The 144,179-nt window shown below is 40.2% G+C and overlaps 1 protein-coding gene and 1 non-coding gene across 4 annotated transcripts; both read left to right on the top strand.

Moving 5' to 3' along the window:
- The first annotated feature begins 22,883 nt into the window (after window positions 1–22,883).
- Window positions 22,884–131,947, top strand: CD2AP (CD2 associated protein). 3 transcript variants are annotated; one of them, XM_066359244.1, is made up of 18 exons: window positions 22,884–23,256; window positions 46,179–46,339; window positions 71,887–72,040; window positions 79,941–80,041; window positions 82,563–82,683; window positions 90,847–91,034; window positions 94,666–94,744; window positions 95,114–95,208; window positions 96,228–96,332; window positions 97,726–97,762; window positions 101,406–101,468; window positions 109,531–109,696; window positions 110,401–110,543; window positions 117,967–118,079; window positions 118,784–118,885; window positions 120,743–120,924; window positions 123,695–123,758; window positions 128,617–131,947. In XM_066359244.1, the coding sequence occupies exons 1-18, from the start codon at window positions 23,253–23,255 to the stop codon at window positions 128,656–128,658; spliced, it is 1,920 nt and encodes a 639-aa protein (XP_066215341.1). In that variant the 5' UTR covers window positions 22,884–23,252; the 3' UTR covers window positions 128,659–131,947. The 3 variants fall into 3 exon arrangements, with proteins under 3 accessions (XP_066215341.1, XP_066215339.1, XP_066215342.1); XM_066359242.1 differs by lacking the exon at window positions 22,884–23,256 and adding an exon at window positions 44,622–44,668; XM_066359245.1 differs by lacking the exons at window positions 22,884–23,256; window positions 46,179–46,339 and adding an exon at window positions 61,481–61,741.
- On the top strand, window positions 86,463–86,537 carry TRNAN-GUU (transfer RNA asparagine (anticodon GUU)). Its single transcript has one exon. It is a non-coding gene; the product is annotated as a tRNA-Asn (tRNA).
- Window positions 131,948–144,179: the final 12,232 nt, after the last annotated feature.

The following is a 144,179-nucleotide window of genomic DNA, read 5'->3' as shown; positions in this document are numbered from 1 at the left end:
TTTTTTATAGTTCCATATAAATCTGATGATTTTTTGTTCCATTTCTTTAAAAAATCTCATAGGAATTTTGATGGGAATTGCATTAAATTTATATATTGCTTTGGGTAATATGGCCATTTTAATTATATTTATTCTTCCTATCCAAGAACAAGGAATATTTTTCCATCTCATTGTGTCTTTTTCTATTTCTCTTAATAATGCCTTGTAGTTTTCGTTATATAGGTCCTTTACATTCTTTGTTATGTTTATTCCTAGGTATTTTATTTTTTTTGTTGCAATCGTGAAGGGGATTATTTTTTTGAGTTCGTTTTCTAATATTTCATTGTTGGCATATAGAAAGGCTATGGACTTTTGTATGTTAATTTTGTATCCTGCGACCTTACTGTATTGGTTTATTGTTTCTAATAATCTTTTTGTGGAGTCCTTCGGGTTTTCGATGTATAGGATCATATCATCAGCAAAAAGTGATACCTTTACTTCTTCTTTTCCGATATGGATGCCTTTTATTTCTTTGTCTTGTCTGATTGCTCTGGCCAGAACTTCTAGCACCACGTTAAATAAGAGTGGAGAGAGTGGACAACCCTGTCTTGTTCCTGATTTAAGGTGGAAAGTCCTCAGCTTTATGTCATTTAATATGATGTTGGCTGATGGTTTATCATATATGGCCTTTATCATGTTGAGATATTTTCCTTCTATACCCATTTTGTTGAGTGTCTTAAACATAAAATTGTGTTGTATTTTATCAAAAGCCTTTTCTGCATCTATTGATAAGATCATGTGGTTTTTGTTCTTTGTTTTGTTGATATGGTGTATTACGTTAACCGTTTTACGTATGTTGAACCATCCTTGAGATTCTGGGATGAATCCCACTTGATCATGATGTATTATTTTTTTAATATGTTGTTGTATTCGGTTTGCCAGTATTTTGTTTAGTATTTTAGCATCTGTATTCATTAGAGATATTGGTCTGTAGTTTTCTTTCTTTGTGCCATCCTTGCCAGGTTTTGGTATGAGGGTTATGTTGGCCTCATAAAATGTGTTTGGAAGTATTGCTTCTTCTTCAATTTTTTGGAAGACTTTGAGTAGAATAGGAACCAAGTCTTCTTTGAATGTTTGATAGAATTCATTAGTATAACTGTCTGGGCCTGGATTTTTATTTTTGGGGAGGTTTTTAATAGTTTTTTCTATTTCCTCCCTGCTGATTGGTCTGTTTAGGCTTTCTGCTTCTTCATGACTCAGTCTAGGAAGGTTGTATTGTTCTAGGAATTTATCCATTTCTTCTAGATTGTTGTATTTGGTGGCATATAGTTTTTCATAGTATTCTACAATAATTCTTTGTATATCTATGATGTCTGTGGTGATCTCTCCGCTTTCATTTTGGATTTTATTTATTTGAGTCCTCTGCCTTTTTTCCTTGATGAGTCTTGCCAAGGGTTTGTCAATTTTGTTGATCTTTTCAAAGAACCAGCTCCTTGTTTTATTGATTTTTTCTATAGTTTTTCTGTTCTCTATTTCATTTATTTCTGCTCTGATTTTTATTATCTCCTTTCTTCGGCTGGTTTTGGGTTGTCTTTGTTCTTCTTTTTCTAGTTCCTTAAGGTGTGAAGTTAAGTGGTTTACTTCGGCTCTCTCTTGTTTGTTCATATAGGCCTGAAGTGATGTGAACTTTCCTCTTATTACTGCTTTTGCTGCATCCCAGAGATTCTGATATGTCGTATTTTCATTTTCATTTCTCTGTATATATCTTTTGATCTCTGCGCTTATTTCTTCTTTGACCCATTCATTTTTTAGAAGTATGTTGTTTAGTTTCCACATTTTTGTGGGTTTTTCCCCCTCTTTTTTGCAGTTGAATTCTAGTTTCAAGGCTTTATGATCAGAAAATATGCTTGGTACAATTTCAATTTTTCTAAATTTGGTGATATTGTCTTTGTGGCCCAACATATGGTCAATTCTTGAGAATGTTCCATGTACACTAGAGAAAAATGTATACTCTGTCGCTTTGGGATGAAGTGTCCTGTAGATGTCTATCATATCCAGGTGTTCTAGTATTTCGTTTAAGGCCACTATATCTTTATTGATTCTCTGTTTGGATGACTGATCTAGAGCCGTCAGCGGTGTATTAAGATCTCCAAGTATGATTGTATTTTTGTTAGTTTTTGTTTTAAGGTCAATAAGTAGCTGTCTTATATATTTTGGTGCTCCTTGGTTTGGTGCATATATATTAAGGATTGTTATGTCTTCTTGATTCAACTTCCCATTAATCATTATGAAATGACCATTTTTGTCTCTGAGTACTTTTTCTGTCTTGTAGTCAACATTATTAGATATGAGTATTGCTACACCTGCTTTTTTTGGGTGTTGTTTGCTTGGAGTATTGTTTTCCAGCCTTTCACTTTGAATTTGTTTTTATCCTTGTTGCTTAGATGTGTTTCTTGTAGGCAGCATATAGTTGGATTTTCTTTTTTAATCCATTCTGCTACTCTGTGTCTTTTAATTGGTAAGTTTAATCCATTTACATTTAGTGTAATTATTGACACTTGTGGGTTCCCTACTGCCATTTTATAAATTGCTTTCTGTTAGTTTTGTATCTTGTTTGATTCTTCTTTGTTTTTCTATCATTTGTTTTTGTTTGTTTGTGTTCCATACTTCTTTCCTCTGTTGCTACCTTTTTTAAGTCAAGTGTTTTTGTGGTGGTTTTTTCAAGGGTGGTTACCATTAAGTAATGAAAAGGGTACCTACCATATTCATTGTAGTACCCTATCTTATGAGTATTTCTGCACTTCATCGTCCTTTGCTACTGTTAATCTCCATCCTCTCCCCCCTTTTTTTTCTTTTGTTGTCACAGTTTATATTTGGTTTTATTGTGTTCTTGGTGGAGCTGTTACTTGTGGTTTTGTTTTCTTTTGTTCTTTGAATCTGGTTGGAAAACCCCCTTTAGTATTTCCTGGAGTGGGGGCTTTCTGCTGATAAATTCTCTCATCTTTTCTATATTTGTGAATGTTTTTATATCTCCTTCGTACTTGAAGGATAGCTTTGATGGGTATAGTATTCTTGGCTGAAAGTTCCTCTCTTTCAGGGCTTTAAATATTGGGGTCCACTCTCTTCTAGCTTGTAGAGTTTCTGCTGAGAAATCTGATGATAATCTAATAGGCCTTCTTTTATATGTTGTACTCTTCTTTTCCCTGGCTGCCTTGAGAATTTTTTCTTTGTCATTGGTTTGTGTCATCTTTATTATGATGTGCCTTGGAGTGGGTTTGTTGGGGTTAAGAAAACTCGGTGTTCTGTTTTCTTCTTGAATTTGAGGCTTTAGTTCTTTCCACAGGCTTGGGAAGTTCTCGTCTATTATTTGTTTGAGTATATTCTCCATTCCATTTTCTTTCTCTTCTCCCTCTGATATACCTATTATTCTTATGTTATTCTTTCTGATGGAGTCAGACAATTCCTGTAGGGCTTTCTCGTTTTTTATTATTTTTGAGTCTCTTTCTTCTTCTCTCTGTTGTGCCTCAAGTTGCCTGTCTTCTATTTCACTAATCCTATCTTCTATCTGGGCTGTTCTGTTAGCTAAGCTTGTTACCTCGTTTTTCAGCTCGTGAATTGAGTTTTTCATTTCTGTTTGATTTGTTTTTATAGTTTCAATTTCCTTGGTAATATATTCTTTGTGTCCGTTGAGTTGTTTTCTGATCTCCCTAAATTGCCTTTCTGTGTTTTCTTGTATATCTCTGAGTATTTTTAAGATTTCTATTTTAAATTCTCTGTCATTTAGCTCCAAGGCTTCCAATATGTTAAGTCTTTTCTCCATAGATTTTCCACATCTATTTGTGTTACCTCTCTATCTTTTGTATCCATAATATTCGATTTCCTCTTTCTTATTGGCATCTGAGGGTGGTCTTGTTGATAGCACTAATTAGAATTAATAAAAAGTAAAAAGTAAAAAAAAAAAAAAGGTAAAACACCCCACAAAAAAAAAAACAGTAATAATTTATTATTTGCCCCTTTTTTCTTTCTTCTCTTTCCCTCCTCTCCCCTCCTCAGGGAAATATCGTGATGACCTGTGAATTATATTATGCTAAATGGAACAAAAACTGCCTATAATGGAGGGCCTGATTTGGGGTGAAGAGTTCAAGGGGCAAAAAAAAGGAGTAGGGACCTACTAAATGCAAAAAAAAAAAAAAAAAAAAAAAAAGAAGAAAATCTTAGACAAGCATAAGATGATTTGCTTGTAAGTGATGGTCGACTAAGAGATATAATGAGAGGGATAAGAGGGAACCAGAAAAAAGGAGAAAAAAAAGAATAATAAAGAAGAAAAAAAATAAAAATAATAAGTAAAAATCTGTTGTATTAAGTGGAGCGAGGACTAAATACAATGGAGACCTTGGGTTGGGAGGAATGCTAGTGAGTTAAAAAGCAACGTAAAAAGTACCCAAAATGCCACAAAAATAAACAAACAAAAAAAAACAAAAACAAAAGCGAAAAAGAAAAAAAAAACCAAAAAAAACTTGAGTCCCAAATTAAATAATTTGTTCGTGATTGAGGATTAAATGGGAGGAAAAGTAAAACGAGAAAAGAAGAAACGAATAGAAAGGAAAAAATAAGAAAAAGAGAAAAATGAAGGAAGAAAAAAAGGAAGAGAAAAAAACAAAATAAAGCAAAACAAAAAAAACAAAAGAGGAGAGAGTGAGAGTTAAGTGTTTTGGAGTGTTACCTTAAAGGATAGTGAGGATGAAGAAAAGAAATAAAATGTAACACTCATGGGTAGTGTAGTTCAAGAAAAGGGAAGCATAAGATGGGCAGAGAATAAAAGGACCGAGGTGGAGGAAATAGAAATAATAATAATAAAGGCAATAAGATAGAAGAAACAAACAACAATAACGAAAAATTAGTGGAACAAGTTGTAAAGTCTGTGGATTTTTCTTGATTTTGAGAGGTTAACTTCTTCCTTTTTCTTTTCTCTCCCTCTTCCTGGTTGGTGACTCTGTACCCCAGGCTCTGCCCCTGTGTCACACTTAGGTAGGGATTTGCAGTTGATGGGATTCTATGGCAATGTCACATAATTGGCTTTAGTCTTGCTGGTAGTCAAGGCTTGTTGGTGTTTGCAGGGTCCAACAATGAGAGAGTTTGCTTTCCTGGAGTCTCTCTCCTAGTCCCCCCTTCCTGAATTAGCAGCCTGGTGATCCAGCTATAAGGCTGCTACTGCTTCTGCCTGGGGAGTAAGAGGCTCAAAGAGCTAAGAAATCCCCACTCTATCCTCACTCAGCGCAAGGCTTTGGGAAAGGCTCTGGCAGTCAGAGCCTCCAGCGTAATCAAGCGGGGGTGGGAGTCAATTGTTGTCAAGGTGACTGTTCAGCGCCTAGCATTCAGTTGGACCACTCAACCCAGGTTTTCCACACTTTGTAGCCTGTTTTGGCTGGGAAGAAGAGGCACTAGTCTCTGCTTGCGACTAGTGTAGTATAGATCTTATTATCTGCCAAGTCCCTCTTGTTAGCGTTTATCCCTGAATATGGAGGCTCTGTCAATCAGAAGTTGCCCCCGCCCCTTTAGCGAGAGGCACTAAAAAATATCACACCTCTTGTCTTGGATCGCTGAACTGAGAGAGATCTTATCAATTAGAGCCCTGTGGGTGCGCAGATTTCGTGGGTTAAGCTAATTTCAGTGTTGGGTCCGCAGCTGTGCTCCAGAAAGTATTTCAGGCTGCCCGCGTGCCCCTCCCCCAATGCTTGATTGTTAGCTTGAATGGCTGGGTGAGGTGCCCCGCCCACAGAGAGAATCTCCCAAGTAGGAAAGACCGCCCTGGCGCCTCTCCCGCTCGCCCCGCCACTGGCGGCTGGGGCGCACCGGCCGCAGGATAATGGGGCACCCTGGGTGTGCGAGCCAGTAGGGCGCTCTGGGCACGCGTGCGAATGGGGTGCTCCGGGCACCGGTGGCTGGGGACTCTCACTCGCAGTGCGCGGGCCGCTGGGGACGCTAGCGCTAGCGGTGCTCGCTCTGCGACCAGACTGCGGCTGCTCGCCGCTCCGAGTGTGGGCCGACTCACCACAGGCGCACTCTCTCCGCGGCTTGAATGAACGTCCCTGCGGTAGTTAGCTTCCTCCACACCCTCGTCTCTCAGATTCAAGTGATAACAGTCCTTTCGCTTTCAGTTTGTGTGGAACTCCGGAATGCTCCGAGGATAAATTTTTCTGTTTCTAGTTGATAAATTTGTTGAGATTTTGGGGAGATCTGTCGGACGCGCTGCTCACGGCGCCATTTCCGTGACGTCACTCATATGCAGGATTAAGGTCTGATAAAGGTGGCATGCATTACAACTCCATAGAAGATATATAGATTACTGTTCTCAAACATTACGAAGAGTCACTGAAGGGAAAATGAACACAAATTTTAATTGTACTCTACCCACCTTAAATCAAATCTAGCTATGCCGTTTTAAATATAAAAAGTGGCAGTATAACATGACTAGAAAATTATAGTTGATAAAAATTCAGCAAGCTATGTACTTATGATACGTACTTTTGTGATTATAGGCTCTTTATCAATACATGCAAATTTAATGTGCAGGGTGTAGAAGAGACTTTGTTTCCCTGGCTCTTCTAACTCCCAGAGGTTCCCCACTTGGGACTGTGGCTCTTCCCTTCATCTTCAAAGCCAGCGATGACTGGTGGAGTCCTCATACTACTACTGTCTCTCTGGTTCTCTTGTTCCAGCTCCCTCTTCCATTTTTCTTTATTTTCTTTTATATATATATTTTAGAGAGAGAAATATCAGTTTCTTGTTCTACTTATGTATGCATTCATTGGTTGATTCTTGTATGTGCCCTGACCGGGGATTGAACCCACAATCTTGGTGTATCAGGACGATGCTCTAATCCAATGGTTCTCAAAGTGTGTGCCAGGGCACAATGGTGCACCCTAAAAGATTTTCAGGTGTGCCCTATGGTATTCCAGAGAAGTATGTGCCTGTTGGGGACCAAAAAACCAACAGGGTTTTGGGAGTCTAGATTTTTGGGAGGACAGAAGTGTGGGGAATTGGCTGTAAGCTGACAGTTCGCCCAACCCCCCACCTCACTTGCCTGATTAGATTGCAAAAGGCAGTTAAGCTGTGGTGCTGGATTGTTTACACTACCCCCCATGTTCCCAGGAAAGACTGGATGCAAGTTTCTTCTATCCTTTGTTTGGTGTAAAGCAGGCATCCCCAAACTACAGCCCGCAGGCCACATGCAGCCCCCTGAGGCCATTTATCCGGCCCCCGCCACACTTCCGGAAGGGGCACCTCTTTCATTGGTGGTCAGTGAGAGGAGCACTGTATGTGGCGGCCCTCTAATGGTCTGAGGGACAGTGAACTGGCTCCCTGTGTAAAAAGTTTGGGGACCTCTGGAAGTTAAGATGATATGTATGGTGGAGATTTTGGATTGATGATTAAACATAAGGAATTGTCTCTTGAAGCTTTTTGGATTTCTATAAAAAAGAATATGTGGCCATATCTAAAAAAGCTTTGAACATTTTACTACAATTTTCAACATCCTATTTATGTTAATAAGATTTTCTACCCTCAACATAAGAGTAAAAAGAGAGAAATTCTTCAATATATTGACAAGTAAATAAGAGTTTGCCTTTCAAATATATGCCCAAACATTGAAGAAATTGCTAGGACACATCAGACTCTTGTTTCTCATAAACACAAGAATGAAAAAACTTAACATATTCACATGAGAACCTGCCAAATTTACTAAATCTTACTAAGAATGTATCTATATATATAAAAAGATAGCTTTTTGTCATTTTTTTAAAAATTTTTAACCCCTTTTTTACGAATTCTAAAAAGCATAACTCAAAAAATGTAACATAAAAAATGTTTTTTAATGTCAGAATAAATTTAATTTTGTTGTATTTTGTTTAATTACCATAAAAGCACGCTTGGACTTTATATTTTTTCTTTAATATTTGACTTAATTATTATAACATATTTCTCAGAAATTTGTATATAGTGAGCCTACAATTATTTGTAAGATTTTAAATGCGCCCCAACTTCAAAAAGTTTGAGAATGACTGCTCTAATCAATTGAGCTGCCTGGCCAAGGCTCCCTTTTTCACTTTTTTTTTTTTTTTTTTTTTTTGGTATTTTTCTGAAACTGGAAACGGGGACGCAGTCAGACAGACTCCCGCCCAACTCGGATCCACCCGGCACACCCACCAGGGGGTGATGCTCTGCCCATCTGGGCGTTGCTCTGTTGCAATCAGAGAGATTCTAACACCTGAGGCAGAGGCCATAGAGCCATCCTCAGCGCCCGGGCCAACTTTGCTCCAATGGAGCCTTGGCTGCGGGAGGGGAAGAGAGAGACAGAGAGTAAGGAGAGGGGGAGGAGTGGAGAAGCAGATGGGTGCTTCTCTACCGGGGTCCAGCCCCGGGGGGAATCCAGGGGTCCCACAGGAAGAGACGGCGTCGGCGCGAATCAAGTGAGAGAGCCAAATTCTTTATTTTCTCTTCATTCTCTCGTTAGCATTTACTGCCAGGCATCTCTGCCAAATGCTGGTCTAGCTTTCTTTTTTATACACACACACTAAGTTACAATCACATGGTATTTTGAATACATTGATTAATCATTGTTTTTGTTTCACTATGGTTACATATTTCTAGGTAACAGTTAATTCATATCTATAAGTTATAAATCAGATGGTAAGTCATTCAAAGTACAGTTATACAATAACTTGGATAGCAATAACAATATTGGTACAAACTTCTAAAAGATTAGTACTAATTAATAACTCTACCGTACTGTTGTTGTGAGTCAGGGGCGCAGAGAGAGAGATTAGCAGACGAAATCATCAAGGACTAGCAAAGGACCACCGCTTGCTCAGGCAAATGGCCCTGAGTTCATGCAGTGTCCTAATTATTCACAAGACTTCAAAAGGCTTGTTTACTGAGAAATTGGCATAACATCAAGAGTAACTTTTGCTTAAAGATACATAGAGTGCACCTGCAAGATAGCTTAGTAGCAACACAATATCAGAAGGCATTAATTGCTATTGCTTCTATGGATCCCACCACATTCCTCTCCTTATCTGAAGGGAAAACCTAAAAAAATCTCATGAGAATGTTTTACTGAGAAAAGCCCAGCAACTGCCTTCAGTCACAAAACAATTCTCTTAGCAAAACACTCTTTTCTTGTTGGCTGTGTTCCCATCCAAGGCCATGCAATGGGTTATTCCACTACACCTTACCTAAGATTCTATTGTCTAGTCAAATTTTATTTATTTACTATATTCATACACTAGTTAAGTTCTAACTTTATTCTTCTCAAAGTGTTCCACCACCTGCAGGTCAGGTATGCAAGAAGAAAGGAAAGTTTCTCTACTCTACCACATGAAAAGGCGAGGGAGGAAAAGTGACAAATTAAGTGAAGGCTGAAAGGTGCTCTGTGTATAGTTACTGTTTCCTACCTATTCATAAGTCACAATCTATTCTTTCCAACATGATTAATAAGAAGAAATTCTCCTACAAACTTAACCTTTTACGAGGGATATCATAGCCAGCCTCTTAAGTTTATGAGCCCAGTTCAAGGGGCTTATAGGCTTTTCTGTGGAACTCACACCCTCTGTCTCATTTCCAAAGAAACTACTATGAATCTACAGGGAAAGCATGGTACTATTATTCCTGTGCCATAAATAATAGCACACACCCAGAAAAGGGGGGATATAAGGCCAGATTAATTCAAAAAGGTCAAAGGGGGAAGTATCATTGTGCCTTTCCTTTGTGGTGACTTTGTCAACCCGCAGCCATTGGTCTTCACTGCGGTGACTTTGTCAACCAGCAGCCGTTGGTCTTCTCTGCTGTGACTTTGTCAATCAGCAGTTTTTGATCTTCTTCTGCTGTGACCTTGTCAGCCAGCAGTTGTGGATCTTCTCTGCTGTGACCTTGTCAGCCAGCAGTCGTTGATCGGCTCCCGACACTTCTCATTTGTGCCCTGGCCGGGAATCAAACCCGGGACTCCCACATGCCAGGCCGACGCTCCACCACTGAGCCAACTGGCCAGGGCCTCCCTTTTTCACTTTTAAGGATCCTTGTGATTTCATTGGTTCGACCCATCTGGAAAACCCAGGATGGTCTCCTTATTTTAAGGTCAGCTGATTTGCAAACATTCTAACTGCAACCCAATTCCCTTTTGCCATACATGTTCACAGGTTCCAGGGATGACGGCCTAGGCATCTCTGAGGGGCTATTATTTTGCCTTCCACACATTTTTGTCCACCAGTGCCTCTGATTGTCCAAGCTCAGCTGGGAGCCAGCAGACTAGAAAAACAATGTGTAGGGGTTAGCACCCAAGGCTTACCAACCACCCTACAAATGCCCAAGGGAAAAGGAGAAATGGGTTTTATTACAAATGGATACCCAGGAAAATGACTAACATCCTTAACGAGTTCCTAAAAATGAATGAGAAAATGATAATTAACAAAAAGTTTAAAAAATGAGCCAAGGATGTGGGCCTGAAGGTTGGCAATTTTTAGACAAAGAAATAAAAAGAGTTAATTTACAAAATTTCTCAGCCTCCTTAATATAAATTGAAACTATGGGCTATAACATTTCTCCTACTATACAGTCTAAATTCCAACGATCGTTAATACTCAGTTTTGGGAACACTCTATCCCGTTTTATTGCCCTTTGTTTTACTGTGCTTCACAGATGATGCTTTTTTTTTTTTAACAAGTTGAAGGCAAGATATTCCACCAGCAAAAAAAAATAAAATGATGACTTCCTTTACTGTAATACATGCTTTATTGTGGTGGTGTGGAACTGAACCCACAATATCTCTGAAAAATGTCTGCAATTGGTACAAAATCTTTGGATGGCTTTTGATCTAGTAATTCCTATGAAAACTTTCACACAAGTATGCAGAAGTGTACATCAGAGAGGTTCACTGAGGGAGTGCTTATGATACCAAAAACTAAACAACTTGGAAATAATTCAAATGTCCATTATGAAATTAATTGCTCGTGGTTCAGGAAAACAATGGGATGCACCATTTGAAGCAATGACCTGATATGGAAATAAATGCACTGGCATGGAAATATGTCTTTTTTTTTTTTTTTTTTTCATTTTTCTGAAGCTGGAAACAGGGAGAGATAGTCAGACAGACTCCCGCATGCGCCCGACCGGGATCCACCCGGCACGCCCACCAGGGGCGATGCTCTGCCCACCAGGGGGCGATGCTCTGCCCATCCTGGGCGTCGCCACGTTGCGACCAAAGCCACTCCAGCGCCTGAGGCAGTGGTCACAGAGCCATCCCCAGCGCCCGGGCCATCTTTGCTCCAACGGAGCCTCAGCTGCGGGAGGGGAAGAGAGAGACAGAGAGGAAAGCACGGCGGAGGGGTGGAGAAGCAAATGGGCGCTTCTCCTGTGTGCCCTGACTGGGAATCAAACCCGGGTCCTCCTCACGCTAGGCCGACGCTCTACCGCTGAGCCAACTGGCCAGGGCCCCTGGAAATATGTCTTTTGATAGATGGAAAAGAGCAAAGGAGTCTGTATAGTATAAATATTAGTCATTTGCATATCAGTACATAAATAAAAATTCTGGTTAATGTGAAGCAAACTGTTAATAGTGGTTGTTTTGATACATGGGATTCTGTGAGACTTTCATGTTTTCCACTGATGTGAGAGAATGTGCAAAAGGAAAAGGGGCTGAGAGAGGGGGAAGGAAAGAGAGAGAAGGAAGCATGAACTCACTGTTCCACTTAGTTGTTCCATTTAGTTGTGTACTCATTGATTGCTTCTCCTACCTACCTGCAACCTCCGTACGCTGGACTGACGCTCTATCCACTGAGCCACTAGGCCATAGTTGAGACTTCCATGTTTTAATTTACACATTTTGGTATTTTTTTTAAAGCAAAGACTGAGTAGTCTTTTCTTGTGTGTGTGTGACAGAGACCGAGAGAGAGAGACAGAGAGATAGGCAGATAGGGACAGACAGACAGGAAGGGAGAGAGATGAGAAGCATCAATTCTTTATCGCGACTCCTTAAGTCTCCTTAGTTGTTCATTGATTGCTTTTTCATATGGTCCTTGACTTGGGGGCTGCAGCAAAGCAAGTGACCCCTTGCTCATACCAGCAACCTTGGGCTTAAGCCAGTGACCCTGGGCTTCGAGCCAGTAATCTTTGGGCTCAAGCCAGCAACCATGGGGTCATGTCTGTGAGCCCACGCACAAGCGGGTGAACCTGCGCTCAACCCGGCGACCTCCCAGTTTCGAACCTGGGTCCTCCATGTCCCAGCCCGATGCTCTATCCACTGCACCACCGCCTGGTCAGGCTACATTTCTATATTGTTTGCACTTAATACAACAGACATTTTTTATATATAATCAGAAGAAAAGCATAAAAAAGGTGGGATGCGATTAATAAATTGTATGGGTTTAAGAACGGGCCAACCTGAAAAAACATTTTTTATTGATTGATTTTAGAGCAGGGGAAGGAGGGAGAAATAAAGAGAGAGAAACATTGATTTTATTGTTCCATTTATTTATGCATTCAGTGGTAGTTGATTCTTGTATTCTGATGGGTGGGGGGTGAACTCACAACTTTGTCATTTAGGAATGATGCTCTAACCCAGTGGTCCCCAACCCCCGGGCTGCGGACTGGTACTGGTCCGTGGGCCATTTGCTATCGGTTCACAGAGAAAGAATAAATAACTTACATTATTTCCGTTTTATTTATATTTAAGTCTGAACGATGTTTTATTTTTTTTTAATGACCAGATTCCCTCTGTTACATCCTTCTAAGACTTACTCTTGACGCTGTCTTGGTCACGTGATACATTTATCCGTCCCACCCTAAAGGCTGGTCTGTAAAAATATTTTCTGACATTAAACCGGTCCGTGGCCCAAGGAAGGTTGGGGACCACTGCTCTAACCAACTGAACTAGCTGCCAGGACCAAGAATGGGCCAACTTTTTATTTATACTGGATACATTTGATTTCAATTTAACACTTCATTAAAAAAAAACTCATCCTGAGTCATGGCTAAAAATTCTCCTCCCCAAATGAATGAATGAATGAATGAGTAGACGTCTTCTCACTGGCCTTTGTATTCTGCCATTTCTTTCAGTAAATTTGTATAGAGTTCCTCTTTCTCGGGGTTCTCCCCCACTAAAGAAACTGTCTCTCTGTGCTTTCTCAGTTCCTTTCTCTACGAAGTGTCTGCCATGAAGTTCCTTTCCCTTTCATTTGGCTTTAAGCGATAGTCAAATAGATGCATATGTAACATTTGGTTAAGAGATCAATATGTGAGCTTTTATTAGAAATGACTATTCCTCTAAGGTTGTTTCTCTGGGCAGAGTATCATTTCCCTGGTTCTTGGGAACCGGAAGATCTTTTGGCAAAACTCTGCTGTGTGGGATCCCAACATCTTCCTCTTTTGTAAATGTTTTATTTAATTGTTTAAGGGGTCCTCAAACTTTTTACACAAGGGGCCAGTTCACTGTCCCTCAGCTGTTGGAGGGCCACCACATACAGTGCTCCTCTCACTGACCACCAATGAAAGAGGTGCCTCTTCCAGAAGTGCAGCCGGGGCCGGATAAATGGCCTCAGGGGGCCGCATGTGGCCCACAGGCTGTAGTTTGGGGACACCTGGAAACACATTCTGAAAACATTGAGCTCATCTCTGAATCCTGGGTTCTTGTTTCTCACCTGATTTGAGATAAACACGTGCACTTGGGTGAGTGTCTGATTTCCTAACCAGCAGGTCATGACTCTTGAATATGTTTTGAGCAAAAACTCGCGGTGTTGTAACAGCCTGGATTTCTTCATTCTTTACATACCTTTTAGGGGTGAGAGGTAAGGTTTGAAAAGTAAGGTGGTGGTTCCACAGTGGAAAGGGAACATGCACAGAAACACGAGTGTGTGTCTACGCTGAGAGGTGAGGCTGAGGAAAACCAGGTGTCACCTGGCCGGAGCCGTGGCTCTGCTGTGGGCTCTAGGGTAGATGACTGACCCAGCATTTCTTTCTCACTATCAGCGTTTATTTCACTACTCCCTCCCACCCCATAATTCTTAGAGGGGGAAAAAAATGTATGACCTTGTAACAAATGAATGTATTTATTCTAAATATCTTCAGCTTATTTGAGTTGACACTTTTAGGGAAATTCAGGTATGTAGAAATTAACAGTATTACTAATTGTTTAGGAAGGTCTGTCTTCACTACAAAAGATAAGAGGTAACTTAGTTAAGTGTATGTCGTAATTACATCTTGGCTAATCACCTCCAAGAACAGTTTATCACAGGGTGACAAATAGTTCATTTGTAAGACAGCATCCATAGAAAGAAGAATCTGTTCTATCACTGAAATCATTCTTTGATTTGAAGTCTTGAGGACACAGAAATAATTTTACAGTGTCTTTTTATTTATTTTTTATTTATTTTTATAAAGTACATCTATTTTTTTTTCTTTTTCTTTTTTTTTTTTTTTTTTTTTTTTTTAGAGAGGAGAGAAAGACAGAGAGAGACAGAGAGGAGAGAGAGACAGGGGGGAGGAGCTGGAAGCATCAACTCCCATATGTGCCTTGACCAGGCAAGCCCAGGGTTTTGAACCGGCGACCTCAGCATTTCCAGGTCGACGCTTTATCCACTGCGCCACCACAGGTCAGGCTTTTTTTTTTTTTTAAGATTTTATTTATTCATTTTAGAAAGGGGAGAGAGAGAGAAAGAGAGAGACAAGGGGGGAGGAGCAGGAAGCATCAACTCCCATTTGTGCCTTGACCAGGCAAGCCCAGGGTTTTGAACCAGCAACCTCAGCATTTCCAGGTTGACGCTGTATCCACTGTGCCACTATTGGTCAGGCTACAGTGTCTTTATTGTTAAACATAGTACATAATTATTGAGATCTTCCCGTGTGTTACTAATAGCCAGTAAAAATACAAAAATAAGCAATACATAGTCCCAATTTTCAAGGCCATTACCATCATGGCAGGAAATGAGAGTTGTATGATAATAACTATATTTCAAAAGAAAATATAACAACTCTCCTAGGAGAGGTATAAATGTGTGTTTTTGAGGAAGGAGAGAACACATTTAAGAAAGGAGTCATGAAGGAGATGGCATGTGAGAAGTAATATAGATGATTTGTGTTGTGTACTTGGGAAATACAACTTCCTCCTTTAGACCATAAACTCCATGAAGACATGACCGTGTCTCCTTTATCACTTCTCTACACCCACCTGTACTAGTACCTTTTACAGTACTTGGCACAGAGTAGGTCTTCAATGAATGCTTAAAGGCGGGAAAGAAATTAGCATCAAGTATCTATCTACTCTGTTAGACTTTTTCCTGGTTGATCTTTATAACAAACCACCGAAGGAAGATTCCTTAGATGTTCTTCCTACCCTCTCTTTCTCCTCTCTTCCCACTGCCTTCTCTTTAAACAAAAGGGGGAAAAAAATCATAACTCAAGGAGCAAACTGATGTGAGATCGGCTGGAACATTAGCTACAGAATTAGCCCTGTATTCAAGTGCAGGCTATGCCACTTAATAGTTACATGATCTTAGGCAAGGTAATTACTGGTTTCAGTTTCCTGCTCTTCAAAACGGGGATGACAATACTACAACTCATAGAACTGTAATGAGGATCGTGTTGGATGAGGTCTAGGAAGTGTGTAGGTCAGTGCCCAAGACTTAAAATGGTCAGGTGGTGTTAGCTGTTCATCAAGTTGCTGTTGTTGCTGATGTGAAACAAGAAATAATCTTACTTACTTCACTGATTTATTTTAAGGAATACAGTGAGATTATGGGCCATTAATGTGTAAAAACCTTTGTTACCATATAATAGACTCAGGAAGGTCCAAGATTATTCTGTGGAAAGATTTGTGGTGGTGGTGGTGGGGGGTTTAGGAGATCAAAGAGAATTTACTAAACCAAGCAAACTGGATTGAAGATCAAAGTGTTCAAGAGTTAGGAGCGATATGCTCTAAGATAGAAAGAGTGAGTAGGGACAGTGAAATAAGAAGGAGGAGGATAAAATCTAGGATACTAAGGGTGAAGGAAAGGTAGCCCAAGTAGAAAGTTATGAGGGTTCAAATAAAGAGATATATGACTGTTGAGCGAAAAAAAAAAAAAGGGACATCGTCCATGTTGAAGATTAATCAACTGTGTAAAGCAGAAGGCAGACAGAGTGTGCGGGAGATGGTTGACAATGACTCAGTTTACCCAGTTGTAAACTGGAGGTATTAGTGTAAGCTTCAGGCATAAGGAAGTTAGTACTGTACTATGTGTCACTTGAATCCAGCCTCCGATAGTGAAGTAGATGTGAAAGGTCAAGCAGAGTAAAGAGGTGTGGGCTGACAAGGGGGCGGAGGAGAGCTGCTCATGAGCTATATCTACACTGTGGCGCAGTGGTGGGAGTGGTGAGACGCGGTCCGGAAACCAGCAGAATGGAATGTGAAGTCTCAGGAAAATGCAGAGAGGAACGTCTTGGTTTATGAGCTTTTTTTTGCTTTGGCAAGCATTTAACTCTAGGCATCAGAATAATGTCAGAGCAGGCAGTTGAAAAGCTCCGTGTCCGATGGGACATAACGCACATTGCCATCTGAGCAGCTGAGGAAGTTACAGGGATTTGTAATCAAGTTTCCACTTCTAGTTTCAGAAGCGCAGAAATTTAACAGTGTGATGAGTGGCTTTTAGTGTCACATTAAGCCAGATGTAAAAATGATAGTGCCCAAAGGATAATGACTATAAATGGAATCTTCTGTGGAGAATTCCCTTGGGTTATTATTATTTTTTTAATCTTTTTTGTCATTTATACAAAATCACAAGTGAATAAAACACAGTTCTAATATTTTTGTTTTTAAAAAGCTACTTTGTGGTACAGTAACTTGTGATATGTACAAATATCCTCTGAATATTGGGCAACAGGTCATTTGTATTTACTGTTTAAAATTTGCAAAGTGATCGCAAGAAGAACGCTGCCAATTTATTACTAAAATGCGAATGTGTCCACTTTGATGGTCTGTGCTATGATGATTCTAAACACGGACTTTCTGCAATAAGGTGAATTTTACTTAAACAAGTGTAAGTTCAAAATATTTAAGCATCTCTTAAACTTCTTCCTAGCTGGAAACCACATTCCTTGAGGGTAGTTTGTGATTGCTGTGTTGCATCTCAGACTACATAGTGCTTTGTATATTGTGTTCGTTTAAACATTTTTTTATAATAGCAAAGACATATTTACTGATCGATCAAGGGTATGGGTGCTTAGTCAAAATTTATTGAACCAAATGTTTCATATCTAATTTTTTGAGAAGTATGAATCTTTTTTCTGTGACTGTAGGTATATCTCAAAGACCAAATCCATACCTACTTAAAAATTTTCATTAACTACTTATAACTTCTAAAATAACAGCTGAAATCGTTCCCATAACACATGGAGCCCTCTGTGTTAGACTCTGGGTCCCTGAGCCGGGCCCGCCAATGCCATCCTACGGCTTTGTGGTCCAGACACCTGCGCCTGTGGTCCTGGCTGTCTGAATACACTTCCTTGTCCTTATTGGGCAACTCCAATGTACTCTCAAAGACTCCCCAATACTTCCCCTTTTGACGGTAGGGACTGTATTTTTTATCTCTATATTTATGACAGCAGGTGCTGACCTATAATGGGAGAGCAGTAAATGTTCGTTGAGTTGAATGAATTTATATGCATGACTGGAAATTCTTTACATACTGTGTATACCATTGAATTGCCTGGTATTTGAAAAGTGCAAATATGTTTGTCATTTATTACTTAAAAAATTTGACACTTCAACAGAGACCAACTCTACCATGTTGAAAAAAGTAATGTTTCTGGAAAGAGACTTTCTTTGAGGGCCTACAAGGCTCTATGACTTACCTATCATATATCAGCTCTATAATGACACTACAATCAGAATAAAGTGCAAATAACACTATTAAAAATGTCCTTTCGGTTGGCAAAGTGTCAAGACATTTGGCTGACCTCATCATGTTTTTAATTAAACTTTTTCTTAATGTGCTATAATGGAAAGTGCTGGGAGTATTCATATGTTTGAGCACATCCCCAAAATTGCTAGCAGAGTAGCAGGATTTTGTTACAAAGTTGATGGGTCATCAGTTTGAGCAGGGTGATTTTCCAGCTTTAATGACCTCACATGGCCCTGGCCGGTTGGCTCAATAGTAGAGTGTTGGCCTGGCATGTGGAGGTCCTGGGTTCGATTCTTGGTCAGAGCGCACAGGAGAAGCGACCATCTGCTTCTCCACCCTTTCTTATCCCCCTTCTCATTCGCTCCCTCTCTCTTTTTCTCTTGCAGCCATAGCTTGATTGATTCGAGCGCATCAGCCCGGGCATTGAGGATGGCTCCATGGAGCCTCTGCTTCAGGCACTAAAAGTAGCTCGGTTCTGAGCATGGGTCCAGATGGGCAGAGCACTGGCCCCAGACAGAGGTTGCCAGGTGGGTCCTTATTGGGGTGCATGCACGTGTCTGTCTCTCTATCTCCCCTCCTTTCACTTGGAAAAAATAAATAAATAACTAAATAAAATAAATGACCTCATAGTATAGGTATGTTAGAGATGATTACTTACTGCAATTGTTTTCTAAGAATGATTTTTAAAATTCAGGTGATATATTGATGTCATTTGTGCTTATATATGCCATAAGCACGACTGGTGGTGATGCAGTGAGTCAAGCGTTGACCTGGACACTGAGGTCTCAGGTTCAAAACTCAGAAGTGGCTGGCTTGAGCACAGGCTTGCCATCTTGAGCATGGGGTTGCTGGCTTGAGTGTGGGATCATTAACATGATCCCATGGTTGCTAGCTTGAAGCCCAAGGTCATTGGATTGAGCCCAAGGTCGCTGGCTTGAACAAGGGGTCACTGGCTCGGCTGAACCCTCCAAGTCAAGGCACATATGAGGAGCAATTAGTGAAGAACATGAAGAACTTAAGCGACACAACTACAAGTTGATGCTTCTCATCTTTCTCCCCTCTCCCACCCCCTCTTGCTAAAAAAAAAAAAAGAAAGCTTTAAAAGAATACTGTAAACTAACCAAACAAAAACAAGATAACAATAATGAAAATGGCCAGTAAGACATGAAAACAACCAAAATGTCCTTTGATAAAGGATTGGGTAAGGAAGATGTGGTATGTGTATATATATAACTACTCAGCCATAAAAAATGATGACATATTGCCATTTATGACAACATAAATAGAACAAGAACAATATACTGAATAAATTAAGTAAATTGGAAAAAGTTAACAACTATATTATTTCACACATAGGTGGGATATAAAATGAGACTGATGGACATAGAGAAAAGTTAAGTGGTTACCAGGGGAAGGGGAGTAAGGAGGGACAAATATACCATGATGAAAAATGATTTGACTTTGGGTGATGGGCACACAACACAATCAACAGTTCAAATGCTATAGAAATGTTTACCTGAAACCCATGTACTCTTATTGATCAATGTCACCCCATTAAATTTAATTTTCTAAATTAAAAAAAAAAAGAAAATGGGCAAGAAATATTATACTGTAGAACTAAGAATAAAGAAGCAAAAGAAAAAAAAAAGAAGCAAAAGAGAATTAGTTATGTATAAGATTTGAGCTTAGTGTTTTAAAAATAACACAATCAAGTGATATTTAATTAAATTTTCTTCAGAATAATCTTCCTGGTTAGAATAGTTTCTACCAGAAGGAAGGAGGGTAGACAATTTTTTTCAATATAGGTATCTTCTGATAAATTTCTAAAGAAATATCAGGAAGCAATGATGGCAGTTTAGTATGATTAGGTTGGTCTGAAATTGTATAACTCTCACAGAGGCTGCAATATCGTCTTTGATACCCGACTGACACATTCAATATTCAACAGAAATAAAAAAAGAAGAAAGTGGGTGGTCAGAGTGGTATTCATCCATTTGTTTGGGAATGTAAAGAAGATTGAGGCCAGAGGAAGAGAAAAAATCCTAATTCATTATAAGATAAAAATATAGGAAATAAACGGCAAAAAGAAAAAAAAATCTTTTTAACTGGAAGGAATTTGAGGTTAAATCTAAAATATGTGTTAAATATGAGATTATCTTCTCACCATATTTTGTATCCTCCAACTAATAGTTATTGCTGAAGAAAGGAATGTTTCAAACTGAATAAAGTGCTAGCTATATAAAAACGCATACTTCGAAGGTCTAATGGGGGGTGAGACAAGATGGAAAGAACTCCACAGTCATTCACAACCAACGTTCGCGTAGTACTTGAAAGTTTGGAATGTAGTTTTACATACCATTTTGTATGTTAAAATAAATTTCTAGATTTCATTCTTCTATTGGTGTTCCCTTTGGCTTTACCTGTGGAAGACAGGATTAACTCTAGGAGTATGATTACTTCTTAGCATGACTTTAGTTTCCTCAAGCTTTCTTATGGGTCCTGTTCCCTGATCCTTCCAATTCTTTTATGATCCAGTATTTTAACATTACCTCAATGGGATACTGTCCTCTGAATTTGCAGTGATTTTGCTTAATTTTCTAACTTCTAAAGTACATGATTTCTTATGGAAGTAATACACACCCTCAGATTTCTAGGCTAGGACTGTAAATGTTTTACCTTGTTGTCAGATCATGTGACCTGAACTTCTGGTTAAGAAAATATGGTCACCTTATCTGCTTGTGGTCTCCACTCCTTATCATTAGTCACTAAAACCTTTAACTGATTTTAACTATTTGGTTATATATATTTTGAACATATATAGTTATATATTATACATTTTGAAATTATATTTTCAAAGGTAACTTTATTGTCAAATCCAGTGGTCTTTCCCCCCTGCTGTTAGTTTTCTTTAACTTCAGTTCTATTCATTGGCCTTTCTTCTTGAAATGTCTAGGATTCTAGAGACCTAGGAATTTAGTTCTCTTCCAATATACTGTATTATTCTTTGTCTTCTTTCATGAATTTTCGTTTGCCTCCCACCAGCCTCATTCTTCCAAATCTGAAATGGTTTATATTCTTATGGGAAGCTAGAGCCACAGAGTTCTTTAAGGCTGAGGAATCTTCTTCTTGCATTTCTACCTCTAGTCTTTACCTCTAGGAATCCTCCAGGCTGAAAGTATTGCTCTCCCCAAGCTTTAGTTCAATTCTTACCTTCTTCCTGAAGCTTCCCTTGCCTATACTAATTCATTTTCCTTCAAATTCTCAGGCATATGACCTTCTCTGCTTCACAGTTAATAAACTGTGTTAATGCGTCACTTCCTAGTTAGAATGCAAAATCTTTGAGAATAAGGACTGTATGACAGTTTTATTTTATTTATTTTTTTTGGTTTGCTTAGTAAGAGACAATGAACATAATACTCAAATATTTGTTAATTGGAAAAGGCACACTATATTTATGGTTCCAATACAATACAGACAACACATATATCTTGTTTAGGTGTACATATTAAATTATTTTCTTTTCTCCTTTTTGTCTTCTGATTGTGACTGACAACTCTTGTTATAAAGGTGCCATATGAAACGTTTTTAGAAGGCATAAAAGACCCCAGGCAGGATAGCCCAGTTAGAATGTACCCCATACGCCAAGGTTGTGGTTCAGTCCCGGTCAGGGCATATGTAAGAATCAACCAATGAATACATACAACAACAAATCAATGTTTCTTTCTCTCCCTTCCGCTCTCTCTTTATACAAATAAACAGAAACCATAAAGGAATTAAAAGATGACAAAAGCAGGCCCATAGGAGATAGCAAGAATGTATATCTACAAGGCAGCTACAATGTGCCACACACTGTGCTTTGCACAGTAACGATATTTTTTTTGAAAGACTCAAGAAATTGAAGTCCAGGGGTGTTAGTTAATTTAAAGGTTCCACAAAAAGTCAATGGCTGTGCTGAGTTCCAGAAACCTACATCTGCCTGGTTTCAAAGGGCGAGGCAGTTTCAATATTGGATGATTGTTAGAATTAAATGACATATTTTCTTTTAAAACAGCTCTAGACACAGAAGTTGGCATTCAACAAAATGTTGCTATTGCTATCACACACCTGTCTGGGGATCGGGTATACTTAGATAAAACGGGGGGAAACGCTGGCTGAATTAATTCTTCTCTTTTCTAACTCCAAGGAAGGCTGTCTGATTACAATAATCGACGACAGCAAAAATATTTAGCAATATTTTAAATCATGAATAACCCCAACCGGCATCATGTAACAAATTATACTTTTAAAAGAGGGATTTAAAATTTGTCTTAAGTTGACAAAGACTGAAGCAAGTCAATAACTTATTCCTGTAAAATAAAATATATTTTGTGCTTCGCTTTTTTTTTTTTTTGTTTCTTGTTTTTTTGTTTGTTTTTCTTTACGAAAAAATGCTTCTGATTTGTAAAGAACTTAAGGTAAACTGCGGGGTGCCCATAGCAGCTGGGCCTCCAAAGGTGAAAAGCAAGCGGGTCTATTCGGCCGACTCTGTTCGGTCCCCCAGAACCTGCAGCTCTGCAACAACCGTATCGCTGCCTCGGAAAGTGGGGCAACCCAGGTTCCCTTCGCTTATCAGCAAAAACTTTGTATTCATCTGAGGCGACAAACCATACAAAACCTTCCTCCCAGCTGTTCCAAACAAACTTGAGCGCGGAGGGCTAACCACAGTTGCTGCAGCTTCCTCCTGCCTCCGCTCGCCGCACCTGGACGCGGGCGGCGTGCGACCCCCGGCCGTGACGTCATCGCACCTGGCACCAGCCCGAGGGCCCGGTGGAGAGCCGAGCTGGCCCCAGCGGGGCGGGAGGGCCAGGGAGAGCGAGGGGTTCTCGCGAGATTTGCCTCCTCCCGGGCCCGGCTCCCGACACCTTCCCGGCCTCTGCCCGGGTCTCCACCTCAGTGTTTGGCGTCGCGTCCTAGAACCGCAGGCGTAGCAGGAGAGGCGAGGGGCGGGCTCTCGGGCTCGGCCGGCGCTCCGGGTTGGAGGCCGCGCCTAGACGGACGGGCAGGCCCCACCCCCCTGCGGGAGCGACCCAGGGTGGGAAAGCCGCTGTCTGGGCGGGCGTGGGAGGACCCTGCCGCCGCCGCGGCTCTGGCGGAGCCCAGACGCCGGCCGCCGCCGCCTCTTCCTCGCGGGCCGCGCTGACGAGACTGTCGGAGGAGCGCCGCAGGCCGATGGAGGCACCTCCTCGCCCCGTCTGAGCTCAGGAGGGGCGAGAGCGGGGCGCAGGGCCCGCCTCCTGCCGCCAGAGCGGCGGCGCGAGCAGCTGGAGGAGGAGCGGCGGCGCCGGGCTTCTCCCCGCCGGGGCCCCCAGCATGGGTAAGAGACTCGGGGCGCTTCCCGCCGGCCGCCGGCCCTCCGGGCTCGGGAAGGCGGGTCCCCTGCTCGGTCTCCGCCGCGAGGGGCCGGGGCGGGGGGCGGCCCCGCGGACCCCGCGGAGAGTGCAGTCCCGCGCGCCCCTGCCTCCCGTGCCCGCCTTTCCGGCTCCCGGGAAAGGTGAGCGCGTGGGGTGGGGGCGCCGTCCCGCCGCGCGCCCCCCGCCCCGCGCGCCCGGCCCCGGCCTCTCCCCCGTGGGGGAGGGGGGTCGAAAAACTTGACCAAGTCGCACTTTCAACTTCTTTCTCTGCTGCGAGGCTTTGTATAGATTGGCTTTTAGAGAAGTTTTGTGTGGTTTTTTTTTTTCTTAAATGGATGTTAGAAAATGCCAACTTTCCCCCGTGCTAAAACTTGCCAGGGGTGCCTCGAGGACAGGGGAGCTTGATGGAGGATTTCTTTCCTCCGCTTCCACCTAGGCGAGTATGTTGGCATTTAAAGAGCAAATCTCCGAGGACTGGGTTGGGGTTTGATAGGATTTCTGTGTCGAACCCTCTGAGAAGCAGTTTCCTGTTTGCAGTGAGACTTCCTTGCTCGAGGAGGGAAAAGTACAAGGCCTTATATGTTACTCTGTGCTTTTCAAGTTTCGTTGGGACCGAGAGAAAGCCGTCTGTGATGCCGCCCGATTTGAAAGGGAGTTTTGTTGAGCAGTTGTAACAATTCTATTGATAACGAAGTGCCGCTAGGCTCTCCCCCCCCCCCCCCCCCCCCCCGATCCTTTAAAAGTTAAAAGCAGTTTGAAAGAGCTGCCTTTTTTTTTTTTTTAATCAAAGTGTGCCACCTTAAATTTGCGTCACCAGAAGGCATAAGCATGTTGTGTCGGTCATCTGGATTTTGGTTTTGTAGAATAAATAAGGAGATGCTATCACTTCTTGCTGTGAGAGTGGGTACTGCTTCATACCAACAAACTATTAACCGAAATTAGTAATTTATGAAACTACCAAGTTATTTAGAAACAGGACAGATGCAAACTACTGCTGATGTGGCACCTTCTGCCCACACACTGTTTTGTGGGAGATGCTTTAAGCATAGTGTTTGTTCATGGACACTCTATGTTTCCTTAGGCTTTCTACTTGTATGTTCCCCACCTCCCTCTAGCTTTCAGGTAGTTTTGTACACCAAGTGCTTTTGAACTCAAACAGTAAAACTTTTGGTATTTGGAACTTTCTTTCTAATTGATTTGTTGAGCTTACTAGGTAATTGAGGGTTTATTCTTTTAAGCATCAAACTATAAAACCATTTTAATTTGCACTGAATGAAAATCATAGTAAAATCAAATATGTAATTATCTATTGATTGATTGGTTTTAAAAAGAGAGGAAGGCTGAGAGAGAAACATCAATTTCTCATTCCATTTATTTATGCCTTCATTGGTTGATTCTTTTTATTTTTTTTCCATTTTAGAAAGGAGGGAGAGAGAGAGGAGAGAGAGAGAGAGAGAAGGGGGGCAGGAGCAGGAAGCATCAACTCCCATATGTGCCTTGACCAGGCAAGCCCAGGGTTTCGAACCGGCGACCTCAGCATTTCCAGGTCGATGCTTTATCCACTGCGCCACCACAGGTCAGGCATTGGTTGATTCTTGTATGTGCACTGACTGGGAATCGAACCTGCAACATTGGAATATTGGGATGACACTAACCAACAGCTACCTGACCAGCGCTGTACTTCTTTTCTGTCTTGAATAGGATACAGAATACAGTTAAACAACTTGATGACCTAGGGTCATAATTTCTGATCCCTCAGGCATTGTGCTGTCTTGAGTATCTGTTGATTGTATCATATATAGGATTGTTGATAGGATTCCTTTTCCTTTGCATTTTAAAGTTATTTAAATAAGTGCTTTTCTGCTTTGCTGTTGGGGGTGCGTGGCACTGAGATCAGTGTCCCCTCTCACCAACTCTGTTCGCTAATATTTCTACAGGTGTGGTAATCATAGTCATATTTGTACCTCTGGATAAGGGAAACATAAAGTAGACTCTATGGACTGTGTGAGCGCCTCTCTTGATAAAAGTAAATGAGTATCAATACTTGGACATTAGAGTATCTATTTTGATTTTCCACAGGCCTTTTCTTAGTGACTTCTTTGCTATGCTCGGTTACTGGTTGCTGTGTTGTGGTTAGGTGAGTTGCCAAACTGTCTTGGTAAAGTGTGATGGTTGCATACTCTCACCTTGATTACCCAGAATGTGTTTTCAAGGTTGATTTCTTGGGGGCATTTGTAGTTAATTTTTTTTTTAACTGAGAGGAGAGACAGAGGGACAGGCAGGGACAAACAGACAAGAAGGGAGTGAGATGAGGAACATCAGCTTGTTGCTGCACTTGAGGTGTTCATTGGTTGCTTTCTGATGTGTGCCTTGAGGGAGGGGGGTTACGCTTCAGCTGAGCCAGTGACCCCTTGCTCAAGCCAGCGACCATGGGTTCATATCTATGATCCCATGCTCAAGCTGGATGAGGCTGTGCTCAAGCCAGTGACCTCGGGGTTTCAAACCTGGGTCCTTGTCCTCAGCATCCCAGGTTGATGCTCTATCCACTGTGCCACTGCCTGGTCAGGCTGTAGTTATTTTTTGTAAGTTATTTGTCAGATATTTCCATACAAATGTATACTTTAAATTTATTGTTCGTGTAATAATTCATATTAAAATTACTAGAATCATTTAAAGCAGGGGTAGTCAACCTTTTTATACCTACCGCCCACTTTTGTATCTCTGTTAGTAGTAAAATTTTCTAACTGCCCACCGGTTCCACAGTAATGGTGATTTATAAAGTAAGGAAGTAACTTTACTTTATAAAATTTATAAAGCAGAGTTACAGCAAGTTAAAGCATATAATAATAATTACTTACCAAGTACTTTATGTCGGATTTTCACTAAGTTTGGCAGAATAAATCTTTATAAAACAACTTACTATAGTTAAATCTATCTTTTTATTTATACTTTGGTTGCTCTGCTACCACCCACCTTGAAAGCTGGAACTAATCCAAGCTGGACTAGTGGGCGGTAGGGACCAGGTTGACTACCACTGATTTAAAGAGAGTTTCCTCTTATAATAGAAATTTCATTTGCTTGGTTTTGTTATCAGCAGACTTTAGTTCTATGATTTAAGATTACAGCCTAACCTGTTTACATTGTATCTTATCTGGTTTGTCACAAAATGAAAAAAATCTTTAATTGTTTGGGAATAATTTGGTGTCTGAAGTGATGGGTCCTACATTTCGGTGTTCTAGCTAGAGAGTTAGGAGTCCAGGCTCTGGACTGGGACTGCTTTAAGATCACATCCCAGCCCTTCACCTACTGGCTGTTGTGATTAAGTTACTTAACCTCTCTGTTCTTCAGTTTCTTAATCTATAAATGGTATTAAAAATATCAACTTCAAAGGTTATTGGCTACCCCTGCTTTAAATGATTCTAGTAATTTTAATATGAATTATTACATAATAAGGAGGATTGAATGGGCTAATACTTTTAAAGTGCTTAGATAGAGCCAGTGCTGATTATTTTCATTTTCAAAGGATTTTCTTAATTCTTGCACCAACTTGACAAAACCAGTTCTCAATTTTGACTTTGGTTAGAAGCACCATCTTGTATATAAAGGACCAGGTGGTTTTCTGCTAATGCAGAAATCACATTTTATGTATTGTATCTTTACAAATGTAATGTAGGAAGATACTTTCAATATTGGATACACTGTGAGAAAGTCCATTATTGATAGTAGGTTTAGTAGTTTAGGAAAAACTAAGTAGGGTGAGTATAAGTACAGACTTATGTATTTTATGTTAAACTAAAGCCTTGTGTTTAGTTTTTACATCACAAATATATCATAAAGAAGTTTGAGGTATTATGTGTGAAAGGATTTGGAGAGAGCTTTAAGGAGATAGAAAGTCTACTTATTTTTCTTATTTCAAAAGTACAGATCTGCATTTTGAGTGGTATAAGATGGAACGCAAATGGTACAAAGTGTTACTATGTGTGAACTTTTATTTTTGACCGAACCTCTTAATTTTTGTTAATGTTATGAACTTTTGGTTTAAATTATTTTTTATAAGCTTACATATATAACAAGTCCGTATGTTTAAATTATGAGATTGTTTTAATGGACAAAAATATGCAGTTGATTTAGAAATGATATAACACTTACATAATAGAGTGATTTATTACTTTATTGCACTATTTGGAGAAAGTCTTGAGTCATACAAATAAGTAGTAGCAACTGGAAATTGTGTGCTACTGGGTCAATCAAAGGGTTGCAGAATCTTTTTAATTGAATGAAGGCTTTACCTCAGTTAATCTAATTAGAACACGAAGGGGGCAATATTAGGAAAATTTTGTTTCAAAGTTGGGATTTCTAGCAAATCTAATGATCATTTGTATTCTGATTAATTGATGTCCTCAGAGTCAGGTTTTTTCTAAGTAGTTATAATTCCATAAAATCACATTACGGGTGAAAATTCACATTTGTATAATTTTATATTTTCCCACAGAAACTAGCCTAAAGTTTGCCATGTTATCTCTCTAAATGAGAGATTTACAGAATAAAATGTTGTCATATTAATTTAATAAGATCTGAATTTTAAAGCATTTAACATAAATATATAAAACATGAAATGCTTTTGGTTCATTCTATATTGCCAATCAAAAATACCTCCAAAATTTTATTGATGCATAATCCAAATTTGTGACTTTTTTCTCCCTAGCCATAGACTATCCTCCCTATTAACTGTATTTTAAGTGTGATAAATGTTTAATTTTTTAATGTATATGAAGATATGGTGTCTTGTCAAGAGCCTGAAGATAGGCAAGGAAAGAGGTAATGATTTTTGATTTGATGAAAATAGGACAGAATTGCAGATCTGCTTCTTGGGTAGACTGGTGAAGCAAGTTGTGAGAGATTAGAAAGTTTCAGTTGTATTCAGAAAAGAAAAGGGGCAAATAAAACCTAATACAGCCTAACTAGTGTTGGTGCAGTGGAGAGAGCGTCAGCCTGAGACACTGAGGTCGCTAGTGTGAGCGAGAGATCATCCAGCTTGAGTGCAGGCTCACCAGTTTGAGCACAGGGTTGCCGGCTTGAGAGTTGGATTATATAGGCATGATCCCAGGGTCACTGGCTTGAGCTCAGAGGTCACTGGTTTAAAGCCCAAGGTCACTGGCCTGAGCAAGGGTCACTGGATTGGCTGGAGCCCTTTCTCAATCAATGAACAACTAAAAGTGCCACAACCAGAAACTGATGCTTCTCTCCCTTCCTGCCTGTGCCTGCCTGCCTCCCCCCACCCCCTTTCTCTTTCAAAAAAAAAAGAAATACAGGGTGGGACAAAAGTAGATTTACAGTTGTATCCATTTTCTATTACAGTAGTTAATTAATAAGTAATAATACAAGAACAAACTCCGGCCTGGCCTGTGGGCACAGTAGATAGAGCTCTAAACTGGAACACTGAGGTGGTCGGTTTGAAACCCTGGGCTTGCCTGATCAAGGCACGTTTGACAAGCAACCAGTTAACAGCTAGGGTGAAGCAACTGCTTCTCATCACACCCCTTCCTCCGTAAAATCAATAAGTAAAATCTTTTTTTTTTTAAGTTTTTATTTTTATTTAGTGAGAAGAGGGGAGGCAGAGACAGACTCCCACATGCGCCCTGACCTGGATCCACCTGGCAAGCCCACTAGGGGGTGATGCTCTGCCCATCTGGGGCCCTTGTTCTGTTGCAACCAGAGCCATTTTTTTAATAGTGCCTGAGGTGGAGGCCATGGAGCCATCCTCAGTGCCTGGAGCCAACTCACTTCAATCAAGCCATGGCTGCAGGGGGGGGGGGGGGGGAGAGAGAGAGAGAGAGAGAAAGAGAGAAAAAGAGAAGAGAAAGAAAAGTGAGAGGAGGAGGGGTGAAGAAGCAGATAGGTGTTTCTCCTTTGTGCCCTGACTGGGAATTGAACCAGGACATCCACATACCGGGCCGTTGCTCTACCACTGAGCAAACTGGCCAGGGCAATAAATAAAATCTTTAAAAAAAAAAAGAGAATAAACTCTGTTTTACAAGTAGGTTTACTGTTGTGAGTGCATGAAATGTTTCTTTTATTATTATTTATTAATCATTATTTTTCTTTTTAATGTTTATTTTATTGATCTTAGAGGGAGGGAAGGGGGGAGAGAGAGATAGGAATGTCAGTCCATTCTTGTATGTGTCCCGACCAGGAGCTGGACTGGCAGCTTCTGTACCTCTGGCCAACCCTCTACGACCGGGCTCTCCTGCCAGGGCTAATCATATTTTTTTTTTCCATTTGAACAACTCTAAACCTACTTTTGCCCCACCCTTTATATTATTGAAATTTAGGTCAATTGGGTAATCATTTTTTGTTTTAAAGACTTTATTCATTTTAGAGAGAGGAGAGAGAGAGAAGAGGAGGAGAAGCAGGAAGCATCGACTCCCATATGTGCTTGACCAGGCAAGCCCAGGGTTTTGAACTGGTGATCTCAGTGTTCCAGGTCAACACTTTATCCACTGCGCCACCACAGGCCAGGCCTAAATTGGGTAATCTTTATTGAGCTATGACTTGCTTAGTTGTAGGATTTGATATCCCGTTAATAGGCAGATTGACCTCAAGCAGGACGTATGTCTTTGTCAGGGGGGGAGAGGCCAGAAAATGGGTCTGGGAAATCTGGATGGGTGTTCATCCTTATTTAGCTACAGTCAGCCTGTCAGCATGAGGGCTGTTTGTAGTCAAAGGCAGTGGTGTATGGATGGAGCCGGCCACCTTGGTGTGGGAGTGGGATGTGTGGTGGTTGGTAGCAGGCACTGGGTAGCAGTTCAGATTGGCATCTTGGGGAAGTGAGGAGGAACATGGGTTTGGCAGTAGGCCTTGAAGACCTAGCCACAAGGAAGCAAAACCAGAGAGGGTCCAGATTTCTCATGGAGATAAAAGGTCGATATTTGCTTCCAGGATGAGCTTGGTTATTGGAATTGTTTAAGATGAGACAAACAGTAAAACTGACAAGATGCTGGACTCCTAAGCTATATAGATCTGATCTTGGGACTACATTAGTTGTCTACATTAGTAGTTGGATCTATAAATGTGGTATAAATGGCCCTGGATAAGTGGGATGAAATGAGATCCTCTTATCTAAATGTTCTCGAGGATATTCCCTGGTCACAGTTTAGTCCTCCCTTTGTTTTATTCGGTCCTAGGTATTTAATGTCTGCTTTTCTTTGCTGCTTTTTTTCACCTGAGTCATGTCCTTTCAGACTCAGTGCAAAACATAAAGTTTCAGTATACCCTTCAGTTTCGGAAACAAGCACAATCCTTAACAGTGTTAAGTGTTCATAATTGCCAACATAATAAACACACAAAGAAGGCATAAGAAACTTGAAAGTACTGCTATTTGTTGGTCCGTTGGTTTCACTGAGGTAGTGTTAGGTAGGTATTAGAAAAATCTCTCTCTCTCTCTCTCTCTCTGTAGAATGGACTTGTCTTTTTAGTCCTCCCTCACACTTGCCCATCTCGTTCCTCGCAGCTGTGTTTTGGGTTTGTGTTAGGTACATGGATGTTCAGCTAGTTGAGAGCCCTCTGTTACCACCAGTAAGTAGATAGAAGTCCCTTCACTATCTTACTCTGGCTTTTCTGACCTGAAACTGTGCTATATGCGATACTTTTCATATTTCAGTCATAACCTTGGCTTTTTGCCCAAGTGAGGAAGGCACTTTCCTCTGGGCTCCTAAATGCTTCTTTGAGCTAAATTTGACATGGCCTCTGTTTTGTTTTGGTTTGGATTTTGTTTGTTAGGTTCTGAAAGTCTCAGGTGTCTGGATGTTCTACTCTTTTATGGTTTTCATCCAGCCAGAAACATACCAGTTGTTTGTACTTAAAGGAGCTTTTACTCTAAGAAGAAACACTCCTTTTAAAAAATTCATTATTCTAAATTGTTATCTAGCCTAAGTTGTTGATCCAGTGTCAGGTATGGCAGCATCATTGACTCATTCTTTCCTAGAACCTACTTATGTCGTATCAGTCCTTTCTAGTGCGTCCAGCAGACTTACATTTCACAATCTTTCAAATTTTATATACTTTGATAAGCTTGCCATCATGATCCCATTCTGTTTCTCAGATTTGTAAGAGAGATAACTAGCATGGGAGCCTAAATTCTAGTGTCTGTTTTAGTGCTGTTTTATCTTCAGGTCTATTTATGTTCAGGCATCTAATCACCAGGAGTTTCTAGTAGAAAAATAATAGAGTATGGTAACAGTAACGAACAGTTACCACCAACATTAAAAGAAATGTTTTAACAAATCATTAAGGAAAGGAGCATTAGATGAGAGATTAATCAAGAATTTGCATTATTGTGAACAATGTGATTAATACCATGCTAACAAGAAGTAGGGGGTTGGGCATATTAGAATCATCTGGATTTTTAAAAAATTTCCACAACCCCTGGAAATTGTGATGTAAATGTTCCTGCCTCTCTTTTCCTTCAGTGGTTGATGAGTGTCATGAATATGATGGGATGGTTTATAGTGCTGCGATAGGATTAAAACTTAATTGAAATCCAAACAAAAGAGGAAATATGTGGTACATTGAAAGAATATATAATATGTTAAGTCAGATATGCAGGAGAAGCATAAGGAAGATCAGGATATACCGTATTTTCCATGTATAAGATGCACCTTTTTCTGAAAATTTTGGGGTCTAAAAACTGGGTGCATCTTATACAGTGGTTGTAGATTTTTTTACTTGCATTTAAGAAGTGTGGCATTTCAAATGCCATAGATAGAACTGAGGACGAGGCAATATATGAGACAGTGATTCGTTATCAGACACAGATGACAATCTAATGCAGGGCTCGGGAACCTATGGCTCGTGAGCCAGATGTGGCTCTTTTGATGGCTGCACCTGGCTCGCAGACAAATCTTTAATTAAAAAATAATAATGTTAAAAATATAAAACATTCTCATGTATTACAATCCATTCATTTCCTACCGCTCCTGTTCATGGTTGCGGGTGGCTGGAGCCAATCACAGCTGTCCTCTGGGACAACACCAAATTTTTATTGGATAATGCGTAATGTACACAGGTCGTTGTATGGCTCTCACAGGATTACATTTTAAAATATGTGGCATTCATGGCTTTCTCAGCCAGAAAGGTTCCTGACCCCTGGTCTAATGTATGGGAGTTTTTCTTTTTTTTTCTTTTTTTTTTCTTTTTTTGTATTTTTCTGAAGCTGGAAATGGGGAGAGACAGGCAGACAGACTCCCGCATGCGCCCAACAGGGATCCACCTGGCACGCCCACCAGGGGCGATGCTCTGCCCACCAGGGGGCGATGCTCTGCCCCTCCGGGGCGTCGCTCTGCCGAGACCAGAGCCACTCTAGCTCCTGGGGCAGAGGCCAAGGAGCCATCCCCAGCGCCCGGGCCATCTTTGCTCCAATGGAGCCCTGGCTGTGGGAGGGGAAGAGAGAGACAGAGAGGAAGGGGGGGGTGTGGAGAAGCAAATGGGCGCTTCTCCTATGTGCCCTGGCCGGGAATCGAACCCAGGTCCCCCGCACGCCAGGCTGACGCTCTACCGCTGAGCCAACCGGCCAGGGCCTGTATGGGAGTTTTGACAGTGATGAGGAGTTGTATGAATTTTATGATGAATAAAACTTGAGTTCAATAACTTTTTTTTTTTTTTTTTTTTTTTTTAATTTTTCTGAAGCTGGAAACAGGGAGAGACAGTCAGACAGACTCCCGCATGCGCCCGACCGGGATCCACCCGGCACGCCCACCATGGGGCGGCGCTCTGCCCACCAGGGGGCGATGCTCTGCCCATCCTGGGCGTCGCCATATTGCGACCAGAGCCACTCTAGCGCCTGGGGCAGAGGCCGAGGAGCCATCCCCAGCGCCCGGGCCATCTTTGCTCCAATGGAGCCTTGGCTGCGGGAGGGGAAGAGAGAGACAGAGAGGAAAGCGCGGCGGAGGGGTGGAGAAGCAAATGGGCGCTTCTCCTGTGTGCCCTGGCCGGGAATCGAACCCGGGTCCTCCGCACGCTAGGCCGACGCTCTACCGCTGAGCCAACCGGCCAGGGCCAAGTTCAATAACTTTTTGTAACACATTTTCTTTTTCAAATTTTGGGCCCCCAAATTAAGGTGCGTCTTATACATGGGCACGTCTTATACATGGGGAAATACGGTCAATTCCTACATTAGAAAGGAAATAGGATTTGTTCACCTCTCCTTAGTTTGACCAGTCACATAGTGAGTACTTGGTGGTAACCAAGATATTTTTTTTCCTACTCCTGGCACTGAGTCTTTAGAGTGAAGCATGCCTTTAGTTGAACTAATGTCTTTAAGATCCTTTTATTTTAAATATTTAAACTCTTTTAACCTTTTTAGTATCTATGTTTTAGTGTCCTAGTACTGAGGAGGCTAGAAATTTACTGCACCTAACATTTAGACTAACTATTCTAACAGTGTCACTCTTTCTGTCTGACTCCTTGGAGCTTTAAACCCCTTTAGTAGAGAATCAGTGATCTGGGATATCAAGCATCTTGTCCGTGGTCTGCTGATTGCCCTCTCCATGTACATTACATTGATGTTACATGCTTCTAGTAAATAAAGTGAAAATCATCTGTGTTGAAAGATGAGACATTTCTATACGTTTAGTCTAACAGTTTATCTTGTTAAACAAATTTAGGCATAAGAATTAATTTGCTTTAAAAAGTTTGTCTTACCTGACCAGGTGGTGGTGCAGTGGATAGAGCATTGGTCTGGGACCCTGAGGACCCAGATTCAAAACCCTGAAGTCGCTGGCTTGAGTGTGGGCTCATCCACTTGAGCACGGGGTTGCTGGCTTGAACGTGGGATCATAAATGTGACCCAAAGCTTGTTGGCTTGAGCAAGGGGTCACTGATTCGGCTGGAGTCCCTCCTACACCACCCCCATCAAGGCATGTATGAGAAAACAATCAGTGAACTGAGATGCTATAACTATGAGTTGATGCTTCCCATCTCTCTCCCTTATTGTTTGTCCCTGTCTGTTCCTCCCTCCTTCCCTACCTCTCTACCCCCCATTCACTTAAAAAAAAAGTTTGTCTTAACTTAAACAATGTTTGTTGAACTGTAAAATTATACTATCTTCAGGGGGTGCTGTGAAGCAAATATACTATGTTCTTAGAAACATACTGAGTTGATAAATTACATGCCAATAAATTTACTATTATCTATGTTAAAAATAAAAAGAAACAGGTGAAATTAACTTTAATATATTGGACATTTTGGGTTAAAGGAACTTATTTCAACCTATATGCAATATAAAATATTAATAAGATAGTTTGCATATTCTGTTTTTGAAATCTGGCATATTTTATGTTTATATAACATCTCAGGCTATCTGCTATTCAGGTGCTTAGACTCTGGCTGCTGGTTACCAGTTGGACAGTGCAGTCTTAGAATATAAGTCTTACAGATTTGTTGTGAGTCTAATGAGAGTATGTGTGAAATGATTTTTAAAATATGCAATTTTAAATTGTTATAAGAAATTGCACTATTAGCGTTTTTTAATGATAAATCACTTTTGTCTTTATGTGTTTAATTCTGTATTAGATATTTGATTAGTGATGATTTTTTTCTTTTTTAAGCAAGAAAGAGAGAGAGTGACAGACAGACAGGAAGGGAGAGAGATGAGAAGCATCAATTCTTCGTTGTGTCTCCTTAGTTGTTCATTGACTGCTTTCTCATATGTGCCTTGATCTCATGAGGGGCTCTAGCCAAACCAGTGACCCTTTGCTCAAGCCAGCGACCTTGGGCTTCAAGCCAGTCACCTTTGGGAGCAAGCCAATGACTCTGGGATCATGTCTACGATCCTGCACTCAAGCCGGATAAGCCCGCTCTCAAGCCAGTGACCTTAGGGTTTTGAACCTGGAACCTCAGTGTCCCAGGTTGACGCTCTATCCACTGTGCCAACTCTGGTCAGGCTGACATTTCTATTTCTTTTTGATCAGCCATAAGCCATATCCCACACTGATTTTCTTCCCCCAAGAAAATAATTATAATTTTTTTTTTTTTTTTTTTTTACAGAGACAGAGAGTCAGAGTGAGGAATAGACAGGGACAGACAGACAGGAATGGAGAGATGAGAAGCATCAATCATTAGATTTTCGTTGCGCATTGCGACACCTTAGTTGTTCATTGATTGCTTTCTCATATGTGCCTTGACTGTGGGCCTTCAGCAGACTGAGTAACCCCTTGCTTGAGCCAGCAACCTTGGGTCTAAGCTGGTGAATTTTTGCCCAAACCAGATGAGCCCACACTCAAGCTGGCAATGTCGGGGTCTCGAACCTGGGTCTTCCACATCCCAGTCCGATGCTCTATCCACTGCGCCACTGCCTGGTCAGGCGAAAATAATTATAATTTTATCACATTAATAAATATTTTGTTTTAAATTTGACATGTTTCTTTAGGTCTTTATGTATCAATCAGTTAAGATAGAAGCACTTAAACTAAAAAGGTGGACCAGACCCTTGCACTCCAGTTGTCTAATCATTGCTGAGGAGATTGCAGTGTAACATTGTAATAGGTGTTAATATGTAGAGAATATTAGGTAGTACTGTTTACAGAATAGTTTTAAGTATTTTATAGACATTATCTCATTTAATTCAGCAAATTATACATGTTGGGTAGTGTTATTTTTCTTATTTCACAGGATAGGAAACAAGCACAGAAGTAGTAAGTAATTAGTTTTCAATCCTGTTTCAGTATTTGTACTTTTAACCACTATAAAATGTGGGACAAATTCCTAACTCTTCCTCGGAGAGGTGTTGTTTGGATTACAGATAATAGGCTGGCCTTCTCTCTCTCTCTCTCTCTCTCTCTCTCTCTCTTTCCTTCATCCTTCCCCTCCCCTTTCTCCTCCCCCTCCCCTCCCCTCCCTTCTCCTCCCTTCCTCTCCCCTCCCTCCTTTCCCCTCCCCATTTCTTTCTGTGAGAAGATGAAGGATAGAGAGACAGACTGCCTCATGTACCCCTACTGAAATCTACCCAGGAACCCCCATCTGGGGCCACTGCTAAAATCAACTGAACTGTCCTCAGCACCTGGGACCAACACTCAAACTATCAATAATTAAGCCTCTGACTGTGAGAGGGGGAGAGGAAAAGGAAGAGAAGCAGATGGTTGCTTCTCATGTGTGCCCTGACCAGGGATCAAACCCAGGACCTCTGCACACTTGGTTGACGCTCTATCCACTGAGTCAACCTGCCAGGGCCAAGATGTTCTTTTATAATTTTTTTTTTTTTTTTTTGCACTTCAGTTTGGGAAACTTCTGTTGACCTATCTTCAAGCTTACTGATACTATCCTTGTCAGTGTCTAGTCTGCTGATTGACCTACTAGTGGCATCCTTTATTTCTGTTAGTGTTTTTGATTTCTGGTATTTCTACTCGGTTTTTTCTTAGAGTTTTCATCTGCTTACTTTACCCACTGTTCTTGCATGTTGTTGTTTTTTTACATTACCATTCATAACATATTAATCATAGTTACTTTAAATTTCCTGCATGATTCCAAAATATGTATTATACTTGAGTTCAGCTCTGATACTTGCTTTGTCTTTCCTCTTTCTTGCCTTTTAAAAGCATGATTGTAATTTTATTGTTGAAAGTTGGGCAGTGATGTATTAGGTATTAGGTAAGAGGAGCTGAGGTAAATATATATGTCTTTAATATAAGGTTTTATATTAATCTGGCTAGAAGTTATACTTTAATATTAGCTTGAGCCATAGATGCCAAAAGCTTCAAGTTCCTTTGGTGTCCTTGTTTTTGTCTGTCTTGCTGTATTTAGGTTTCTCTAAGAACTCTTTCTTGGATAGTGTCTGCATTGTGCAGCTCTTTTAGCAGTGACTAAGTCTTGTCAAATCGGAGCCCTGTTGCTGTGGTAGTAAGATGTAGGGGAGAGGAAGCATCCTATCATGTTAGAATTAAATCTCAAACTTTTAGTGGACCTGTGTCCTGGGATTGTAACCATTACAAGTCTTTCTTAGTCTCCCCACTCCCCTCCTTTACAAGACGGAATGGTAAGGAGGAGCTGGAACCTGAGAAATGCCTTTTCCACAGATGGGATAGGTCCCCGATAACTTCTCCTCTGTTCTCCTCCACGGAGAGTAGGTTTTTGTTATGGAGAATGCTTGGTTTGGGGTTATTTCACAGTGATTCCTTTTCCCTTCTCTCTTGCCAGAACTACAAAGACATCTTTTTTTTTGTGGTGACAGAGACAGAGAGAGTCAGAGAGAGGGACAGATAGGGACAGATAGGAAGGGAGAGAGATGAGAAACATCAGTTCTTCGTTGCAGCTCCTTAGTTGTTCATTGATTGCTTTCTTATGTGTGCCTTGACGGGGGGGGGGGGGGGGGGGGAGGGGAGCTACAGCAGACCGAGTGATCCCTTGCTGGAGCCAGCGACCTTGAGCTCAAGCTGGTGACCTCAGGGTCTGGAATCTGGGTCCTCCACATCCCAGTCCGATGCTCTATCCACTGCTCCACCGCCTGGTCAGGCTACAAAGACAACTTTATGGGCCCTTCACTGTGATAAACTGATGGGGTTCCTGGAACTTAAACCCACAAAACTGTGGGGCCCTCCTAAGAGTACAGTCCCCCAGAAGTTTCCCACTTTGACGATATTCCACACTCAGCCTCCAGGAAATCATTAAAATTACCATTTAAGTGTGGTGCATTGACTTTTTGTCCCTAAAATGGTAATGATCAAGTTCTTATCCTTGGTAAGTATGAGTGTGATGTTATTTGAAAAAAAAGAGCCTTTGAGGATGTAACTAAGGATCTGAACATGGTGGTGTGGCAGGGGTGTTAGACTGGTGGAGTCAGATCAGAACTTTGTTTAGCAGCCTCTGAACTTGAGTTCTGGCTAGGAAAGGATTCAGAGCCAAGACTCAAAATCTAAGAGAAAGTTTAGAAAGTCACAGAGGTGGAAGAACTGGGCTTTAGGAAACAAGTTACAGATGCAGGAGAAAGGGTCCTTGGAGCTTAGCAGAAAGGAAGAACTGTGAGGGGAGGGGAAAAGCGTGGGCATGCTCCTTGTAGGGAGAGCACACGTGTTCCTTTGTCCTAAAGGATCTTAAGGGTGGATAGTTTAGGGGCGCTCCCAGGTGAGGATCTCAAAAGAATATTCACCAGCTCTTCAGGTGTGTCCATTGATTGGTTGTGGTCTCCACTGGTTGGTCCTTAATTAATGTAGCTGGTGGTGAGGTCAGCCGTGGAGTCACTTGTCTGGTTTTTCTGCTTTTCTGGGCCTGGAGCTGAAACACAACTGAGGCGTGGCCTATAGTTCTTATTTTGGTGACCTTCTGTACCTCACCCATCATCCTTGCTCTGCTCACGTCAGTCTAAGCGCCTACCACAATATCATGGATCCTAGGTTTGGGATCGGCCATGAATCTAATGGCTGGTGTCCTTATTAAGAGTGAGGAGAGGTAGATCTGAGACAGGTATTTAAGGGGAAGGCATGTACAGATAGAGGCTGGAGGTTGGTATTATGTAAGCCAAGGAATTCCAGAGATTGCTGGCAGGTCCCAGAAGCCGAGATAGAGGTGTGGAGCAATTTTTCTGTAGAGTCTTCAGAAAGATCCAGCTGTATACCTTGGCTTTGTGCTCTGGCCTCCAGAGCTATAACTGTAAGAAAACAATGTTGTGTTTTCACTCACCTAGTTTGTGTTAGGTTGTTATGACAGCCCTGGAAAACTGATAACGTTCCTCCCAGTTACTGTCTTCTGTGGTTTCTAGTGGAGGTGATCTTGTGACTCTCTGAATATGCCTGTCTCTCTATATCTTCTTAAATTTTTAAAATTTTAGATTTTATTTATTGATTATAGAGAGAATGTCTATATAAAGAGAAAGGTGGGGTTGGGGTTGAGGGAGTGAGAAGCATCAACTCCTAGTTGCTTCTTGTATATGCCTTGACCAGGCAAGCCCTGGGCTTCGAACTGGCGACCTCAGTATTCTAGGTCAACACCATTCACTGCGCCACCACAGGTCATGCTCTCCATAACTTGAAGTGATGGGTCCAAGGAAAGTCATTGATTTTCAGTTTGTTTAGCTTTTTACATGTTGGAACTGAAACTATTGTGGTTTTTTTGTTTAGCATTATTATTATTATTATTATTATTATTATTATGTGTGTGTGACCGAGACAGAGAGGGACAGATAGGAACAGCAGATTGGAAGGGAGAGAGATGAGAAGCATCAATTCTTCATTGAGGCACCTTAGTTGTTCATTGATTGCTTTCTCATATGTGCCTTGATGGGGGTGGGGGGGGCTACAGCAAACAGTGACCCCTTGTTCAAACTGGTGACCTCAGTGTTTCAAACCTAGGTCCTCTGCATCCCAGTCTGATGCTCTATCCATTGCACCACTGCCTGGTCAGGCTGTTTAGCATTATTATACTCAGTTATTTTAGTGATAACCACATTCTTTATTTATTTAAGTGAGAGGAGGGGAGATTGTGAGACAGACTCTCTCGTGCACCTTGAAGGGGAGCCACCTGCAACCCCTTCTAAGACTGATACTGGAACCAACCAAGCTATTTTTAGCACCCGAGGCTGACTAGCTCAGACCAACAGAGCTACCCTCAAGTGCCTGGGGCCAACACTTGAACCAGTTGAGCCACTGGCTGTGGGAGTGGAAGAGGGAGGGAAGGGAGAGAATGAGGGGATGAGAAGCAGATGGTCACTTCTCCTGTGTGGCTTGACCAGGAATCAAACCTGGGACATCCACACGCTGGGCTGACACTCTATCACTAAGCCAACTTGCCAGGGCCTTTTCTTATTTTTTAGCAAGAGTAGTGAGAAAGAAAGAAAGGGACAGACAGATAGGAAGGAAGAGAGATGAGAAGCATCAACTTGTTGCGGCATTTTAGTTCGGTGATTGCTTTCTCATATGGCTTTGACTAGGGGCGGAGGGGTGGGGGGCTCCAGCTGAGCCAGTGATCCCTTGCTTAATCAAGTGACCTTTGGGCTCAAGCCCAAAGTGACCATGAAATCATGTCTGTGATCCCATGCTCAAGCCAGTGAGCCCACACTTAAACCGGTGACCTTGAGGTTTCCAACCTGAGTCCTCAGTGTCCCAGTCCCACCGCTTGGTCAGGCTGTCTTTCGTTTTAAAATGAAGGCTAGAAATGATTCAGCTTAGTAAAGAAGGCATTTTGAAAGCCAGGGTACGCCGAAAGGTAATCCTCTTGTGCTAGTTTGCCACGTTATGAATGCAAAGGAAGAGTTCTTGAAGGAAATTAAAATTGCTACTCAAGTGAACACACAAATGATAAAAAAAGCGAAAACAACCTTACTGATGTAATGGACAAAGTTTTAGTGATCTGGATAAAAGACCAAACCAGCCATAACATTCTTTCAAGTGGAAGCCTAACTCAGAACCAGTCCCTAGCTCTCCAGTTCCCTGAAGGCTGAGAGAGGTGAGGGAGCTGCAGAAGAGAAGTTGGATGCCAGTAGTGGGTCATGAAGTTTAAGGGAAGAAGCCATCTTTCATAACAAAGGAGCAAGGAGAAGCAGCAAGTGCAGATGCAGAAGCTTTAGCAAATTATCCAGAGATCTAGCTAAGGTAATTAATGAAGATTGGGTATATAAACAACAGATTTTTCCATGTACATGAAGGAACTTTGTATTGGAACAAGATGCCATCTAGGTTTTTAATAGAGAGAAGTCAGGGCCTATGACTCTTGTTAGGAGCTAAAGCAGCAGGTGACTTTAAGCTGAAGTCATTGGTCATTTACTATTATAAAAATTCTAGGGCCCTCAGCCCTGGCCGGCTGGCTCAGTGGTAGAGTGTCCGCCAGGCGCGTGTAAGTCCCGGGTTCAATTTCCAGGCAGGGCACACGGGAGAAGCACACATCTGTTTCTCTACCCTTCCCCCTCTCCCTTCTCTCTATCTCTCTCTTCCCCTCCCACAGCCAAGGCTCCACTGGAGCAAAGTTGACCCCGGCGCTAAGAATGGCTCCATGGCCTCTGCCTTTGGTGCTAGAATGGCTCCCATTGCATTGGAGCAATGCCCCAGAGGGGCTGAGCATCGCCCCCTGGTGGGCATGCCGGGTGGATCCCAGTCAGGTGCATGCGGGAGTCTGGCTCCCCGTCCCACACACCGCTTCTCACTTCCGAAAAATACCAAAAAATAAATAAATAAAAATTCTAGGGCCCTTAAGAATTATGCTAACTCTGCCTGTGCTCTATAAAAGGAACAATGAAACCTGGATGACATATCTGTTTACAACATGGTTTACTGAATATTTTCAGCCCATTATTGAGACATACTGCTCAGAAAAAAATTTCTTTTAAATTACTACTGCTCATTCACAATGCACCTTGTTACCCAAGACTTCTGATGGAGATGTACAATGAGATTAATGTACTTGCAGACATAAAAACACATGTTCATCTAGTAGGTAGCCCATGGGTCAAGGAGTAATTAAAAAAAATCTTTTTCCCCATTGATGGAGTGGGGGAGGGGAGAGAGAGAGAGAGAGAGAGAGGGAGGGAGAGAGAAGCATCAACTTGTTCCACTTAGTTGTGTACTCATTGATTGCTTTTAATAGGTGCTTTGACCAGGGATTAAACCCGCAGCCTCTGGCATGCCAGGTTGACACTTTATCCACTGAACCACCTGGCTAGGGCTGTCAAGGAGTAATTTTGACTTTCAAGTCTTAATTAATACTTAAGGAGTACCTTTTGTAAGGCTATATATAGCTGCCATGGATAGTGATTGTTCTGATGGAGCTGGGCAAAGTAAGTTGGAACCTTCTGGAAATAATTCATTTTAGATATCATTAGAAACATTCTTAATTCATGGGAAGAAGTAAAAATATCAGCATTAACAGGAGTTTGGAAGAAGTTAACTGCAACCAACATCGGTGACTTTGGTTCAAATTTTTAAAACTTTGAAATAATCTTGTAGAAATGTTAGAAGTACAACACAAAGAAGTTTTTTCCTGACTGATAAGTTTTTTTTCTGAATATTTTAGTACGTATTTTCTACAAACCAGGACCTTTTCCTACTAACCATAGAATTTAAGAAATTAACATTTATTTATCTATGTATGGCTCATGGTTTCTGACTTTATTCAGTGGAGTATATTGTTACTGTCATTACTTATTTTGATGCTCAAAGTTTTCCTGATATGGCCAGTAGGAGCCTTCTTAATATTACTTCTCTGTTCTTTGGCATCACCTCATCTTTTCTTGGGACCTTCTTTGCTTTCTGGCACAACTCTTATGTCCCATGCTTATTTTGTACTTTTCCTGTCTTAGCCATAGAATTGCCCATATTCTCAAGGATTTCTGGTCCCTTTTAGTAAAAAGGTGATTAGGAACTCTGTGTTGATAAGATTTGGAGGTTTTTGTTTGTTTGTTTTTGAGACTTAGAGTTTTATTTTAGTAGGTGGGGAGCTGCCCATGGCTCTGCAGACCTTTAAGTTTTGGAAATCAATAGTTACTTCTTTAAAAAACCAGCACTCATCCTTAGTAGATATACTGGTTTCCCCAAACTATGTGTGTGTGTTTAAGTGTAGCCCTTTAGTTTTTTGCCTTAGCAGAAAAGTGCCTGCTTACTTACTATTATTGTCTTCGAGCTTTTGTGGTTGATTAGTGTCAGCTCTTCCATATGAAGATTAATTTCCCTATTTTCAGTTCTATATTTCCCATGAGCTGTCCATTTCTGAATTTCTAGCCTTTCTGGAGTTCTGCAGAGCAGGTTGGTATCTCATTTATACTTAAGTTCTCTGAGCTTCCTATCCTGGCTTTATTAATTATAGATCTGTTTTCACAAATTAAAAAAAAATACCTAGCTGGCTTCTTCCTAAGGTTGGGATGTTTCCAGCTGCAGATAGAAATACTGACTAAAATACACATAAATGTTAAGCTAAAGCTACTTCAACAGCAAAGTATTGTAATTCTGGGGTTGGTTAATTTAGCGAAAATCCAGCTTACTTTCATCTTTCTTTTTTTTTTTTTTTTAAGTGAGAGGAGGGTGATAGTGAGATAGATTCCTGCATGTACCTCGACTGGGATCCACCCAGCAACCCCTGACTGGGGCTGATGCTTTAATCAACTAAGCTATTTTTAGCACCTGATGCTAATGCTGGGACCAACTGAGCTATCTATCCTCAGCACCGGGGCTGATGTTTGAACCAATTGAGCCACTGGCTGCAGGAGGGGGAGAGGGAGAGAAGGGGAAAGGGAAGGGGCAAAAAGCAGATGGTTGCTTCTCCTGTGTGCCCTGACCAGAAATCTGACCCAGGGCATCCATGTTTCAGACCAACACTTTATCCACTGAGCCAACTGGCCAGGGCCCACTTTCATGTTTCTTTTCTTTCATCCTAATCATACCTGTTCATTATCTTGTCTCAAATAGTTATAGCAGTTTTGGGCATTACGTTCTCACTGAAGAACATCCAAAGTCTGCAGGAGGACATTCCTTCTTTATGTTTCATATTTAAGGTGAAATAAAACCTTTCCAAAACTCTTGCTCACATCTTTTTTTGTGTGTGTGTGTGTGTATTTTTCTGAAGTTGGAAACGGGGAGGAGTCAGACAGACTGCCGCATGCGCCCAACCGGGATCCACCCGGCATGCCCACCAGGGGGCAATGCTCTGCCCACCAGGGGGCGATGCTCTGTTGCAACCAGAGCCATTCTAGCACCTGAGGCAGAGGCCACAGAGCCATCCTCAGTGCCCGGGCCAACTTTGCTCCAGTGGAGCCTTGGCTGCGGGAGGGGGAGAGAGAGACAGAGAGGAAGGAGAGGGGGAGAGGTGGAGAAGCAGATGGGCGCTTCTCCTGTGTGCCCTGGCCGGGAATCAAACCCGGGACTCCCGCATGCCAGGCCAACGCTCTACCACTGAGCCAACCGGCCAGGACCTCTTGCTCACATCTTATTGGTCAGAATCCATCCATCACATGCATATTTGAAAACCCATCAGAGAATGTGTGTGTGTGTGTGTATGTGTAACTATTACAAATCAGCTATCTTTAGACCTTTGCCTCTTTGACCAGCAACATTAGGTGTCCTGGGATCTACTTAATTACAGTCTGCATTTAAACAAGATCCTCTAAGTCAACAAGATGACTTCTGCAAGAAAATAAGAAGACTTGATTATACATTAGTATTTGAGAAGTACTGGTCTTGACTAGTCAAGAATCGACCCCCTAGGACTGAGAGAAGTCTCACTTATAAAAGTACAGGGTCTCCCAATACTTGAACAGTTAGGTTCAGTGAGAAGGGAAGGCGGGGATTCGGTTTGGGAATGGCTATTCGTTTGGCAGCCGACCATGTGCCCATTCCCTTTCCCTTTTTTTGTTGTAGGTTTTGCATGTATACGATCTTATTTTTATGGGAGGAAGAAAGATGAATGGAGGTATGGCTAGTCTGCTGAGTAGGAAATCAGTTACTGCTTTTTTTTATTGAGACCTATAAAATATTAATGGTATGCATAAATCATGTTCTTTAATCTAAAAGCTTAAAAGGAGGTAAAAAATGGATCCTTATTAACCTTCATTAGGGTACTCATTTTATATCGTTCTGTAACAATATTGCCACAACTTAGCAGTTTGCGTGTCAGGGTGGCACTCTAACCAGCTGAGCTATCCGGCCAGGGCAAACTTAGCAGTTTAAACAATGTACAGTTGTGCCTTGGCCAGTGTCATAGTGGATAGATTGTCGTCCCAGAGTGCCAAGGTCACAGGTTTGATCCCATGGTCGCCAGTTTGATCCCGGGTCACAGGTTTGAGCCCTGGTCAGGGCACATCTGAAAAGCATTCAGTGGATGCACAACTGAGTTGATGCTTCTTTCTGTCTCTCGTTTCTACCTGTTTCTTCTCTCTCAAAATGTCCATGTATTATCTCAGTGATTTTGTGATTCAGCAGTCAAGGTGTTGGTTAGGTTTGGGCTTTCCACTGGCGGCACTCAGTTCCCTGCGGGCTGTTGGAATGTGGACCTCAGTGTTTTTCTGGCTTTCAGCTGTAGACCTCCCTCAGGTGCTTGCACCTGGCCCTCTCCACGGGCCAGCTCACAGCACAGCAGCTTGCATCTCCAAAGCCAGCAAATGAGTTCCCCAGGAACCTGGACATTATACTCTTAGGTCGTCACATTCAGTACATCATGTTTGTCATATTCTGTTGGTTAGAAGTCAGGTAGTGTTCACATTCAAGAAGAGGGAATTACACAAGGACATGACTGTCAAAGGATGGGAACATGGGAAACAACTTAGAATTTGTCTTTCCTAAACACAAAATGTATGTGAGTATAAGAGCAACTGATGACATGAATTATATACATTGTATTGAGCCTTCTACTTAAAAGTTGTACTATGCTTTATACCAGGGGTCCCCAAACTACGGCCCGCGGGCCACATGCGGCCCCCTGAGGCCATTTATCCAGCCCCCGCTGCACTTCCGGAAGGGCACCTCTTTCATTGGTGGTCAAGGAAAGGAGCACATTGACCATCTCATTAGCCAAAAGCAGGCCCATAGTTCCCATTAAAATACTGGTCAGTTTCTTGATTTAAATTTACTTGTTTTTTATTTTAAATATTGTGTTTGTTCCCGTTTTGTTTTTTTACTTTAAAATAAGATATGTGCAGTGTGCATAGGGATTTGTTCATAGTTTTTTTTTTATAGTCCGGCCCTCCAATGGTCTGAGGGACAGTGAACTGGCCCCCTGTGTAAAAAGTTTGGGGACCCCTGCTTTATACTAAGATAATCAAGAAATTTGCTGATGTAGCCAAATATTTTAAATCATTGAGGTAAGCCTTGATGATCTGTTTGTAATATTAATTGTTGTTAAACAGGCTCCTTAGATTAGTAATATGGTTAATAGTATCTTATGAGTTAAGTTTTAGACATTAATTTACTTTTTTCATTTTTAGTTGACTATATTGTGGAGTTTGACTATGATGCTGTACATGATGATGAGTTAACTATTCGAGTTGGGGAGATCATCAGGAATGTGAGGAAACTACAGGAGGAAGGATGGCTAGAAGGAGAACTCAATGGAAAAAGGGGAATGTTTCCTGATAATTTTGTTAGGGTAAGTATTTTCAGTTAAATTTTTAACTGTTGCTTAATAAGATTTAATCTTTAACATTATAACTTAATGAATGTTATACATATATATATGTAACTAATATGTTTTAAAAGAATTTTCACTTTGCAGAATTTTAAAAACTAGAGATCCAAGTATCTTCATGATAGATGTCCTTGTTTCTTGGTGTCCTGGTAGATAACAACACTGTGTGTCTGTATGTATCTGTATGTGTCTACCTGTCTATCTTTTTAATAAATAAGTAATAGTGTGCATGTGGGTAGCACTTCATAATTTACAAGAAGTTTTGCTATGAAATTCTTATTTGAGCCTGACCTATGGTGGCGCAGTGGATAAAGCGTTGACCTGCAATGCTGAGGTTGCTGGTTAGAAACCCCAGGCTTGCCTGGTCAAGGCACATATGGGAGTTGATGCTTCCTGCTCCTCCCCCCTTCTCTCTCTCTCTCTCTCTCTCTCTCTCTCTCTCTCTCTCCTCATTAAAATAAATAAAGAAATTCTTATTTGAGCCTTCAAAAGTCTTGTGAAGCCTGACCTGGTGGTGGCGCAGTGGATAAAGCGTCGGACTGGGATGCGGAAGGACCCAGGTTCGAGACCCCGAGGTCACCAGCTTGAGTGCGGACTCATCTGGTTTGAGCGAGGCTCACCAGTTTGAACCCAAGGTCGCTGGCTCCAGCAAGGGGTTGCTCGGTCTGCTGAAGGCCCGCGGTCAAGGCACATGTGAGAAAGCAATCAATGAACAACTAAGGTGTTGCAATGCGCAATGAAAAACTGATGATTGATGCTTCTCATCTCTCTCCGTTCCTGTCTGTCTGTCCCTGTCTCTCCCTCTCTCTGACTCACTCTCTGTCTCTGTAAAAAATAAATAAATAAAATTAAAAAAAAAAAGTCTTGTGAAGTAAGTCAGGCAGATGATAGCTCCAGTATAAATATGGTGGCATAGACTGAGAGGTTAAGTGATTTTTAAAATTTTATTTTATTTATTTTTTTGTTTACAATGTTTATTTTTAGGTAATGCAAAATTTAGGTACAGGGAAATGCATACAAAGTGGGTATTTTTACTATTAAAAATTTACATACAGAATTCAGTTTTTTAGGCTTACATATCTATGAGTTTTAACATACGCATATAAGCATCTTGTGAACCACCTCCGTAAACAGGATACAGAATAATTCCTACATCTTCTAGTCAGACCCATAGCTAATAATACACAGAATCTGCACTATAATCCAGGACTGCATTCTTATAACAAAGTAAGCTAGAGAAAACAATGTTACTACTAAATCATAAGGAAGAGAACATACTTTTATAGTACTTATTGAAAAAAATGTGTGTTTAAGTGGACCTGCACTGTTCAAGTTCTATTCAAATGCGTGTCGTTCAGGGGTCAATGAATATTGAAGTAAGAGAACACTGGCTTTATGCAGTTCCAATTGTATGCTGGTATATAGTTCAACACTAGAGATGACCTATTGTGGGACTTCATTTTGACATGTATTTTACAGTCCTATTTCAGTACAACTAATCCTAGAACTTGAGTTTATTGAACTACCTGCTAAAAGAGGACACAATTTGAGTATGCTAGGTATTAGAGGGAAGCTCAGTCTGGGATTAAAAATTAGCCACAGAATTGAGAGTTGGAGACATCAGTATGAACTCATATTTAGTTTAAAATATGTGCAGATACATGTGGAAATAATTTTATATGTGTGTTTATGTTTGAGTTAGTACACATACATCTACTTCTCAGCTCTTTCTGCTGAGAGGGAGGCTGTGACATGCCAGTAGATACCCAGATCTTGATTTCTAAATATTATTCTCCAGCCTGACCTGTGGTGGCACAGTGGAAAAAGCATCATCAACCTGGAACGTTGAGGTCGCCGGTTCGAAACCCTGGGCTTCCTGGTCAAGGCACATATCAGAAGCAGCTACTACTGTTTCCCACTTTTCCTCCACCTTTTTCTCTTTCTCTCTCTCCTCTCTAAAATCAATAAATAAAATCTTAAATATATATTTTATTCTACAATAAATAAAAGCAGGATTCCTTGGTGAAATACATAATTTTAGGGCTGGAGCAAGGAAAATACAAGATGACACTAGAGCATCTAGTAGTGACAGATGCTAAGGAAGTGCTCGAAAAAGCAAAACGATGGGCCCGTGTCAGAGTAGCACAGGGGCCAGCCTGAAAGAGCTCCCAGGGCCTGGAGCTGGAGCGGTGTGAGCAGCAAAGTGACCTGCTGTGTGATTATTATCCAGAGTAGAACATAAATGTATCTGAGCCTGTGCTGATATAAATAAATGCTTCAGGCCCTGGCCGGTTGGCTCAGCGGTAGAGCGTTGGCCTGGTGTGCGGGGGACCCGGGTTCGATTCCCGGCCAGGGCACATAGGAGAGGCGCCCATTTGCTTCTCCACCCCCCCCCCTTCCTCTCTGTATCTCTCTTCCCCTCCCGCAGCCAAGGCTCCATTGGAGCAAAGATGGCCCGGGCACTGGGGATGGCTCCTTGGCCTCTGCCCCGGGCGCTAGAGTGGCTCTGGTCATGGCAGAGCGATGCCCCGGAGGGGCAGAGCATCGCCCCCTGGTGGGCAGAGCGTCGCCCCTGGTGGGCGTGCCGGGTGGATCCCGGTCGAGTGCATGCGGGAGTCTGTCTGACTGTCTCTCCCCATTTCCAGCTTCAGAAAAATACAAAAAAAAAGAAAAAGAAAAAAATGCTTCAGTAAGTAAATAAATGCGGGGGAAGGGATAAATCTACAAAGTCATTCTAAAGATGTGTAGATACTTCTCCCTACACCCTTACAACTCAACCTTCTGCCCCTTCAGAGTCATCCCTCAGGTGTGGGCTGGACTAAAGAGTAGGTGGAAGAAAAACACAGTGACTGTCCAATGGAGAGACCTGGCAGATAGAACCTTCAACAAGTGGAAAGGCTAACATGAGTTATAAATTAAGTTGATAATATATATCTCCTTTACCTCTGTGAAGTAGGTCAGGCATAAACCCATTACCCCATTCCAAACTTGAGAAAAAACATCAGACAAACCTAAATTGAACAGCATTCTACAAAATACCTGACCCGTACTCTTCAAAAATTTCAAGGCCATGGAAAGTAAAGAAAGATTAAAACTGATGTTGACCAGAGGGGACTAAGGAGACATGAAGACCAAATGCATTGTGATATCCTGTATTGGATTCTGAAACAGAAAAAGAATGCTACTGCCTGACCTGTGGTGGCGCAGTAGATAAGGCATCGGCCTGGATCTGAGTCGAAGAGGAGGGGGGGCGGATAAAAAGAATCAACTCATAGTTGCATCACTTCAGCTGTTCATTGATTGCCTCTCATATGTGTCTTGACCAGGGGACTCGAGCTGAGCCAGTGACCTCTTGCTCAAGCCAGTGCCTTGGGCCCAAGCCAAACAATCATGGGATCATGTCTGTGATCCCACTGTCAGGCCAGCAATCCCCCCTCAAGCTGGTGAGCCTGCACTCATGCTGGCAACCTCGGGGTTTCGAACCTGGGTCCTCAGTGTCCCCGGTTGACACTCTGTCCATTGCGCCACTGCCTGGTCAGGGTGCCACAACATGTTTTATAACACTAGTTAGCTAATAAGTGATTGATAAATACTGCATTCATAGTAGAGAAATTGCTGCATCCTAGGGCAGTGGTCAGCAAACTGGCTTGTGAGCCACATGCAGCTCTTTGACCCCTTGAATGTGGCTCTTCCACAAAATACCACGTGCAGGCGCTCCCTCCATAAGGAATGTACCTACCTATATAGTTTAAGTTTAAAAAATTTGGCTCTCAAAAGAAATTTCAATCGTTGTACTGTTGATATTTGGCTCTGTTGACTAATGAGTTTGTCGACCACTGGCCTAGGGTATGCACATGCTCATCTACTAAATTTTGTTAGATTTCTCACTATGTAATACCAATTTAAACTTCTGCCAGTAGTGAAAGAAGAGTACCTTTCTCAAATTTTCACTAACATTTGAATCTAACAGATTTTGGGGGGGAGGAGGGAGGAGACAGGGAGCCTAATCTTACATATCTATAGTAGTATCACCATTTTTCTTTTTCTTTCTTTCTTTTTTTTTTTTAAGTGAGAGGGGGTGAGACAGAGACAGACTCCTGCATCCACCCAGCAAGTTCACTAGGGGGCGATGCTCTGCCCATCTGGGGCCCTTGTTCTGTTGCATCCAGAGCCATTTTTTAGCACCTGAGGCAGAGGCCATGGAGCCATCCTCAGTGCTTGAGGTCAACTCACTCTAATCAAGCCATGGCTGCAGGAGGGGAGGAGAAGAGAGAGAGAAGCGAGAGGGGGAGGGGTGGAGAAGCAGATGGGCACTTCTGTGTGCCCTGGCCAGGAATCGAATCCAGGACATCCACATGCTGGGCCGATGCTTACCACTGAGCAAACCAGCCAGGGCCACCAGTTTTCATTGTTTCATTTTCCTAATTATTAATGAAGTTCATCATCTTTTCAGATTTAATGGCCATTTAAATTTCTTTTCTTGTGTATATATAGGTTTGTTCAGATATTTCCGTTCCTTTTTCTATTGCATTCTTGTTCATTTTCTCATTAACTTGCTATAGTGCGCTTTTATTTTAATTGATTTTGAGAGAGAAGGAGGGAGGGAAGCATCGATTTGTTATTCTACTTATTTATGTACTCATTGGTTGATTTCTTGTATATGACCTGACTGTGGTTCAAACCCACAATCTTGGCATTGGATAACGCTCCCGGCCAGGGTTTAATGTTATTGTAAATACTAGTCTTTTGTTTTTTTCTGCTTATGTGTTTTTTATCCTTCTTAAGCACGTTTTGTGACTTGTTTAAGTATAACTTGGGAGCAGAGATAGCTTAAAGATATACTTCTTTGGCCCTGGCCGGTTGGCTCAGTGGTAGAGTGTTGGCCTGGTGTGCAGGAGTCCTGGGTTTGATTCCCAGCCAGGGCACACAGGAGATGCACCCATCTGCTTCTCCACCCCTCTCCCTCTCCTTCCTCTCTGTCTCTCTCTTCCCCTCCCGCAGCCAAGGCTCCATTGGAGCAAAGTTGGCCCGGGCGCTGAGGATGGCTCTGTGCCCTCTGCCTCAGGCGCTAGAATGGCTCTGATTGAGGCAGAGTGACGCCCCAAGATGGGCGGAGCATCGCCCCCTGGTGGGCATGCTGGGTGGATCCCGGTCAGGCGCATGCATACGGGAGTCTGTCTGACTGCCTCTTCGTTTCCAACTTCGGAAGAATACAAAAAAAAAAAAAAAAAAGATATACTTCTTTGAGGTTTGTTGTTTTTTCTTGTGATAGACAGAGAGAGGGACAGATAGGGACAGACAGACAGGAAGTAAGAGAGATGAGAAGCATCAATTTTTCATTGCAGTACCTTAGTTGTTCATTGATTGCTTTCTCATATGTGCCTTGATGGGGGGCTACAGCAGACAAAATGACCCCTTGCTCAAGCCAGCGACCTTGGGTTCAGGCTGGTGAGCTTTGCTCAAATCAGATGAGCCCATGCTCAAGCCGGCGACCTTGGGATTTTGAACGTGGGTCCTCTGTGTCCCAGTCCTTCACTCTATCCACTGCGCCACCGCCTGGTCAGGCTACACTTCTTTGAGTTTATTCATATTTTTTGGTTTAAAGCTTTGATTTTTAGTATCAGTCTTGCTTTCCTTTTTGTATATATATGATTTGGGTACTAATTCTTTCTGCATGTAAAGCTATAAAATAATTACACTTCCTCATCGATCTATACTGTTTTAAGCCTTAAGTCAAAATTAAGGAGAACATGCTAGTTTATTAGATCTTTTTCATTCTCAACTTCAGTGTTTTGGACTAAAGAGTCAAATGTCTGATTTATTTGCTGGTATAAATTTTGAGATTCAATATTAGTGTCTGTGTTGATATTTGACACTGCCATTGGACTTGTTACTTTGAAATTGAGATAAATAAACACTGCAATAAACAAATAATAATTGACTATGAAGTGTTTTGTGGTATGGTGGGAAAAGTATTTCCCACTTCTTTAATTGGGGGAGCAGACAGCATGGAGACAGGAGGACAAATGGTAATGCCTTACTGAGGATAGCTTGGTTGATTGGAGCATCAGCCCCAGATGGGGGTTACCAGGTAGATCCTCTTGGGGCACATGTGGGAAGTCTGTCTCTATCTCCCCTCCTCTCACTTAAAAATTGTAATGTGTTATATGACTGAATGCCAAATGTGTCGTAAAGATGATGGGTGTTACAGGATCTTGGGAAAATATTATTTAGAAAATATTGTTAAAAGTAATGAATTGGCCTTTAAAGATATAAAGTTAGATAAATACTCATTGTAGTCTATGTCTGGCAAAGGCAAAAGGTGTTTTATGGTAAAAATAATTAGATGGATTACTTCAGCTCAATAAAAGTTTTCATATTGGATCGTAATGGTATTTGAGGCCAAAAGTGTGGATTAAAAGCCAGTGGTACAGTACACTTTGAATATTTTTTAAAGGTAATGTGAGTGAGAAGTTTTAAAGAGGAGAGAGTTGATGCTATAAACTATAATAATAGAGATCAGAGTTTTTGCAGTGAGAATGGGAATGAAGAGATAGTAGGCTAATAATACCTTTTATTTGTGTTAATACTTTACACGTTCACATGAAATTTCTCATATTTTTGAGAGTTAGATAGGGAATGTATCATTCTTGCCTAAAGTTATATTGGTAATAAATAGTAGGGTAAGTAGAAGATAGCTCTATGATAGGCGAACGTAAGGCTATTTTTACGTGAGAAATGTAGTGTATATGGTATGTACTGATTAGTGGAGATACATAATCCTTTTATAGCTTTCTGTACTTTTGAGACTCTAGGGACAAAGTGCTATGAATCTTAGCCATTGAAATTCTTCAGTAGCATCAGTGTAGTTAAAAGATGTTTGAAATACAAAACTAAAAATTCTTTTGATAATCTTCAGAAATGACCCTGGATAAAGAAAAATCAAAATGCTTCCTCAGATTGCAATATATGGAAACTTTTTTTTTTTTTTCAAAAATAGACGAGATTTTTTAAAAAGGCGTTTGACGTAAGGGTATTTCTAAGATTAAAATGGAATGGAAATATGCAAAAAATGTAAAAATAATATGATTTAGGAAATGAAACAGGGCTTGCAATATTCCTGTAAAGTTATCTTTAAATAACTTTATAAAGTGGAATCATTCAGTTTTACTCATATTCTTCTACTGCCATCCCTAGAAATTCTAGAGAAGAAGTTTTTACTGTACAAGTTAAAGGAAAAGAAGTTTTTATTGTATAAGTTAAGGGAATTAGAAGGCCCAGTATACTGGGATAGCTTACACTGTAGTGCCAACATCAGAATCTCAGTGATAGCCGACACAAAGAAAGAAGACGTGCTTTGGGGTGTCAGGGATGCCCGTGGCACCAGCTAGGGCATCTCTGCGGGCACGGACGCCGAAGTGGTGCTGCTGGCCGGGCGAGCACCTGCTGCAGCTGCTGCCGTGGACAAGCAGGGCGGGACCAGGCCTTCCTCAGCGCGTGTACTACCTGCTGCCCTCCTTTGGTCGCCTTCGGTCCCCCGTGTTTAGGCCCATGAAGGTGGTCATAAATGACAACATTATGAAAATCAAACTGTGTTAGCATTGACCCGGCTAAGTTCCAGACCCTGCGGAACATCCTGAGGGTGCAGAGATGGAGTCAAGTGGTCCAGAGTGGGGGCCACACTGGTGCTGATGTGGAGGAGAAGAGGCTGACTCATCCAGGCCTCCCTCCAGAGCACCTGCGACAGGGAGCAGGACGAGCACCGCCCCAGCCCCAGCCGGCTCGTGCAGATCGTCCAGGCAGCTCTGTATGAGCGCCTGTGAGTTCAGCTTCCTCGACACGCTCTCCAGGGGCCAGAGCGTACGTGAAAAAGGAGGGTGCCAGTCCACCTTCTTTCTGGTCAACCACACGGCTACCATTGACATCATCAAGGTGAATGTGAGCTCAACGACAAGAGGTAGGCCTGTGCCTGACGGGCCTACGCAGACCACCTGCCCGCCAACACTCATAGAAACAGACAAATCCGATTCATTGTGAATGAAGCCGGCAGGCTGCCCCTGGCTTGTGTCCCCCAGAGAAGCCTATAGAACCTGGCTGGCATCTGCAGGGGGTGACCCTGGCTTTTAAAAAGTCATTTTTGGGGTTCTGTTTTAATGTAGTAATAGATAACAGTCCTACTTCTGAACTGCCTTTGAATTTCACAGAAGCACAGACTTCATTTCAGTGTGGTAAAAATTAATTCATGTTGCTAATCTGGTCCTAAGCGTTTTGGTTTTGTCTCCCCCACGGAGCATGACTCTGGGGAAGCCTTGTCGTACACCTTTCTTTAAATATAAGCACGTGTCCTTCTAGGAATCTAGTAGCATGGTATTTTGGGTATTTTAAGGACCATGAGGAGTTTGATTTGAAATTATACAAGACCCCTGTTATAGATTTCATTTATTTATTTATTTTGAGAGAGTGAGAGAATAGAGAGAGACAGATGAGGAGCACCAGTTGCATTGCTCATAGTTGCATTGCTTTAGTTGTTCATTGATTGCTTCTCATTTGTGCCTTGACTGAGGGAGCTTAAGCCTAGCCAGCAACCTTGGGATCACGTTGATGATCCCATACTCAAGCCGGTGACCCTGTGCTCACGCTGGCGAGCTTGCACTCAAGCCAGCGACCTTGGGGCTTGGAATATGGGACCTCAGCATCCCAGGGTGATGCTCTGTCCACTGCGCCATCACCAGTCAGGCTATGGAATTTTTTTTTAAAAACAGACTGATGTGTATTCTCCTGTGGTTGCATGGCACAGTCTCACAGCACTGTTATTATAGGCCCTGCTTTCTTTTTCTACACAGTTTTTATTTTATAGCTGAAAACAGCCAGCAATCCTTTGATGACCGTGACCAAGGGAACTTTATTATAAAGCTGTCAAGCACAAGTTGACCAGAGATGACTATATTTACATTCTTTGCGTAATTGTTTTTTTCGGAGCCAGGTTTTGCAACCTAAGAGAATACCTAACCTGTGTATTCTTTCAAGGCGCAGTGAGTCCTCCAGATGCTGAGACCCGAGGAAACGCCTCCCTGCCTTAACTGTCCTTCCTGGTGCTCAAGAGAGCAGAGTTTTTGAAAGTGTGGGGTCAGTAGAGGAACACCCAACAAATTGATGTGTGTTAAGACCCAGTAAGGAACACTTGATGATAATTATGCAGAAACTAATTCTTTTTTTTAAAGAACTCTATTCCTTTATTTATTTATTTATTTTTACAGAGACAGAGAGAGAGTCAGAGAGAGGGACAGACAGGGACAGACAGGCAGGAACGGAGAGATGAGAAGCATCAATCATTAGTTTTTCATTGCGCATTGCAACACCTTAGTTGTTCATTGATTGCTTTCTCATATGTGCCTTGACCGCGGGCCTTCAGCAGACCGAGTAACCCCTTGCTTGTGCCAGCGACCTTGGGCTCAAGCTGGTGAGCTTTTGCTCAAACCAGATGAGCCCTCGCTCAAGCTCTGGAGATCTTGGGGTCTCGAACCTGGGTCTTCTGCATCCCAGTCCGACGCTCTATCCACTGCGCCAGCACCCGGTTAGGCCAGAAACTAATTCTTAATAAAAAAAATATCAGCCCTGGCCGGTTGGCTCAGCGGTAGAGCGTCGGCCTAGCGTGCGGAGGACCCGGGTTCGATTCCCGGCCAGGGCACACAGGAGAAGCGCCCATTTGCTTCTCCACCCCTCCGCCGCGCTTTCCTCTCTGTCTCTCTCTTCCCCTCCCGCAGCCAAGGCTCCATTGGAGCAAAGATGGCCCGGGCGCTGGGCATGGCTCTGTGGCCTCTGCCTCAGGCGCTAGAGTGGCTCTGGTCGCAATATGGCGACGCCCAGGATGGGCAGAGCATCGCCCCCTGGGGGGCAGAGCACCGCCCCTGGTGGGTGTGCCGGGTGAATCCCGGTTGGGCGCATGCGGGAGTCTGTCTGACTGTCTCTCCCTGTTTCCAGCTTCAGAAAAATGAAAAAAAAAAAATATCTATTTTGGAATCATACAGAAAAAGAAAGTATATGCTTACATGCAGAGTTTGCTCCAGTTAGTGACTTGTGTTAGATATAAGTAAAATACGAGCATTTTTCTTAATTGCAAATAAGATTAATAGCAACTTTAGCACCAAGAAGGGATATTTCTCAGTAAGCTGTCCTTGAAACATGTAGTTTTCATCAGCCACATGTCTTCTTGCAGCAATTTGTAAGATTTTAAATGTGTCCCGATTTCTAATTATCCTTTCTTAAAAGTGATTAACATTTTAAAGGGCAATTAGAAACGTTCTACCTGATTTACCCATTTTTATTATTAACACTTGATTTGACAGTATCTGGCATATAATAGGCACTAAAAAAAATCCTATATATTTGCTAAATAAATAATTTAGCTGACTTGCTTCTCCCATTTCCCCATTCCAAAATGGATGAATAGTTCCTGAGCAAGAAAGTAACAGGATGAAATAATAAACTCCACCATATAGCTACATGCAAGACATATATATACACACATAATCCTAGCATATGATTATAGCAGAGTTTTTTTTTTCTTTTTTTTTTCTTCAAAGAAATTCAAGATACAGTCGTTTTGTTTTTTTATTTATTCATTTTAGAGAGGAGAGGGAGAGACAGAGAGAGAGAGAGAGAAAGGGGGAGGAGCTGGAAGCATCAACTCCCTATGTGCCTTGACCAGGCAAGCCCAGGGTTTCGAACCGGCGACCTCAGCATTTCCAGGTCGATGCTTTATCCACTGCGCCACCACAGGTCAGGCTATAGCAGAGTTTTTTATTTTCTTCCATTGATGAGTCTCTTCAGTGCCCTTGGTAAGAAACTAAATTTCCATGATACCTTCTATTGAGCTATCTTAAACTAAGATCAGTAGCAATATGGTGGCATATCTTCCCCTATACCACGCCTCTTGATTGTTTTATTCTTTTTGATTTGCTATTCATTCATTTGTTCAAATATATATATATACCGAGGTTCTGTGTGCTAGGACTTTTTATAGATGCTAGGGATACAGTTGAATAAAAGGTAATTTTCCTCTTCATGAGCTTATATTTTAATGGTGGGGGAAAACAGACAAGTGAGAAAAAATAAACGAAATGGACAAAGATAATTTTTGATAGTCATGGGTGCTTTGAAAGAAAAGAGTGAGGGGTGGTGGGATGGAAATGGCATTGATGGTTTAAGTTGGGTGTGCTGGGATAGCACCTCTGAAGTTATTTGGCCAGTAAAGCACAGAAGAGTGCAGAGGAGATACGGAATTTACTCCCTCTGAGAAGGATTCCTGAAAGTAGAGTAAGATAGGCTCAATGTGATGGTTGTGGTTGCCAACTACTGTACTGAAGGTATTTCAAGAAGATAGCATGGCACTGTGAAAGGTACGTGGCCATTGGAATTAGGATGTATAGACCTCTGTTTGATTCTTCTTTCATCTCCTCCATTACCCACATGCACACACCTACCTTGTGTGCTTCCTAAAGATGCTTCACTCTAGAGCAGTGTTTTCAACCACTGGTCCGCAGTCCAGTGGCGGTCCACAAAAGAGTTAACTGCCTGCTGTTGCATGAAGATTATAGACTTGATGATCTTAGTCAAATTCGCTTATGCTCGGTGATATCTGCCTTAGTGGCCCCAGAATAATTCTCCTATTTTCACCAGTCCCAAGTGTAAAAAGGTTGCAAACCACTGCTCTAGAGCATATGTTTCTTCTTAGGTGAAAATGGGAAGTCCTACCTGTTTGGGTTGTTGGTAGGAATTTGATTATGTGTGTGTATATATATGTCTTGCATGTAGCTATATGGTGGAGTTTATTATTTCATCCTGTTACTTTCTTGCTCAGGAACTATCCATCCATTTTGGAATGGGGAAATGGGAGAAGAAAGTCAGCTAAATTATTTATTTAGCAAATATATAGGATTTTTTTTTTAGTGCCTATTATATGCCAGATACTGTCAAATCAAGTATTAATAATAAAAATGGGTAAATCAGGTAGAATGTTTCTAATTGCCCTTTAAAATGTTAATCATTTTTAAGAAAGGACAAAAATGAAGTAATTTAAATGAGAAAATACAGGACAAGAAGTTAGCTTGATGAGCCTATGTCTCTAGGGGAATACTCTTATTTTGGTAGTAGTGATAGTGTTAGAACAAATAAAGTTTATTTAAACGTAGGCTGACTTGCTGAGAAACTAGTCAGTGGTTCTCAAACTTTTGAAGTCGGGACACATTTAAAATCTTACAAATAATTGTAGACGCACTGTATACAAACTTCTGAGAAATGTGTTATAATAATTAAGTCAAATAATAAAGAAAAAAATATAAAGTCCAAGCATGCTTTTGTAATTAAATGAAATAAATATTACAAAATTAAATTTATTCTGACATTAAAAAACATTTTTATGTTACATTTTTTGACTTATGCTTTTAGAATTCGTAAAAAAGAGCGGTGAGAAAAAGTTATCTTTTTATATATATAGATACATTCTTAGTAAGATTTAGTAAATTCGGCAGGTCCCAGCACAAATGTTTTAAGTTTTTTCATTCTTGTATTTATGAGAAACATGAGCCTGATGTGTCCTAGCGATTTCTTCAATGTTTTGGCATATATTTGAAAGGCAAACTCTCATTTCCTCGTCAATACATTGAAGACTTCCTCTCTTTTTACTCTTAATTTTGTTGAATGCAGAAAACCTCCACCATACATATCATCTTAACTTGACACCAAACAAAGGATAGAAGAAACTTGCCTCCAGTCTTTCCAGGGAACATGGCGAGTAGTGTAAACAATCCAGCACCACAGCTTAACAGCCTTTTGCAATTTAATCAGGCAAGTGAGGTGCGGGGTTGGGCAGACTATCAGCTTATAGCCAATTCCCCATACCTCTGTCCCTCAAAAATCTAAACTCCAAAAACCCTATTGGTTTTTTGGTTCCTAACAGGCACATATTTCTCTGGAATACCATAGGGCACATTTGAAAATCTTCTAGGGCGCACACTTTGAGAACCACAGAACTAGACAATCAAAAAGCTTTGAATGTGTCAGGATTTGTGTAAGCTCTGGTTCCTTAGAGTAACACTAATTGTGAATTTTCTGTGTAAGTAGTCTTATATTTGAAGAAAAATGTAGAAATGATTTTTCTTGTTATTGAGTCCTTTGTAAAGGAAAAGGTAGTTCTTAGAAGATGAGGAGGCTAAAATAAAATGCCTTTGGAAGATTGCTTCAGTGACTAAGGAGATGAGAAAGCAGATACCTGTGAAAACTCATTATTAAAAGCTGAGGATTGTGTTCAAGTTCTGATAGAAGTGGTAAAAATGTATTTTAAAAAAATCAAGGGGGATGCATTCGGGGCAACACTAGAATCTATGTAAACACAGTAAATTAAAATCAATTAAAAAATCAAGATTGGTTGAGGACCTTGGATGGAAATCTAAACTTTATATTTAACTAAAGAGGGAACCTGTGCTGAATAAAAAAAGAAAAATGGGCCCTGGCCGGTTGGCTCAGCGGTAGAGCGTCGGCCTAGCGTGTGGAGGACCCGGGTTCGATTCCCGGCCAGGGCACACAGGAGAAGCGCCCATTTGCTTCTCCACCCCTCCGCCGCGCTTTCCTCTCTGTCTCTCTCTTCCCCTCCCGCAGCCAGGGCTCCATTGGAGCGGGGATGGCCCGGGCGCTGGGGATGGCTCTGTGGCCTCTGCCTCAGGCGCTAGAGTGGCTCTGGTCGCAACATGGCGATGCCCAGGATGGGCAGAGCATCGCCCCCTGGTGGGCAGAGCTTCGCCCCTGGTGGGCGTGCCGGGTGGATCCCGGTCGGGCGCGTGCGGGAGTCTGTCTGACTGTCTCTCCCTGTTTCCAGCTTCAGAAAAATGAAAGAAAAAAAAGAAAAAAAGAAAAATGAATTATGTCCATGGCCAGTTCCCCATTTGGCCTCTATTGAAACTTGGAGTGGGAGAAGGGTGGGGAAGCTTCTTGTTAATTCTGGGTGCCCTAGAAGTTCAGGCTCCAGTTGTCCTCCTGAGACCCTCCCTGCTGGAGGTGCACGTGTGCTTCCGTGTTGCCTTGTGGTCTACACTGCCAGGCTCATTCCTGTCTGGCTTGGAGCAGAGTCCTGGCTCTGCATCTGGCCCCGCCCTAGCTGAGGACATGGGTCGTGGTGGTCGTTGGGGTGCCTTGTCACATACAGCCTTGTGAGGGTGGAAGTCTAGGCTCCCTGCCTGCTTTTGCTGGCGTGGGTGGGCATAGGGTGATAGTTGTTTGTTTGTTTATTTTCTGTGATATTTTACTGCAATAGAGTGGAAATTTTCTTAAGAGCTTTCTGTCTTGCTAGGCCACCCTTTTCTTGGAGCTTTTCCCCCTCTCTGCCCGTTGGCATTTACAGGTGGCCAGGTTGCCAGCTTCTCTAGTACTTTGGCTGGAATATATGAGGCGAAAAGACAGCTCAGTGAACTAATTAACCAGGGTCAAAAGAACTTGGTCTCTCGGCATGTGCCATCTTCTTCCACTTTTCACAATACTTTTATATGTATATACTTTACACACACACACACACACACACACACACACACACACACACTTGTTGTTGATGTCCCAAGTTTTTAACTGTACTTAGTGGGAGGAATAGGAAGTACTTTTATCTTTCCATAAGGGGAACTCTGGGTGGTGATGCTTTTAAGTAGAGATTGTAATGCACATGCTTAACAAGCTAAAAACTCACAATATAGACGAGTTTTTCCTTTAGAAGTGGAGTACGAATAGTTTTCTTTTTAAAGTTTTTATAAAGTGCTCAGTAAAATGTAATATTAGTTATCATTAACACAAGAATAGATTAGCATTCAGTAAAAGGGTAATAATAAGCACAGTGATACCTTTATTTTCTTTCATGACTTGCTTCCGAAGTTTAAGATAACAAATGAAAGTAGCTACCAGTGCAGTTGACTAGTTGTAGGCATTTAGTGAATGTTAGTGAACTCTGCACACTGATGAGTTCTGTATATGGTGGAGTGCATAGTTTGATTACCGAGTGAGTCAGAGGAAGTTGGGTGGGGAGGGAGGAGGAGCACCAATGCAGAAGGCACAGTTGGTAGTTGTTACAAGTATTGAACAGCAGGCAGTTATGGGGAAAGCAGAGAAATATTAAAGAGTATCAGCAGGACAGTAGTTAGGGTAGGGAATGCTCATCTTTGAGCTTCAAAGCAGCTATCTTGTCTAAGAAACTTTCTTGTGTGCTTTATACGGATCTTGGAGGTGTACTACAAGTTTTTGTCTGATCTGTTACTGTTACGGTGATTTTACTTGAGTGCTTTAAAAAACAAGTGGATATGTTCATAGAAGATGTCTCAGGTGTTGGTAAGTGAATTGTTATATTTAAACATTTTAAATGAAATTTTGAACCATTTTCAAAAGTCCTTGGAACTTGATAAACTGTTTTTAGACTTTTTGATATAAAAGGAAACAAGTTATTCACTCGTACTACAGGAAGTTGATAAGTAAAATAATTTGGATTTTTTTTTTTGTTTTGACCTAAACTTCTAGCAACTTTTTTTGCATTTAGAATAAAAGATTTAAATTGAATCTGCTGTTCTTTTTTTTTAAATGAAAATTTGACAATTTACATTTTAAAATGGCATTTTATTTTTAGATTCCATAGATTACGTGGTTAAGGAAACATTAGATCTATAAATGTATTTAAAAATCTTTTTTAAAGCTTCTTTAAAAATATTAGCAATACAGGATAAAATGATCTGATGTACATGGCTACTATGGAAAGGGTCTTCGTGATTTTTTAAGTTTTTCTTTTTCTAGAAGAATGATTGCATTTTTAAATCTGTTGGTAGTTCACTGTTTCCTTAAGAATTATTAGAGTGAAGGAAATGACAATATGATTTTATATGACTTTTAATTTTTTAATCCCTCTATGAAAACTATTAATTTGCTTAGGGAAAACCCCAGTGATGTTTTCAAGTATTAGATGTTTTGGTTTCTTTAATAAAACAACAGTTCAGGAAGCTAACTTTAAATCAGGAGAACATCGTTTGGTGTTTGATTTACTTTCATTAACAGGAAACACAGTACAAGAGAAAACAACTCAGAATACGTACTATGTAAATGCAAGACAACTTTTATTTGCTTATTGGGAATTACAGTGAAAATAGCAGATACAATGCAAAAGTTGTATGTAGTTATTTATGATAGATCATAGTACATTTTCTGTTATGTCTTGTAAAACATTAACTATACTTTACACACTGATTAAAAGCAGTTTGTTTTGTGTCAGGTTACTTTTGATGATATTATGAATCCCATATGCACTGCATTCATTAAGAGAAATAATCTTTTTTTTTTACATTTAAAAATTTTATTTTATTTTTTTGTGGCAGAGACAGAGAGAGAGAGTCATAGAGAGGGACAGATAAGGACAGACAGGCAGGAAGGGAGGGAGATGAGAAACTTCAATTCTTCCTTGCGGTTCCTTAGTTGATCATTGATTGCTTTCTCATATGTGCCTTGACCGTGGGGCTACAGCAGGCCAAGTGACCCCTTGCTCGAGCCAGTGACCATGGGCTCAAGCTGGTGAGCCTTGCTCAAACCAGATAAGCCCATGCTCAAGCTGGCGACCTCAAGGTCTCGAACCTGGGTCCTCCGCATCCCAGTCCGATGCTCTATCCACTGCGCCACCACCTGGTCAGGCTTAAATTTTTATTGATTTTAATTTATAGTGTTTACATAGATTTGAGTGTCCCACCGAATATATCTCCCTCCCACCCCCATGTTACCCTCGACATCTCCCTTGCCACCCTCCCCTTATTGCCTTCCCCTCTTCCTTCCAGGATTTGCTTTCCTGCTCTCTATAATGCTGTTGTTTATATATAATTTCGCTAATCTCTTTGCCTTCTCTGATTCCATCCTCTCACCCCCCTTCCCTCTGTCTGCTTTCCCTCTGGTCCCTTTGATCCCGCCTCTACCTCTATTCCGCCCCTTAGTTCACATTGTTCATTAGATCCCTCAAATGAGTGAGGTCATATGATACTTTTCTTTCTCTGCCTGGCTCATTTCACTTAGCATAGTAGTTTCCAGATCCATCCATGTTGTCGCAAAAAGTAAGATTTCTTTCTTTTTCAAGGCCACATAGTATTCCATTGTATATATGTACCACAGCTTTTTTTAAAAATTTTTTTTATTCATTATAGAGAGGGGAGGGGGGGGAGGAGCAGGAAGCATCAACTCCCATATGTGCCTTGACCAGGCAAGCCCAGAGTTTTGACGTGGCAACCTCAGCGTTTCCAGGTTGACGCTTTATCCACTGCCCCACCACAGGTCAGGCATGTACCACAGCTTTTTAATCCACTCGTCCACTGATGGACACTTGGGCTGTTTCCAGATCTTCGCTATTGTAAACAATGCTGCAGTAAACATGGGGGTGCATTTCTCCTTTTGAATCAGTGATTTGGTATTCTTAGGATATATTCCTAAAAGTGGGATGGCTAGGTCAAAAGGCAGTTCCATTTTTAATTTTTGAGGAATCTCCATACTGTTTTCCACAGTGGCTGCACCAGTCTGCATTCCCACCAGCAGTGCAGGAGGGTTCCCTCTTCTTCACATCCTCGACAGCACTTATTCTGTGTTGTTTTGTTAATGAACGCCATTCTGACTGGTGTGAGGTGGTATCTCATTGTGGTTTTAATGTGCATGGAGAAATAATACAGATAATGCTATAAAAGATGTATAAGGATTTAGATTTAGTAATGTGTGCTCACAAAACTAAGATCTTTCTAAATGCCCAGATTAATTTGACATTCAGTGCTGTTGTTGTTATTTGTGGACACACTAAGTTTTTTATTAAAAATCACTGAAGTAATAATACATGTTGAAACAAAATTCAAGCATTGTAAAAGGATCTATTATAAAAGTATGTACATTTCTTTTTTTTAACAATGCTGCCTCAGTCTCCTACTTTTAAGAATTTGGTAGCTATTTTATAGATTGTTTTCTATAGGAAATCTTTTAAGCTAGATTATTTGTACTCTCATCCCCCTTTATTTTCTACTTTTCACATCATAAATTTAAAGTTGAGACATTATGATAAAAATCCTGTTAGTGTTTACCGGGGACTTAGCTGGAAAGTGAAAGTTTTTCCACTTAAAGGAATGAATTTATTTTGGTTCTGCTGTTGTAATAATGTAAACCAGGAGAGCTTAATGACCAGACCGGGGCTGCAGGGGTTTTCCTGGTTTGCCTTTCGTCGTTCAGATCAGTACTCGGTGCCCGCTTGTCAGTGTCATCAGTGGCCTCCAGGAGTCTATCAGCCTTGAGAGAGAGATCTCCATGTAGGCCTGTGTCTTTTTTTTTATTTTAGATAGAGAAAAATCGATTTATTGTTCCACTTTCTTTTATTTTATTTTTTTAGAGTGTGTGTGTGTGTGTGTGTGTGTGTGTTGTGTGTTAGAGAGAGAGGCAGGAAGGGAGAGAGAATGAGAAGCATCAACTCGTAGTTGTGTCACATTAGTTGTTCACTGATTGCTTCACATACATGCCTTGATGGGTGTGGGGCTTCAGCTGAGCCAGCAACCATGGGATCATGGCTATGATGCCACGCTCAAGCTGGTGAGCCTGTGCTCAAACCAGTGACCTCAGGGTTTTGAATTGGGACCTCAGGGTCCCAGGTCTATGCTTTATCCACTGTGCCACCATTGATTGATTCTTGTGTATACCCTGAGCAGAGATTGAACCCACAACCTTGGCATTATTGGGATGATGCTCTATCCAACTTAGCTGCATGGCCAGGGCAGGCTTGGTGTCTCTTGATTCATAGATAGATAGACTGTCCCTTATCCCCTGCCATTCTCACCCTAAAACCCCTTTGTCCTAGGGCTGAAAGCACAAATAGCATTAATTTTCTTTTTATTATTATTATTATTATTATTATTATTTTGTATTTTTCTGAAGCTGGAAACGGGGAGAGACAGTCAGACAGACTCCCGCATGCGCCCGACCGGGATCCACCCGGCACGCCCACCAGGGGCGACGCTCTGCCCACCAGGGGACGATGCTCTGCCCACTAGGGGACGATGCTCTGCCCCTCTGGGGCGTCGCTCTGCCGCGACCAGAGCCACTCTAGCGCCTGGGGCAGAGGCCAAGGAGCCATCCCCAGTGCCTGGGCCATCTTTGCTCCAATGGAGCCTTGGCTGCGGGAGGGGAAGAGAGAGACAGAGAGGAAGGAGGGGGGGTGGAGAAGCAAATGGGCGCTTTTTTTAAGTTAGAAGTGGGGAGATAGACAGATTCCTGCATGCGCCCTGACCGGATCCATCTAGCAACCCCCGTCTGGGGATGATGTTCAAATCAGCCGAGCTAACCTCAGCACCCGGGGCCGGTGCTCCAACCAGTTGAGCCACTGGCTGCAGGAGAAGAGAGAGAGAGAGAGAGAGAGAGAAGGGGAAGAGGGAGAGGAAGAGAAGCAGATGGTCGCCTCTCTTGTGTGCCCTGACCGGGGATCCAACCCCGGACTTCCACACTCGGGGCTGATGCTCCACCCACTGACCCAACTGGTCAGGGCTAAATAGCATTTTTTTAAAAATTAAAATTAGTGTGAAAAATGTGACCATTGTAAACTATTAGGGTATTTTCAGTTCGTTTCCATCAGTGTATGCATCTGAAAGAATATGGGTAAGAGAGGAATTCCTCAGTGTGTTTTCTTCTCCACTTCACTTGGCTGTAGTTAGCGTTTGTGACAGGAGAAGGGAAGGAGTGGGATGCCAGTGAATGTACACAGCTCCCCCACCCCTCTCATACTCTCCCCTGCGAATGGGAGGTGCAGTGCAAATGGGGGCCCTTTGTTCACATTGGAGAGAGAGCAATACATGAAGAATACCTTATTTGGGAGAGGAGAGAGTAAGTTTTCCTCCTTTATTGTATTTTTGCTGTTTTCCTTTTTTAAAAAATTATTAACTTTTTATTTAAAAATTTTTTTATTGCATTTATTGGGTGACATTGGTAAATAAAATCATGTAGGTTTCAGGTGCATGTTTTCTTTAATTCTGATATGTTATAATTAAGAAACTACACATTAATTTCATATTAAGGAGATTTTTCTCTGTTGGTGATTTTACTTTGCACTTGTTATTTTATGTGTGAACATCCAGTTTAATTAAATCTGGGTCACTAGTTATATACTATCACTTATATTCCACAAAGCAAAAGGTTTAGGGATGGGGTTAACAATTGTGTTAGGTTGGGCCTGACCTGTGGGACGCTGAGGTTGCTGGTTGGGAACCCCAGGTTTGCCCTGTCAAGGCACATATGGGAGAGTTGATGCTTCCTGCTCCCCACCCAACTCCACTCCATGCCCTTTCTCTCTTTTCTCTCCCTCTCTCTCTCTCTCTCAAAAAATCAATAAATGCTTTTAAAAAATTGTGTTAGGTTGGATACCTTTTTTTTAAAATGTGGGACTAATGTTGATGCAGTCAAAGGTGAAACAGCGTGTGGATACCAAATGCAGGGGGTCCTTGGGTTACACCCAGTTCTGTTCCTGTGACAGTGATATAACCCAAATATTGATGTAAGTCGAAATACACCCTAGCCTAAGTCACCAAACTAGTTTGCCCACATAGTAAGTACTATGTTAATGGCATAAGCTGAAATACATGTTAATTTTTATTTTATTTTATTATTACTCATTTTTTTTTGTATTTTTCTGAGGTGTGAAGCAGGGAGGCAGAGAGAGACTCCCACATACACCTGACTGGGATCCACCCGGCTTGCCACTGGAGAGCGATGCTCTGCCCATCTGGGTGTCGCTCTGTTGCAGCCAGAGCCATACTAGCACCTGAGGCAGAGGCCACAGAGCTGTCCTCAAGTGCCTGGGCCAACTTTGCTCCCACGGAGACTTGGCTGTGGGAAGGGGAGAGAGAGACAGAGAGGAAGAAGAGTGGGAGGGGTGGAGAAGCAGATGGGCGCTTCTCCCATGTGCCCTGGCCAGGAATCAAACTCGGACTTCCACACGTTGGGCCAACGTTCTACCGCTGAGCCAAACGGCCAGGGACTAACACATGTTAATTTTTTAAAGTTTATATGGGAGTGAGCTTCGTAAATTCGAAACTGTCATAACCTGCAGACCCCCGTAAACATTTACTCTAACATTCCTTATTATTTAGTGATGTCACTTTCCCATATCTTCTGACTTATGCTCCTGTAAAATTGGAGGTTTCAGTTCTATGTGACACATTTTGGAAATTCTTAATGTAAAATTAAAATAATTAAGTATATTCCCTAATTTTAATCAGCATTAACATCTGTAACTGTTTAGGAATTTAGTGTTTAGACAACCTGTTTCTTTCACTTAGGAGTAAAGAAGCCCTTGCCCTTTTATCTGGTTATCTATTCTTTGTGACCTTTGAGTCTATGATATAGGAGTTAAATTGATTTCTATTTTCAGGTCATGGTCATGCACTGGGCATGATCAGATAACCAAATTATTTTATAGATCTATTACAACATGAAGGAATGGTGTCTGAATTTTGTTGACCTTCTTTTAAGTGCCTGTTTTGAGTTAATGCAATCAGTTAAGTATCTTTGATTATCTTAATAGATGAAGAATAATTATATTCACTTCAATCTTTTTTAGCTTCTTCATTTGCTTGTATTTCTCATCTTTAATTTGCTACTTCTTACCACTTGTCTATGAAATAAAACCAATCAATAAAGTATATTATCTGTTTGGAAATTATCCCTGTTGTATTTTTTCTTGGAGAATTTTGGACTGACATTGCTGTGTGGGAGGTTCTTCTCCTTTGTGGAATGAGACTGATAGTTCTTTTGAGTTTGCTTTTGAAGTCCTCTCTGAGGACTCTTCTTATTGGATCTCCTGAAATCATTTTCAGAGTCAGGAAAGGAAGTGAAGTTGGTAGAGAATGGGTGCTACAATGTTAATACGTGTTTTATTTACTGGCTGACACAGTAGAAGACAGTGAAGGGCAGAAGAAGAAAGAAATGCTGGAAGCCTTACTGACACTTCATAGATACTCAATAAAATCTGCTGTTGAAGATGATAGCCAAAGAGTAATTTGGAAGTACTATGTGTCCAGGAACTAGAAAAGAAGAGGTTGGTAAGAGAGGGGAAAGGAAGAGAGAGAAAGAGAAAAGTGGGTGCCTGGTGGTAGATTGTATCAGGAAGAGGTGGGGGAGGAGACCGTGCAAACTTTATTTGTAATTCTTTTTTTTTTTTTTTTTAAGTGAGAGGAGTTAATATAGTAGTAAGACAGACTCCTGCATGTGCTGGACTGGGATCCACTCAGCAACTCCTGTCTGCGGCCAATGTCAAACCAACCAAGCAATCCTTAGTTTCTGAGGCTGACGCTTGGACCAGTCCAGCAATCCTCAGCACCTAGGCCAACACTTGAACCAGTGGAGCTACTGGGTGCGAGAGGAGAAGAGGGAAAGAACGGGGAGAGGGAGGAGAAGAGAAGCAGCTGGTCACTTCTCCTGTGTGTCCTGGACTGAGGATTGAACCCGGGACATCCGTATGCTGGGTTTATGCTCTATAAACCATTGAGCCAACTGGCCAGGACCTTTATTTGTAATTTTACTTATAGCCTCAAGGCCATTTAGTACTTGTGGGATAACATCTTAGTTGGCACTGTGTATTTGGAACCTGAGTTTCTCCTATTTAGGGTAGAGAGAGAGAGAGAGTGAGTGTGTGTGTGTGTGTGTGTGTGTGTGTGTGTGTGTAAATATAATTTTAGTTTGCTTCTCCCTTTCGTTTTGAATCTTTTGTCCGTAGATTTATTATTTTTAATATTCATAGATATGATTGTTTCAAAAAATTTTGAAGGTCCTTAAAATGTTTCTAGATCTTGAGCAATATGTTGTAAATTGATTTTTTTTAGAAATAGGAAACATTGTCTCAGTTATATATATTTATTTATGTAATTTTTATTGAGATAACATAAATATCTTAAGTTTTATAGCTTGTAAACAGGATAGTACCAAAGATTTGTACCCAAGTCATTTGTCTCCTGAACCTGTAGTTCTAATTATATTAGCTTAAAGAGCTGCTTTCCTAGAATAAGATTTAATTGAAAAGCTTTTGTATTAGAAAGCAGTAATAGCTGTCAGAGATACAGCTTATTTTTATTGTTTTAAATGTTTCCATTGATTTAAGAGATAGGAGAGAGAAAGAAGCATCAACTCATTGTTCCAATTAATTGTTCCATTTAGTTGTGCACTTATTGGTTGTATCTCGTATGAACCCTGACCCAGGATCAAACCCATGACTTCAGTGTGCCAGATCAACAATCTGTCTACTGAGGCACCTGGCCAGGGTTGACTTTTATTTATTATTTTATATATGGAGGTAGCTCATGAGATAGAAGAAACCAAAATGAATACTCCTTGGCATGTTGAGTTTATAACTACCAGTCCTTACATAGATTTTGTGTTTGTTATCAGTTTGAAAAATACTCAGTGCAGTCTGAAAACTGAGATTTTCAATTGTTGATGTGTCATATATTAAGAGCAAAATGAAGTATTTTTTCTTAAGTGCATTACCTATAAAAATGAAGGAAGCTGTCTATATTGTAAAGTATTTTGTCTTCTATAATTTATACTTGAATAATTTTTCACAACTCTCCACCAACCTAAGTGTTTTCCTAAAATGCAAAACCTTTATTCTGCTTGCATAAATGATATGCATAGTTAAAAAAAAAAAGCAAATATCAAATAGTTTTGAAATAGTATAAAGGAGTCAAAATTACTTGAAATTCTATCAGTTAGAGAGTAACATCTGGTTAATGTTGCGATAGACACAGATACCTAGAGATAGAAATTCTTTAACTTTGTATGTGAAAAATATCTTCTGGATAGTGATTCACTTTTTTTTTTTTTTTTTTTTTTTTTTTTTTTTTTTTTTTTTTTTTTTTTTTTTTTTTTAGAAAGTGAGAGAGAAGGATAGATAGAGACAGACAGAGAGAAAGGGAGAGAGATGAGAATCATCATTTTTCGCTGTGGCACCTTAGTTGTTCATTGGTTGCTTTCTCATATGCCTTGACCGTGGGGCAACAGCAGACTGAGTAACCCCTTGCTCAAGCCAGCAACCTTGGGTCCAAGCTGGTGAGCTTTGCTCAAACCAGACGAACCCGCACTCAAGCTGGCAACCTCGGGGTCTCGAACCTGGGTCCTCCGCATCCCAGTCCAACGCTCCATCCACTGCGCCACCGCCTGGTCAGGCGTGATTCACTTTTTTTAACGGTTAATTTTAATATCAAATTGTTGATATTAAATAGAACAATAAGTTACATTATTAAATATATTATTGAATAATATATTCAGTATTAAATTTAATGAACAATAGAAATTATTGATTCTAATATCAGATATGTGAAGTAGGAATTCAGTTCAATTTCCTACACCCTAAATGTGGACTACTAGTTTTACAAGCACCATCTATTTTAAGGTTAGGTTTTTTTTCTCATTTTTTGTCTATTACAAATCAAATTTATGATTTTTTAGTTTTGTTTTATTTATCAGTATGTCTGTTTTTATGCCAGTACCACACTGTCTAATATATAGTGTCACATAGTTTTCTTTTATAGCCATTGAAAAGAAAAGGCCCCCTCACTTTTCCCTGAAGTACTCTGGCTATTCTAGGCCTTTTGTTCTTCTATACAAATTTAGAACCTGTTTTATTACATTGCTCTCCCAAATCTGGGAGATATTTTTGGAATTGCATTGCATCATTACATCAGTTTTAGGTAGAATTGATATCTTTGTGATACTGAGTTTTTAAAATCGCCAAACATGGCATAACTTCCCTTCTGTCTATGTCTTCCAATAAAACTTAATACTTCTTTTCGTGAAGATTTGCCACCTTTTGTTAGCCTCTTATGTAGAACAGGGGTCATCAAACGATGGCCCACTGACCAAATCCGAACACCGCCTGTTTTTGTATTGTCTGTGAGCCAGGAATGCTAAGAATTTTATAAATGGTTGAAAAAAAAAGTCAAAAGAACAACTTTTAATGACGTGAACAATATGAAATTGAAATTTTAGTGTTTATAAATAAAATTTCATTGGCTTATAGCTATGCTCATTCATTTAAGTATGAGTCTGCTTCTGCACTACAAATGGCAGAGTCCATTATTTCAACAGAGATTGGAGGGCCCACAGATTTTAACGTCTTTTACTATTTGACCCTTTATAGAAACTTTGTCTACCCCGACTTTGTTTATGTATTTCAGGGTGAATGTGTGTGTTAGGGTGGAGGTGGTGTTTCATCCTCCTTTTCTTTACCTGTGTCTCCAATTTTGATAAGACTTAAATTCATAATGAGCCACTGTTGCCAAAGTGTGCTGCATTCTTTAAATTTGTGTGGGCAGAGAAAAAGGTTGCAAACTGTTGGTATGTTTTATATAATAATCACTGTACCTGTGTTTTGCTATTTCACATTTGAGAATTTAATAAAATTAACTTATTTTCATATTTACTGATTTCCCCTTTTATAGGAAATTAAGAGAGAGACAGAATCCAAAGATGACCATTTGCCTGTCAAACGGGAAAGGCATGGGAATGTAGCAAGTCTTGTACAACGAATAAGCACCTATGGACTACCAGCTGGAGGAATTCAGCCACATCCACAAACTAAAAACATTAAGAAGAGTATGTAAATAATTCCTTTACTGTTAAATTAATTCAGAATAGAAGGATGTCTTGTAGCTGTTCATAAATGATGTTAAGAAAAAGGATCTCATTTTTCTTGCAGCCTAGTGCAGAGACTTCCACTTACTCTCATGTTACCGGGCGTTGGTCCCTGTAGTCATTCTTCATAAGATGGTTAGCATGAGGTGCCGACATCTCTGTGTGGGAATTTAAATTAGGACATGAGGCTTTGTTTTATTATTAGTGTTATAGGCTGTGTTGAATAGTTAACACTGCCTTAAATTTATTTTAATTAATATGCTTACCCTTAAACAATATTGATAGGTGGAGGAATTTTGATAGTACTTTTCTTTAGTGGTTAGACATCTGAACATAACCATGCAATTTTCCAAGGTGATTGGCCCAGTAGAATGACATTTACATATTTAGTACTCTGTAAATATGTTGGGAGAACAGTTTAGCCTAGAGAGCACCACATTTGAAATCAGACATGAGTTGAAATCTGTCTTATTACCTTAGATCAGTGGTCCCCAACCTTTTTTGGGCCACGGACCGGTTTAATGTCAGAAAATATTTTCACGGACCAGCCTTTGGGGTGGGACGGATAAATGTATCACGTGACTGAGACAAGCGTCAAGAGTGAGTCTTAGACGGATGTAACAGAGGGAATCTGGTCATTTTTAAAAAATAAAACATCGTTCAGACTTAAATATAAATAAAACAGAAATAATGTAAGTTATTTATTCTTTCTCTGTGAACCGGTAGCAAATGGCCCACGGACCAGTACCGGTCCACGGCCCAGGGGTTGGGGACCACTGCCTTTGATCATTCAAATGCTAGAGTTTTACCGTATTTTTGCTGCTGGTGAGAAAAGTGGTTAAAAAAAAAACTAATATTGTTCTTCTCAAAAAGCTTGACACATTGGGAAAGATATAAAAAAACGCTGAACATTAAACCTGGACAAAGAAGTGCAACAGTTATGGGAACTGATAGCTTTTTTTTTTTTAAGACTTTATGGATTTTTTTTAGAGAAGAGAGAGAGAGAAAGATGGAGGAGCAGGAAGCAATAACTTGTAGTATGTAGTTGCTTCTCGGATATGCCTTGTTGGGCAAGCCCGGGGTCTTGAACCAGCAACCTCAGCATTGAAGGTGGACACTTTATCCACTGTGCCACCACAAGTCAGGCTTAGATAGCATTTTAAAGTAGTAAAACATGACACCCCTTGAGAGAATGAATACTGATTACTGTGATAAGTTTCATTTAATAAGTAGTAAATAAATGCATTTATCTTAGTGTCTTTGATATTATGGTTTTCAAATTCTTTGCAGTACCAAATAGTCCATAATAAAGAAATTTTGTTTACATATACCTGTTACTTTCTATGTTATTTATTGTCTGTGAAGTTTCAGGAAACCTGTACTTTCACCCTTTGAATATTCTCATAAAACAAAACCAGATTTTCATAAAAATGAAACAAATTTCTTGACACTGAGACAGACCAATTAAAGAGTTTTATGTGTTCTTTGTGTCCCATAATTGCAATGTACAAACAATAATTAGATATTCGTACTGTTTTCAGTCCACTGGCTGAAGGTAGACAATTTCCGTAATTCTGATTGTCCTGGACCCTTAAATTGTTTGTTTAGAGATTGGGGGACAGATAACACAGTATGTCCACATCCTACAGGTAAAGCTTTATGTAGAATTTCTGTTCACCAAGAGAATTTTTAGGCCCTCAGAGGGCTATTTATGACCTTTGTCTACTGTAAAATCCATTTACCACTTTCACTATCTCAACTGCACTATAGAGAGACAAAAGGTTTCTAATTAAGTAAAGGCTAGATAAAGGGCTGCAAGGTTATGAATATTTTATTTTGTCTTCTAATAGAAAAGGACACTAAATTTTACCTTTCTCGAGAACATGGGTCATAATTCTTATTCTTGTAAGAAAGAAAAACATTCTGTAGTTGGTGCCAGGAGGCTTAGGGTTTTTCTTAAGGTCCTCTGTCACTTGTTTTCATGTGCCCGGGCCACAAGGACTAAATTGTTCGCTTGGTGCTAGCTAACATTTAAAACATGGTACAGGTTGGTTTTGCTTTCAGATTGCTTTTCCAGGAAAAGCAAACTTGTTTCTGTTTTTTTAATCTGATTTTTTTTTCATTACTGTTAGTTTGTATCATATCCTTAATTCACAAAATAGACTAGTTTCTAAAAATGGATAGTTGCAATGTTAAGTAGTAGTGGATACTACTAGTACTATTAATAAAATATATATATTTTAAGAACCTTATGGCCATGGCCAGGTAGCTCGGTTGGAACATTGTCCCGATATGTGAAGGTTGCAGGTTCAGTCCCTAATCAGGGCACATACAAGAATCAACCAATGACATCATGAATAAGTGGAACCAAAAAAATCAGTGTTTCTCTCTCCCTCCCTCTCTCTGTAAAATCGATAAATTTAAAAAAATGTAAAATCATTGTAAAAGTTGATGGTGATAAACACAGCAGATTGATGAATATTCTATTTAAATCTGCCGAGTCAAGTGAATCTGCATGTGTTGAATTTTGTATAAGCAGCTAAAAAGGACATGTTCAAATCAATAGTGTGATTGTTAAATATCTGGAAACTGTACTGGTAGCTTCCTTTTTTTTTTTTTTTTTGTAATCTCCAAAGCCAAAACAGTGTTGGCGTTTTTGTGAAGTCTAGCCATGAGCCATTGAAACTTTGCTTTGTGTGCAAGTTAAGCATGACTTCTTTGGTCAAACAAGCCAGATTTTCTAGGGCTAGCACAGAGTAATGATTTCCAGGACAAAGTTGACTCTCATAAGTTTATTAGGTATTTCACTTTATATGTGAGAAAAAAGGACGTCGGATGTTAATCTACTCTTGGCAGTTGTGAGGAAATGTATCAGGGCTTGTAACATGTATTTCTTATAGCAGAAACTGCAGAAGTGATTTTCCATCTAGTTAATAATTGTTTTGTATATAAAAGATACACTGAGGTTGATACTGATAGGTCACTAGTAGTCATGCAGAAATAAGTGATATTGTTACATGAAGAGTTAGTTGACTAGAATGCCTGTCTACACAGTGCTTAATTCCCCATAAAGTTGGTAGTAGATAATATGCCTCCTGATTTTGAGTTAGCACTGAAGAAAGTAATGAAAATTCTGAATACTATCAGAATACAATACATCTTTACAGCCTACATTTAAAAAAACAACAACAAACGATTGTATTAGTTCAGGCTCCGATCTTTGACATTAATGTTCTAACTCATAGGGAGAAAAAGTCTCTTTCAAATGACTTCTACCCAGGTACAGCCTCTCAAGTGAATGGGATAGGATGTTCTAACTTTGTTATAGTTTGAAAATTTTAAAAATTGACAGAGAGTTGAAGAATAATTGTGCAGTGAATATAGTATTCATTTAAGTTTGCTGTTAATATTTTGTCACATTGGCTTTATCTCTATGTCTATATACATACATAGATACATTTTTAAAACTGAATCAGTTTAGTATATGTTGTAGACATGATACTGCATCCCTAGTCATTAGCTTTTTTTTCATGATAGTGAAAATAATATTTTTAAGATTTTGATTGTCTTAATCAAAAGTCGTATATCTCAGTAGGACAGCTAGAATCTTGAACAGCTTGAATCTTTCATTTAATGGCCTAAGTATTATGATTTTTTATTGCTGAGGGTAAGAAAGAATATTTACAGAAGATTCAGCCATGTGACTAAATCATTGTGTTTTTAACTTTTGATGGATTTCTTTGGGGATTATAGAATTCCAGATAGAATTGCTACCTTTAGAAGACCCATCGATATAAGCAAGTGTATTTTCAGGGACCAAAAATTCAACATTGCTAGACTGCATGAGCCATGTTAAAGCACTGCAATCTGTGAAGGAGACAACATGATGATATAGGGCAGGGGTCCCCAAACTTTTTACACAGGGGGCCAGTTCACTGTCCCTCAGACCGTTGGAGGGCCGGACTATAAAAAAAGCTATGAACAAATCCCTGTGCACACTGCACATATCTTATTTTAAAGTAAAAAAACAAAACGGGAACAAATACAATATTTAAAATAAAGAACAAGTAAATTTAAATCAACAAACTGACCAGTATTTCAATGGGAACTATGGGCCTGCTTTTGGCTAATGAGATGGTCAATGTCCGGTTCCATATTTGTCACTGCTAGCTGTAACAAGTGATATGACGCGCTTCCGGAGCCCTGACGCGTGCGTCCCGCTTCACTGGAAGTAGTACTGTACATGAGCGACGCTGCGCTTTGCGGCACCACCACATACTGTGCTCCTCTCACTGACCACCAATGAAAGAGGTGCCCCTTCCGGAAGTGCGGCGGGGACTGGATAAATGGCCTCGGGGCTGCATGCGGGCCAGCACCATAGTTTGGGGACCCCTGATATATAGGGGAAGATAACAGGCTTCAGAGTCAGAAGTCGCTGTAACTAGTCTTGCCTGTCTTTAGCTCTATGCTCTTAAGCAAGGTATTTAACTTCTGAGTTCCTGTTTCTCTGGTAAAATGATGCTGGTACATTCATATGGTTTGTTGTGTGGGAGATGTTTGTGAAAAGTTTAGACTAGTACTGGTGCATAAAAGACATGAAATTTGTCCCTGCTTTTGTTGTTCCTCCTTTATTCTCTTCCTTGTTAATAGCTCTACTTATACTGATTTAAAAAAATTTCTTGATATAGTATTGTAAGAGATCTGAAAATTTATATGGAAATTATTTGTAATAAAATACTAGTGATTTTTTAAAAATTAATTTTATCATTCTTTTATTGCCAACTCTGCTATTATATGCATTGTTTTATATTTTTAGTGCTTAGCAGAAGTTTTGATACATTGTAGCACTTAAGTAAATATTTATTAATTAATATGTGTGGGCATTGTTTATGCCTTTTGAAAATGTGAAAAATCTGAAAATTCCTTTAGTTTTGCTGCCAATTAATGAGTTCTATAGAGGCAGTCACATCAACTTAGAAGTGAACTATATGGAAATAAAAATGTGAAAAAAATTTTTTAGAATATGTGATTTGCATTTTGTGGTAATAATAGAGGCTATTTAGAAGTTTTTATTTAATGTGGCTCTTTTCTTTGAAAAATGAATAATTTTGCAGCCTACGTTGGAAAAAACCACTTAGTAGAGAATTATGCTTAATATGAGAAAGAAAAATTAAGGTTTTTGGTTAAAATATAACTAGGCTGCTCAAAGGTAATTTATCTGCTTGGGGATAGGGGGACTAATTAATACTCTTTTTTACTTTAAATTATTTTTAAAAGATACATATATTCATTAAAAAGCAAGATACATTTTTTTAAAGGCCCAAGATTATCAGAAAGATACAAAAGATTTTCTATGACATGCACCCTGAACAAAATAGTTTTTTCTTCTTCTTTTCCAAGTGAGAGGAGGGGAGATAGACAGACTCCCGCATGTGCCCCAAACAGGATTCACCTGGCAGCCTCATCTGTGGCTAATGCTCTACTGGTCTGGGACCAGGCCCCTAACTGACTATTTTTAGCTTCTGAGGCAGAGGCTCCATGGAGCCATCCTCAGTGCCTGGGGCCGATGTGCTTGAACCAATCGAGCCATTACTGTAGAGGATGGGGGGCGGGGGGAAGAGAAGGGGAGAGGGAGAGGGAGAAAGGGAGAGAGAGAAGGGGAGGGGAGGGGAGGGGCGGAGAAGTAGATGGTTACCTCTCCTGTGATTCCTGACTGGTAATCAATCCCTGGACATCCACACACCGGGCTGATGCTCTACTACTGAGCCAACTTGCCAGGGCCAAAATAGATTTTTCTTTTTAATAATATAGATCATTTTCCCCTCATTTATGGTGTGCTAACTGCAAAGTACACATTTATAAACACATTTTCTTCTTCCTTTTTTTTTAGTGAGAGGTGGGGAGGGGAAGGGAGGGAGGGAGAGAGATGAGAAGCATCAACTTGTAGTTGCGTCACTTTAGTTGTTCATTGATTGCTTCTTATCCATGCCTTGACTGGGGGGGGGGGGGGCACCAGCCGAGCCAGTGACTCCTTGCTAAACCCAGCGACCATGGGATCATGTTTATGATCCCACGCTCAAGTCAGTGACCCCACACTCAAGCTGGTGAGCCTGCGCTTAAGCCAACGACCTAGGGATTTTGAACCTGGAACATCTTGCCAGTGCACCACCAGCAGTCAAGTTGAACACTTTTTTTTTTAAGGTAAAAAGAAGGGAGATAGGCAGACTCCCACATGCACCCCAACCGGGTTCCTCACCAGTCAACCCTATCTGGGGCTGATGCTTGAGGACCCAGCTATTTTTAGCACCTAAGGCTGACACACTTGGATCAACTGAGCTAACCTCTGTGCCAGGGCCACACTGGAGCCACTGGATGTGGGAGGGGAATAGAGAGAGAAGGGTGAGAGGGAGGGGGATAGAAGCAGATGGTCACTTCTTCTGTGTACCCTGACCAGGAATCGAACCCAGGACATCCATATACCGAGCTGACGCTCTATCCACTGAGCCACTGGCCAGGGCCAGACACATTTTCTTAAGGTCACTTCAACAACTTGAACAACTTGCAAATGTATTTTGGGAATATAATTATTTCTAGTTTAAGAGATGAGATGTTTTCCTACAGTATACGTAAAGTCACTATATTTCAGTTATTACTTGAAATTATTCTGAGATGTTGGTTGCAGTGATCTTTTGTTTTGGGAGTTCAGCTGGAGTTATTTTTTTGTGTTGATTTCTTAGCTCCATAAATTGTCAGAGCTGAGGTAACCCCCTTCTCATGATGTGCCCAAAGAAGAACAGCTTCAGTTTTGCTGTTTTTGCCTCCAGCAATGTTTCAGGCTCTAGGACCCATTTGTTCATCGTTTTGATGGTCAAGGGACTCCATACATGTTGCTTTTCTTCAATGTCATATTTCAAATGAATCAATTTTTTTTAATAGGCCTTTTTCACTGTCCAACTTTCACATTTGTAGATAGTAATTTAGAATATGAGTGTGGATGATCTTAGCCTTGGTTTCTAATAACACATCTTTGCTTTTGATGATTTTTCCTAATTCTTCCATTGCTGCCCTTCCAAGTCTAAGCCTTCTCTTGATTTTTTTGAGTAGCAAGAAGCAATTCTTTAATCAATCATACTTGGTCATCTACTCATAGCTGCTTTAATGATTCACTTTTAAAGATGGAGTGAATCTGAATTCTCAGTTGTTAAGAGTTTGAAAGAAGTTGAGAACCACAAACCTGGATGGTTATTATAAATGGTCATTACTTGTCTGAGTAAATGAAGCCTGTTTGAGAAGCTAAAGTAAAATTATTTTTATCTTTACCTATATGAGTTTGATTTTTGTCTGTCAGAAAACAGCTATAAAAAATGATAAATACCTTTTAGGTTTCTGCATTCCCCCCCCCCCCCCTTTTATTTAACACATATTCTTAAATTAGTGCCTTTTAAGTATTCCTTGACTTTGATCAGGAAGTAGTCTGAAAATCACGGGCTTAGAGGACTTGAATGTGATACACTTGTACAAACAAGTGTCTTTTATTGTCTGTATTTCTAGTCTCAAAACTGGCAGTGGATATGTTACTTTTGTATAATTAGTGGGATCAGATACATACATGATTTCATTGCTGTGAGCCTTATACCTTATTTGTAGTTGGTTTGAATTTATTTTGGGGTGAATTGATTATAATGTGGGAGCGATGTGGAAAGCTAACCAGAACTGAGTATGGTTAGCTGCTTAGAATGCTTACATGTTCTGTTTTTGTTCATGTATGTAAATCCTATGACAAGCATACTGTGAAAACAAAGGTGCTTTTGTTTGTTTTAATAATCTTTCTTAACCTAATTTTTTATGTTGCTTTTCTTAGAGACCAAGAAGCGGCAGTGTAAAGTTCTCTTTGAGTACATTCCACAAAATGATGATGAGCTGGAACTGAAAGTGGGAGAGGTTATTGATATTAATGAAGAGGTGAGGAAACCATGTGTTAGAGATGATGCAGCAATTAGATTCGATGCTTTGGGTATTGAGAAATTCTTTGTAAGGCTATTTATTTTTTGTTAGAATTTTCTGCAAGTTTCATTGTTTTTTATAACAATTTTAAGGTATAGACTTTAAAATGGATCTTTAATGATTTAATATCTGGCTGTCTTATCTGTAAACTAGAAATTAATATAAGTAGTTAGGAATATAAATACACGTTTCCATTGATTCTGAATTCACTTTTGGCACAAAGTAGTAAAATAGGAATACAAAAGCAGAACCTTTAAAAAGCTTTGCATTGTGTAAATTATCACATTGAAATACTAACCAAAAACACTTTTTCCTCATCTTAGAATGATATTTAACTTAGGCTGAGATTAAACACTTTTCCCTAGTATCTTTGAATGATATTTAAAAATATATTTTAAATAACTTTCATACCTCTGCCTTTATCATTAAAGGAATATTAGAGTTTTATTTGGCAGCTGAAGTTCTCATTTGCACAGTATGTTTTGACATTATGTATTCTCACAGGGATTGATACTGTGTTCTGATACCATGTGATGTAGTTTATCACTAGGTTTATGTTAAGTTCCAGTGTGTTTATACAACAGGCAATTCTGTTTTGTTTCTATTAGGTGGTAATGGTAGTTAATGGTTATGAACCTATATTATGTCAGCAAAACTGTTTCACATTTATTATTTCCTTCGAACCTTCCTTTCCTTCTCTCTCTGTCTCTCTCTTTTTTTCTTTCTTTCTCTATTCTTTTTTCTCTTTTCTTTTCTCCCCTCCCTCCCTCCCTCCCTTCCTCCTTTCCTTTCCTTTCCTTTCCTTTCCTTTCCTTTCCTTTCCTTTCCTTTTCCTTCCTTCCTCCCTCCCTCTCTCCCTTCCTCCCTCCCTTCCTTCCTTCCTTCCTTCCTTCCTTCCTTCCTTCCTCCCTCCCTTCCTTCCTTCCTTCCTTCCTTCCTTCCTTCCTTCGCAGGGAGGAAGAGAGACAGGCTCCCACATGTGCCCTGACCAGGATTTACCCGGAAAGTCCCCTACAGGGCAATGCTCTGCCTATCTGGGGCTACTGCTCCATTGTTCGGCAACCAAACTATTTCAGTGCCTGAGGCAAGGCCATGAGGCCATCCTCAGCACCCAGGGCCACCTTGCTTGAACCATTCAAGCCGTGGCTGCTGGAGGGTGAGAGAGAGATAGATAATGGGGAGGGGAATGGGTGGAGAAGCACATGGTTTTGTCTCCTGTGTGCCCTGATAGGAATCAAACCCAGGACTTCTACACGCTGTGCTGACACTTAGCCAACCAGCCAGGGCCAATTTTCTTTAAGTCTTTAACGACCTTAGGATAGGAAATTTCATCCCAATTTAACATATAAAGAGATTGCATCATAGAAGATAAGTGATTAGCTGTTCAGATTACTTTTTGCTGCATGACCTGCTATCCCAAACTTTGTGGCAAAGGACAGCTGTTTCATTAGGTTCATGGGTGTATGGGTTACAGATTCAGATAGGGGATAGGCCACAGCACAGGTGACTTGTGTTCTGTGATGTCTGCGGGCCTCAACTGGGAAGATGCAAGGTTGGGTGCTGGTGGAATCATGGGAAGGTTCCTTCACTGACATGTCTGGTGCTTAGCAGACTCGGAGGTTAGGACTGCCTGTGGAGAGCCGTTATGTAGCTTCTCCATTGCTTACTGTAGTGGGGAGAGGTCTCAGGGTTATATACTCTAACTACCTAGTTGCTGCCAATTTGAGATTCCAAGTGTAGATAATAGTTTTTCCTGGTGTTTTTCCTTTGTTGTGCCTATTCCAGTTTGGTCTTCCTACCTCCATCATACCTGGGTTGAAGAACTCCCAAACCGTGGTGCCTTCTTAAAGTCTGCTGAAAACTACTGAACTTTCACAATTACTGCCTTCCCTTTTTCTCAACCAGCCTGTCTTCTAGCTACCTCATGTTTCAACTATATATATTTCATGAAAGAGTTCTTAATTTTTATGTCACCTTATTTTTCACATGCTTTTTTACCTGGAAAATTCTTATTCAGCCTTTAAATATCCAGCCCTTTCATTGTTGTCCTGTCTCAGGGTAGCTTTTTGAATAGGCTCTCCCTCCTGGGAGCACACCCTCTCAGGCTCCTATCTCCACAACCCTAAGGGTCCCCATGAGACCTGCACCTCGGGGAGCAGTGGGCAGCGGCAGCTCCTTCCCCGGCTTCTGAGGCCTCCTTTTCCTGACTCCCCGTCGCTCTTCCTACGAAGAAGCCTTTCCTTGCTTCACTGTCTCCAGCTTTAATAAACGTACCTCCAAAAAAAATTTTCTAACAGAAAAAATAGACATACTGTGTGTACTGCTAAGTATGTTTTGACAATGAATAGTTGACTCTTTAAAAAATTCTTTTTACCTATCAATAATGTGCTTATTTACTTCTGTAGATTAATTTTCCCATAGAAGGAAGAATTTCATTTAAGAGAAGTTTTTATTATTTTGAGTTATGAATTTTTTTCAGGTAGAAGAAGGCTGGTGGAGTGGGACTCTGAACAACAAGTTGGGACTGTTTCCCTCAAATTTTGTGAAAGAAATAGAGGTAACTGATGATGGTGAAACTCATGATGCCCAGGAGGATTCAGGTAGACTATTTAAAAATTTTTTGAATATAAATCAACATTATATATCACCTAGTGTTTGTTTTGTATTTTTGGAAACTCTGTCTTACTTTGGAACTGTGAGCTTTGGTTTATCTACTTTTAAAATAAGAAATGATGACATCAGATCATTTACAACAACATGGATGGATCTTGATAACATTATGCAGGGTGAAATAAGTAAATCAGAAAAAACTTAAGAACTGCATGATTCCATACATAGGTAGGACATAAAAACGAGACTCAGAGACATGGACAAGAGTGTGGGGGTTACCGGGGTGGGGGAGGGGGGAGGAAGGAAAAGGAAGGGTGAGGGGAGGGGCACAAAGAAAACCAGATAGAAGGTGCCGGAATACAATTTGACTTTGGGTGATGGGTGTGCAACATAATTAAATGTTAAAATAACCTGGAGATATTTTCTCTGAACATATGTACTCTGATTTATTAATGTCACCCCATTAAAATTTTTTTTTTTCTTAAGCTGGAAACGGGGAGAGACAGACAGACTCCCGCATGCGCCCGACCTGGATCCACTCGGCACGCCCACCAGGGGCGAAGCTCTGCCCACCAGGGGGCGATGCTCTGCCCCTCCGGGGCGTCGCTCTGCTGAGACCAGAGCCACTCTAGCGCCTGGGGCAGAGGCCAAGGAGCCATCCCCAGCACCCGGGCCATCTTTGCTCCAATGGAGCCTTGGCTGCGGGAGGGGAAGAGAGATACAGAGAGGAAGGGGGGGGTGGAGAAGCAAATGGGCACTTCTCCTATGTGCCCTGGCCGGGAATCGAACCCCGGTCCCCCGCATGCCAGGCCGATGCTCTACCGCTGAGCCAACCGGCCAGGTCCCCATTAAAATTTTTTAAAAAGCTTATGACTAGGTCTTAAAATGAACTGAATATCTAGGAAAATAATTTGTTTTTTCCTCTGATATCTGCTTAAGTCTAAAGTAAACCTTTAGTACCTTGATTATGAAATGATAATACCTTTGTTATCTTACTTCTTCCCACTTAAGATATACTTGCTTACAGCTTTGATCTGGGCTTGCAAATGTCCTGTCTACCTCAGAAAATTTAGAAATTCCTGAAGTCAAAGATGCTGAAGTCAATCTTCAGTGTAGGTGCTGAGTCCATTGAAAGACAGTCATTGAGCTAGGAATAAATGGAGGAGTCATAACAAGTAGACTTACTCTTTTTTGGTGTACTTCTTTGAGAATACTTGGTACCTATTCCGAAGTCAAAACTTAATGTTTTAAGGGTGTATAAAAATCATAAGAGAACTGAAAACATTTGGCTTAAATTTTTTTTTAAATTTATTATTAAATTTAATGCAGTGACATTGATAAATCAGGGTACATATGTTGAGAGAAAACATCTCCAGATTATTTTGACATTTGATTGTGCTGTATACCCCCATTTGGCTTAAATTTAATGGCACACTTATTCCTTAGCTCTTGTCCCCTGAAGATTCACGTTGGTATTTCTTATGTTTTATAGATATTGGAATCTATTTTATTTGTTTGTTTGTTTTATTCTTATATTTTTAATACTAAAATTTGGTATTAATTAAAGCTTATGGTGAAATGATTTTTATGATGTTACATAAATTGTGAGCCCTTAAAATATGCACTTTTTTTTTCTTCTTTTTCCAAGAGGAGATAGTCTCCCACAAGTGCCCTGACTGGGATCCACCCAGAGATCTTTGTCTGGGGCCAGTGCTTGAAACCAAGCTATTTTTAATGCCTCAGCACCTGGGGTTAATGCACTCTAATCAAGCAAGCCATGGCTGCAGGAGAGGAAGAGAGAGACAGACAGACAGACCGGAGGGAAGGAGTGGTGGAGAAGTAGATGGTTGCTTCTCCTTGTCTGGTTTGACTGGGAATTGAACTTGGGACTTCCACACACTGGGTCAATTCTCTACCACTGAGCCAAACAGCCAGGGCCAAAATATGTACAAATTTAAAGTCCATATGGGACCACCAGCTAAAGAAATCAAACTTAAATTTGGATGTAGTTTATTATTTTTGTAGTTATAAATACTTTTGGCATTTTCTTGCACTATTTAGCCTTATTTGAATTCTAGTAACCTTGCAGGGTTGTATCTGTTAAAAATATACTTTCTTGCTTGCTTAACCCCTTTATAATAACAAGCATTCTAAATATGGAGCTTTGTAATTATGGGGTGGTAAGTGAGTGGTTTAAGCACACTATAATTTCTTTTTTTTTTTTTTACTCTTAATTTTTAGGCAGAGAATTTTCGAACATTGATTTGAATGCCAGGAAGTGAGTGCTTTTTAAGGACTTTAGAACTTTAATGATAAAAATATATAGTCCTTTCAGTTTTCATTCAAGAGTTTGATTTTATGCATTATGATTTCAGCAATTGATGTTCACTTTTTCTGTGTTCTAACAAACTGTAATATCCTCTGCCTATAATTTGTATTTGACTTTCTTTTTTGTAAAATAATGTGTGTTTCTAGTAGCTGTTACAGAAATTATAGTTGACTGTATATTATAAAATGTTATTTTTTGTTTACAGTTTTAGAATGCCACATCTCCCACAGTTTGATTATTATTATATAGTTTCTCCTTATACTTCTTTACTTTTGGTAGAGCTCTTACATTCTCTTTGAATCAGTAACTGAAATATATGGAATGATGTTCTTGGATTGACCATTACATTCTAGCTCTTATGCTGAGAAGATAATTCTGACTCTAGACCAGGGGTCTCAAACTCACGGCCCGCGGGCCGCATGTGGCCCACTGAACAATTTTGTACTGATTTTTTTTTGTTTTCAACTGCAGTGAGAAAAGTGTTGCATAACAGTTGCCTTTTGTAGACCTAGTGCGGCCCGCCGAACGGCTGTGATCTTGCTCTGTGGCCCACATGCTGAGTTGAGTTTGAGACCCCTGCAAAGGTGAACAATATTACCTAAGCCTTCATGGGTTTTATTTTTATGCCCTCAGTTTTCACTGAAGAACTATAGACTAAAAGTTATAAGAGCCACTGTTACATTTTTTTATAGGAATGTGGTGAATTCATAATTTGTTCTATTACTGATTGGTTTCTATATAAAATCTCAAGGTAAAATTTTTTTAGTATTCAATTTTACAAAATGCTTTACTTCTCAAGGCAAGTGTTGTTATTCCCTTTTTATAATGAAATGACTTTTTTGCTCAAATATATGTAACTGTTCTTGTTTAGAGTATTCTTTTGCCACTTTCAGGTTCTACTCACTTGCTCAGGAGGATTCCGTAGTCTGCTCAGAAGTCACGTTTCAGGGAGGCCTTTCCTGACAGCTCTGTCTAAAACAGCCAAAGCTCCCAGCTGCTGCTCTTTAACTCCCTATCTTCTTGCTTTTTCTTTGATTTATTTGTTATTCCTTATTAATTTTCTTATTGCATGTCTACCCCCCATGTTAGAGCATACATTTTGTTTTGTTCTCTGCCGCACACCTAGTTTCTAGAACATGGGCTCAGTGAATGAATGGTACAGAGACCTTTTTACTTTGTTACATAAAATTCTCATAACTTTGGAGGAGGTTAGTTCAGTCCTGTTTTTTGAGGTTTTTTTTATTAATTTTTCCATTGATTAGCAAGAGAGAGAAGCATCAACTTATTGTTCCATTTAGTTGTGCATTCATTGGTACTTCTTATGTGCCCTGACTGGGGACCAAACCTGCGGCCGTGTTGCACCAGATTGACCTTCTATCCGCTCACCCACCCTGCAGGCCCAGTTCACTCCTGTTTTAAAAGTGAAGAATTTAAAGTCTGGCCCTGGTTATTTGCTCAGTGGTAGAGCATTGGCCTGTTGTGTGGGTGTCCTGGGTTCGATTCCCAGTCAGGGCACACAGGAGAGGCAACAGTCTGCTTCTTCACCCCTCCCGCTCCCCTTTCTCTCTCTCTCTGTCTCCCTACCTCCCTCCCTTCCTCCTCTTGCAGCCATGGCTCGAGTGTATCATCGTCTTAGGTGCTGAAAATAGCTGGGTTGCATGCATGGCCCCAGATGGGCAGAACATCAGCCCCAGACCTGGGGAGTGGGGGAGGATGTGACTGGTTGGATCTGGGTCTGGGTGCATGTGGAGTCTATTTCTCTACCTCTCACTTGATAAAGAAAAAAAGAATTTAAACTCTGAGATAATGCAACCATGGAGTGGTAAAAATCACAATCGGAATTCTGTTCTGATCTTTTTTACTTAACTATGCTATTTAATTAGAGAATTCTCACTGTTTTAGCCCATTTGTTTGCCTTTTGTCTCTTTATTTTCTTTTAATCATGCCTATACAACTGTCTTTTTGTGTACTTTTAACCCAGAGAGAGCAACAAGCAATAATATGTGGGTACAGCAGCATTTTCCATGGAATCAATACATTCCTTTTCTTTCTTTTTTTTTTTTTTACAGAGACAGAGATTGAGTCAGAGAGAGGGATAGATAGGGACAGACAGACAGGAACGGAGAGAGATGAGAATCATCAATCATCAGTTTTTTGTTGCGACACCCTAATTGTTCATTGATTGCTTTCTCATATGTGCCTTGACTGTAGGCCTTCATCAGACCAAGTAACCCCTTGCCCGAGCCAGTGACCTTGGGAACAAACTGGCTAGCTTTTGCTCAAACCAGATGAGCCCATGCTCAAATTGGTGACCTCAGGGTCTCGAACCTGGGCCCTCCGCATCCCAGTCCAATGCTCTATCCACTGTGCCACCACCTGGTCAGTCAGAAATCAATACATTCTTAAATATGAAATTTGAAATTCAAAGCCAGGGAAGGAAAATTCTAAATATAAATACTACTTAATTCAAAATTCATATATTTATTTATTCAGTATATTGAGTTCTTATTTTGGGGCATATTGTGCAAGGTTCTGGAAATAATGAGCTGTTAATATAGGCTCATTACATGATTCTTCTCCAAACTTAAGCTTTTGTGCCTGACCAGACGGTGGCACAGTGCATGGAGTGTTGGACTAGGATGCCAAAGACCAGTTTCGAGACCCTGAGGTCGCCAGCTTGAGCGCAAGCTCATCTGGTTTGAGCAAGGCTCATCAGCTTGAGCCCAAGGTTGCTGGCTCGAGCAAGGGGTTACACGGTCTGCTGTAGCCCCTGGGGTCAAGGCACATATGAGAAATCAATCAATGAACAACTAAAGAACCGCAAGGAAGAATTGATGTTTCTCATCTCTCTCCCTTCCTGTTTGTCCCTATCTGTCCCTCTCTCTGTCTCTGCCGCCAAAAAAACCCCAAAACTTAAGCTTTTGTACCTTTGGGGGGACAGATAACTACTAAATAAGTGATTGTGATTTAGTGTGAGAAATGTTTGTGATGGAAAGCTTAGGGTGCTATAGATGTATTGGAAAGAACTCAAACATAGGGTATGAGGGAATGCGCCCACAGGAAGTTACAGATTGAGATCCTTGAATGGGTAGGAAATCCCTAGACAAGTTTGTGTCAGATTGAAGAAAGAGCACAGTATTTTCAAGATCCTTGCGCATTTTAATTCCAAGAGATTGTAAAGTATATAGTTGGGTGTTGAGTGTTGAGGCTGGAGAAATTATTGAGTCAAACTTAGAAAGCATTACTAATATGCTAAATCCAGTCACCAAAAAGCCTTTAAAGGGGAGTGAAATGATTAGATTGTTTTTGAGGTAGATTGGTTTGGTTGCATTGTTGAATGTGGGTGGGAGAAGAGTGAGACTGAAATACAGGGATTTGTTGAGAATGTTTTGAATTTTTTAAATTGATTTTTAGAGAGAGAGAAAGAAAGAAATTGATTTGTTGTTCCTTTTATTTATGCATTCATTGGTTGATTCTTGTATGTGCCCTGACTGGGGATCAAACCTGCAACCTTGGTGTATCATGACAGTGCTCTAACCAAATGAGCTAAATGGCCAGGGCACAAAATATACGAGACAGAAACTGCCAGAACTGAAAGAAACAAACAAATCTGTAGTACAAATAGATCTGAACATACTTCTCTCAGTAATCGATAGAACCAGTGGACAAAAAAAGAATAATGATTTAACATCAACTAAGTGGACCTAATTGATATTTACACAATAGTTAACACAGCAGCAGTAGTGTACATAGTCTTTTGAAGAATACATGAGCCTGACCTGTGGTGGCGCAGTGGATAAAGCGTCGACCTGGAAATACTGAGGTCGCCGGTTCGAAACCCTGGGCTTGCCTGGTCAAGGCACATACGGGAGTTGATGCTTCCAGCTCCTCCCCCCCTTCTCTCTCTCTGTCTCTCCTCTCTCTCTCTCTCTCTGTCTCTCCCTCTCCTCTCTAAAATGAATTTTAAAAAAAATTTAAAAAAAAAGAATACATGAAATATTTACCAGATAGACCCTATGTTTGGGCATCAGACAACTCTCAGCAAATTTAAAAGGTTTGAAGTCATACAGAGTAGATTTTTGTGACTACAATGGAATTACTTAACAGATATTTGGGAAATCCTCCGATATATGGAAATTAAGCAACACTTGTAAATAACCTGTGGATCAAAGAAGAAATCATGAAGGAAATTATAATAGTTTTCGAAATGAATAAAATTAGAAACAAACCATATCAAAACTTGTGAAATGCAGGTAAAGCAGCACTCATAGAGAAGTAGTTTACAGGTTTAAAAGCTAATATAAGAAAGGAAATCTAAATGTTTATCTTAATCTAGTAAAAGAGAAAATTAAACCTGAAATAATTGGAAGGAAGGAAATAAGAGACCAAAATTATGAAATGAAAAATAAATCAGCTGTCAAGGAAATGAACACATTTAACAGTTGAGTTTTTAAAAAAGATAAAGAATCAATAAAGCTATAATAAGACTGATCAAAGCAAGAAGAGAAATATTACTGATAATCAGACAAAAATGGAATGTCACTACAGATCAGACAATGCAGGGATAGTAAAGAAATAGTGTTTATAATTTCACAACTTAGATGAGATATACAAATGTCTTGAAAAGTACAACTTACCAAAACCAACAGATGAAATAAAAACTTGATAATCTAAAAAAAAAGAGAAGGTTCATTGTCAAATATCCTCACACAAAGAATATTTTCTATTTAGGTGGTTTTATTGGTGAATTATATCAAGCATTTAGTGTTAATGCAAATTCTTTGATTTCTTACATCTGATGACTTGTCACATCTGGTGAAGTCATTAAGGGATTACAATCCATTACCTTACGAACATAAATATAGAAATTCTTAATAAAGCATTACTACATCAAATCTAACAAAATATGATACATTATGAATAATGGGGTTTATCCCACAAATTCAAAAGTTAATATACCATATAAACAGTTTAAAAGAGAAAAACCATATGGTCATCTCAGTAAATGCAACAAGTTTTATGTCTTCAGTACTTAGGATAAAATATTTCCGTAACAGCCTCAGAAGGGAATTTTTAAATTGGGTAAAGCTTACCTATGGAAAACCTGTAGCTTACATCTTAATGGTAGATAAATAGTGATATAACTATAATAGAATACGATCTATAATAAAAAGGAATGAAGTTTGGAAGCATGGATGACTTACACATATCCTGCTTAGCAGAAGAAGCAGGCAGGAAAGGTTTACGTGCTATATGATCAAATCTCTAAAAGGGACATACTGGTAGTGACAAATTGAAGGTTTCTTGGAGCTGGAGCAGTGATTTCCCATCTCATGGCATACACAAACTAATTACCGAAATTCTATAGCACACCAAAAAATATGTTTTTTCAGATCTGACCAAAAATAGGTATAATTTTGATTCATCCATACTGGGAAGCTATTATTGTGTTGTCTGTTGTCATTTTTTTGTTTGACTGTCTTAAGGATAAAGAGGCCGGTGACCCTGACTAAGTAGTCAGGTGTTGCATGTTTTAAAAATTCTTGTGGCCCACTGGCTGAAAATCACTGGTCTAGAAGGACTGACTGAGATGGTAAACAAAGTATCCTTTTTGGAGTGACAGAAATGTTCTGTATCTTAATTTAAGGGTTGCATGGTACAACATCTTACTCTTTGGGGTATGTTAGTACTCAATCATTTAATTTATTATTTTTATTTGACATTTTTTTATTAGGAGGTATAGAATATAAACACTGTGGAAGGAGAATATTAAGATATTCAGGATCTTTAGATATCAATCTTCAAAAACAACTTATTCTTTCAGAAAGTGTTTGGACTGGGCCTACCTTATCTTTCCCCTCTCTGGGGAATGGGAATGAAACTGCACCTGGATCAGTTACACAGCCAAAGAAAATTCGAGGGGTTGGATTTGGAGATATTTTTAAAGAAGGCTCTGTAAAGCTTAGGACAAGAACATCCAGTAGTGAAACAGAAGAGAAAAAATCAGAAAAGGTAATGCATATAAACTTGACTGGATTAACTCCACTCTTTCTCTCACTTCTTATTTTAAAATGCAAAAGTTAGCCTGACCTGTGGTGGCACAGTGGATAAAGCGTCGACCTGGAACGCTGAGGTCACCGGTTCGAAACCCTGGGCTTGCCTGGTCAAGGCACATATGGGAGTTGATGCTTCCAGCTCCTCCCCCCTTCTATCTCTCCTCTCTCTCTCCCTCTCTCTCTCCTCTCTAAAATGAATAAATAAAAATAATAATAAAAAAATGCAAAAGTTACTATGCAACTCTTAATGTCCTAGTTTGAGATTGCCAGTCATTGGTTAAGAAGACTGAGAAACTCTTTTGAAGTTTACAGTGATTAATGTTTATTTTCTTTTTATAAAATTAGAATGTTTTGTGGTTTAAAAAAAATTGCTTTTTTAGGTACAAGAAGGGGAGATAGTGAGGCAGACTCTTGCATGCACCTTGACTGGGATTCACCCAGGAACCCCATCTGGGGCCAATGCTGGAGTACTAAGCTATTTTTAGTGCTTGAGGCTGCTACACTTGAACCAACCCCGACCTGTCCTCAACCCCTGGGGCCAACATTCAAACCAGTCAAGCCACTGGCTGTGGGAGGGGAAGAGAGAGAAGAGGGGGAGAGAAGCAAACAGATGGTTGCTTCTCTTGCATGTCTTGACCAGGAATCAAACCCAGGATGTCTGTACTCCAGGCCGATGCTCTATGCACTGAGCAAGCTGGCCAGGGCCATAAATTTAACACAAACTCTCCTTAATGGAAGCTTTAGAGTTTTAATTGTCACAGTGTAAAAATAGAAAAGACAAGGCCCTTTTGCCAGTTAGAGTTAAAATTATATTATTTTCTTTAATTTGAAGTAGGCCTCGCATGGGCCATTTTAAAATGGATTTGCAATGAGATATTAAGTTTACTAGGCACTTGGAGGACACTCTTATGTTAAAAGACTGAATATCAATGTACTGAGGCAGAGTCTTTCGTTAGCATGTGAGGACTGTCATTCACTTGTCCATCCATTTACACACTTTGCCTGTCTGCTAGGTGCCCAGCCATTCCAGGTGCAGCAGGCAACCAGAGTTCTGCCCTGTAAGGTTTACTTACTAATAGGGCAGACAGAAGACAACACATCGCAAACAGATATACACATCAGAGAGCGAAGATGTGAATAAAATACACAGAAGGCACATGCACTGTTTCAACTTCAACAAAATACCTTAAAGAACCTGAGTTTTGTTAGGTGAAAAGAATTCCTTTGCAATGCCTGACCTCTAGCTCTAAAAATAATACCTGATTTATTTTTCCCATGATAAATTTAAAGGGAGTCTGTAACAAGATTGAATAAATTTCAGATATACCTGAAAAAAAAAGTTTACTAGGCACTGCTCAACTTTCCTGTGGTTTTGACAGCAATGGTGAGATCTACCTATATCCCTCTTAAAAATATGGAAAACGTTTTCTTTAGCATTTCACGCACTGTGAAATAATTCAAAGTGAATGTACCATAAATTATAAGCTCTAATAAGAGTATTTTTTGATTTTTGTTTTTTGTTGTTTTTTTTAAGAAAGAGAGGGACAGATAGGAAGGGAGAGAGATGAGAAGCATCAATTCTTCGTTGCAACACCTTAGTTGTTTATTGATTGCTTTCTCATATGTGCCTTGACAGGGGAGGGGTATTCGAACTGAGCTTGTGACTCCTTACTCAAACCAGTGACCTTTAGGCTCAAGCCAGTGGTCAAGGGGTCATGTCTATGATCTCATACTCAAGACGCAACCTCGAGGTTTCGAACCTGGGTCCTCAACATCCCAGGCTGACTATCTACTGCACCACCGCCTGGTCAGGCTGTAATAAGAGATTTTAAAATAAATACCTAAGTTTTTATTTGGGGGACAAAATGGCTACAATTTTTAGAACATTTATTTTAAAGCTGTTGTTCCTGGTGTTACCTCTGGGAGCTTCGTATCTAATACCTGTTTGAGATACGAGGCTGTTGCCATGACGCTTAGGGCTTTGTTTCCTTTGTAGTTCTCACTTGTATGTATTTAACTCTTAAGGGTTTAAAGTATTTCAAGAAAGAAAATATGTTCTTTGTACCTTCTCTGAGATCTGAAACTGTCTAGCCTTAAGATTATAGGACCTAATGGATTCTTGGTTTTAAAGGTAAAGATTGAAATTCTTCTGGTTTTGGAGTGGTGTTGTATAGCCATATACCAGCTAGGAATGTTGGAGAAGCAATGTCCATTTGAGGAGGGACATTATATGATATGGGGCCTCTTTCCAATTCTAAAGCTTATGATTGTATTCAATAACTTCATATAATTAATTAATGACACTAACAATGTTTTTTTAATAAATATTAAGAATATCTTTAGCCTGACCAGGTGGTGGCGCAGTGATAGAGCGTCGGACTGGGATGCAGAGGACCCAGGTTCGAGACCCCGAGGTCGCCAGCTTGAGCGCGGGCTCATCCAGTTTGAGCAAAGCTCACCAGCTTGGACCCAAGGTCGCTGGCTCGAGCAAGGGGTCACTCAGTCTACTGAAGGCCCGCAGTCAAGGCACATATGAGAAAGCAATCAATGAACAACTAAGGTCTCGCAATGAAAAACTGATGATTGATGCTTCTCATCTCTCTCCGTTCCTGTCTATCTGTCCCTGTCTATCTCTCTCTCTGACTCTCTCTCTGTCCCTGGGAAAAAATATATATATATCTTTATTAAACAGAATAAAACTGAAAAAATTAGTATGTGCCTTATTCCTAAAGGCTAGTGTGTTACTGTGCTGACTTAGCTCTGCTTTAGAAGGTCTTTCAGGCCCTGGCCGGTTGGCTCAGCGGTAGAGCGTTGGCCTAGCGTGCGGAGGACCCGGGTTCGATTCCCGGCCAGGGCACACAGGAGAAGCGCCCATTTGCTTCTCCACCCCTCCGCCGCGCTTTCCTCTCTGTCTCTCTCTTCCCCTCCCGCAGCCAAGGGATGGCCCGGGCGCTGGGGATGGCTCCTCGGCCTCTGCCCCAGGCGCTAGAGTGGCTCTGGTCGCAATATGGCGACGCCCAGGATGGGCAGAGCATCGCCCCCTGGTGGGCAGAGCGCCGCCCCATGGTGGGCGTGCCGGGTGGATCCCGGTCGGGCGCATGCGGGAGTCTGTCTGACTGTCTCTCCCTGTTTCCAGCTTCAGAAAAATGGAAAAAAAAAAAAAAAAAAGAAGGTCTTTCAGGACAGCTTGAGCACCCTTGTCAGGCGAGAGTAGCAGAGGTGTGTGTGTGGGCCAAACCAGAGTATTGGCATTTGAAAGAAGAGGCCCAGACCTAGCAGTTGCCAGTCCAGGGGGTTCATAAGGGACACAGCAGTGGAGCTGTGATTCACATCTGTTTCTGTGTGTTGATCCTCAGGAAGTTTGAAGACTTGGTGGCACACTTTTAGCTCATTTTGTCTTTCCTGGTGAATCCCAAGGCTTCATGTCACAAGCAGTGTTTGCTGCTGGAAAAGCCGAGTCAGATTCTGCTTCTAGATATTTAACACAAGTTGTGAATGAGAACTGTTGCATTGGTTTCAGAGGTGTATTGGGGATACCTTTTTGTCTTTAAAATATTTATAGTTGACCTCATCCTTCTCTGTTCTAGCCTTTAATCATACAGTCTCTAGGATCCAGAGCTCAGAGCACAGAGATAGCAAAAACAGACACTGAAGGTAAAATTAAAGGTAAGTGTTAAAATAAAATTTTCACACTAGGAATGTAACATGCTCAAATATATTAGATTTCCTGAAGACATTTGTCAATACTGTACTACTTGATCGGAGTATTAAATCCTGCTACATATAGGTACCTTGAAGTCAAGGATTTTAATGTGCTTTGTTCAGTGATGTTTCGCCCCTTACGCCCCCCAGAACATAGTAGGATCTTAGTAATAGTTGAATGAATAATAAAATTACTTAATTTCATGTATAGTATTTGCTGACATTATTAAATTCATTTTAATAGCTTCTAGTATACATTTCTTCTCACAAAATACAGTATTTGTTAAAAGAATCAATTTATATAAACTACATTATTTACATTCTCTATTTTAGCTAAGGAATACTGTAGAACGTTATTTGCCTATGAAGGTACTAATGAAGATGAACTTACTTTTAAAGAAGGAGAGATAATCCATTTGATAAGTAAGGTAAGATTTTTCTGTTTTTCAATGAATCATATCATATAATTCATTCATAGGAATAATTCTCAGTATTCTTATATCCACTCTTACTTGTGAGCTCCAGAAGAGAGGGCTGGGACTTTGTCTAGTTTGTTTGTGTGTCTTGAAAACCTAGCACATAGTAAGTTGTCCCATCATTTTGTGTTTTTTTCTCTTAACCTAACCCTCCTCCAGGTTTCTGTTTTTACTTCTTCTACCTCATTCCATTTTTCTCACCTAATGTTGACTGTATTGTTATTAAAAACAACAAAGAATAACTAAGAAAAAATGTCCTTCAACATATAAATGGTTATGAAACTTTATACTGTGGAAAATAGTACAACTATTTAAAAGGATGAGGTCATTTTGTAACTTGGAATGAATTGAGGCAAAAGAAAAGCCAGTATTATTGGGTTGTGGATAGACTTCTGTAATTAGTATTTGTAATAGAGCAAAATTATAAATATTTTGGTTTTGGTATAATTCTTTTGACTAGTCTTTGAAATATCTTCCTGTTATTTTAAACTAATCAGGTGGTTCACTATATATCATTTAGAATATTCATACAATGTAGAATAATTTCTCATGGAAGGATGGCGTTTGGAAGGAATTGAAGAAGAGCCTGTTAATTTCTAAAGCAATTGAATACTTTGATTAGTATTTAGTATATAAAATGTTAGTAACTAGATTATAGCTTAGAAATTCATATTCTATTTTCACCCTTCTCCCACTTTTTTCCCTTTTTTCTTTCTCCTCTTCAAGAACTTTTTATGCTTATAAATCAAATTTAAAATTTCTTGACTTATTTTTTAAAAAATTAAACCCAGTTTTATTACTACTGCTAGAAATAATATGTGAGGAATATTTTCTATTAGGAGACCTCATGATCCGGTCTTTTTTTTTTTTCATGTAAAATTAATGGAATTCAATAGTTTTTTATTTTATAATTTTTTTCTTATTTAAAGATAACCCCTATTATCTTAATTATTCTTCATTTTGCATTTTAGGAGACTGGAGATGCTGGCTGGTGGAAGGGAGAACTTAATGGTAAAGAAGGAGTATTCCCAGACAATTTTGCTGTCCAGATAAGTGAGCTGGATAAGGACTTTCCAGTAAGCTTTTGTTTTTCAATGATGGTAATAGTTTAAGGAACCCTTTGCCAGTATTTCTCTAAGAATGGGTTTTTACATTGTTACTGAGTCATTTTGTGAGGGTGTTTTAGATTCATACCTTCAAGTAACTAAATTTTAGTGAAAATAAAACACTATTTCAGTTCTGTGCTTTTATTCTTGGTTCGTTTCTTCCCACTGGTAATACTGGAGAGTAACCTTAAACTCATTACTTTATTATAATTACAGGAAAGAAAGGTGGCCATACTAACTAGACAAATTAGCACTTGCATGGAAGAAATTATATTTTTATTTAATTTTGTTGAAAATAAGGCAGTGTAGATCTTACTGTTATTCTGTCAGTGAAGTTTTGGGACGGTAAGTAATGTCTGTGCCTTCTGATAGGATTTACTGAATCTGTTTTATTTCTCACGGCGAATAAAGTGAAGCTGAGCTTTGTTTGTGATCTTTTGCTTTTCTGCAACTTGATCCTCCATTTTCCCCCCATGGAGGGATGGATCTCACTGAATTTTAAAAATATGTGAGGGGAAAGGGAGTTAGAGTGCAGATATACAGCAAGACAGCCTGTTTGATTTAGGCCAGTGCAGGAATCGAATCATTTTAGTCTTTCATTTTGTTAAGTAAATCACCAGAGATTACTCTGTGGAGACCTCTGCTGTCTGAGGCCCTTCCTTCGCTGGGTTTGATTCACGGTTGATTCAGCCTTCAGTGTGCTTCATTTTTATACTTTTCTTAATGAACACATTTTTTTGGTTTTTTACTAGATGCTTATACATTGTTCATTGTTGATTATTAGTTATTTTTAATTCGGAAAAACCAAATTCACATACTTAGAAATGTGCCTCATGTTTTTTAATGCATTAAGTGAAATATTAAATAATAAGCGAATCCTTATAAATCTCAGAGAATTTGAATAAATTGAGGAAACATAGACCTTTGCATTTATTTTGTCTTGGACGGTTCCGAAGTTAAGGATGAAAACTAATATATTTATCTTTTTAAACACACAGAGTTTCCTTCCTTTCCTTCCCTCCCTCCCCCCCAAACTCAGCTGTTAGAGACAGCGCAATGGTACATAAGAATCTTAAACTATGGGAGGCAGGACAGGACATTTTTGTTTATCATTAAGAATTTGTAGGCTTATCTAACTGATAAGCTTTGAAATTTTTGAATTTTGATCAAGGAGGTATTTATTCTAATAGAATAAATTTTTGTCGGTGACCTTTTGTGGAGTTAGGATTTGATTTTATCATTTTTAGCAGGAAGGGTTTGAGGAGAAATAGTCATATAATTTTGGTTTTTAATGATCAGGATTTATTTTAACTATACTTAATATGTAAGTATTCATCTGCTTTCAACTTTGTTATTTTAATAGAAACCAAAGAAACCACCACCTCCTGCTAAAGGGCCAGGTATGTAAGACAGTCATTATTCAGTTTGTTGTCCCCATTTGTTCTAAAATGGTAAAACTGGGTCTTATATACACCATTTATTTTTATTAGCAAACAAACAAATATATGTTCTATATACCAATTTTTAGAAATATATAAAAATTGAGTCTTACCCTGGCCAGTTGGCTCAGTGGTAGAGCATCAGCTTGGCATGTGGAAGTCCCAGGTTTAATTCTCTGTCAAGGCACACAGGAGAAGCACCTGTCTGCTTCTCTACCCTTTCCCCTCTTCCTTCTCTCTTTTTCTCTTTTCCCCTCCTGCAGCCATGTATCAATTAGAACATGTTGGCTCTGGGCACTGAGGATGGCCCCATGGTCTCTGCCTCAGGCACTAAAAAAAAGTGGCTCCGGTTGCAGCATAGCAAGGGATGGCCTCAGATGGGCAGCGCATCACCCCTAGTGGGCTTGCTTGATGGATTCAGTCGGGGCATATGCAGGAGTCTGTCTCTTCCTCCCCTTCTCTCCCTTAAAAAAAAATTGAGGCCCTGGCCGGTTGGCTCAGTGGTAGAGCGTCGGCCTGGCATGTGGGAGTCCCAGGTTCGATTCCCGGCCACGGCACACAGGAGAAGCGCCCATCTGCTTCTCCACCCCTCCCCCCTCTCCTTCCTCTCTGTCTCTCTCTTCCCCTCCTGCAGCGAGGCTCCATTGGAGCAAAGATGGCCTGGGCGCTGGGGATGGCTCCTTGGCCTCTGCCCCAGGCGCTAGAGTGGCTCTGGTCGCGACAGAGCATCGCCCCCTGGTAGGCAGAGCATCGCCCCCTGGTGGGCGTGCCGAGTGGATCCCGATCGGGCGCATGCGGGAGTCTGTCTGACTGTCTCTACCCGTTTCTAACTTCAGAAAAAATACAAATTAAAAAAAAAAATTGAGTCTTTACATGCTTTAATATGTTAATATTTTTTAAAGTTCCAGGTGTGTAAAATACTTGAAAATAATTTGTATACTTTGTCATTTATTTAAATATTTTATGGATTGATTTTTTTAGAGAGAGAAAGGGAGAAAGACAGAAAGAGAGAAACATTGATTTGTTGGTCCACTCATTCATGCTGTGATTGGTTGATTTTTTTTTTTTTAAAGAGTCAGAAAGAGGGACAGATAGGAACAGACAGACAGGAAGAGAGAGAGAGATGAGGAGCATCAGTTCTTTGTTGCAGCTCCTTATTTGTTCAGTGATAGCTTTCTCATATGTGCCTTGATGATGGGGGAGCTACAGCAGAGTGAGTGACCCCTTGCTTAGCCAGCGACCATGGGGTCATGTCTATGATCCCACACTCAAACCCGTGACCTCTCGCTCAAGCCAAGTGAGCCCGTGCTTAAGTCGGCGACCTCAGGGTTTCGAACCTGAGCACTCTTATCTATCCACTGTGCCACCACTTGGTCAGGCATTAGTTGATTCTTTTTGTATTTTTCCAAAGCTGGAAACGGGGAGGCAGTCAGACAGACTCCCGCATGCGGCTGACCGGGATCCACCCGGCATGCCCACCAGGGGGCGATGCTCTGCCCATCTTGGGGCGTCGCTCTGCCGCAATCAGAGCCATTCTAGCGCCTGAGGCAGAGGCCACAGAGCCATCCTCAGCGCCCAGGCCAACCTTGCTCCAGTGGAGTCTCGGCTGCGGGAGGGGAAGAGAGAGACAGAGAGGAAGGAGAGGGGGAGGGGTAGAGAAGCAGATGGGCGCTTCTCCTGTGTGCCCTGGCCGGGAATTGAACCTAGGACTCCTGCACACCAGCTGACGCTCTACCACTGAGCCAGCCGGCCAGGGCTGGTTGATTCTTATATGTGCCTTGAATGGAGATTGAACCCACAGCCTCTGCATGTTGTGAAAACACTAACCAACTGAGCTATCCATCCATGACCTCAGTGTCATTTTGAGTTAAAGAATTGACTAAATAAAAATATGCTGAGAGAACTTAATATAGTGACCTGACAAATTATTTTTCTGTCTTTTCAGGTGAAATCCCTTTGTTAATGTCTCAGACAAATACTGTCTATTTATGTACTCTTCCTTAAGAGTGTCTAGGGATTAAACAAACTGGAAGAGGGTTTTAACAGTTGAATTAAGCAAACCTCTTAACTTTTTATAATGTGGCCCTTTGTCTATTTTTATGAATTTCAGCCTCTTTTATTTTTTATTTTATTTATTTATTTTTTTGAGATAGAAGAGACAGGAGAGAGATGAGAAGCATCAGCTTGTAGTTGTGTTACTTTAGTCATTGATTGCATCTCACACATGCCTTGACAAGGGATTGGGGAGGCTCCAGCTGAGCCAGTGACCCCTTGCCCAAGCCAGCGACCATGGGGTCATGTCTGTGACCTCACGCGCTAGTCAGTGACCCCAGGTTTAAGCTGGTGAGCCTGCACCGAAGCTGGATGAGCCCGTGCTCAAGCCATTGACCTCTGCTTTGAATCTGAGACCTCACTGTCCTGTGTTGGTGTTCTATCCACTATAGCACCATTGGTCAGGGAGCCTCAAATTTTGTATTTTTATAAATGCAGTACAATTTTTTTTCTTGTAACATTTGCTGTCCCTGGTGGGTTGCTCAGTGGATAGAGTGTTGTCCCGGCATGCAGACCTCATGGGTCAACCTGGTTCAGGGCGTATAGAAAAGCAGTCAGGTCTACGGCCACATCGTTCTGAACGCGCCCGATCTCGTCTGATCTCGGAAGCTAAGCAGAGTCAGGCCCGGTTAGTACTTGGATGGGAGAAGCAGTCAGTGAGTGCACAACTAAATGGAACAACTAAGGGAAGCAGCAATCTGATGCTTCTAAGGGAAGCAGCAATCTGATGCTTCTCACACTCTCTCTGTCTCTCCCTCTCTGCCTCCCTTTCTCTTTTCCTGTCTCCCAAAATATGAAAACAAATTTTTTTTCATTTTCTCTATTTAGAATAATACAAGTCATTTCCTGCTCAGTTTGTTGTTATTAAATTTTTATATTGGCTTGGGGGGGGGGGGGAGGATAGAGAGAGAAACATCAACTCATTGTTCCAGTTAGTTCTGTTTAGTTGTGCACTCATTGATTGTCTCTCCTCTGCGCCCTGACTGGGGACAGAACCTGTGACCTCAGCACTGGGAGGATGCCTTCTCCACTGAGCCACCAGGCCAGGGGACTTGCTCAGTGGTTTCAGCTTTGTATTTGCTGACCTAATCCCAGAGCAAGGAAAACGCAATTTAAAAGTAATTTTTGTAGAAGATAGTGTTCAAGGCTTTTTAGACACTAGTTAAATTGGCCTCAGAAAGTTAATTAAAATGATATAAAATAAAACATTTAATTCCACAGTTGAGTGCCAGCATTTCAGGTCTTAATCATCAATATAGACAGGACACCAATAGAATGTTTCCATCATTAAAGTCAGTTCTACTGGACAATGGTGGTGTGGAGGTGAACACCTTCATTTGACAAAAAGGAAAGGAGATTCCAGTGTTTACTTGTGCTAACAGTGACAGGTGCAGCATTAGATTGAGCCTAGGGATTCTGTTACATTGTTCTTTTTGTTAAACCATGTTTTTATCTGATTTTATTTTTAAACTAACCTTTACCTTGAGTAGTATAATTGTTTTTGTGCTGTGAAACAATTAGAAAACTGTATATACTTTGTTTTTTTTCTTAGCCCCAAAGCCTGAGCTGATATCTGCGGAGAGAAAGTATTTTCCTGTAAAGCCTGAAGAAAGAGGTGTGGCTTATTTTTCTACTTTTAGAAAAATAACTCCTGTTGTCGTTCTAAAGAAGAGTAACTCTCCACACTGAGTCATTTACCCTGACATTTAATAAGTGTTCAGTATTTACTTGGCAATGTTTGGTGTTTCCTGGACGGAACTAGTTTGTCAATATCCATAAAAAAGATTTTACTCAAACTTATACCAATTTATATTCATTAAAATGCTAAATCATTTTTTTGGCAAGGATATAGTACTTATACATAGTTATATAGGAAAACTAAGCATAATTATACTTTTATTATTTTTATAGTGTCCCAGTTGAAATAAGTTTTTTAAAAGTTCTTAGGGATAGTGTGTTCTTGTTTAAAAATGGAAGTGGGCCTGACCTCTGGTGGCACCGTGGATAAAGCATCAACCTGGAATGCTGAGGTCGCCGGTTCGAACCTGGGCTTGCCTGGTCAAGGCACATATGGAAGTTGTTGCTTCCTGCTCCTCCCCCTTCTCTTCCTTTCTCTCCTCTCTAAAATGAATAACTAAAAAAACAACAACATGGAATTGATTTATTATGTATTATTTAATTTCACTGCATTTATTTGTCTTATAAACTTGAAAAGTTATTCTAAGATACCATATGTATTTTGTTTAAAAACATTACTTATTTTGAGAAGTTATTATTAATTTGGAGACTATACCTGCTTTTTACAGAAAGATCTGGAATGGTTATATCTAGTAAATAAGGCTGTGTATAGATGCAAAAACTTAAATACTGTTTAAAATGGTTTCATTTCTACTGCCTATCTTTGTCTCTTACCTAAAATGTGACTGACCTGTCTCAATGCATTATTATATTTACCTCCTCAGAATCCTGGCCATGATGAAGTACATAACAGGGATTGAATTTTCCTTCCTGAGTTAAACAAGTAGGAAACTGGACAGAATATTTGACACAGTTTCAAATACTGAACAATAGGTAGCATAGGACTGTTAATCGTTGAGAGGAGTTTTCACTGAAACCAGTGAGGCAATTCCTAAAATTATCCCTGCTTATTGTCCAGGAGCATTTTGCAGGCAACAGAAAAGAGGCCAGAGAGAGCTTAGTTTCTCTGCGGAGTTGAGGAGACCAGGGTTTAGAGAGGCTAAGGCAGCTCCAGTGTGTGGGGCAGAGTGCGGAGTGGAGGTGACCGCTCACACAGAGCACTCGGAGGTCCTGTCAGCACTTCCCGTGAGGCTTTCTCCGGCTGAGGACTGAATCACACACAGAGCTGGAGAAATAAGTGCTGCAAAGTGTCTGGTGAAGCAATTTCTGGAACTCACAAAAAAATCTGTCTTTACAAGCCACAGTGGGAAGGATGCATAAGGCATAGGGTAGACTTTATGGAAGGGTATCTCACCTGAGCCTGAAGGCTTATCTGAACCTATGTTGGAAATAGATGAAACTAATTTTAGAACAAAATTTAGTAGAATATAAAAGAACACAGCCAGGCCTTATTTTTTTTGTGCTTGGCTTTATTCTGATTGACAGTTATTACTTTTTTTTTTTTAACAAATTGAAGGCAAGATTCTCCACAAGCAAAGATTACAATACTTGCTTTATTCTAGTGGTTTGCAACTGAACCCACAATATCCCCATGGTGTGCCTAATATAACAGAATGTAGCACCAAAATGTATAAAATTCACAGTGTCCATCATCTAATCAAAAATTGCCAGGCCCTGGCCGTTTGGCTCAGTGGTAGAGTGTCGGCCTGGCGTGCAGAAGTCCCGGGTTCAATTCCCGGCCAGGGCACACATGAGAAGCGCCCATCTGTTTCTCCCCCCCTCCCCCCCTCCTTCCTCTCTGTCTCTCTCTTCCCCTCCCGCAGCCGAGACTCCATTGGAGCGAAGATGGCCCGGGCACTGGGCATGGCTCCTTGGCCTCTGCCCCAGGCGCTGGAGTGGCTCTGGTCACGGCAGAGCGACGCCCCGGAGGGGCAGAGCATCACCCTCTGGTGGGCAGAGCGTCGCCCCCGGTGGGCGTACTGGTTGGATCCCGGTCGGGCGCACCGGGTGGATCCCGGTCGGGCGCATGCGGGAGTCTGTCTGTCTCTCCCCGTTTCCAGCTTCAGGAAAAAAAAAAAAGAAGAAAATTGCCAGGCATCTTAAAAAAATTACCAGGTATGGGAAAAACAACCAGAAGAATATAGTAATCCATAACTCAAAGACAAATCAGTCCATTTAAAGACACACAGAAATGAGATCGAATGGAAATAACAGCAAGGACATTAAGACAGCTATTATAAATGTGTCTTGGCGTGTGCAAGAAAGTAGAAGAAATATGAACATGATGGTGAGAGAAAGGAAAATAGAAGAAACCCTAAATTGAACTTTTGCAGATGAGGAATACAGTATCCAAAATGGAAAAACACTGGTTGGAATTACCAGGAAAGTGGAGAGTACAGAAGATAATATTAGTAACCTGGAAGATAAAGCAATAAAGGCCATGTACAATATGTAGAAAAAGGACTAGGAAAAAGTATGAACAGAGCATCAGCGACCTGAGAGACACTGTCAGTTTGTTTTACTTACGTGGAATTGGAGCCTCTGAAGCAATGGAGAGAGAGGGGGAACAGGAATAAATATTTGAAAAAGTAATGGTGGAAAAATTACAGATCTGGTGAAAACTATAAGCCTACAGCTCCTTGAAGCTTAGTGAACTTCATGCGGAAGAAACAAAAGAAATCACCTTCTGGCATATCATAATGAATTTGATAAAAAGCAGTGACAGAGAAATGCATAAAGTCGGGAAGAAAATAACTGTTAACCTTGAGTTCTCTACCTAGCAAATATACCTTTCAGGAAATGGAGGCAAAATAAGAACTTTGAGATAACATCTGAGAGAACTCATGGCCAGCAGACTGTATGTGCTACATAGGAAATGTTAAAAGTTCTGTTCTGGGGAAGGAAAATATGGTATATAGACATCAGGTGTAGACAAAGTAATGAGGAAAGCCATCAATGGCAAATATATGAGTAAAAAGACATTTGAATTCTCATTTTTAAATCTTAACACCAAAACTCTTCATCGAAAAGATTATGTATATTATTTAGATTGGTTTTACAGAGAAGAGAGTGGGGGAGCGGGAAGTATAGTTGCTTCACTTCAGTTGTTCACTGCTTGCTTGTTGTGTGTGCCTTGACCAAGCAAGCCCGGGGTTGCAACCAGCAGCCTCAGTGTTCCAGTTTGACACTTGATCCACTGCACCATCACAGGCCAGGCTTCATTGGAAAGATTTTAAAACTTACTTGAAATTGTCAGTTTGAGTTTAAGTGTGCAAATATAAGAATTGTTTTATAAGTGAAGCAAGACAGATGTATAATGAGGTACACAATTCTTAATATTTTTGTTTAATTTTTGTTTTTTTTAATTTTTAAAATATTTTTCTGGTCCTGGCCAGCTGGCTCAGAGGATTGAGCATCGGCCCAGTGTATGGACATCTCAGGTTCAATTCCTGGTCAGGGCACACAGGAGAAGCTATCGTCTGCATTTCTCTCCCTCTTTCTCTCCCTTCTCTTCCTCTTCCTCTTCCTCTCCTGCAGCCAGTGGATCGATTGGTTCTAGTGTTGGGCCCAGGTGCTAGCTTGTTAGCCCAGGCGTCAATTTCAGGTACTAAAAATTGCTCGTGATTCGAGCATCGGCCCCAGACGGGTTGCTGGGTGGATCCTGGTTGGGGCACATGCAGGAGTCTGTCTCTCTGTCTCTTCACCTCTCACATAAAAAAAAATATATATATATATATATATAATTTATATTTCTTTATTTCAAAATATTCTCATTAACCTTACATGGCTTTAATAGATCTCGTGCAAGGAATAGGTAAAATGGATTGGGAGAGAAAGCCAGTTTCAGTATGACACTAAATATTGTTGCAGATTAATTTATTTCTTTTTAAATAAAAATAAGCATAAATCAAAGTTGTACCCTTGTTCTACAATCAACAGAGCGAGCTTTCTCAAATTATGTGAAGGGCCGCATTAAGGAGCCTTAGCCTTCTGATAGGGAATTCATTGTATTTCACCAGTATGTGTGTTCATGACTTTTATCTCTTATGATCTTTTTTTTTTTTTTTTTGTATTTCTCTGAAGCTGGAAACAGGGAGAGACAGTCAGACAGACTCCCGCATGCGCCCGACCGGGATCCACCCGGCACGCCCACCAGGGGCGATGCTCTGCCCACCAGGGGGCGATGCTCTGCCCATCCGGGCATCGCTCTGTTGCAACCAGAGCCACTCTAGCGCCTGAAGCAGAGGCCATGGAGCCATCCCCAGCTCCCAGGCCATCTTTGCTCCAATGGAGCCTTGGCTGCAGGAGGGGAAGAGAGAGACAGAGAGGAAGGAGGGGGAAGGGTGGAGAAGCAGATGGGCGCTTCTCCTGTGTGCCCTGGCCGGGAATTGAACCCAGGACTTCCGCACGCCAGGCCAACGCTCTACCACTGAGCCAACCAGCCAGGGTTGGTTATTCTACTTTTGACTTGTAAATGAGGATACTTTTTTTCCTTGGGATTTTGAAATCTTAAGAATGGAGTTTAAGTTTTCACTGTTCCTGCCCCAAGTCTCCATGTGTATCTTCTCGGACCTACTTAGCAGGTTTTTACTCCCTATTTTTTCAGAGGTACCTTGAATGCCAGCCATGCTGTGCCTCAGGAGAGCAGTACTATCAGCGCCTCGGAGTATGTGTTTTTCTCCTTCTTGGGCAAGCTTTCTTTGATGTACTTTCAGTCATTGACTTCATTCTTGGGGCCCTTTCTCTTCCTTGGTATGAAATATGTATGACAGGAGGGGATGAATTCATGGTTATTTTGGAGTGCCAGGCAGGGAGGCATATAAATTTGTAGAATAGAGTGCAACAAAAGCTTTATCAGGCTTATAAAATCAATTAAAGGGTAACCTTTAACATGTCCTCCTGCAAGACCGCAGGCCCATGCACAGGAAGAGTGTAATAAGCTACTGAATGAAGCCTAGCCTGGCTCAACAAGTTTCTTATTGGAGACTCCCTTTTCCTTGAGGAGCATTTCTTTGAGTTTCTATTTGAGAAGTTGCAGTCAGCCTTCTTACTATATTTTTCAGTTGATTTCTATAAGCAGAACATAACCAAGCAGAAACTAAGCACCAATATGTTAATAATGGCATCTGGTTTCCTATTTAGCGATGGGAAGAAAGAGATGTGCTGATCTATAACTCTTCTTGAGGTTTTTTTGTTTTGTTTTAATTTCTGCACCTGACACAGATTTTAGCCTGACATTAAAGGGCAGCAAGTAGCTAGAATTGCTGAGAAGCTGTAGTCACAAGCTAGGATTTCACTAATGATACATAAGACTACATATTGAGGATCTAGTTGGCTGATTTTTTGGTTTTTCAAACCCAGTAAGTCTTACCCTATCTCCTTTTAAAAGGTTTGGGGTTTAGCTGACTACATATTGTCTCTTATAGAAGGCCATGTGGCTGTTGCTGGTTCCCTCCAAAGAGATAGGAGGCACGATTAATTCATTCACTAATTCTCTTAACTAAAAATTAATAAGGAAGGTCTGTTCGAGTTGAATCTTGTGTTCTCTTCTTGATTTTCTCAGGCATATATGTATATGTACATACAAACTTCAGCCGCCACGTGAGTGCTGCAGATTCCAGTCAGTGTTTGGTTGGATTTGTTTACATTCATTGCTTTTATTTTATACTTTCTGCATATACACACATATATAATTTTCTTTATGGGGAACCTAATGGTGGAACGTGTTTTGTTTGTTTGAATTTTTTTTTTCTCGTCCTTGAAAGATATTTTTGCTTTAGGTTGAATTCTGAGTTGGCAAAATAATAGTTCCTAGTATATTGCTCAGCTGCTGAAACGAAAGTCTTACAGTGTCTACTTCAGAGCTTTGATCACAAGCGTTCTCTTTGTTCAGTGAGCCAATAAAGGGAATGCTGAATTTATAAAGAGTCAAACTTGCTAGAAATTAAATTGTGGTAATAAAGGTATGGATTTTCCAATTCCTATGCTGGCTATAGATTCTTAAATCAGTATTTATATTGCAGAGTGTTAGAAAGCAATGATTATAATATGCTTTTAAATTATTCTGTGCTCTCAAATGTTGGTGTGATATAGTTCACTTTAGTGTGGAATTAAAATCAAGATCCGTGTTTTTAAGGCTCCTTAAGGTCATTTATTATTAGAGCTACTAAACAAATACATTTCCATCTGTGACGCTCTGGTACACAGACACTGACTTGAGAGCTGCAGCAAGACTCTATTGTCTTTATATTTAGTGTGCTTACCAAAACGGAAACAATACTTATCTCTCGTGTTCTACAAAGAACATTTTGTTATCTAATATATCACTGTAGATTGAACCTAAAAATAATCTTAACCTCTTAAGAAATAGCAAACTGTATTCTTTATTTATAACCACATGTGAAACAGACTTAACAAATGTTAAATATACAGTGATATAAATCAGTTATTTATGTATGAGGCAACTTGCTTCTGCTAGTCACTAGGAAGATTAAAACATTTTTTTTTATTTTTTTAAATATGATATTCTGGCCCTGGCCAGTTGGCTCAGCAGTAGTGCGTCAGCCCAGCGTGTGGTTGCTGAGCAGTGGCCCCAGATGGGCAGAGCATCACGCCGTAGGGGCCTTGCCAGGTGGGTTCTGGTCGGGGCACATGTGAGAGTCTGTCTCTCTGCCTCCCTGCTTCTCACTTAAGAAAAAGAAAAAAAAAATTTTAAAGAAAAGTTTACTTAGTTTTATTGTCCATACACCAACACTGTCTGAGGACTGATCCTTGAATCAACTGAGCTATTTTTAGCACCTGATACTAAGGTGCTGGGACTTTCCTCAGTGTCCCCGGGGTGACACTCAACTAATCAAGCCATTGGCTGTGGGAGGGGAAGAGGGAGAGGAGAGGGAGAGAAGCAGATGGTCGCTTGTCTTGTGTGCCCTGACCAGGAATCGAACCTAGGATGTCCATACTCCTGGCTGACGCTCTATCCATTGAGCCTTTGGCCAGGACCAGGAGTTTCTTATTTTTGCATACATGCATTGAATACATTTTTGCCGACTGCTCTATTATGGATATTTAATATGTGTGCACTTGTGTCAGTTTTAATACTTCTTCTTAGTACCTTTTGGTGATAAAATTGTTTTTGTTTGTTGTTGTTTTTTTTACAGAGACAGTCAGAGAGAGGAATAGACAGGGACAGACAGACAGGAACGGAGAGATGAGAAGCATCAATCATTAGTTTTTTGTTGCACGTTGTAACACCTTAGTTGTTCATTGATTGCTTTCTCATATGTGCCTTGACCGCGGGCCTTCAGCATACCGAGTAACCCCTTGCTCGAGCCAGCGACCTTGGGCTCAAGCTGGTGAGCTTTTGCTCAAAGCAGATGAGCCCTTGCTCAAGCTGGTGACCTCGGGGTCTCGAACCTGGGTCTTCTGCATCTCAGTCCGACGCTCTATCCATTGCACCACCACCCGGTCAGGCAATAAAATTGTTTTTATTAATGTGGTTTAAAATTGTCCTCAATGTCTTGTCCAGCATATTTTCTTATTTATTTTATAGAATTATTAAATGAAATGTAGTTAATAAAATTCCTAATAACAAGGTGAGGATTATAAATACATATAAACGTGTAACTTTCTCATCTTTGACTAATCAGTTTACCTCAATTTCTCTTAATATTTGATTTTTTTCTTTGTTATTGTGTTTCAGAATAATTGTGTTAAATGACACTAGCTTTCTACTCATTTTCAGTTCCCTCTACTTCAGCTACAGAAAGTAGTCTGAATAGAAGTCTAAATAATGCTTCTCTCTACTAAGAGTGATTATATTTGCATAGAACACCTCCCCTAAGAACAAAGGATGCTAAGAAGACAATAAGAAGCCTGCATTATTTGTATATTAGAAGCTTATTTCGGGCCCCCACTCCACCAAAGGAAACATTTTTAAGCTTATTAAATTAGAACTTTAAAACAGTACACACACAATAATGTCTCTCTTCTCTTTTTCAGTTTCCATTGTTAATAACTTACTAATATTTTTAAATAATCAGATGAAAAATCCATGCTGGAACAGAAGCCTTCTAAACCAGCTGCTCCGCAAGTCCCACCTAAGAAGCCTGCCCCACCCACCAAAGCCAATAATTTATTGCGATCTCCTGGAACAGTGTATCCAAAGCGACCTGAGAAACCAGTTCCTCCACCACCACCTGGAGCCAGGTATGTTTTACCTCATTTTAACTTAGTTTATTCATTTATCTACCTTAGACATCAATGGTTATACTGCCTTTCTAAATCTCAAAAAATTTTTGAAAGCATTTGTTTTTCATGTTTTCTTCTGTAGACTAATAATTCTCTGTTAAATGTTATATATTCACACTTGGTGAATAGTCTTTTTTTTTTTTTTTAACCTTAGGTGAGAGGAGGGGAGATAGGCAGACTTCTGCATGTGCCTCAACCAGGATCCACCTGGCAGCCCCATCTAGGGCTGATGCTCAATACCAAGCCATTTTTAGCATCTGAGGCTGATGCACTCAGACCAGCTGAGCTGTCCTCAGTGCCTGGGGTTGAACCAACTGAGCCACTGCAGGAGGGGAAGAGGAAGCAGGGGAGAAGCAGATGGTCGCTTCTCCTTTGTGTCCTGACCAGGAGTCAAACCTGGGACATTCATATGCCAGGCTGACGCTCTACCCACGGAGCCACAACCAGAGCTTAATATACTGATGTTAAATGTTTTTTACATTTCTTATTTTATTGGGATTAGTTTTAGGGTAGAGGTTAATATTTATGAAAATCATTTTACAGAAAGAAAAGCATAATGCTGCTGTAACATCTTCATTGTCAATAAATTACAGTGTTAAGAAATGGTCATGTTTCACATACAAGTTAGTGATTTTTGCCTCTGTTTGATTTTCTCATTTTAGGATTAATGGAGAAGTTTCTACTATTTCATCAAAATTTGAAGCTGAACCAGTGTCAAAACCAAAGCTAGATTCTGAACAGTTACCACTTAGACCAAAATCAGTAGACCTAGAGTTATTTACAGTTAGAAGCTTTAAAGAAACAGGTAAGTTAATGTATAGAAAGGTGGTACATTAAAAATTTGCCAATATAGTTTCCAGAAACTATTTAAAATGAGAAATGTGTATATGCAATTTGTGTGTGGACAGGTACAGTGGAATTTAATTAAAATCTGTTTAAAATCTATGGAGTCAAAATAGAAAAATATAAAAAATAAATGGGCAAAACATTATGATTCACAGAAGCTTTCTCATTGGTCAGAGGATTGAGATGGGTATTAAGAGTTTATTCATTTTTCCTGTCTCTTCAGAGTAGAATGACCACACCACCTAAGTCAGGCATCTATGAAGACATTTTAGTTTTAAAAGTTTAAAAATAAAGAGGTGAGGTATACTTTCAGTGCCAGCACTAGATTACATTTAATAAGACTTTATTTCCCACTTAATCTCAGTATACTTTTGTTTCCAAATAAGGCAGATAGGTTTTGTGACTGTCTTTATACCTATCAGCAGGCTTTACTTGTTTAGCTAAATTACTAAGTTTTTGGACTGTTTTTTCAGCCCATTAGTCATCTTCGTTACTCTCCAGTCTTTTTTATCTTTTAGTTCTAAAATGAAACACTTTAAACAAAGGAAGTCTTGATAAAGGTCTATCAAAGCATTGCACACCCAGAATTTTGTGGTAATTGCTATTATATAGTACAGTGGATGTTCTTAGTTTTTTATGTTTTCAAAGCACTTTCTTATTTGTAGTCTCATTTTATCTTTATAATAACTCTTTAAAAGTCAGATGCTGATTTTCCCTATTTTTGCATCTAAACAAAGTAAGCTAAAGACACATCAAATATTCAAGATCATATAAACCAAGAGAACTTTTTAAATCCCCTTGATATTAAATGCCCTATGAAGTACTTTTTTAAATAATATTTTAAGTATATTTTTTAGTTTCAGCATTAACATTTCACATTTACATTTAAACTCGAGGTCTGTTACAGCTAGGTTTTTTTGTTTGCTGCTTTTGTCACTATATTGGAAGATGTACATTTCATAATTTCTTAGGTGCTTTTATTTGTCTTTCCTGGTTTTGGTTTGCCAGCCTGGCCTTCTGGGTTTTTTTAATTTGAATGTTTTATAAATCCTTTTGTGTATTTTGGATCCTTCCTGCTCTGGATGAAACCATATTCATTAAAAATTTCTGGAATTTGAGATGTGTATTGTTTTTTGGAAGTGTTCACTCAAATATATTCAGTATTTAAAAAAAAAAATTTCCATTGATTAGACAGAGAGAGAGAGTGAAGCACGGACTTGTTCCCTTAGTTGTTCCACCCTCTTAGGCATTCATTGGTTGCTTCTCACACGTGCCCTGATGGGAGATGAAACCTGTGACCTCAGGGTGCTGGGACAACACTCAGTCCACTGAGCCACCGGCTAGGGCGATTCAGTATGTTTATCTGATGGGAATTATTCTCACTCACTGTTAGTTAAATAATAACAAACCTCTGCGTTTTTAAAAAATACTTGTTTTTTTCTTGAGGCTAGTGGTAAAAAATAGAATTCAATCAGTTCTTATTGTTTGATGTAAAGAAACAGCTAGAAATGTGTTTTCAAAAGGAATCATTGGAAAAAATAAAGATTAAGTGCAGTTTTAACTGCGGGAGTCAAAAAGTCCATGGGTATTACCTTTTTAATTTTCACAATTTTCTGCAATCATTATCAGAAGTCTTAAATTTTGATGAGTTTCGGAGCTGAAAGAGTAATTGGAGCCTATATATTTTCTATATTTTTCTGTTACTTTGTATCATTCTTATACATTTTACTTTATTTGGTTGTCTCAAGGTCATGGAAATTGCAAAAAAATTTAAGTAAATAAAAACCATTTTTAGTTTTTTCAAAACTTTTTTTATATACAATCACCAAATGAGTTTTGTTTCCTTTGCTGCATTCTAGTAGAAATGACATGTGACAGTGTCAAACTATTGGTGGTTGAAAAGTTCTACTTTTTCCTTTGGTTTTGGCACCAATTCTTATCTTATATCCATAGCCATTATTCAGTCTTCAGTAAAAACCAAAGAGGCTTTATGGAACAGGGTTTGAAATTTTTCCTTTTCTTATTTTATTCAAATGAATAAAGTAGTAAGTTACAGATGCTGAGACTCGTACTATATATGGTCAGGAAGCTGACAGCTGACTTTCCAGCTGCTGCTCTTTCGTTGCCACCAGGCTGCCCTTTGTGCACCACACTTACACCCTGTAAAGTTCAGAAAGTAGACAGTTTAGAAATTGAGGTCATCTTAAGTGGCAAATATTTACTCAGAAGTGTTCTTTCCACAATACTGTTTTAGGCACAAGTAGTGTGTGAATATAAACGGCGTGGATGCCGACAGCACGATGCTTATGTCTCAGACCTGAACTCAGGGTATCCTTACTTCCTTTTTATTAGGAATCATCTGTCCTTAATTCATATAGTAGAAAGTATTTACCTCTTCAGAAACTATGTTCTATATCACATAGCTTCAAACATGGCATTAAGTTGAGGCGTATTTTAATATCTACCTATTAGAATACCTGACATGGATTTTGATATAAAAAGTTATTTCTCTTTGCTCCCCTCCTGCATTGTTAATCCTATCTCATTCATTCTGTTTTTGCTCCTCTCTATAAGGGATGTACCTGATTCTGCTCTCAGACTTTTCCTATATATAAAGGCATATAAAGCACAAATGTGTATATAAATAAAGATTTCAACTTTTTTACATATAAGAAAGACATTCCTAGAACAGTTCATTTGGTTTTCTTTTTAAAAGTTCATATATATCCTCATATATAATATAAAATAGTACTATAAATTGTAGAGCTTTTCACCATGTTTAAATTCAGACACTTCATCAAAAATTGGTTACAGTAATCTCATTGCCACTACTGGTTAATTAGAAAGTTTATATGATCTAAATAGTATTTATTAAATAGTTAATTTTCCAGGAAGTAAAATTGTTTTACATTTGTTTTAAAATATAAGATAGAGCCCTGGCCGGTTGGCTCAGCGGTAGAGCGTCGGCCTAGCGTGCGGAGGACCCGGGTTCGATTCCCGGCCAGGGCACACAGGAGAAGCGCCCATTTGCTTCTCCACCCCTCCGCCGCGCTTTCCTCTCTGTCTCTCTCTTCCCCTCCCGCAGCCAAGGCTCCATTGGAGCAAAGATGGCCCGGGCGCTGGGGATGGCTCCTTGGCCTCTGCCCCAGGCGCTAGAGTGGCTCTGGTCGCAATATGGCGATGCCCAGGATGGGTAGAGCGTCGCCCCCTGGTGGGCGTGCCGGGTGGATCCCGGTCGGGCGCATGCGGGAGTCTGTCTGACTGTCTCTCCCCGTTTCCAGCTTCAGAAAAATGAAAAGAAAAAAAAAAAAAAAAAAAAAAATATAAGATAGAAAATTTAGTGGTAAATAATTATGTCATGGAGAAAGCACAGCTGATGAAGTATTCTTAGAGTTTAGTATTTTATCTTTCTAAATTGTTTTTCTGTGGTAAATTATTCTTGGGTTGCAAAGAAATTTAAAAATACATACATGATTTGATGCAAAAGCCTTTATTTTTAAATAGGGAACCATTCTTTCTCTTTAGTTCTATTTGGTAGTTGATCTGTGTAGTTTTGTTTTAGTTACTTTCTTATATTGACTCATTTATTTCTTCCAGAAAGAATTTATGGTGTGATTTTTCTAATCAGATGCCTACCTGTTGAGAGATAGACACCGTAAAAAGTGAGCCTGAGTCAGAACTAGGTTACAGAAATAGTACAAATCACCACACTCTAAAATGTAGAATTTAGCAGGGATAGGAGCAAAGAGTAAAATTTGTATTTTCTAATAATTTCTTTTATGTCATTCTAGAGAATATCATAAAACATTATTCAGTTTTTATTTCTTTATATATGAATTTTCAAGTGTTGTACTGAGTTGCATTTTTATGGGGAGATAATTAAAAAGAATATTTAATAGTATTCTTTTATTAGATCATACAGTTAAATTTTTCTCATTGCATCTGTCGTATGCTGAAAACTAACACTTGACTAAAAGGTGGTTTAATTTTAGTTACAACTATATAATGAGTTGTTGATATATTGATTTATTACTCTGACCACTAATTTTAATACTAAAACATCCTTTGGAAACTGTCTTGTTGTTCAGTGAGTTTTTTAAAAAGGCTTCTTTCTAGTTAAATGTCTATTGAAATTTATACTCATCATAGTTTTCCCTTTGAAAAACAAAAGAAAAAAATCTGAAATTTTATACACATAAGTTTAGATGATTTGCGATAGGTATATGCTAAACATTGAACTGGTTCTGTTCATTCTACAACTGTTCCTTTTTCCTGCTTTGTAAAATAATTTTTTTGATTTTAGTCTTTTTTCTAGACATTTCTGTCCTTGACTTTTCTTTCCAGATTTTGTTTCCTAGCCTGTTTGCCATGTTTCCCTTCTTACGTGTCAGGAAATTATTCTACCTTTCTCCATTTTGGTAAGATAACAATTTATAAGAGAAATCAAAATAGTATATTCGGTATAAATAGGTGGTGCACATTTTTTTTTTAATTTTACTAAAAGTGTACATGTTTGTCTGTCTGTTCTAATAACCCTTTGGTTTTCCATTTTAAAATAAAATTCATGTTGGAAAAATTTTCCTGATTAAAGATAACTTTTCATAAAATTTTTTTGTTTAATTGAAAACCATAAAAGTCAGTTTATTTTTTCCCAAAGTTTGATATTTGATTGTGATTTTTGAAAACTCCATGTCTTCTTCAGCAATATTTAGAAGTATAAATGGCTGACAGTGACAGTATGATTGCAAGGAGTAAACGGTCTTCGTGCCTTTATGCCACATGTACGGTCTGAATGCATTTTCATTGCTCAGGGAGGTTTAACAGTGTGTGAAAACACTGCTCACAAAAATGAGACGGTATCTATCACTTCATATTTATTTTGAAATATCCCCTAATTTTTGTGAGCTGTATATATCGTGAGTTCAAAATGTGCACTATTACATTTTACTAACCTAATGGCTTAAAGGGAGGACCTGAGAGAAATTTAGAATAGTAATAATATTTCTTTTGGTGTTGTAGCTCAGAACTGGACATATAATAGACCTTTTTACATGAGCATGGTGTATAATTCTGTAAATCTACCTTTTATTTACCCTTTCAATTTCATTTGTCTTCATCCCTTCCTGTGTTTTTCTTTTTATTTTTTGCAAGTTGCTTAAATATGCATTTGAAAATAATCTCTACAGGCAAAACTGATTAGATTGTACTTTTAAAGTTTTTTCTTTTTTTAGGTTGTCAGTAAACATTTATTAGTGTCAAAAGCAGTTTTTCATTCTTTAAACTGCATTATATTTTTAACATTTTTTGATTATTCAATTATTTCCTTTGTAGGTATAGATAAAATGAGATATGTAAATATCTGCTTAAATTCCAGGCCTTTCACACTGTCTAATACCTTTTCTATTAAAGCCACTGTTTCTTATTATGGCTTATTATATTTTATAATTATTTATAGACAACTTTTGAATGACTGAAGATAGTAATTAAACCGAGTGCATTAGATCGCCTGTGGCTATATATAAACCCGGTCACTAGATGTAAGATAAAACACAGGGAGGCATCCCAGAATATGAAGATGGAGAAGGATTAAGTGGTCAACCAACACTTAAAGTTGTCACAAAATACATATTGTCAACAGTCATACCTCTTCCTCTGCCTTCCCTTTGTGTCCTCCATCCCCTTTTAAAAATTATCTAAATGAATTACTTTGAATATGAAAGTTGATGAATAAGCTGAGGGCAATATGATTAGAATCTTTAGGTTCTTTTACAAAATAAAACAATCAGGTGGGACATCTAAATACTTGACAGAAAGCATATAAACATCCAGGCAATGGTGACAGGAAGAATGATTCTATACCTGGAAGACTAGGGCCAAAGAAACCTGCCATTTCAAGTATCTTGGCTGATTAATACTCCTATTTGCAATCTGGGCTTGAGGAAGATAATATTGACAAGTATCTGGAGTTACTTTTACAGTTCTTATAAACTTAGAGAGATACCTGGGCTTCAAAATTAAAAGCAGCTCCTTTAGGCTCTGGCTGGTTGGCTCAGTGGTAGAGCGTCGGCCTGGCGTGCAGGGGTCCTGGGTTCGATTCCCCGCCAGGGCACACAGGAGAAGCGCCCATCTGCTTCTCCACCCCTCCCCCTCTCCTTCCTCTCTGTCTCTCTCTTCCCCTCCTGCAGCGAGGCTCTATTGGAGCAAGGATGGCCCGGGCGCTGGGGATGGCTCCTTGGCCTCTGCCCCAGGTGCTAGAGTGGCTCTGGTTGCGGCAGAGCGACGCCCTGGAGGGGCAGAGCATCGCCCCCTGGTGGGCGTGCCGGGTGGATCCCGGTCCGGCGCATGCGGGAGTCTGTCTGACTGTCTCTCCCCGTTTCCAGCTTCAGAAAGATTAAAAAAAAAAAAAGTCAGCTCCTTTAGCAAGGTTTTCTGGATCATGTAGTAAAAGTAAAGGCATTATTATATACTATTGTTTCAGAGCTATGAATTACCGAGATTTGTATTTACACCCATTATTGAGTCAAAAGTCAACCAGTCTTTAATGGTGGAGAAAGTAGTAGATCTATGTATGTAGGATTTTTCCTTACTCTCCCTATCTGCCTTAGATTTATAACTACCTTACGATTTCTAAACATGGTAGTACAGTGTGCGTCCCAGCTGCAGTATAATGTAATACATACCCCCAGGCACATTACTGTACTGCACTTGACATTGAGAAAAGCAGTGCAAAAGCAGCTGTGTCCCAGATGCAGTTGAGTCCTTAAAATCTGAATTACCAGGATACTACCGAAAGTTTTGTGGGGTTTTTAAGATTTTATTTATTGACTTTTTGAGAGAGAAAGAAGCAGGGGAGAGCATCAACTTGTAGTTTGTTTCTCTCAGTGCCTAGACCAGGCACCTGGGGGCTTGGACGGCGACCTCAGCGTTCCAGGTCGATGCTTTGTCCACTGCGCCACCACAGGCCAGGCACTACCGGAAGTTTAAAACAGATTAATTTTCTGATTTATATTGTCATTAATTATGACAATATAATTATGAGTTGAAATAAATCATGTTTTTTATAAACAGGAACTTAAGATGACAGCTTTTTTTATACAACAACCCCTTGTGGTACAGATTTATATCTTTCAAGAAGGACTTTTTGCTGTGGTCTAAATCTGTTAAAAGCACAAACCTTATATTGTTACTGAAGTCTTATGCTATAAAATGTATCAGGTAAAGAGGATGTTTGTTTCTAAGGGTGAGTGATGTTTTCTAAATGCATATGAAAAGCACAGGTCAACTTGTAAGTTAATTTATAGTTTTAAAAATCCAGAAATACTTTTTTACCTTTTAAAATGCTCATTTATCTCTTAGTGGATACATTGAATTTTATTCTCCAGATCTTGTAAATTTTGATGATATAGCTTCCTCAGAAAACTTGCTACACCTCACTGCTAACAGACCCAAGATGCCTGGAAGAAGGCTGCCCGGCCGCTTCAATGGTGGACATTCTGTGAGTCACACTTATGCTGTAAAACAAGGAATTTAGCAGATCGAGGCCTTCTGAAGATAAGATTGAGGAAGGATTTATACCTTTACTAAATTTTAAAAATCAGGAAGATAGCTGTTATACTCAAGTGGCACATGGTTGAATTTAGAAGAGGTGGAGAGTGCGTTCTGCTCATTTAACAGAGCTGGGAATGGAAGGTTCCAGAATCAGAAATGGAGTTTCCTGAGACTGTAACCACAGTGCACCCAAAAGAGGACAGGATACTGTATGATCTGCCTGTCCAACAATAATCCACTTGAGTGGTACGTACTCATTTTAGGAAAGATTGAGAACATCTTTCTTCTTTGAAGTAGTCAGTGGTTTTTGTAGTATTAATCCTGGTGTTTAAATATGTAACTACTTTTTATGCTTTTTATACATTGTTCAGGATACTGTTAATACTTTAGTGCTAATATATTAGCTCTTAAGTACTGTGGTGCTTTTAAATTACCTAAGTAGAGAAAATATTCGCTGCTAAGAGACAACCTGTTTTTCCCTCAAAATATGCAGTTGTCTTATTCACTTTGAAATTATGTAACATTCTGCTAATAATAATGGAAAGGTGAAACAGTAGGTGCTGAGAACAAAGGTGAAAATTATTTATTATCCAAATATTAACTTTTACTTCTTCGGCATTTTGTTTCTTGATTTTTTAAAAAATCGTTTAGCCAACTCAAAGCCCAGAAAAAATCTTGAAGTCACCAAAAGAAGATGATAGTGCCAACATAAAGCCATCTGAACTTAAAAAGGATTCTTGCAACTCTCCAAAGGTAAGATTGTGGTCTAAGATTTGTATACTTAATAAGATTCTTTGTAAATATCAGAGCTGTGTGATTTGAAATGTCCTTTAAGATTTATCTTTTCTACCAAGGAATAAAAGAATACCTGCTAAAAAATTGAGCTGTTGAAGCTAAGTCCCACTATTCTCTGATGTTTTTAGATCTCACATTATTTTAAATGAGTAATATAAAATGTTCTGTGTTCTCTGTTTTTTTAAGGTATAGGTCTATACATCTGTTTCATTTTCCCCTTAACATATACTCATTAGGTCAGAAGCCATCGCTTATTTCTTACCTAGCTTGATGCTTGGCACCATAATCATTGAATACATGGATTCTTAAATCTGTTACATGTTGTGAAAACTCTTCCTGTTTTTATTTAAGGTAGTATTACCACAACTGGTACTCATCTTATATTTAAGAAAGTCATCTTTCGTCCTCAAATTAATTCCAGGGCATTTGGCTGCTATTTCAATTTATCAGATACACTACATCTGATCTGTTCAGGTTTTAGCAGTCTATTGAATTTTTTTTGCTCTTATTTTAGGGAACTAATAAAAGGGTATCAGATCATGTATTCATTTTAATGTCTCTTCATACACTTCCTAGTTACTTATAAGTTAGGCTTTTTGGATATTCTAAATAACAACTTTAATATGGAGGACCAGAACAATAACATAATGGTGATACGGTTTTATCCCCTTATCTGGTATAGCTGTTTCCAGACCTCCAGTGGTTAGTATCAGAATATACATTTATAATGTTTCTTTTATACATATACATCTTTTTACTTATAGGAAGTACTTTATGGCTTCTCTTTAGCATATCTGAATTGCCAGCATCACAGTTTTTGTGCTGTGGGCTCATTATTAAATGAACTAAGGGTCACTTGAACACAAGCACTGTGAGGCCGTGACCAGTGGATCTGATAACCGGGATGGCTACTGAGTGACTAACAGGCCAATAGCATGCACACAGTGAGGATACACTGGACAGAAGGATCATTCATATTCTGGGCAGAACAGAGCAAGACGATGTGAGATTTCATCATACTACTTAGAATGGCCATTTCAAATATGAGTTGTCTCTAGAATTGTTTGTTTAATATTTTCAGACTGCAGTTGGCTACAGGTAACTGAAAATGAAGAAAGTAAAACTGTGGATAAGGGGATGGAGGGGGATGACTGTATTCTTGCTTCTAGATGTTCTAGTAGGCAAACTATTCATAATGTAAATCTAGTGGATTTTCCTTTTCTTTTTCTTTCTTTTTTTTTTTTTTTTTTGGAGATAAAAACCCTTGACATTTCTCACAAAAACTCCCAAGTGATTGCAAGTTCATTTTTCAGTTTGGTGGTTTTTCTAGTTGTGAACATCAAACTGCTTTTAGTATTTACAAATTTACCATGTATCTTGTAGTACTTTATTCATCTCGTTGCTATAAAAATCTTTTGAATTTAAATATATTAAATTTTTTTAAAATATTTTTTTTTTATTTAGGTATGATTGATATATAACATTATATTAGTTTCGGGTTTACAACATAATGGCTTGACATATTTATTTTATTTATTTTATTATTTATTTATTTATTTTTAATTTTTATTTATTCATTTTAGAGAGAGAGAGGGAGAAAGACAGACACAGAGAGAGAGAGAGGAGAGCGAGACAGGGAGAAGGAGCTGGAAGCATCAACTCCCATATGTGCCTTGACCAGGCAAGCCCAGGGTTTCCAACCGGCGACCTCAGCATTTCCAGGTCGATGCTTTATCCACTGCACCACCACAGGTCAGGCAAATATATTAAATTTGAATACAAATAAAATCACAAAAATTTCTGTTACGTTTTCAGCCGTCTCTGTACCTTTCAACACCTTCAAGTCCTTCCAAACCAAACGCAGCTGCTTCCGTAACCCCCTCAGAAGTCAGAGCTAAAGCAGAAGCAGATGATGCGAGAGCCAATCCGCTGGAGGAGCTCAGGGCGGAGATGTTTGAACTGCTGTGCATCGTAGAGGCTCTGAAAAAGGATCATGGGTGAGTAGCCCTGTTACTTCTTTGATTTCTACTTGGCCCCTGTGTAAAGAATTCTTCCAGATCACGGGGAGTAAAAATGTAATCTGCCAAGTTACTGATATGAGTAGGTATGTTTTCAAAGAAATTTCTATTAATAGTGTTTGTCTCCTCTTGACAAAAAACCTGAACTAGAAAACTTGTTCTAGTAGCCCAATTATAGAAAAGGTACAGACTTACCTACAATTTAAGGCTAAAAATTTTCTGACTAAAAACACAGGGGTTAAAATTAGTCTTAAAAAATTAGGGAAACCATATTTTATGTTGGATCTAGGGTGTATCTCTATATTTAGCTTATTGCTCAGAGGACTAGTGTCAAGCCGCATGTTTATAAAGCATGGGTTGGGATAGGTGATGTCTAAAGCCCATCTGTTACTTCTGAAAGTCTCTGATAATGGTATGTGGTGATACATACCCTAAGTGAAAGATAAGGACGTTTTCTGCAAAAGCCCTGTGGTTAAAATAGGTCAAAGATCAGATCAGCTAATCGAACTGACCTGAGGGTGAGGGTTCAGGTGCTCTGTCTTCTCTCACCTCCTCCTGTAGCCGCTACAAGTTTTCATGGGATGTGGAATCTGGTGTGAAAGTCACTACCAGAGACCCTGTTACCTGTGAGCTTGAATGTACCATTTCTTCCACAATACTCAGTTGGCATTAGATTCTTTATTAAAAGCAACATCGAGGTAAATAATATGATGTATTTGTAGTTTGTATATGTATTTTTATAAATATATATTTCTTGGGTAGAAATAAAAATTTATTTTGCGTGACTACTTAAAAATATATATTATGTGCATATGTATATCATATATATAGACAGAGTGCTTGTAATTTGATACATAGTGTTCTTTCTTGCATACTTGAGTTTGTCTCTTCTGAGTCCAGAAAATTTTTTCACAGATTCTGCAATATGCATATTATAAACTAAGTTCGTTGATTCAGGGAATATTTCCTGATTCACCACCCATGTACCTGAGAACTCTCCTGATTTGTTGATTTTGACATTTTACATTTTTGATATCAAGTGTGCTATATTTAATTAACTAGTAATTATATATTCAGATTACCGGTAGTTGCTCCTAAATTAGCTCTAGGGTGGATAAAATATTTAGGATTTATGTGTGTTTTAATACATGAGATATTTAGAAGTCTTTACTTCCTCTGGGAAAATAAAATGGATGGCAGTAATTTAAAGACAAGCATCACAGGTGAATGGGTAAAAATATGTATGTATATTGATATGGAGAATACTATCCAATGTATAGCGGTAAAATAAGTGAGTTATGGCCACATGTGCCAACATGAATTGATCTAAAAAATACTGGTGTTGGAAAAAGTAAGTTAGACACATACATACAGTATTATATCATTTATATAAAGTTGAAAAGCATACAACAGCAAACAGTATATTGTTTCATTATATATTTCTCTAAGTTTTAGAATTAGAAGAAAAGGAATAATAAATACTATAAAATGTTTTCTGTGAAGGAGAGGGGGAAATGGAATTGAGGAGGGAGGGTCACTTGAGTGCCATAAGTATTGATTGGTAATAATATTTTCAAAGCTGACTTGGAGTTCTTAGGTTTTTGTTTTGTTACTCTATCTTTATAGGTTATTAATATAATACATAGTGGTTATGCATTCAGTGTTAAAATCTCAAATACATAGAATAAATCAGTAAAACTGACATGGAAAGATCAATGGAGGATTATATCAGTGATGTATTTCTTCAATACAGGACAAGATGTATAGTTTGATTCTAGTCTTATAAAGAAAAAACAATGTTATATAAAAAGTTTATGCTTGTAAAACATGTTTTTAAAAAGCAATAAAAATAATGAAAGTGGTACTGAATTATCAGAACAAAAAGCAAATATATATAATGTAATATTGTTATACATATAGATGAAGAAAGCAGGATAAATATTCCAGGAGTAGATCCTAATTTAGATATGAAATAAAGGTATAATGAACTCAGAATTACAGAATAATTGGACACAGGAAACATCCCTTTATTTAGTGGAAACTATGGAAATAGGAAGTTAAATAGCTTAGAAGTATATTTTACATTAATATCATACAAAAACAAGTTCTAGATAAGTTTAAGCTAAATATTATTTTCTCTTTTTTTTTTTTGTTTTTTGTTTTTAAGAGGAAGGGACACCCTGACTGGGATCCACCCAGCAACCCCCCATCTTGGGCCAATACTTGAATCAGCCAAGCTATTTTTAGCACCTGTCAAATTGGAAAATGACAATAGTCAATACAACAATAGCCATCTGTGTGAATGAATCAAAATTATACCTATTTTGTTTTTTGTCAGATTGGCAAAAAGTTTATTTTTGGTGTGGTATGCTACACAACTTTAGTAATTTATGTGTTCCATGAGATGAAAAAGGTTGGAAATTGAATAGTGTGTCCAGCATGGGAAGTGAATAACTGAATATGGGAAATTGCTTCTAAAGGCCAGTTACTATCATATTTATTGTATCATGAGGTGTTCTGTATTCACTTAAAATTTTTTAAGCTCGGGCAGTCTTGCCGTGGCTGAGCTGAGTCTTGATGCTGTACTGAACCGTGCCGTCTTCATAGAGAGTTTGATGTTCTCGATCAGCAGGGCTCTTGCCTTTAAGACGTTTGCTCCGTGTTCTGAGATGTCAGTCCACAGACTGTTAACACGAGTCAAATATATTGTTAATTAAAAGCTCAAAAATAATACAGACTTTGTTTCTAGGAAAGAACTGGAAAAACTACGAAAAGATTTGGAAGAAGAGAAGGCAATGAGAAGTAATCTAGAGGTAATTCATTTCTGCCGTCATTGACAGTGCGGTCAGCGCAGAGTAGACGTGCTTTTACCAGCCCAGCTGGGTGACTGATTCCCCTGCAGGTTATGCCGTCCTGCTCAGCTGGACACTCCCTGCAGCGTGGTAACCATTGAATTCATCTCTTGTTGACTCCCTGTCCCATTCCGTTCGTGAGTGAGCACATATTTTTTGAGCGCTAACTCTCTGGGCATGCTGGGTGGATCCGGTCAGACGCATGTGGGGTCGTGTGTGTGTCCACCCCCACCCCCGCTTCTCACTTTGGAAAAATACAAAAAGAACCCCAAAACTTGAGCTCTCTTCTGACTTATACTCATGACTTTTAGTTCTAAACCATGTGTCATTTAGGCTTAACCCTTTCTGTACATTATCTCATTGGACACATGACAAATGTAAGGATTATTGTTCTTGTTTTAAGGGTGAAAAACTGGGATGTAAAATGATTAAGTCAACAGTGGAGCTGAAACTTGACAGAAACAGAACCTTTGCTCATACGGATTAAGCTACACCCTTTGAACTTGAGGCAGTCACTTCATCTCACTTAGTTGTAGTTGAAGTGAAATATCTGAAGTTGTTTGGTCAATTATTTTTTGTGTGTGTGGCAGAGACAGAGAGAGTCAGAGAAAGGGACAGATAGGGACAGAAACAGGCAGGGAGAGAGATGAGAAACATCAATTCTTTGTTGCAGTTCCTTAGTTGTTCACTGATTGATTTCTCATATGTGCATTGGTGGGGGGGGGGGGGGAGGCTACAGCAGACCGAGTGACCCCTTGCTCAAGCCAGCAACCTTGGGCTCAATCGGGTGAGCCTTGCTCAAACCAGATGAACCTATGCTCAAGCTGGCAGACTGGCAACCTCGGGGTCTCGAACCTGGGTCCTCCACATCCCAGTCCGATGCTCTATCCACTGCGCCACCGCCTGGTCAGGCTGTGGTAAATTATTAAAACTCGATTCTTACTCATACGTGACATATCTCTTTTATTGACTCTTCTTTCCATGAAAATACTCCATTTCTTCTCTTATTCATAAAACAAAGAAAAGCTTCCTTTCAGGTCCAGCTGCCTTCTGGATCTACTGTGTTTTTCTCTTTTCATTTGGGATTAATTTGCAAAACAAAATCAGATCATACACTAGCAGTCTCTGTTCTCACCCTTAATTAATTCAGCCCTTAACTCTTGGCCTGATGGTGACTTCAATGTCCGCCATTTCCTCAGCGTTTACGCTTTAACATGGCCACTCTTTCGAAGGTTTGCTCGTTTATTACTATCTTGCATTTTTCTGTCTTTAACATCTCCCTCTCTTCTTCCTTTCTTGTCATGTTGATGCCTATGCCCTCGGTACTGTCCTTGGGCACCCTTTCTGTGTTTCCCTCTTTTCTCTGTGCCCACGAGTCCCGCAGTTGGCTCGAGTGCGTCTCCACCTGAACTTCACCCTCTCCCCCAGCTGCCGTCCTGGGGTTCCAGCTACTGTGTTCGTTTCCCTGGACAGACCACTGTGAACGTGGACGTAGCATGTCCCCTACGATTCATCATCTTCCCTTCCTGTTCCGTTCTGTTTCTCTGGATGGTTCATTGCCTTTCTAGTCAAGTGGACACGGTCCTTCTGTTCTTATCAATTCCGTCCCTTTCGGGCCTGTTAGCCGTATGTCCTAACTTTCATCTCCCTGTTCCCGCCATTCCCGGCCCGTTCTCATGCTCTTTATCTTCTTCTTAGCCGGCTGAAGTCTCCCTCACTCTTATCTCTAACTAATCTTTCCTTGCTCAGTTCTTTCAAGAACTTTCTATTACTTGCTGAGTAAAGGTCAAAGTTCTCAACTTGTCATATGTCTTTTATGTCCTGATCTGAGTCAGTCTGAGTGTTGACTGCTGTTGTGTTTCCTGCGTTGTCCTTTCGTCTCATCTTCTCGTGACCATGTTCTACAGACTCCCAGGGCCCGGCTCAGTCACCTTAAGTTGGTACCAGTATTTCCTGAATAAAAGTAATTTATATTTTTCCAAATTCATGTTCTTTAGTTTTGCAAGGGATGAATATGTAGTACTTTTCTTTCTTACCACTGTCACGTTGTGCACTTCTTTTGCCTGTTTTCTAGACTGTAAGACTGTTAGGTCTAAGGACAGATGAAGTCTGTTCGTTCTTGGGCGTAGTTTCTAGCACAGTGCTATGTACATGTTAGATAGCTAATAAATTTTGTGAAATTGGTAAATGTTAGCATATACATGTTAAAAAGGTCTTACATTTCCAGTGTGTAACAGTAGAAATTGAGAAATGTAAAAACTTTTTTTACTTTCATTTTTTTATAGTTTATACATACACATTTATATTTATATATAAAAATAAATAGGTAAGAAGAACTAATACAGTGTTGAGTTTCAGTATATTATTTGATATACAATTATGACAAGGGTCAAATGAACTGTTTTTGAGAAATACCATTTGGTTCAGTTTCTCTAGTCATATCAACTGTTTGACTCACACTGACTTGTATTATAAATTTTTGTTCTTAAAGGAGAACGTTTTGTCTTTTGCATTTTGTATTTGTAAAAACACACTTATTCAGGCATTTGAGTTTTAGGATCATATGTTTAAAGAGAAATTATATTTCCCCAATATTAAAAGTAGAAATTATATTTCCCCCAGTGTTAAAAGTACTTTGAAGTACTGTGAAGTAAACATTAAATAGTATTAAATTATACTTAGGAGTAATAAAAAGCACTCAAAATGAATAATGGAACTCCAAAATATAAGTATTTGCCTGAGATCTAAACTTAGGACAGGCCCTAGCCGGTTGGCTCAGCGGTAGAGCGTCGGCCTGGCGTGCGGGGGACCCGGGTTCGATTCCCGGCCAGGGCACACAGGAGAAGCACCCATTTGCTTCTCCACCTCCCCCCCCCCTCCTTCCTCTCTGTCTCTTTCTTCCCCTCCTGCAGCCAAGGCTCCATTGGAGCAAAGATGGCCCGGGTGCTGGGGATGGCTCCTTGGCCTCTGCCCCAGGCGCTAGAGTGGCTCTGGTCATGGCAGAGCGACGCCCCAGAGGGGCAGAGCATCGCCCCCTGGTGGGCAGAGCATCGCCCCTGGTGGGCATGCCGGGTGGATCCCGGTCAGGCACATGCGGGAGTCTGTCTGACTGTCTCTCCCCGTTTCCAGCTTCAGAAAAATACAAAAACAAAAACAATAAAAAAAAATAAAATAAATAAAATAAAGTTAGGACAAATAGCAGTCAATAAGGAGTGGTACTGACTGCATAGAGGATTGTTCTTTCCAACCCTTCTCCCTCTTGTACCAGTGTTTTTATTGTTTGTTTTCCCTGTATCTTCTCCCATTAAAATTGGCACAGTTGGTTAATGTCTCTTTGGAATACTGATATAATAGCACATTAGGCTAATGCCTGAGTGATTTTGTCTCTATCCAGTCTGTAGACTGAGGCCTAGCCCAACCCACTGTTGCTAAAATGTTTAATAATACATTAGTTGAATAATAATATCAGGAAAGATCCTGGAATTAATAAAGCATCCTTGAATGGTTAGAATCCCTAGCATATTGTGAGCATATCGGATTATACTTTTTGAATATGGCAAACTGTTTATTGTTTAATAATAAACTAGTTTTCAGACGTTAGCTGTAGCGTGTACTGTTTGTATGCGCTATTGGGTAGAGGGGTGATGCTATCAGGAGATAGGAAGGCCTAAACATTTCCACATGCCAGAAAGAGTCAGATATACCACAGTGTCATGATTGTGAGGGGAGTATAAAAGCTGTGCTTTAGCGCCTTGAGCTTACCAGTTCAAGCTCTTTGGCACTTGGCTAGCGTAAAACCATTGGCACAGTATTTAGTGTCTTTGAGTGTCAACTTAGTTGTAATACGTCAAAATTACATAACTGTTGTGAAAATTTAATGAATTTTTAAAAATTTTTAAGTTTATGAATTGTGGTTTTCTATTTTATTTTGTATTTATTTCTTGAATCAAGTGAGAGACAGGGAGGCAGAGAGACGGACTCTCACATGCGACCCATCTGGAAGCCACCCAGCAACCCGTCGGACTGATGTTCTGTCCATCTGGGGCCGCTGCTCCACTTCTTGGCAACTGAGCTAGTTTAGTGCCTGAGGCAAGGACGTGGAGCCATCCTCAGCGCCTGGGGCCAGATTTCCCATTCAAGTCATGGCTGCTGGAGGAGAAGAGGGGGAAGAGGTGGAGAAGCAGATGGTCGCTTCTCCTATATGCCCTGCCCAGGAATTGAACCTGGGACTTCCACATGCCAGGCTCTACCACTGAGCCTACTGGCCAAGGCCCATTTCTGGTTTTTAAAAGATAACTTAATCTACAACATACTATTTTTAGATATGGAAATTGAGACCAAGTGACACTGATGATTTACTAATATCACCTGGGTTCTAAGTGAAAAATATAGAACTAAACTAGTCTTTTATTTATGTATATATTTATTAACTTAGCTGTTCTGTACTGTGTACCCTTTGTTTAGTGGTAGGTATGTGTACAACTCTTAATTTGTTTTCAAGGTTCTCATTCTTTGTAGGAATGATTCTCTTACAGTATTTTCAAACATTCACATGAACTTATTCTTGTTCTAGCTCAGACAACTATAGTTGCCTTTGTGTGGTTGTCTCCTATCATTTAGAAACTTGCATTGACATTTTCTTGTTGAACTTTGTATTACACCTTTGGAGATTTTCTGTACACACCATTGGAAATTGGATTTTAGAGTGGAAATCATCTAGACTTGAAAGTAGGACCATATCTTAATGACATAGGATAAAGAAACTTTACTAAAGTAAAGATATTGTGTCTGTTGGTCTAATTTATGTTTTGTATTTTAGGTAGAAATAGAGAAGCTGAAAAAAGCGGTCCTATCTTCTTGAAGATGCACAGACCCAGTATTTTTAAAGACACGGACTCAGAAGCAACACTATGGACTTAACTGACTTGTTACTTTAAAAAATAACAAATGCTGATGTTGTGATAAAGACACATGAGTATATGAACTATCATATCTATAGAAAACTAGGAGGAGGGTGATTTTTTTATATGTATATTTTGTTTTGCCAATATAAGAAAAAAAAAGAGGCCTTATTTCTTATGTGCTGGGATTGCAAACTTCTTTTTTAGTTTGCTTGAAAATACTACTGAATCTGTATAAAAGAAAGTTCACAATAGTTTTTTTATTGAAACTTGTAGTATTATTTTTAAAGAGAGCTATACTATAAATATGGTGGTATCTTTACAAATAATCTGTAAAATAGACTATTTGGGAGAGGCAAATTAGCTTTATAGTTACTCTAGTCACTACTTTTCCCATACATTATACATAAGGGATATAAACTTTGTATATATATATTTTTTTTTTTCTTTCACTTTTAGCTTTTTACCCTGGATTACACTGTTGTGCCTGTTTGTTTGCAGTGCTATTTATAGTCTGGGCGATGAAATAGGAATTTCCTGGCTATATATCAGATTACTCTACCCATCGTATAGTTAATAACTAATGAAACAATGAAAATAATTTTTTTTCTTTTACAATATTTTGTATTGCTTGCACTATGGGATTTATAAAAGGAATTTTGTTAAGGTGGATTGTTAAATATATTTGGGATATATGTGCTATATTTTAAATTAATTGGGCCTAAAGAACTAAAAATGTCAATTTAACCCTTAATTTGTGCCTAGAAACTACAGCACATACATAATATGCAAACACCAACCTCATTGTTATACTTTTATGTTTATTTTACAGGCTCATATATAACTCACTTCATTATCTTGTCATTTCATTTTTTATGCCCCTTTCTCTGATTTTTAGTAGTGATAATATTAGGAACTCAAAACTTTCATAAGTTCAATTTGAGGTTTCATACTTTGGCAAGTTATCATTATGTAAATACTCAGATTTTACAATGTTTAATTGACCTAATAGACCAAACTAAATGGTGGAGATATTTTGAGATGTGATTTAGAAACCAACTGTATAAAAAGTGTTTGTATATCAAAATTCTAGCTATTTAAAACCAAATATTGTTGACCATATTTGAAAAGTGTTTTACAAAATGGATGATTTAGCATTCATTCAGTTGTGAACAGTTGAACATTTTAAAAGACGAAAGATTATGTGATCTGAAGAGAAACCAGAGCATCAGTTGAACATTTTAAAGTGTCATATGTGTAGTCTGAAAATGTCAAATTTTATTAAAAGTAGAAATTTGGTATTTTTCATTTGCAAAAAATTTTCAATTTTAAGATTTTTTTTATTGCAAATGACTTTTAGATTTTGAATACCCTCTATTATGCTTCCATTTTATGTTATTTTAAAGCACCAAACCAATATTTTTTCTTTAAAGTTTTGATCTTATAATATTGAAATCTTCTGTTAATGAAATTTTGTTACGTTTCACATAAAATAACTTAAGTGGAAAATAATAGAAATTCCTATACATAATTTCTTCATGCTAGATTCACAACTTACATGAGTGTTTTTGGGCAAACCCAATTGTTTTGAGTACATATATTTTAACTCTTTAAAGTCCTTAGACTCTTCTGACTAGATCACTATTGAACACAATTGTTTCCTTCTCTTCAAATGTTTTTTGTTTTATTTTAGGTGAGAGGAGGGGAAATAGTGAGGCAGCCTCCCACATGTGCCCTGATCGGGATCTACCTGGCAACCCCATCTTGGGCTGATGCTCGAGTACTGAGCTATTTTTAGCACCTGAGGCTATCAATACACTCAGACCATCCTAGCCATCCTCAGTGCCCAGGGCCACGCTGAAACCAGTGGAGCCCCTGGCTGCAAAAGGGGAAGAGGGAGAGAAGGGAAAAGAGGAGGAATGGAGAAGCAGATGGTCACTTATCCTGTGTGCCCTGACCAGAAATTGAACCCAGGATGTCCAAATGCCAGGCCGATGCTCTATCCACTGAGCCATTGGCCAGGGCCCAAATGCTTTTAAAAGACTTGTCAGTCGAATGATTTCCTTCTTGTTAAATAAGTTAGATCTTATCTTTCAATGAAAGTCCTCAAGTAGAAATAAAAACAATATATCCTAGAAATAACCCTGCAGCTTTTAGTCTGGAAAAATCTAATAATGGCGTGGAGGAAGTTACCAGCAGGTTTCAGGCTGGTCGAGTTTTTGCTGGTCATTTTCTCGCTAGCACATAAAATCAACATGGTCAGGAGTCCAGAAGTATAAAGTATTTGCTTATAAACTTCCTCAGTCAGAATAGAAAAGTAATTAAAATACTGTCTCTATTTTTCTGCATTTGACCAAAAAGTAAAGAAAACCAAACTCATATTGAAAGGGAACACTGATTACTTTATTGATCTTTCAATATTTTTTCTTGATATGAGAATTTTATTAGTTCCTGTTCATAAACTTTATAACACAAATGGTATGTAATAATAATAGCTTTTACTTGCAGTTAAATCATTATTTGTTATGAGTGAGCATAAATGACAGACCAGAGGTGAATAGATGGAACATGTCATTGCCAAATTATTTGTGAATGTATTTTTCAGGTTTGTTGTTCTTTGGACACACAATATTACTAATTTTCCTAATTGTATTTCGATACCGGTAGTAGTGTTTGTGTATGCATGTGTGACCACAAAGCTTCTTTACAAAATTTAATTCTGAAACTTTTTTAGAAAATTTAAGTCTTAAGATAGGAAGAGAAAGTGGGCCTGGAGTAACAGATGCTTCTTTTTTATATGCTTCTTACTGTGATCAGAAAAAAACCCAAGTGCTCTCTCTCTAGACTTGTTGGTGAACATTTTATGCTTGCATTTAAACTTGAAATGTATGAATAGAATGAGACAATCCATTAAAACCAGAAATGAGATGTGTTACAAAGTTAATGGCCTTGTTTTGCTATAGCAATAAAATGACCAAGTGCAATGACTTGATTTAATAAAATTGTCTTTTAAAAGTTGCTGCTATGAATAGTTTTAGCCATAAAATTCTACCCTTGTTTTCGCCTGACTTGCCTTTAGTAACTATTATGTAATGCAGTTGGTATCGTGGTATGCTAACATGTTGGGGTGGTGGGAAAAATATATATATAAAAATCAGAAACTCAGAAATCACTGACTTGTTTACAGGTGCTGTAAAAAAGCATGCTTCTCCAAAAAGAAAAAATAATAAAGAATACTGTTGCCAGTCATATCAGTCTTTTTTATTCTCTGCTTTTTAACTTTAGCATATGCTGTTGCAGAGTACAATGCAAATTATATTTGTTTTAAGTTTTCTGAATAAAAAATATAAATAGTAAACAAAGCATTTTAAGTACCATGCCTCCTTGATGTTTACTGAATCATTTCTCACTTTTTCTCCACCTACAACTCAGATACTTTCCACATCACAGGAATATTGAGAGAGTTTGAAATGACTTATAGAGAGCTTGGCACGGAGTGCTTTTTTTTTTTTTTTTTTTTTTTTTTTTTCTTCCTGATGCTGGAAACGGGGAGAGGCAGTCAGACAGACTCCCGCATGCGCCAGACCAGGATCCACCCGGCACGCCCACCAGGGGGTGACGCTCTGCCCACCAGGGGGTGATGCTCTGCCCCTCCGGGGCGTCGCTCTGCCGCGACCAGAGCCACTCTAGCGCCTGGGGCAGAGGCCAAGGAGCCATCCCCAGCGCCCGGGCCATCTTTGCTCCAATGGAGCCTTGGCTGCGGGAGGGGAAGAGAGAGACAGAGAGGAAGGAGGGGGGGGGGGGTAGAGAAGCAAATGGGCGCTTCTGTGTGCCCTGGCCAGGAATTGAACCCGGGTCCCCCGCATGTCAGGCCGACGCTCTACCACTGAGCCAGCTGGCCAGGGCCTTTTTTTTCTTTTTTAATGAAAGCTGCCCTTTTTCTCTTCTCAAAAGCATTTTACAATGATGGTTATGATTTTTTTTTTTTTTTTTTTTTTTTTTGCATTTTTCTGAAGCTGGAAATGGGAAGAGACAAACGGACTCCTGTATGCGCCCGACCGGGATCCACCCGGCACGCCCACCAGGGGGCGATGCTTTGCCCATCCGGGGCGTCGCTATGTTGCGACCAGAGCCACTCTAGCACCTGAGGCAGAGGCCACAGAGCCATCTCCAGTGCCCGGGCCATCTTTGCTCCAATGGAGCCTTGGCTACGGGAGGGGAAGAGAGAGAGGAAGGAGAAGGGAAGGGGTGGAGAAGCAGATGGGCGCTTCTCCTGTGTGCCCTAGCCGGGAATCGAACCCGGGACTTCTGCACGCCAGGCCGACGCTCTACCACTGAGCCAACCGGCCAGGGCCCAGTGATGGTTATGATTAAGAGAAAGAAGACCTAGACTTCCGGTCAAGATGGCAGGATGGCTAAACACGGTACTTGAAACCTCCCACAACCACACCAAAATTACAACTAAATTACAGGGAAAAAACATCATTCAAAATCACCTGAAATTTAGCTGAAACCCTACAACTAGTAATTTAAAGAAGCCACATGAAGACTGGTGGGAGGCGTAGAGTCCCAAACCCACATGTGGCAGTTTAAAACCAGGAGGAATAGCTCAGCTGTACAAGTTCCCCATGAGAAGCAAAGGGTCCCTCACCAGGGCTCCAGTGCCAGGAAGAGTGCTGCAGACCAGCGTGGCTAGTAATTCTGGGTCCCAAGGCAGAATGGTGCAAAATTAAGAAAATAGACTCATTGAGAAAAGGATGGTATCAGGAGGCCTCTTCAAGGCTGATGGCAATATCCGAGCACCCCATAGCCCCATTTGCTTTATCATATAGCCATATGCAAATAAGGAAATCTTTGATACAAAGTCACACATCTGAGGCAAAAACAGGAACTCTTAAGGCATAAACGGGAATCCCCTACCATGCATAAGAAAATCAACCAACATCTGAACAAACAAAAGGTGAGAGGAAGGGCATGTAAATTGCTTCCAGCAACTTAAGCAAGTGAAGTGGGTGCAAATATGGAGGTGGTTGAGGGGGGAGAACTTAGCCTTTTGCTAAGCCTCAAATTTACAAAGGCTTTTTGCCACTTGCAGTCTACCACATATACTCCTTTTCTTTTTTATTTTTGTGTGCTGAGATTTGCACTCATCTGATTTCCTAGTTTTCCAGATTCCAATTTGGAGGCAGACTGAAAAAATACAGAATAAACACAAAATCAGTATAGCCAATGCTAACATATCCAAACAAGTATTCTAGTACATTAAAGGGATTAAAGCCTTTTAGATTATCAAGCAAATTTTTAGCCAATACAGCAAGATCTATAATAGAGTCTTTGCTGTTATAAATGTCCTTAATATGTTAATGTCACCAAGTCCATGTTGTCACCATCACCATTCCACATTCTCTAGATGCAATCCAATCCCACTTCAGTCCCATTGAGAGCCGTCACATGGAGCAGGAGTCCAGGAAATACATCCAGCAAAAGTCCGCATGGCACTGGAATTGTCACATTTCTACAGTTTGCAGCTAGCGTTCAAGTCCCAATGAATGCTGCTTCTAGCTGGTAATGATTCAAGTAGACTGGAAAAGCCACCTACAGCATGTGTGGAGATGGAGCTTCCGTTTTCTTTAGCCTGGAGAGATGAGAGCAGGAGTCCCTTTCCTGGAGTTTTGTAGCCATGGAGGTGGTGAGGAGAACCTTGGGATACACTATGCTGGGTGGCAGAGGTAAATTCGTCTAAGTTAGGAGCAGGTCCCATCTTAAAATAGGCATGGGGCATTGAGGCAGGAGGAATAAAGGAGATACTATATATTAAACAAAGCTGCAGAAAATAGGACTATCAACACCCACAACAGAGATCTTCAAGGGATGAATAAAAACCTGAATATTCAGGCAAGGCTTAGTAAGTCGCCCTCATATCCATAAGAAATGAGATCAGCCTGACCTGTGGTGGCAAGTGGATAAAAGCATCGACCTGGAATGCTGAGGTTGCCAGTTCGAAGCCCTGGGCTTGCTCGGTCAAGGCACATATGAGAAGCAACTACTACAAGTTGATGCTTCTCTCTCCTTCCCACTGCTCTCTCTCTCTCCTCTCTCTAAAATCAATCAATAAATTTTTTGAAAAAAGAAATGAGATCAGTTTACCTGCTACTTGGAAGAAATACCCTAGGCTTGTCCACAGTGACGTGAAATGGGGCTGACAGTCCTGGGCACCTTTAGCCTTCAGTGGCAAGTCCCAGCAGGCTGGGCAAGGTCAGGTCACAGGTGGCTGGAGCAGGGCTGGAAGAGACTGAACCCTCCCTTAGAGGAGTGAGGAGGCAGCTTACCTTCCAGTGTCCCTTTTTCCCCACAGCAAAGGCATGTCCCTGTTGGGGGCCGAGAAGCCTGGCAGGCTTTAGCCCAATGACCTTTCTTTCCACTATTGAAGCAGGGCCCAGATGGAGTCTGATGATGCCCGTTTGGGGCCTTGAAGCCTTTAAGGGCATATGCCAAGAGGTGGTATTTTACCCGATCTCTTTTGGGCTTTGTCTGCCTCTTGGTCATTATAGACCTTAAAAACCATGCTCAGAACATCTCGCTGAGGGATTTGAGCGTCCTTATCTGCCTATATAAACTTTTTCCGTATATCTGGAGCTATTTGGAAAAAGACAAAACAGCATTATTAGCTGGATCAAATAAAAGAGGGTAGAAGTTTGCAGGAGAAAGAGGTTTGGCGTCTCCTGTACATCAGCATTCAAAAGAAATATTTTTTAAAAGGCATGATAAGGATATGACTCCCCCTTTTATATTTTTTAAAACTGACCTTAAATATTTGCTGTGTACACTTTAATAATACCTGACTTTAAAGATTATAAGAAATACCAGTAATTTGAAAGGTTTGACAAAATATAGTAAATGCTTTTCCTACATATGTAGGAGTATTGTCAGTTTTAATCAGTTTAGGACAGAACATGCTTAGCAGCCTCTCCTGTTCTGGCAAAGGCTATTATAAATCCAGAATAAGTATCCACTTTAACGTGGACAAATGACAGTTTGCCAAATGAAGGTATATGAGTAACATCCATTTGCCAAAGTTGTCCTGGTAGGAGTCCTCGAGGGTTAACTCCAAACAAAGGGACAGATTGTAGTATAGGACACTTTGGACAGGATTTAACTATCTGCAGCAAGGGCATTCCCTTGTGCTAAAGCTCCAGGGAGCATGGAGTGAACTCGAATATGTCCTATAAAATATTGAGCTCTACATTGACTTACAAGTCTTTGAAGGAGAAATTGCTGAAATAGTTCCTCATCAGCAGTTGTCCCTAAGACAGCAGTCTCTACAGTGGAAACAACCATAAGTAGATATTTGCTGTCTGTATATAGATCAAAGGAGGAACACGGCAAATGCTGAAAAGCCGTGATAATGGTATGTAATTCTACTCTTTGAGCTGATTTCAAAGTGAATGTTTCGATATCAATTTGTCTATTAATTATTAAGCCTGCCATTCCTGAGCTGGACCCATCAGTAAAGACTGTAGGTGCTTCAGGAATGGACTCATTAACAATTGTCTTAGGAAAGACAAATGTAGTAATTAATGAAAATTGAACTATTTTACCAGCTGGGTATTAAGAATCAATTTGGCCCGTAAAATTTACAAAAGCAATTTGCCATTTTTGTGGAAGTTTCCTAGAGCCATTGTTGTTGATCTTTTGAAAAAGGAACAACAATAATTTTAGGCTCAAAACCTATAAGCTATAAAAGTCGCCTATGCCCCTTGATAATCAAGAAGGCAACAAGATCTTAGGAGTAACAGCTAAATGAATCTTGCTGTAAGGCTATTTCTACAAGCTGTAAAGCTTGCTGTCCCATAGCTGTAAGTAGCCGAGGAGAAGCTGGTTCAGCCAAACCTCTAAGAATATCAAAAGGTGGCTTAAAAAAAAAAAAGTGGCTTCAGTTCCCCTGTAGTTAATTTCAAGGAAGGTCTAAGCCAATTAATATCTCCTAATAATTTATGGAAATCGTTTAAAGTTTGCAAATGATCTGTCCTGATTTCTAATTTTTGTGGACAAATTTGTTGTCCCTCAATAATTTGTCCTAAATAAGAGAAAGGTAAAGATTGCTGTACCTTTTCAGGAGCTATATACAGTCCTGATTCTTTCAAAGAATATTCTAGTTGTTGCAAAATGGTCAACACAGTGTCTTTATCTGGATGAGCAATAAAAATATCCATATAATGAATTATGTACGCCTTAGGGTGCTGCCTTCATACTGGAGAGATAGCTTGAGTAACATATTTTTGGGCACAAGGTAGGACTGTTAGCCATACTTTGAGGCAAAACTCTCCACTAGTATCTCTCCATGGGAGCCTGGAAATTAAGTGAAAGAACACTGAATGCAAAATGCTTGCAATCATGAGGCTTAAAGGAATAGTAAAAAAACAATCCTTCAAAGCAATAATAATAAGGTGAAAAACCCCATGGAATGGCATTAGGAGAGGGGAGTCCTGGCTGGAGAGGACCTATAATTTCCATAGTCTTATTTATTGCTCTCAAATCTTGTAATAGCCTCCAGTTTCCTGATTTCTTTTTACTAACCAATATAGGCATATTCTATGGGTTATAAGAAGATTCAATGTGCCCAAGCTGTAACTGCTGTGTATCAATTGAGCAGCTGCCCTAAGTTTCTCCTGAGAGAGGGGCCATTGGTCTACCCATACAGGATCATCTGATTTCCAAGTAATTGGGTCTGCACAATGCATTATTGGGGTAGCAGGAGCTACCAGAGCCTCTATGCTAAATTTTGATACCCTAATCCACACCTTCTGGTATTGGGTGCCACTTCTATGGGGGTGAGAATTCCCCGTTGTTCTTTCCCTTAGTGGGCAAAAATCCCTGATCAAGCAATTGAACACTGACTAAATTATTAGGACTAACAAGCAACACTCCCATATTTTTAAAAATATCTCTACACTACAATATTAACAGGCAATCTTGGGAGCATATAAGGCTGAAAAAGTCCAGAATGACCTTCTTTATCTTCCCATTGTAAAAAACTAGAGCTTTGTTGGGGGGACTTTCTCTGTCCTACGCCTCACAGCTCATAGACTGCTTTATAAGTGGGCTAGGAAGAATGCTAATGTTGCTGAACAATAACAGATACATTAGCTCCTGTATCTAAGAGTCTTGTGATCTTACGCCCTTGTATTGTTAGCTCTATTTCAGGGCATTCCTGACCTATCTTTTGATTTCAATAGGCAAAATAAGAGGAGTCAAATCCCCAATTTCCTCAGGGCCCCTTTTGCAGAGTGTAGCCTGAGAATCAGAATTAGCATTCTTATACTATTCTGGAACAGCCTGAGTAAGCCGGTCAAGCCCAGGCTGAACTTTAGTCCCGATACAGTGCTTTGGAGCAGAAGCACAAAGCAGAAATGGAAGAGAAGACCTCTCACATTTTGAGTCTTCAAGAAACTGAGGAAGAACTCCACTCTGCCCATGTTGCTCTAAAGAATGAAAATTCAAAGCTTCTGCAAGATAAAAGTGAACAGGCACTTCATTAAGCCCGGTCTATTCAACTACTGGAAGTTTGATAAGAATTCAACAGAGATGGAAGAATTTCCAATGATGGAGCAACAGCTCAAAGAGAAGGAGGAACTCATTAGCACTTTGCAAGCCCGGCTCAGCCAGACACAGGCAGAGCAAGCTGCTCAGTTGAGTTCCATGCAGCAGGTGGTCTGAGAGAAAGATGCCCGCTTTGAAACACTAGTTTGTCTTCATGAGGATGTGCTTCTTTAGTTAGTAACCCAGGCAAAGGTGGAAACAGAGATGCAACGGAATTTGAGGGTGCTACAGAGGAAGCTTGAAGAGGATGAAGAAGCCTGTTGGGCCGTGCTCAGGTCGTGGACATGCTTCAACAGGAACTGACTGCTGCTGAACAGAGAAACCAGACTCTGACTCGGCAGTTACAGCAAATGGAAGCTAACTATAATAGTTTTTGGAACACTATGGAAACAGAAAAAGAGGAGTAGAAGATTCTGATGGAGAAGATGGAATTTGAAAAGGCAAGAGAGAGAGTCACTCTTACACCACCTACAGGAAGAAGTGCATCATCTATTGAAGCAGCTTGAGACAAATTCTTGAAGTGACTTATTAGAGCCCTGCTTCATTTTGCTCAATTCCTTTGTTTTACCTACCTGAGTATAGCCTTACACATGAACAAGACAATTTATGCACAAAAACACAAGTATAACATATAACTTTGATTAATCCTAATACTTGAATTGTTATTTGGCTCCTAACTCTGAATACACCTCACAATGCAATAACCAAATCAGTAAGTCTTAAGGATCCACATTCTATTCTATTTCAATTTAAATGAGCGCTCCTTACAAGTTCTAAAATCATTTTATTTTTCAATATTAGAGCCGGCATTTCCAATCTTTACATGCAAGAACTTAATTCAGGCCTTAAAAACAGACATATTTTAGACAACATTAAACAAAGACCAAACAGAAACAAGAATTAGATGAACCAGGCAAACCAGAGAGAAACCCGAGATTTCAGAACCAGATTAGAAAGATGCCTGCCTGATTTTGGTCAGGGCATTTTCTGACAGAGGGACTGAAGGATGGGACTAAACAAACTCTCCTTGAGAAAATTTGCTCTTGGCAGCTGCATGAAAAATTTTGTAGTCAAATCCACCAGAGGTCCCCTGCCTAAATTTCCAGGCAAAGAATAGGAAAGAAACAAAATAATAGTTCAGAGGAACACATTCAAGGAAATCAGACAATAACAGGAAAAGCTATAACTTAAATAGCGGAGTCTCCTAACCATTCTCAAATTCCATAGTTGCTGCAACTGGCAGCTCAGGAAGGCCATGACAAGACTTCTCTTCTACCCCAATTTTAGCCGAGTGGCAGACCAAGCACCTGGAGAGAACTAGGAGCAGCCACACTGTCCCACGTTCCTTAGCCCCCAAGCCGCAAAGTACAGGACCACCTGCCATGGTCTCCTCACACCACTGCCTGCTCAGAACTTTACCTACTTGCTCCCCTGTAGCAGAACTAACCATTCCCTCCTTCGGGAGCCAGGGGCACACATCTTGAATATATTGTAAAAAGCATTCTAGCTGTATAACTCTCCTTACAAAAAGGTCCCCTACTTTTGACCCTAATTGTCCCATAATTTATTACTCCCAACTACACTCTCCCCAAAAACTTTCTTTACTCGCTGTGCACACTTGGGTAGTTCCATCACCTACCTTCAGTTTACTTTTCTCCTACCCAGGTCCCTGTTCGGGGGCCACTTGCCATGGACCAGCACAGCTAGTAATTCTGGGTCCCAAGGGAGAACGGTGCAGAATTAAGAAAATAGACTCACTGAGAAAAGAGGATGGGATTGGGAGGCCTCTTCAAGGCTGATAGCAATATCTGAGTGCCCCATAGCCCCCAGTTTGCTTTATCATATAGCCATATGCAAATAAGGAAGTCTTTGATACAAAGTCACACATCTGAGGCAAAAACAGGAACTCTCTTAAGGCATAAAAAGGAATCCCCCCACCATGCATAAGTGAAATCAATCAATATCTGAACAAACAAAGGATGAAAGGAAGGGGATGTAAATTGCTTCCAGCAACTTAAGCAAGCAAGTGAAGTGGGTGCAAATACTCAGCTTCATAGCAAATATGGAGGTAGGGGGGTAGAACTTAGCTTTTTGCTAAGCCTCGAATTTACAAAGGCTTTTTGCCGCTTGCAGTCTACCACAGAAGAGAAGTCATAACATCTGGCTGTAAAAACCAGCAGGAGTCGTGGCTGAGGAAGACAGAGAACTGCAGGAGTCCCAAGCAGTGTCTTTAAAGGGGCTTGCTTGGGCTCACCCCCTCTGAGCTCCAGTGCTAGGGAAGTAGCTTGAAAGGAACCAGGGACATGGGGAGGAACTGGATTGGCTGGCATCAGGGCAAGAGCCGAGGCTGGGGCAGCTTTCTGCCAGGCAAAAGGACTGGCAGAGGCCATTGTTCTCTTGTTGAGCCCTCTCTTCACTGAGCTGGCAGGAGGGTGTTGTATCTGAATTTCCATCAACCTGGTTCATCCTGTTTGTCCTGTCCAGGTGATTTCCTGAGACCCCTTCCCTCCCAGGCTGTTCCCAGCGATTGACATACAAATGGCCTCTCTTGCCACAGGCTTCAGACTTGAAGCAGTATCTGGCTCCTTGGTTCACAGGATGGCCTCTCCTGGGCACCTGCAAGCCCAGCACAAGTACCAGCTCTGCACATTGCTCTGTAGCTCATGCTGGGTGGCCCCATGTAGGGCATGGGCAGCGGCAGACTGCACCTCCTATTGGGGCCCAGAGCCAGTGCACCTGGTGGTAATGCTTCAGACTGGGCCAGACTACAACCCCATCACTTTCCTAAGTGACACATTCAAGGGGCAGTGTGAAGCTAGTATACATGGCCACCACTATAGCCACCTGGCCCATGCAGGTTCGCATTGGATTTGGACAGTCGGTAAAGAAACAATGGAGCCAAAAACTGGTGGGCCATCATCTTTAATCCTAGCTTGCACCCAGTGGGCAAGTAAAAACACACACTGGGCTCCAAAACCCACTCATTCAGTGCTCACAAAGCTACTGACTTATCCGAGTTTCCTACAATCAAAGGTTTCTAGCTCACCAGACTTATTCACCTCTGTTCCCCATCTCCTTCCTTCTCCCTGCTCAAACTCTGAACAAACTGGCTTCTCACTCAGCAGTCCACCATCTTGGCTGCTTCTCCTGGCCTCCTCCACATGGCCTTTCTCTGCTCTGCTCTCTAATGCTAATCTCAGGAACTGAGAGAGCAAGCTCCCATTCTGCCCCCATTTTATAGTGTAGAAATCAAAACCTTTAATCCAATATACAAAATAGGGAAGTCTCTAATACAGGGGTCCCCAAACTTTTTACACAGGGGGCCAGTTCACTGTCCCTCAGACCGTTGGAGGGCCGGACTATAAAAAAAACTATGAACAAATTCCTATGCACACTGCACATATCTTAATGTAAAAAAACCAAAACGGGAACAAATACAATATTTAAAATAAAGAACAAGTAAATTTAAATCAGCAGACTGACCAATATTTCAATGGGAACTATGCTCCTCTCACTGACCACCAATGAAAGAGGTGCCCTTCCAGAAGTGCGGCGGGGGCCGGATAAATGGCCTCAAGGGGCCGCATGTGGCCAGCGGGCCATAGTTTGGGGACCCCTGCTCTAATACAAAGTCACTTATCTGAGGCATGATGGGATTGTACCACCCCACATCAAAAAGGGTGGGAGAGGCTTAGTCTGAAAACCAAGCTCCAGGCTACAAGGATCCTGCCTGCTCACAGCCCACCCCCAGCACACATTAATATCACCTGGGCGACAGGCTTCCATGTGGGCAGTGCCATCTTTAACAAAGTGAGCATAACATATTTTCTCTGCCCAACAGGCAGACTTGGTGAGCACCAAAATCCCACTGAAGCAAGTCTTAATTTGTAGGGTCAACTCCTGCACAGCAGCTCCTCTGCTGTAGTCACAGCTGGCCCTCAGTCTGTCAGCTGGGGGTCAGTACCTCCCAGTGACACCAAGAGTAATCAAGGCTTAACTACAAAAGAACAATGCACACAGCCTACATAGGGGCACACCTGGAGCACCAGCTCATTTGACTTGGGAGACTGTGCCCCTGGGCCCTGCAGGACACTGACTACATAAGGCTACTCTACCAAGTCTGTGAGACGCAGCAGCTCTACCTAATACAGGGAAACATGAGCGCAGCCAAAATGCAGAGACAAAGAAACAGGTCACAAATGAAAGAACAAGAGAAATCTTCAGAAAAAGAACTAAACAAAATGGAGACAAGCAAACTACCAGAGTTCAAAACAATGGTTCTAAGGATGCTCAAGGAACTTGGGAGATGGAAACCATAAAAAAGAACCAGTTGGAAGTGAAGGATATAGTAACAAATGAATAACTTAGAGGGGATCAACAGAGTAGATGAAGCTGAGGCCCAAAATTAGCAATTTGGAATATAGGGAAGCAAACAACTAATCAGAACAGCAATAAGAAAAAAGAATTAAAAAAAATAAAGATAGCGTAAGGAGCCTCTGGGACATCTGCAGGTGTACCAACATTTGCATCATTGGGCTATCGGCTCTCTTACTGGATGGATATGCCACTTATGGACAGTATCCGGATTTTGAATGAGTGACCTCGACAGGGGAGCCCCGTTCCAGTAGAGGCCTTCCTGCATCGAACAGCTGCCCCCATTCAGTTGCAGATACGCACCAAGGACATTTTACTCAAGCCAGGTTTCAGACAGCAGGGCAACATGCTCTTGCCTGCTCCAACAGCCCTTCTTAAAGGACAACAACTTCAGTAGACTTGGCCCTGGACTGTACAGGCCCCCCATCTGAGATGAGCGGCCTTGTTGGCACCACGGGGAAAGGGGCTAGAGGTGGACCTCCAGTTGACTCCTTGGGCAACCAGCACCTGGCCACCTAAAGTAGAAGTGTATTATCCCTTGAGTGCTCAAGGGGACAGCATTATGAAGGGCACCTTTGTAATTTCTTTATGGCCAATAATGAGTTCTCCTATTTTATTACACATAGAACCAGCAGATGCTGGTGTATTGGCCAATAAGGTTTGGTATGCCTACTCAGGGCGGCCTCTGGTGCCAGCTACGGTGCTGTCTGCAGACAAAACTCTGGCCTGTATTCTGCCAGAGGGAAAAGATTTGCCTCTCTTGGTGCCGCTGACAGCTCTCTCATTTCGCCCATAGCTTTTGATTTGTTAATCCTATTGCTGTAGTTGGTACTGTTTCTGTTTATTCAATGTATCCCACTCCTTGCACAGTGACCATCATGGAAGATGCCTGTGGTTTAGATTGTGAAGCGAGCAAAAGGGGTGGAATGTTGGTCAAATAAGTTGTAAATATGATATATATGTTTGCTCGCTTGTGATTTATATTGTGTGTTGGGGGCAGGCTGTGGGCAGGCAGGATCCTTGTACCCTGGGGCTTGGTTTTAGGACTAAGCCTTTCCCACCCTTTTTGATGTGGGGTGGTGCACTCTCATGAGGAATTCCATCATGCCTCAGATAAGTGACTTTGTATTAGAGACTTCCCTATTTTGTATATTGGATTAAAGGTTTTGATTTCTACACTATAAAATGAGGGCAGAACGGGAGCTTGCTCTCTTAGTTCCTGAGATTATCATTAGAGGAGACAGCAGAGAGCAAAGAAAGGCCACGTGGAGGAGGCCAGGAGAAGCAGCCAAGATGGCAGAGTGTTGAGGGAGAAGCCAGTTTGTGCAGAGTTTGTGCAGGGAGAAGGAAGGAGATGGGGAACAGAGGTGAATAAAATCTGGTGAGCTAGAAACTTTTGATTCTAGGAAACTCAGGTAAGTCAGTAGCTTTGTGAGCACTGAATGTGAGTGGGTTTTGGAGCCCAGTGTGTGTTTTTACTTGCCCGCCGGGTGCAAGCTAGGATTAA

The sequence above is a fragment of the Saccopteryx leptura genome, chromosome 1 (genome assembly GCF_036850995.1).
Source record: "Saccopteryx leptura isolate mSacLep1 chromosome 1, mSacLep1_pri_phased_curated, whole genome shotgun sequence".
NCBI lineage: Eukaryota > Metazoa > Chordata > Mammalia > Chiroptera > Emballonuridae > Saccopteryx > Saccopteryx leptura.
Note: the sequence above shows the minus strand (reverse complement) of the source record. Positions and strands in the feature narration are given on the sequence as shown.

Excerpts from the sequence above, each read along its gene's own strand:
- CD2AP (XM_066359242.1), top strand. The coding sequence starts at position 44,644 with ATGGGAGGAAGAAAGATGAATGGAG. Across the intron at positions 46,340-71,886 it reads TTCCTGATAATTTTGTTAGG|GAAATTAAGAGAGAGACAGA; the intron begins GTAAGTATTTTC and ends CCCCTTTTATAG. Across the intron at positions 109,697-110,400 it reads CCACCACCACCTGGAGCCAG|GATTAATGGAGAAGTTTCTA; the intron begins GTATGTTTTACC and ends TTCTCATTTTAG.